Source organism: Schistocerca serialis, chromosome 5 (genome assembly GCF_023864345.2).
Source record: "Schistocerca serialis cubense isolate TAMUIC-IGC-003099 chromosome 5, iqSchSeri2.2, whole genome shotgun sequence".
NCBI classification, from domain to species: Eukaryota; Metazoa; Arthropoda; class Insecta; order Orthoptera; family Acrididae; genus Schistocerca; species Schistocerca serialis.
Window position 1 is genome coordinate 163,011,768 of NC_064642.1, and position 144,179 is coordinate 163,155,946.

Below are 144,179 nucleotides of genomic sequence, written 5' to 3' on the forward strand. Positions count from 1 at the left end.
TCTGGGAGTACGCATTAGGAGTGATTTAAAATGGAATGATCATATAAAGTTGATCGTCGGTAAAGCAGATGCCAGACTGAGATTCATTGGAAGAATCCTAAGGAAATGCAATCCGAAAACAAAGGAAGTAGGTTACAGTACGTTTGTTCGCCCACTGCTTGAATACTGCTCAGCAGTGTGGGATCTGTACCAGATAGGGTTGATAGAAGAGATAGAGAAGATCCAACGGAGAGCAGCGCAATCAGTGAAAAAATTAGTACTGATTTTTTCTAATTTAATGAGTAATGAAGCATTTCTCAGTGTGTCGCGAGTGCTACCAACGCCTCCTTCTCAGCAAAGAAGCGAACTATCCACTTTGTGAGTAGACGCTTGTTATAAAATTTGCTTCCTCTGCATCATCCCTCTCCTCGGCGAAAGTTGCATCACCCTCACCGTGCACACAGATTTAAAATCAACCAGGTTAAAATCTGAGCACTATGTTTACTGTTTGTAAATCACTTGAGTACAGAACGCCTTAATTCTGAACTGACGGAAACCGGAAGACTTCAAGCTGTCAATGCGTTGTTTCTTATCTTTGCTACGGAGAACAGTTATAATAATAATAACAAAAATAATACTGTGTAGGCCCCAGTTCATTGTAGTAGCTATTATATAGCTACTGTTCTGTTTTGCAGTGAATTAGATCATTTATCTGTTGCGAAAGTGAATAATGAAGCAATTTTTGGTCCCGTCCGTGAACCACTTACAACTGGAAGGAGGCCTTTTCAAAAGATAGTTGTGCGTATGTTACCCGTATGTCTCAATTTTTCTGTCATCTGTCACAGACGCATCGGTCAAAGCACAAAGGATGCGTCTAGTGGGTGGGTGGACATGTAAGGAAGATGACGTCCATATACACTCAAAAAAAAGGACGCACCAGCATGGAATTATCCGAAGGATGGAAACCGGTAGATGTGATGTGCATGTAGAGAGAAACAAATGACTGTAATTTCAGAAAAAATGGATGATTTATTCGAAAGGAAGAACTTCACATACACGTTGGTCCACCTATAGCTCTTACGCAACCATTTATTCTGCTTGGCATTGATCAGCAGAGTTTTTGGATGTCCTCCTAAGGGATATCCTGCCAAATTCTGTCCAACTGGCGGGTTAGATCGTCAAATTCCCGAGATGGCTGGGGGGGGGGGGGGGGGTGTAGGGGGGGTACTACCCATAATGCTTCAAATGATCTCAGTTGGGGAGAGATTTCCGACCTTCCTGGCCAAGGGAGGTTTTGCAAGCACGACGACAAGCAGTAGAAACTCTCGCCGCATGCGGACGGGCTTTATCTTGCTGAAATGTAAGTCCAGGATAGTTTGCCATGAAGGGCAACAGAACGGAACGTAGAATATCATTGACGTACTGCTGTGCCATAAGGGCGCTGAGGATGACACTCAAAATGGTCCTGCTTTGAAAGTAAATGTCACGCCAGATCATTACTCCTAGCTGTTGGGCCGTATGGTTGGCGACAATCAGGTTGGTATCGCACTGCCTGCGGCGTCTACAGACACGCCTGCGCTGATCATCGGGGCTTCGTTCAAAGCGGGACTAGAAGACATTTCTACTCCATTCAATGAGATTCCAAGCCAAAAACGTGTCTAGAGACGCCCCGTACAGCGGCGGGACGCCAGCCTGACTCTCGCTTCCACACTGTCCGACAGCTAGGAGTGATGGTCTTGGGTGGCATTTCATTTCATAGCAGGATGCCTTTGGTTGTCACCCTCGGTACCCTTACAGCACAGCGGTACGCTGACGATATTCTGCGTCCCGTTTCGTTGTCCCTCCTGAGAAGCCATCCTGGGCTTGCATTCCAGCAAGATAATGTCCATCCGCACGCGGCAAGAGTTTCTACTGCTTGTCTTCTTATCTTGGCGGGCAAAATCGCCTGATTTCCCCCCAACTGAGGACGTTTGGAGCATCATAGGCAGGTCCCTCCAACCAGCTCGGGATTTTGATGATCTAAAGCGTCAATTTGATAGAATTTGGAATGATATCCCTCAGAGGACATCCAACAACTCTATTAGTCAATTACAAGCCGAATAACTGCTTGCATAAAGGCTAGAGGTGGACCAACGCGTTAATGACTTGCTCAATTTGTGAGTCTCTCATTCTAAAGTAAATAATCTAAACTTTCTTAAACTGCAATAGTTTGTCTATACATGTACATCACATCTATCGACTTCCGTCAACTTTCGTGATGCGTCAACTTTTTGCTGTTTTTATTGTATCTGAAATGTAAACTTTTCGATTATTCCCTCTCTAAATGGGCTCAGATTTCACCCATTCCATAGCTTAATAAGAGTTACATTACTATTTCCAACGCTATCCTTGTTAAAGTTACTGTATTCTCGTGCATTTTAGAGAAGTGTTCTGCGTGTTGTCTTTGCATTTGGTTGATACAGCAGTAAGTAACAAATTTTTTCAGGCATGGCTGGATAATCTCGTTAATCTTAACAAGTCCGCACACCTAGCTGCTATTGTTCTTCTACAGTGCCCGCATTTGAGAAGGTCCCAGACCAAAAGGTCTAGGGAATTGAGGACTGGTGAACTTGGAGGCTAACGTGGAGGTTTCGCCTGATCTGCTCATCTCACACACAGTTGGCGCTTTATACTGTATTTTCGTCTTACATCAGTACAAAGCGTTCCGTTGCCCCGCCATGCCTGTACCTCATTCCCCAAACATGACCCATTAGTAAAACTTGAGCCCAGTTACAGGTAGCCTTAACCAAAAAGTTTATACTTTTTAAACACATTTGGACAATATTTTATACTGAAGTCAAAAATAGTTTAAATGGCTCTGAGCACTATGTGACTTAACTTCTGAGGTCATCAGTCGCCTAGAACTTAGAACTAATTAAACTTAACTAACCTAAGGACATCACACACATCCATGCCAGATGCAGGATTCGAACCTGCGACCGTAGCGGTCGCTCTGTTCCAGACTGCAGCGCCTAGAACCGCACGGCCACTCCGGCCGGCTACGGAAGTCAGTGGAGCCTCGAAACCATACTCTCGGAGTTATTTTGCTAACGGCTCGTTTGCAAACCCGTGTTTACTGTAGCATTTTGCTTCTATAAGAGGCAGTGAGACGAAAACGGGACAGATAGGAAAATGGAAACTGTTTATTATTTCGAAAGTAATCGCCATACCTGTTAATACATTTATTCCACTGTGAGACAAGACAATGGAAAAATATTTGAATTTGCCTACGCAACCGTGATTGCAGCCAGCCGTGCACCTCTTCGTACGAAGCAAATCGACGACCACGGATGTCTTTCTTCAGGGCTCCAAAAGTATGGTAATCGTATGGTGACAGATCGGGACTCTACGGAGGATGTGTAAGGACTTTTCAGCGAAACTTCCGCAGCGTATTCGTCACAACCTTGTCAGGGCTGTCATTATCCTGCAACAGAATGATACCGTCCGTGAACATTCCTGGGCATTTCGACTGGATTGAGCACTTTAATTAATGTACATTAGTACGTGGACACTATGCAAAAACTAAGCGCGCCGTCAAGTCCAGCACCCAGGAATGTTGACGGATGGCATTTCCTGTTGCAGAATAATATCCGTCCACATGTTGCCAAGGTTGTTTCGAGAGCGCTACAGAACTTCCGCTGTGAAGCCCTTACACTTTCTCCATACAGTCCCGATCTCTCCCCCTTCCACATTTTTGGGACCATGAAGAAAGACATAATCCGCCTGGGGTCAGTTACCTTCCAACAGCCACCGCCGATCCCAAGGAGGACGGTTGGGCATTGGGCTAACTATCCAGTCCCGTAAAAAGGTGTTTGTTACAAAACACAACCTTGCCTTGGACATGGACGGATGTAATGGAAGACGAGAAGTGCAATGGGGTATGGCCTACGATTTATAAATTTAAATTTTGGGTCTTGGCATATTCAAAGACTATGTAGATCAGGAACCATCCAGAGTATGGTCTCAGAAATTAAGCATTACAATGTGGACTTTGTGGCAGTACAAGAGACAAGATGGCTGGGTGAGGGTACTCTCAAAGAGGATAAACATGTGCTATTTCATGGAGGGTGTGTAGACAAACGTAATTCGGTTCTCGTTTTGTGTTACATCACAAAGCAGAAAATTCAGTTAAAGAATTCAAAGTTGTTAACAAAAGAATATCCTACATAGTAGTCGAAAACCAAGTGTCAGGCATCACACTTATCAATATTCACGTCCACACAGAAGACAAAAGTCCGCAGCTCGTGGTCGTGCGGTAGCGTTCTCGCTTCCCGCGCCCGGGTTCCCGGGTTCGATTCCCGGCGAGGTCGGGGATTTTCTCTTCCTCGTGATGACTGGGCGTTGTGTGATGTCCTTAGGTTAGTTAGGTTCTAGGGGACTGATGACCATAGATGTTAAGTCCCATAGTGCTCAGAGCCACAGAGGACAAACCAGACGAGGAGGAGTTCTGTGACCAACTAGAACAAACAATTAAGAGCACGCCAGCTAGAAATATCAAGGTAGTTCTGAGGGATTTTAATGAAAAAGCAGGCAAAGAGTAATTATATATACCAGCAGTAGGAAGGCACTTTTTCACGACGAGAACAATGAGAATGGTCAGAGGATGATCAACTTATCTATCTCAAAGAACCTGAGAGTAAGTTCGACTTACTTCGAACACAAGAAATACGCAATGGAACGCGGTGCTCACCGAATAGAAAGACTACCAACCAGATACATCACGTCTTAGTGGACTAGCACTATAGCCAGAGAGTTGTGGACATTTCAGATCGTACAGAGGAGCCGACTGTGCACTTCCTCATTGTGCGTAGACTTAAACTGATGTTCACCTGCATGTATAGGAAGAAGAAGGAGACAGTAGAACCTGCTTTCAATGTCGGGAAACTGAGAAAAAAATGCAGTTAAACAACAATATGGTATAGAAATAAAAAACCATTTTTAGATCCTAGAAAGCCTAGAAGCAAGACAAAACGTAGATGAAAAGAAGGAAGAAATAAAGGCTACAGTACTAAGTGTAGCGGAGGATACGTTGTGAAGAAAGAAGAGAATGAAGAAGAGAGAATGATTCAATGAGACGTGACAGAAGGCTAAAAGAAAGAGAAGGAACATGAGGAAGGAGTGGCTGGCTGACAGGGAAAACAAGCAGACAAGGCGACATTTTCTCAACATCGGATGGGAGACAAAACGAATCCTGAGAACAGAGAAGTGAATATATCTAATAAGTTTATTAGAACAAGTTGAAGCAGAGAGCCACGACAACAATTCAAGACAATTTTTACAATGAATCGAAAATCGCTAATGTGAATTCTAGAGCCCAACCTATTTCATTAAAGATAAGAACAGCAACTTGGCAAACGACAAGGAGAGAATTGTAGAAAGATGGAGAGAATACTTCTCAAAACTCTTGAAAAGTCTAGACCCAGATGAAATGCTACCTGCAGACACCACGGAGGAAAGGAAAGATGAAGAAGAATGGGAAATGACTGAAGAAGATGGGAAGATTGCAATAAAAAATCTCAGAAACAATAAGGCCTCAGGGGAGGACAGAGTAACAGGAGACTTAATCAATGACGGAGGAGAGAGCTTGCAATTAGAAATATATAAACTGATTCAGATGATATGGAAGAATGATGCATTGCATGAATAATGTAAATTGAGCATAGTATGCCCGATATATAAGAAGTGAAGCAAAATGGAATTTGGTATCCACAGAGGTATCAGCCTGCTGAATGCAACCTACAAGGTACTTTCTATCATTATCCTCAGAAAATTACAACGATTCATAGAGAATAACATACAGGAATACCAAGCTGGTTTCGACCAAACTGATCGACAATAGTTAGCATTTTCACCTTAAGACAATTGTCTGAAAAACACTAGGAATACGATGAAAATATCTATATCAACGTGCTACGACAGCATCCATAAGAACAGCCTATACAATGCACTATGTAACTTCACAATCCCTGAGAAGCTAGTGAGAATGGTGCAAACTTGTGTGGATGGATCAAGGGCAGCTGTGCGTTTGCGAGGGTTCGCGAGAGAAAAGTTCGAGACTGAGACAGGTCTCAGACAAGGGGATGCCCACTCATGTGTTCTGTACAACGTCATGTGGGCAACAGTAATTGGCTGGAGTACAGATGGATGGCAGTTTCAATTGTCTAGCACATGCAGATGATATAGTACTGCTAAGTGAGTCAGTCCATGAGTTGAAAGAAATGTACAAGGAAATGGACAACTATTCATAGAAGATTGGGTTAAAGCCGACTCAAGACGAAACGGAGTTCTTGTAATTAGGACTAAGACAAGAGCAGCAAGAGTTCCTTCAGATACATGGCATGAGGTTCGAGAGAGTTCACCAGTTCAAATGCGTGAGATCTTGCTTTACCAGCAACAACAACATAGAAATAGAGTTTAAGGAAAGAATAGCAGTGGGAATTAAATGCTAGTATTCTCTCACGGAGACGCCCAACTCAAAACCTATTTCAGCGAATACTGAGATGAAAATCTATAAAACGGTGATATGCCCAGCCGTCGTGTACGGTTCAGAAATATGGAGCAAGTCAAAACGTGAAAATGAAAAAGTATTAATATTTGAAAGGAAAGTAATGAGGAAAATATTGTGACCAATCTTAGATAACAGAGAATGGAGAAGGTGGGGAACGAGGAAATCTACCTCTTGATGCAACAACCAAAAGTAGTACTGAAGCTGAAGAGCAAAAGAATCCAATGGGAAGGCCATGTAGCCCGCATGCCAGAAGCATGACAGGCGAAGAAAGCATTTGAAGGGAAACTAAACACCAGACGCCACATAGGACGACCAAGGCAGCGCTAGCTGGACGACGTGGCGGAGGACCTAGCAGCGCTGGAGCCTGAAGACACCTGGAGGAACCGAGCACAAAACAGAAAGGAATGGAGGCAGTTTGTGGAATTAGCGCGTGGTCTACAGGGTCTGTGACTGCTGGATACGTATGTACGAAGAAAAACCTTCGTGGGCGTCGATTTGCTCCGGACGAAGAGGTGCACGTCTGGATACCATCATTGTTCCATAGCGTAATACTAATAACCCAAGGGAAATTCTCTCTATTCCAAATTGACTCTGTGGATGCCGATCCCACTATTAATACACTACTGGCCATTAAAATTGCTACACCAAGAAGAAATGCAGATGATAAACGGGTATTCATTGGTTGGTTCAAATGGCTCTGAGCACTATGGGACTCAACATCTGAGGTCATCAGTCCCCTAGAACTTAGAGCTACTTAAACCTAACTAACCTAAGGACATCACATACATCCATGCCCGGGGCAGGATCCGAACCTGCGACCGTAGCGGTCCCGCGGTTCCAGACTGAAGCGCCTAGAACTGCTCGGCCACACCGGCCGGCGGGTATTCATTGGACAAATATATTACACTAGAATTGACATGTGATTACATTTTCACGCAATTTGGGTGCATAGATCCTGAGAAATCAGTACCCAGAACAACCACCTCTGGCCGTAATAACGGCCTTGACACGCCTAGGCATTGAGACAAACAGAGCTTGAATGGCGTGTACAGGTACAGCTGCCCATGCAGCTTCAACAAGATACCACAGTTCATCAAGAGCAGTGACTGGCGTATTGTGACGAGCCAGCTGCACGACCACCATTGAGCAGACGTTTTCAATAGGTGAGAGATCTGCAGAATGTGCTGGCCAGGGCAGCAGTCGAAAAAAATCACAGCTCACACCTGTCTAGAAGAAGGGTAGTAGAAGTGAAACTACAGTCCAGTATCCTTGACATCGATTTGTTGTAGAATCTTAGAGCATATCCTGAGCTCAAACATAATGAGGTATCTTGAACAGGATGACCTCCTCAATGCCAATCAGTAAGGGTTCCGAAAACATCGATTACATGAAATCCAATTCGCACTTTTCTCACATGACATACTGAAAGCTTTGGATCAAGGCAATCAGGTAGTGCAAATTTCATGATTTCTGAAAAGCATAAGACTCAGTACCACACCTACGCTTATTGTCAAAAGTACGATCGTATGGGGTATCACGTGAAATTTTTGACTGGATTGAGGACTTTATGCTAGATAGCACATAGCATGTTATCTTGGATGGAGAGTCATCGTCAGATGTAGAAGTAGCTTCGGGCGTGGCCCAGGGAAATGTCTTGGGACCCTTGCTGTTCATGTTGTATATTAATGACCTAGCAGACAATATTAATAGTAGCATCAAGCTTCTTGCAGGTGATGCAGTTATCTATAATGAAGTACTATCAGAAAGAAGCTGCATAAACATTCAGTCAGATCTTGATAAGATTTCAAAGTGATGCAAAGATCGGCAACTTGCTTCAAACGTTCAGAAATGTAAAACTGTGCACTTCACAAAACGAAAAAACGTGGTATCCTACGACTTACACAAATATCTGGGTGTAACACTTTGTAGGGATATCAAATGGAGTGACCACATAGGCTCAGTCTTGCGAAAAGTTAAGTGGTAGACTTCGGTTTGTTGGTAGAATATTAGGGAAGTACAATCACAATACAGAAGAGATTGCTTAAAAATCGCTCCTGCAACCAGTTCTAGAATAGTGTGTGGACCGGTACCAAATAGGACTAACAGGCAATATTGAACGTACATGTATACAGAGAAGGGCAGCACGAATGGGCATAAGTTTGTTCAATCCGTGGGAGAGTGTCACAGAGGTACTGAAGGAACTGAACTGGAAAACTCTTGGAGATAGACGTAAACTATCCCGAGAAAGTCTGCTAACAAAGTTTCGAGAACCGGGTTTAAATGATTACTCTAGGAATATACTACCATCCTTTACGTATTGCTCCCATAGGGACCGTGAAGATAAAATTAGAATAATCCCTGCACGCACGGATGCATTCACACAATGTTTCTTCCCGCGCTCCATACATGAATGGAACGGGAAGAAACCCCAGTTACAGGTACAACGGGTCGTACCCTATGCCACGCACCTCACTGTGGTTTGCAGAGTATAGATACATAGGTTGATGAAGATTGTGAAAACATAGGCTGCAGAGTCATGGTATTCTGCTGGTCGGGGAACGAGGTGTGATCACGTATTCTGTGGAAGTGTTACGCAACCAAGGGCGTACGGATTTGGAGAACACAATTCCGTAACGAGACAATGCCACGGATAGTATTGCATGATCTAGTTTAGAGATTGCTGTACACACCGGTAACTCTAATACCCAGTAGCATGTCCGCTTGCACTGATGCATGCCTGTATTCGTCGTGGCATACTATCCACGAGTCCATCAAGGCACTGTTGGTCCAGATTGTTCCACTCCTCAACGGCGATTCGGTGTAGATCCCTCAGAGTGGTTGGTGGGTCACAAATCAATTTATCCCAGGCATGTTTGATATGCTGGCCACTCTAGTCGACCAATGTCGTTATCTTGAAGGAAGTCATTCACAAGATGCGCACGATGGGGGCGCGAATTGTTGTCCATGAAGAAGAAAGTCTCGCCAATATGCTGCCGATATGGTTGCACTATCTGTCGGAGGATGGCATTCACGTATCGTACAGCCATTACGACGCCTTCCATGACCACCAGCGGTGTACGTCGGCCCCACATAATGCCATCCCAAAACATCAGGGAACCTGCGCACAGTTTGAGTCATAACACAACGTCCTGTGGCTGCACGAAAGGCATTATTCAACATGGTGATGTTGCTGTCAGGATTCCTCCGAGCCATAATCCGTAGGTAGCGGTCATCCACAGCAGTAGTAGCCCTTGGGCGGCCTGAGCGAGGCATGTCATCGACAGTTCCTGTCACTCTGTATCTCCTCCATTTCCGAACAACATCCCTTTGGTTCACTCCGAGACGCCTAGACACTTCCCCTGCTGAGAGCCCTTCCTGGCACAAACTAACCATGCGGAAGCGATCGACCCGCGGTATTGACCGTCTAGGCATGGTTGAACTGCAGATAACACGAGCCATGTACCTCCTTCCTGGTGGAATGACTGGAACTGATCTGTTGTTAGACCACCTCCGTCTAACAGGCGCTGCTCATGCATGGTTGTTTACATCTTAGGGCGGGTTTAGTGATATCTCTGAACACTCAAAGGGACTGTGTCTGTGATACAATATCCACAGTCAACGTCTATCTTCAGGAGTTCTGGGAACCTTGGTGATGCAAAACTTTTTTTGATGTGTGGATATTCATAAATGCATAATACTACCAAATGCATAATACTACCGAACTTTACTAGAAATACTTCGCTAGTTAGGTATATCCATTGCTCGACGTATAGCAGCAACAACATGATGTTGCCCGATACAATATTAATCACGTTCGAAGCCGTCCTCACACTGGGCAAGGCAGCTAACGTTGACGTGGACGAGAGATCCTACCTCACGAGAGATGGCGGCGTCTGCATACTGGGTGTAGAGAGCCTATATAGAGGGATGTGCTATTTAACGTGATTTTTGCTCTCTAAGCGGATCAAGCGACCGTTGTCGGCTTTATTTGGCTCGCAAACCGCACAGTTTCTCTATCAGGGTGGTCGCCTGTAAAATAACTGTGTTAACTCGCGAAACAGATTCTGTACTTGTCGATGGCTTGAAGAGTGAACTGCTGGAAGTGGAATACTAAAAAACGCTGTGCAACGATCTGAGATACATACTTGTTGAAGTCATTCGTTAACTCGATCGTATTTTCATCTAATTTTCGGTTTTAAATTTAATATAGTTAAGATTGTTGTTGTTGTTGTTGTGCTCTTCAATCCTGAGACTGGTTTGATGCAGCTCTCCGTGCTACTCTATCCTGTGCGAGCTTCTTCATCCCCCAGTACTTACTGCAACCTACATCCTTCTGAATCTGCTCAGTGTATTCATCTCTTGGTCTCCCTCTACGATTTTTACCCTCCACGCTGCCCTCCAATTCTAAATTTGTGACATCTTGATGCCTCAGGACATGTCCTACCAACCGGTCCCTTCTTCTTGTCAAGTTGTGTCACAAACTCCTCTTCTCTCCAATTCTGTTCAATACCTCCTCATTAGCTATGTGATCTACCCATCTAATCTTCAGAATTCTTCTGTAGCACCACATTTCGAAAGCTTCTATTCTCTTATTGTCCAAACTATTTATCATCCACGTTTCACTTCCATACATGGCTACACTCCATACAAATACTTTCAGAAACGACTTCCTGACACTTAAATCTATACTCGATGTTAACAAATTTCTCTTCTTCAGAAACGCTTTCCTTGCCATTGCCAGTCTACATTTTATATCCTCTCTACTTTGACTGCATAGTTAAGATATAGCGTCTAATGTCAGATTGTGCATGCGTAATATCCATAATCTCAATGCTTTCCAGTAGAGTGCTGAAGATTTGTTCCCATATAGTAAGCCCGGTATTGTCCGAAATATGTAATGCATCACCAACTCAAGTCATTTTTCCAGAGAGACTAAAATATGTCGTTGTTAAACCCCTCTTTAAGAAAGATGGTGAGAGAGATGTCAGGAACTACTGACCTATTTCACTGCTGACATCATTTTCCAGATTTTTTGAGAAGGTGATGTATTCTGGAACAGTATCTCACCTTGGCAACAATAATATCCTCAGAAAATCACAGTTGGAGTCCCAGAAGGATTGCTCTACTGAGAATACCATTTACATGTTGACACACCAGATATTACAAGCAATAAATAACAAAATAGCATCGGTAGGTATTTTCTGTGACCTAGCCAAGTTATTTGATTGTCTGAATAATAGTACACTCCTAGATAAATTGAAGTTTTATGGGACTAATGGTATGGCCAACCAATGGATCATGTCATATCTAACCAAAAGAATGCTGTAAGTTGTCCCTAGTACTAATTCAACCACAGAATCCAGGAACATAATTCTGACTGGGGAGAAATAACATATGGGGTTCCTCATGGCTCAATCTTATGTCTACTACTGTTTCTGATATAGTCTATGTAAATGATCTACCATCTAACGTACTACAAGCAGAATTATTTTGGCAGATGACACCAGTATTGTAATCAATCCCAGCATACATACGGAAATGGAAGAAATGTCAAACAAAGTTCTCAAAAGTATCGTTGATTGGTTTTCTGCGAATGGTCTCATCCTGAATTTCACAAAGACACATCTGCACCTCTAGGGGTACTGCACCAGTGATACGTGTAACACATGGCGATGAAATAATACATAGGGTGGAAACTTCAAAATTCTTAGTTGTTCACATTGATGAGATTTTAAACTGGAAAAATCACTTTTTGGAATTCCTAAAACAACTTAGTTCAGCCACATTCGCACTTAGAATCATAACAAATTCTCGGGAGAGAGAAATCAGTAAGTTGACATATTTTGCTTATTTTCATTTAGTAATTTCAGGAATTATTTTCTGTGGTAACTCATCTTTAAGAAAGAATGTCTTCATTGCCCAAAAACATGCTGTAAGATTAATATGTGGTGCTCATCCGCGATCATCGTTTAAGGGAGTGGACATTCTGACTACTGCTTCAAAGTATATTTATTCTCTCATGAAGTTTGTTGTAAATAATCCACTACAGTTCAAAAGGAACAATGAGGTACATAATTACAATACTAGAAAAAATTAAATTCATTACTCAACATTAAGGTTGGCTTTAGCACAGAAAGGGGTGCACAACACTACAACAAAAGTTTTTGACCGCTTACTCAGTGATATAAAATGTCTAACAGCAAAGTAAAATCTGAAGATAAATTGAAAAAGTTTCTCCTTGACAACTCCTTGTATTATGTAGAAGAATTTCTGTGTTTGTAATGTGTAAAAGCTGGTGCGTAGAAATTGCCAACTCAATCTGTATATCTTGTTTTCATTTCAGGGAAAAAATAATTATATGGTGATGTTTAGAGTACAAATAGATTTACAAATTAATTTGCAATATGAATGTAAAATGACTCGTTCCACATCATGAGGATTTATCGTGCAAAATGACCCACGGAACATGAAAGTAACTAACTAACTAGCTGAATTGACTACCGACCCTCCGAAATAACGTACGCCATCACATATGTATAAAAATTGCAAGGTCGAGATTAGTTTCGTAATTTCATTCAAATGGAAGCAACAAATTTTTCGAAGCAGCTGACATCACTGAGAAAGACATTTACCGGCAAAATACAAACCTTAGCGAGTCCATAAAGTTACAGATACCTACACATATTTTTCAGGAAGTTTCATAACAGCAAAAACTTCCAGTGTGTAACTTGTATTTACTTTCAAAGACTGGAAGTCACGTTAAGGTTTCTGGCCGCAGGGGAAACATTCCAGTCCTTGATCTTTGCAACAAGAATGGCAAAAAATACATTTTTTATATTAAATGAATCGTCTTTTAAGATAATGCTTCTGTTAAATGAATAAGAAAGACACAGAGTCTTTTAGAAAACAAAAGATGAGAAAAAAATATTTCGAAGGAAATGCGGCCGATCCCGCTACGTTTAACTTCACTACTGTGGGCCGAGCACATTACGCTACCTGCTGCGCTACAAATTCGACTTACTAAATTACCGTATATGGTATACACTCCGTAAAGACTGTAACTACAAATGTCACTATTTGATATTTAGTGTACAAATTGTAGCAAACAGGCGCGCGATTGATATATCATTGTGATGTATCATTGAAACTTTCGTATAAAACAGATTTTCACAGTAAAAACATCAACTACTGGAAGTCTTTTCTCAGGCCAGCTGATATCTAGTTTCCCGTCATTTTATTATAACAAATCGCAACTAAAACGACACGCTTTCGAGAGATCTTCAGCTTATATTGATACCACTAACTCTGTGAGAAAGAAAACCCAGTAATTACGATGTTTATCGCCATACAATATGAAGGGGGGGGGGGGTTACTCTATTCTGTTTGTGACGCAAAACGATATCACATCTCACTGGTCACGTTCCTCTCCACGAGGCAAAAATCTGACACACGAGATTCTTTATTTCACGCTCGGCAGTGTAGTGGAACATGGAATCCCATGCTGTGACGTCACCAGCTCCTCGTCTAAGTGCGTTGTCAGGTCCCATGAGAGGGCGGCTTTAAAGATATTTATGTTTTTCTGGTAGCCTGACACTGAACACGTTTCGTCTAGTCTTGGCCTATCGTAGACACATAACGGAAAGCGCTGACACTGCGGCGGCTGCTGACGTGTAATTTAGCGATTGGTTACTGGCAATCATCAGTACATTTGCCACGTGACGAAACCACAATACCTCCTCCACGGAATTCCCCGGTACACGTTGCCAACCCTTAAAAATGTAATCACTTGCAAGGGCGTGAACTTGTGAAATCTTACGTACCGCTAAAGTTGTTTTTGCAGTAAATCCAGCAGAATATGAGGTGTCATGCCTACCTGTTGGGAACTGTGCTGCAGCCAACTTTTATTTTCATCATTTCCAATGGGATTTTCCGTCCCTTTGTCATAGAGATCAGTGGAGACTGAACATTATTGGTCCATCTGTACGTGCGTTGTTGGAAGGAACTGTTCGCCTTCTGAAACGAATGATACGATCTAACTTAGCAAACACGGAAAATCTGAATCGCGATGGAACTAGGGGGACGTAAGCATCAACTTGTCCCGGATACAAATCTACTGTATTAAACTCTAACCGTACAATGTATTATATTTTGATTAATAAAGAGAGAGAAGGAAAGAATTCAATTTAAAAATAGGTTCTGTATGTTAGTAGAGTTAGTTATTCCTCGTCTTAAATACTTTCATAGTTGGGCGCATTTGTTCCTTTACGGTTACAGAGGATTTCAGCATTTGAGGCCCGTCGAATTTCTCTCACAGCGTCGCAACATCACCCTGTTGACGAGGGAAAACAATACAGTATGTCCTGCTAAGGCTTAACTTGTGGCATAGATTTTATGTCCCGTTCGAAGTTCCATAAAGTTACTAGGTTTCCGAGGTTTAACTGGAAGACTAGTCCAGTATTAAAATGGTTCAAATAGCTCTGAGCACTATGGGACTTAACTTCTGAGGTCATCAGTCCCCTAGAACTTAGAACTACTTAAACCTAAGTAACCTAAGGACATCACACACATCCATGCCCGAGGCAGGATTCGAACCTGCGCCGTAGCGGTCGCGCAGTTCCAGACTGTAGCGCATAGAACCCTCCGACCACACCGTCCGGCTGTTCGGTATTAGCGAGGGGGAAAAAAAGAAAAGGAAACGCTTATTATCAATCATATCAATGTTCGCAATTTAAATGACATCATAGATTACCTGATATTTACACATAAAATCTTACTTTATGGCATCTGACGAAATAGTAGTTCACGTAAGGAGTCTGAGGAGTTTACCCAGCTTTCGAAATTTCCTCCAAGCTTCTCGATCAGCAGAAACAATACCCAAGCGGAACAGAACATACCAATCACTCAAGTATGAAATCACGAAAACAATTTGAAAAGCAGCTATGACATATCTCCGAGTCAATTGTGTATTGCTCGTTATAAAAAAACATTGTATGTACGTAAGAACTGATTTTATCTTGTAACTTGTAAATATTACATCGATGAACAAAATTATTTAAGTCACCTGACAGTTGCGTTCATTCCACAGACGTTGGCAGCCGTGGGCCATGTGGCGTAAGGCCGGAGTACCGTAAGCGCGACCGGTGAATGTGTGTCAACGAAACAGTTGTGAATGCTGTGGGTTTTGTAAGAGTAGGTAACCTATTTTATTTTCGCGACCAACGAGAAGAGAAGAAATGGCGAAGAAGAGTGTGTTTTTAACATATCTATTATGGTTAGTTGGTGGTGTCTTTGGTTTGCATCACTTGTACTTAGGAAGAGATTTACAGGCTTTTCTGTGGTGTTGTACCCTCGGTGGATATGTTGGATGTGGTTGGCTGCGAGATATATTTTTTATCCCGGAATATGTGGCAGATGCAAATGAAGATGAGAAGTTTATGGAAAAGTACGTCGAAAAAATCAGGAAACATAATACAGTAAGTATTCAGTGTTTCATTAAATACTGTGCTTGCTAATTAAGCATTATATCTATTGATGTTTTCATTACATCATTTATTGTGATAAAGTTAAATGCTCTAGATAGCAACGACGAACAGTAATAGACATTTGTTACCTTCAGTTGCGTAATAAAGAACTTCTAATATATGCATTTTTGCGCTGATAGCTGCAGATGATTTGTGGGGACATAGCGTATTAACAATGGTTGACGAACTTGTCAAATGTTTGTCAATACCTTTTTTTTCAGGGTGTCATAAGATCTTTTCGGCAAAATAGTTACATATCATTGGCCTTTGAGCACGGAAGTGCTCTGACAATGTAAACTTGTCACCTAACGTTCCCAACAATAGAACATATGCTGTCAGAAGCTACTCAATGTATTAAATTTTTTGTATTGTTTAATTTTTTATTTCAGTAGCTCTATCAGTAAGAAAACAGATCAAATAAATTGGGACACTCAAGTGACATGTCTGTCTGCGTTGCTGTATTCTATGATTGGAAAAGCCCAATGGGGAGGGTATGAAAGAAACTAACTTTTTGAAAATTAAATCTTCGTGCAATATACTTATGACTTGCCCAATTTCAGCCTCCATTCTCACTGACGAGGTACACAGGAATGATAATTGTGGCCTACGTATTTACCTCTGTTTTGATGTTAGCCATACCAGCAGAAGAAGTTGGTGGTATTGACTGGAACTGGTTGGTTGTCTTCGTGCCTCTTGCATGTGCCTTAGGTGAGAAATAATTTAAAATACCTACCTGAGCATCATTTAATGAGTGTTCCAAAATGAAGTGTGCTATAAACATTTTATCTTTCTGTCTCAAAGAAATAAATGTGCTCTAACAAATAACAAACATAATGATGGAATTTGTGTTTCATTGATAAGTGAAACATTTGTGAATAATGTTCCTTTTAAATACAGAATTGTATGATGACCATATGCTACGGACATTTAATTTATTTGGATACAGTGTATCAGTTCAGTCTCGTGGCCTGCTCTGCATGAAGTATTTAATCACTGGATTTCTGAGTCCAACTGTCTGGATCTTAATGGAAATATTACATGAACTTTTTCTAAACCAAACTCAACAATAAAGCAGTCCATTTCACAATAATTTTGCTTGTGTGGCAGCTTTAACTGATTTGTTCTGTAATTCAGTACTTTTCATGTATTGTTATTTTTCTGGATTTACCTTTGTATGAGCTAAGGGCGAAAGCAAGAATAATAGAAACACACATTATTCATAAGTTACGGAGTTACCTGTCCACACAAGTTACTGAGATACTGAATAGCTGCAGAGGAGGAGAGGGTCTGGAGCGCAGCATTAGGGTCATAAACAGTTAGTCTGAGAGGCCTTGTGAAAGATGCACTCAAAAAACTCAAAGTTATAACTTAAGTAATTTACAGGGCACTGATGGTTCAGAGAAGGACACCTACTTAATGAATAAAATGACAATCAGTGGGAGCACAATGGACATCCATTGATAGCAGAGAAGTTTTTGTCATATATCTAGCTTTCACATGTCAAGTATCAAAACTACTGAATTTAAGAAGTTGTTTCTCTGTTAGGAGAAAGATACTGATAGGGATAAAAACTACAGTAACATGTAACTAGAGGATGCTAGTAAAACATTTGTTCTGAGGCATAAATTGTAAGACACCAAAGCTAAACAAGATTAAGATACCAAATTCAAGATTTTAATTCTGGAATACTACAGGTTTGGAAGTTCAGTCTTAGCAATCGCAGTCACTTTTCCTCCTGTGATATTGAGTCGTGACTGTTGCAGCAAGATTTGATTTTGATTTTTTTGTGTTTGATCCTGTTGATTACATATGTACACAAGTTGTACTGGTAATATCTACATCTACACAAATACTCAATAAGCCACCGTACAGTGCGTATTGGAGAGTACCCTGTACCACTACTTTGTCATTTCCTTTCCTGTTCACTCGTGTTTAGAGCAACGGGAAAAATGACTGTCGGTATGCCTCCAAACGAGCACTAATTTCTTGTATCTTATCTTCATGGTCCTTATGAGCAATGTGTGTTGGCGGCAGTAGAATCATTCGGCAGTCAGCTTCAAATGCCAGTTCCCTAAATTTTCTCATTAGTGTTTCACGAAAAGAATGTCACCTTCCATACAGGGATTCCCATTCGAATTCCCGAAGCATCTCCATAACATGTTTTGTTCAAACCTATCGGTAACAAATCTAGCAGCTCGCATCTGAATTGCTTCGATGTCTTCCTTCAATCTGACCTGGTACGGACCCGAAAAACTCAAGCAGTGCTCAAGAATAAGTCGCGCCAGTGTCCTATATGCAGTCTTCTATAGTGAAATAATACAAAACTATGTGAGCATTTTATGTATCGTACAAATACTTATTTTTGATAAATGATTGATTGTGGACAATATTACAGCCCACATTCTACTGGTAAAAGTTCGATTGAATGCTTAAAGTAGCAGAATGAATGGAAGTACACACTTCTATCCCTGTGCCACAAATAAATAATGAAATTTGCATTTTGTCATTATGATTTAAATTAAAATACAAAATTTTTATCTTCATCACATAAGTCAAATGAATACTTAATAGTGTAGAATGAATGGTAGTACACATTTTGACCTCTAGTAGAAATAACTTGACATTTTATCACTATAATTTGTTATAAGTACACAATTCTGTCTTCATGACGCAAGTAAAAAAAAATTTTTGCTATTTTTACTCACAAGGATGCCTTTTTACTCTAGGAGTTCATTCATTTTATAATACATTTCTTCTCTGAGTAAGGTTTTTAGTTTAGTGCTTGGAGCAACTCGTTATGTGCTGCCTGCTTCTGTCTTCTGAAGAAGAAACTGTCTAAACATTCTGAGTACTAGGAATTCAAAATTTATTTGTTGGTCTATGTGTTAACTGCTCATGGTTTTTATTGTATTTGGTTAGTATATGCTCGCTAGTTAACTCGCATCGTGTTTCTGTTGATTTATGACTGTTCTCAGTGTGATAGATTGCCAACAACACTTTTTGCTATTATGAAATAATGAGAAGCTGGGGGGGGGGGGGGGGGGGGGGGGGGGGAGAGACCACACACACACACACACACACACACACACACACACACACACACACACAAACGGATAGCTCAAAGGCTATAAATTGAATTATTTGGGTAATCTGCATTGGTGATGTAGGCTACATGGTTGGGTTGAAATGTGGTAACTTGTCTTTTTGGAGACTGGAGCATTAGTTTGTTCAGTTATTCATTTGTCAAGTTTCATAGATTCCATCAAGGAGAGCCTTCATAAATGTGAGCAGAATGAGGTATACATTTTCAAAAGACACAGAAATTAGTAAAGCTGGCATTTATTTGCATTAGCAATAAATTACCACTACACTGCTTAATGCTGTTCATATCTATGTCAGCTATAATCAAGTAAATTACAAAGAAAGTAGGTAGGCCCTACTTTCAAAAAAGTTTCTGGCTCTTCTGTTAAACTAATTATCTCCTATTGTAGTGTAATTTTTCCATGATTGTTGGCATTCTTAAAGGAAATGGCATCTTACATCTATAAATACATGCTATTAAAAACAGTGTCACATACTCATACAGGAGATAGTAGTGATCAAAACTAGAAGAAAAATTTCTATAACAATGTGTGTGGAAACCAGTACTTTATTGAGATAAGGGCCTGTACATCCTGTCCTTCCCCGTCGTGTCTGTTACATTAAGGTAGACACTGTAGGCAGTGCTGCTTGTGGTTAATATGCTTCCTGACTCATCCTTCAGCCCTCCTTTGCAGCAAATCGTGTACTAATTCAAATACATGTGGCCATATGCAGAGTGTGATGCATGCATCTGCAACATGTGTATGCAGTGTCTGCACAATAACCATTGCCAGTGTGTCAGGATGTACACAAATGCCTTGAAATGTCCCCATAGTCAGATATCCCTGGATTGAGGTACGTTGAACAGAGAGGCCATTGGACACCTTCAACTAATCCATCACTTATGAAATATTTCAGTGAGGTGACGTCACATGAACTGTATAAAATATGGTGGTGCTCCTGTCACGCATAAACCAGTCATTGTCTTCTTGCAAGAGTAATTGTCTCCAATAGCACTGGTATTTCATCACACAATGTAGTGCAATAGTAAGGTGGCTACCCACTACAAATTTCTCATCGCAAGTAGAGTGGCCAGATGCAACATGTATTGGTTTCCGGGCATGCAGTTGTAGGAATTTTTTGCCAAAGTGTCGCATTTCATGCTGATGTTGGCAGTCCATAGGCATTGGTTGTAGTCAGTTGGCTGATTGTGTACAGAAGCCAATGACTGTCACTGAATTTAATAATTTATTTTGCCTCTAGTCACGAATTGATTACATTTATTTTTGGGTAATTTCTAAGAGTAGGTGCGCATCAAAGTTGCAGACCCACTGCGGGCGATATATTTCGAACGTTTGACTCTGTCAAGTTTCAAAGTGGGAAATACTACGTACGTACAAGCTCTATTGTATTTGCCTTCTACAAATATGCAACATGCCTAGATGTCTTGTTATTGAACATCACACTGTACATCGAGAACCAGTCATTACATGGGTTTAGCAGTTCTATTTCATTAATGGAAATTCAGTGGGGGAGTTACTGGTAGAAGGTGGCAACATGCTTAGATGTTTATCAGACATCGTGACAAATGTTTTCAAGGAACACATAAATGTAATTACTGATGGTTTCAGTCGCAGTAATTCAACCTGTACACTTAGGTTCCTGCATAACCGCATATATGTATATCATGATTCATTAGTAGGAAATAGGAATTGTAGCTTTCCCCTTCCACTTCCATTAATTAAATAAAACTGTTACACCCACTTAGTGACTGGTTCTTGATTTATGCCTTGATATTCAATACCATATAGTATCTTTCTGTTTTGGACATGTTCATCTTTTGTTGAGTGTCTTGTCAACATCTCTGGAGGCAACTATTTGATATGTATCAAAATGGGTCAGCTACTTCAATGTGCACAGATTCTTGGAAATTACCTATTTTTGGTATGGAGAAAGTGAGAATTACTTTTACTGAACTTTTAATATTGGTTACCGTTTTCATATTCCTTCACATGGCTGGCAAATTCCAGATGAGCCAACAGACCGACCTGTAATAAAGCGTGAGGCCTAGGTTTGCTTGGAATGTTGTAATTTGCTTATGAGATGACAAAGCCAGTGAATCTCAACATGAAAGTAAAAGATTGCCATAGTAGATTGATGAGTATTGTAGCTTGTGGTATATGGTTGTCATTGCAATAACTGATGTTTTATTTTGATGTTACCAAAAATTCAAATGAGTAAATTCTAACCTAATTAGCAAAGTACCAGCTAACTTCATTTACAAATCATAGGAAATCTCATTGCTGTCTACATCTGACTCATAGTTCGTCATGTTGACTTTGGCCAATGCTACCTTCTGTATAAAAAAAATAAAAATAAATAAAAAAAAGACTGTGCATAAAGCTCTGTTTATGATTCATTGTGTGTTGTGGAGCTTTACAACAAACCCCACTACCTGCCACATAGCTCCAGAATTTTGTATTCCTTAATTCTAGATACACAGATAATTTGTTGAACGAGTGGCTAATTGGTATGTTTTTAATTTTGTTTGAACTGTTTGAGATTCCCAGTTTCTTGCTGTTGGTAGGATGGCTAGTGTACACCATAGTTCAGCTGAAGCTGATTTTTGTTGCCAGCAACAAAAACAATCAAGGAGAAAATATGTAACTGAGTGTAAGGATTCGGAAGATGTCAAAAAGGCTTTTTCATGATGTAGAATCATCTACTTCATGTGGTATTTTTTCTACTTATGTCTTCTGAACAAACACTTGATTAACTTTATGTACACTACTCCAGAAGATCATTCCATGAATGGAGTTCAGACGTACGTAATATGCCAACACCATTGTTATTGGCTCAAGACAATCAGAGGTGCTTAATAAGCAGAATATGATGAATTCGGATTCTTAATTAGTGTAGCTATGTGTCGACTTCATTTTAAATAATTGCCCCACAAGAACCAAAGGAATTGCGGAGTATTTCACCAATTCTATGCCCATTGAGGTCTCCTGGTGCTAGCAGGTTATTTTTGCTCGTTGAAGTTGCATAACACCTGAATTGTTAGCAGAACTGGCCTATAAATGGTTAATATCTGTTACCCGAGTTATGTTTATGTCGACAAACATAGTTTTTCAGCTATCCTTTTAAAATCACTGGAAAATTAAATGGATGAATTAACATGCCCTCCCTCCCTCAAATTGTAAACTTTGCAGCTGTGGGTTGACTTCCATGTTTCGACAATACCGATAGCAGTGCCATAAGTACAAGAACATCAGAGAACTATCTGTAGAGAGGCCAGATATATAGTTCCTGAAGAGAGGCAGCAGCCTTTTTAGTCCAGTCAAATGGTGATATCAGGAGGAAAAATTTGTAGAAATTTTTAATAAGTTTCCTTTATATTTTCAAGTATGCTGAATCCAAATTTTCGAAGTCTCCTCAAAATTTTGGCCTGGAAATGGATCAGAAACAGAAGAAAAACAAAAAATGGGCCTTTTTTTGTTTGTAACTCTGTAATGATTCAGTTTTTGGCAGAGTTGATTATGAAAATAAAGAGGATAAAATTTCCCACAAACTAGGTATAGTGACCATTTTCATCAGACCAACCATACGACATGTAGCACATGTTGAAGTTAGCGTAATTTTGCGTGCCACCCCCAAACCGAACTTCACATCCCTCAGTATGCTATGATGTTCATTTAAAGAGCAATATGACAGCTTCAGTCACACCTTCAGTTCCAAGGTGTTCAAATAACTTATGTAAAGACATAATAATATTTCTTTATTTGGCATTTGGTAATAATAATAATCATCTTTATATTGTTAACATAATCACTTTAAACAAATTACATAGAAGTTAGTACTAAAAATAGGTTAATTTCAGTTCATACCTCAAAATAGGAAAATAATTATTTACCTACTAAAACTATAAATAGTTATAATACATTAGAGTTGAAATCAAAGTGTAGTGCTTCTTACAATTATGAGGTCATGAGATTTCACAACAGGAAATTATAACAATGATAATGTGAAACACAGCTTGCCTTTGGCTATAACCATCCTCATTTCAGTCACCTGTTTCTTCTCTACTTCCAGTATGGGATATGTTAAGTGTTGTGAATTGAGGTGCCTGACATTCTCACAAACCGTATTGCATTTGATGCAGAGCTTCAAGCAGTGGAGGCCTGTTGTTCGGAAGCTACAGGAGCAGCCACGACACCCTGTTTTGCATTTGCCTGCAATATGGGTCAGAATAACACTGGGTCCTGGCAGCTAAAGTATAGTGACTGGAATCCAGCAATCCTTAAACATCATCCTACCCCATTCCGGAGACTTTTACTTCTGCCCAGCCACTGTTGTACCTGGTACACTGGACTCACATTTGGGAGAACGACTGTTCAAACCCACATCCTGCGTTTGTGACTTAGGTTTTCAGTGATTTAAGGAAATCACTTCAGGCAACTGCTGGGAGGTTCCTTTGATTAAAGGCATAACTGATTTCCTTCCCCATCTTTTCCTAATCTGAGCTTGTGCTCCGTCTCTAATGACCTCATTGTTGATGAGACGTTAAACACTGATCTCCCCTTCTCCCTGTTGTACATAGTGGTACACTGAGAGAATATGCTGGCAAGCCGCATCCTCAGTTGGTGGCAGAGAAGCAATGTTGGTGCTATTTTGAATGTCTATTTGATGTAGCTTCTGTATCTGAGGTGGTTTAGAGACTCTCCACTTACACCACCACACACTTTGATGAGGGATCGTTTACCACACTCCACTATGGCTTCCTTGTCTGCTTCCATACCTTTAAATATACCTGTTACAATTCAGGGTTTTTCTTCAATGTAGTGATACATTTCACTTCACCCGGATTGTAAACAGCAGAGTAGTGTCACAGCCAGTGACTGCATTCAAAAACAAGATATTCTCTCAAGCAGGCTGGCCAATTCCCGTGTGCTGCCATGTTTGATGCATACTGTGCATGGAACAATGGTGCTATCCAGAATTGGCACTGAAGCAACTGTGGTGCACCACTGTCATAGATGACAGACGAACGGCAGTTGCGGAGATGTGTACGGCTTAATAGACATTCAAATGTTGCTCAGATGAACCAAAGGACTACCAACAGTGTCTCCTTAATGACAGTTCAGCTAACATTGCTTTGTACGGGCCTCTGCATCAAGCACATGGTTCAAGCACTGATGCTGACTGCTTTTCATCAGCAGAAAAGGCTGGAATTAGCATGCCAAGTGGATGTCCACTGAGTGGCGGCAGGTTGTGTTCTCAGATGAATCACGTTTTATGCTCAATTGGACAGATGGCCATTGGCGTGTAGGGCATGAAATGTCTGAAAGTGAACACACTGCAAGAATCATTGGGGCATTATTGTCTGTGAAATGTTTTCATGTCATTCCGTGGGTGATCTAACCATACTGGAAGGTACAGTGGATCAACACAGGTATGCATCTATCCTTGGGGACCATGCTGTTTGTTTTTCCACCGCATGATATCTACCAGCAGGACAACACAACATGTCAAATAGCTCACAGTTTATGTATGTGGTTCGAAAAGCATCAGGATGAGTTTTCCTGGCCACCAAACTCCCCGTATTTAAACCCAACCAAGAGTCTGTGGGATGACCTCAATTGGGCTGTTCACAACATGTGTCCTAACTGAGAAACGCAGCGTAGCTGGCCTTGCCACTGGAGTCAGCCTGGCTCTATATCGTTGTCAGTACCTTCTAAAACCTCATTGACTCTCTCTTCCAGCACATCTTGCACTGGCCTGTGCTGCAAAAGGTTATCAGGTGTCTGACAGTCACATTAATGTGACCGGACAGTGTACATTACTTTGTTGATTGAGGCCTTTGAGAATGATAAAAAGGCCTACAACTATGATAGTTGAATGTGTAGGGGTCATAGATCTTGCAGTGTTGATAATCTGGATATCAGCATTGTCCATAACTTGTTTGGAAGCTATACCTGCTTTGGCCAATTTGTCCATTAAATTGATACTAAGTGGTCCTTACGCTTTGAATTAGCAAGAAATTTTTCCTGAGTGACAGTTCTTACTATCATTTCATTGAAGATTATTTCTGCAGATCTGTGTTCATAGGTCTTCCTCGCTCACTAGTTCTTTATGCTTGTGCTCAACTTACACAAACAACTCGATGCAACAGGTATCTCTCCCATCAGGAGAGCGAGTCAGTACCATCTGACACAGCTTACCCCTGACCACTGCAATTATCAGCTACCAACCAGACACAATAACATAGTGACATTTCTGGAGCACAGAATTCGGTAATGGCTGTGCAGTTAAGCACGGTAAGGTGTGGAGCGAAGGTCTTGAGACAACCCATCTCCTTAAAATTGAAATCGTTAATCTTCCAACATGCACCACTATAATGATGATGGTAATAATGGCACATAGAAAAAGTATTTAAAAGTTTAGAAAATTCATATTTGCTGATACAGCAATTTCTGGGGAGGTAAATTGAAGAAGACTGCACCAGGTAAGAGAGCTAGGAAATCGGGAAGATCTAGTTAGAAAGGAGAGTGTAATGGGGCAACGAGTATGTGCAGGGACAAAGTTAGACATTACTGTTGGTTCAGTAGATATGCCGTTAACTGTCTTAAGAAACTAGAGATGTTATTCAGTTCGCTGAAGTGATGATGGATTCTAGTTCCTGCTACTGGAAAGGACTTCAAGACAATGGCTGAGTGTTAGAGTGGGACAGAAAGGAATTTGCATTGATGAGAACAACTGTTTCTACTATGTTGATCAGACAAAACCATTAAGGTCAAGGAGAGACAAGAGCAACACTATGTCATAAGACAATAGAGGACTCAGAGTGTATGGAAATCTTTGTGCCTGTCTTCATGCAGTCAATATAGCTGTGCATGTGGTAGTTAACTTTGAACAGTGCTGATATCTCAAACACAGGCGTTCATAACCAATTCCAGGTGCCATGAGTTTTCCTGAGAAAGACGTTGCAGGATAACATAACTGTAATCAATTACTGGCAGTATAAGCATTTCTGCAATTATCTTTTTTCAGGTCAAGAAGAAAGAGCTTTTTATATTTTGTTAGGGCGCAGAAAAATGCTGATGCCTTCTTGCACATTGCAGCTATTTGCTCCAATTTAGATTTTCATCTGTTACTACTCTATTTTGAAAAGACAGTTGCAAGTGCTGTATTTTTGTGTTTCTTCAGTTTCTGAATTTGAAGTGTTCTTATGTCTGAAATGCTGTGTATAGGTTCAGATTGTGATGATCATGATGATGATGATGATGATGATGATGATGATGATGATTTTTTTGTTGGGTGCTCAACTGTGTGGTCGTCAGTGCTCATACAAAGTCACAATTTTTACCCAGTCAATTTTTTTACCCAGTCCAGTTGAGCCACTGTCACGAATGACGATGACGAGGAGGAGGAGGAGACCCAGTCCCCGGGCAGAGAAAATCCCCAACCCATCTGGGAATTGAACCTGGGACCCTGTGATCCAGAAGCAGCAACACAAGCCACTAGACCAAGAGCTGCAGATGGTTCAGATTGTGAAATTAATTGCTCTCAAGTTGTGAACTGCTGCTTCTTGAAATACTACTCAGACGATCAAATAGTGTTATAACCTGTAATCACCAATAATTGCGTGGCTATTCAAACACACTCACTTAGAAACAATAGCTCGTTACATGATAACATCTCTTATTTGACTGCCGTGCTGTGACATGCGGCCGGCGCCGTTCGTAGCTAGGTGGCGCTCCCGCACTCAGCCGAGTTGCGGAGTGCCTCTATTGCCGTTTGCGCGTACTGTCGTGGCGGCACTGTTAGATGTCGTGGCACTGTCACATCACTTTTCCCCCCTTGGAAGGGGGGGGGGGGGGGGGAACCCACTCACTTCCTTGGAGACATGGACAGTGCGGAGACATCCATGGCCTCTGGTGAGGCCCCGAGAAGATCCCGCGGAGATCCTTCCAGGACGGAAGCTCGTGCGTGGAACTTGCCTCCTGGACGAGATGATGGGTGAAAACTCCGGAGCAACATCTATAGGTGTCGTGGACCTGGGGGTGTGCTCAAGCGAGATGGGTCCCGGAGAAGGCGGCGTCGCGACTGGGGCCGGTTCCGGCTTACTCGGAAGCGGTAGTGACGTTGGCTGCATCAACATGTACGGTAGATCAGCAGCAGCGACAGGACTGGCTTCTCGGGCTGGTGGAGGCGAAGGAAGGGGCGGTGGCACCGGCGTGGCCACCACTCGTGGGTGCATCTGGTCGTAGTGGTGAACAACCATGCCGTCGTCCGTACGTATTTCACAAAGCCGGCGCCCGTGAAGAGCCTTGACCACCCCTGGAATCCATTGAGGGTGAGATCCATACCCTCATGCCCACATGTCGGTGGCCACCGAGTATTTTTCCGCACTAGGGGACACAGCACAAGGCTTGGCAGGGTGAAGCAGGTGCAGTAGAGTGCGCGGTTGGCGGCCATGCAAGAGTTCAGCAGGGCTGCGATCACCCAGGGGCGTGAAGCGATAAGAACTCAGAAATTGCAGCAGAGCGTCATCTGTGGAAAAGTCACTAAGGAATTTTTTCATCTGGCTTTTGAAAGTGCGGACAAGGCGCTCGACCTCCCCATTCGATTGCGGATGGAAGGGCGGTGCTGTAACATGATGAATCCATTGTCCAGTACAAAAATCACGGAAGGCATGCGAAGAGAACTGAGGGCCATTGTCCGTGACGATCGTGGATGGAAGACCTTCTAGCGCAAAGATTTTGGACAAAGCCAGCGTCGTCACCGCAGTGGTGGGCGACAGACATCGAACAACAAACGGAAACTTTGAGTACCGAGGAAGGGGCCGGCAAAGTCAGCGTGCACCCGTTCCTATGGCTGCGCCGGATCAGGCCACATAGAGGGCATTGTACGAGGTGCAGCCAGATGTTGAGCACACAGACCACACGCAGCAACTATGTGGGCGATGTCCGAATCAATACCGGGCCAATAAACGTGCCTGCGGGCCGGGGACTTAGTCCGAGAAATACCCTAATGGCCTTCATGCAACAGGTTGAGGACATCTTTGCGGAGATGCGCCATCCGTGGCCAGAGGAACACCACCATCACGAACAGACGAAGGCGGAAGGCATGGTAGTTGCGAAGGGGATCCGATGCCCGGCCCTTGGTCCTGTCCGGCCAACCCCGTTGAACAAAACCTATCACCTGACGCAGGATCGGGTCCCGCGCAGTAGCCGACACGGCCTGCGAACCTGTAAGTGGAAAACCCTCGACCGCACGACATTCTTCCTCGTCAATGTGGAAGCAGAGTAGTTCATCACGATCAAAAACCGGGTCGGGGCCCGTAGGCAATCGCGACAATGAGTCAGAGTTGGTGTGCTGGGCCGTGGGGCGATAGTGAATCTCATAGTGAAAACGAGACAAGTATAAGGCCAAACGTTGCAGGCAGTGAGCTGCCTTATCCGGAAGCGACGCCGATGGGCTGAACAGAGAGACTAGCGGCTTGTGGTTGGTGATGAGGTGAAATATAGAACCATACAAAAAAAACGCTGAACTTTTTTAGAGCATAAAAGATAGCGAGCGCCTCCTTTTCGATTGGCGAGTAACGCTGTTGCGCATCGTTGAGGGTCTTGGAAGCATAGGCGACGGGTCGTTCCGACCCATCCTCATACCGATGGGCGAGAACAGCCCCTAGGCCATACTGTGACGCGTCAGTCGCCAGAACCAAGTGCTGACCCGGACGGAATGTGGCAAGACAAGGCGCCGACTGCAAATGAGCCTTCAGGCGGACAAAAGCCGGCTCACACTTGTCGGACCAACAGAAAGGGACGTTTTTGCGTAACAGCTGATGCAGAGGATGAGCTACCGCCGCCGCGGATGGAATGAATTTGTGATAATAAGCAATCTTGCCTAGAAACGCCTGAAGTTCTTTGACCGTAGACGGCCGGGGTAGAGCGTTAATAGCCGCAACGTGCTGACGTAGAGGACGTATACCCTCACGGGACAAGTGGAAACCAAGATACACAATGGAGGGTTGGAAGAACTGTGGCTTGTCCAGATTGCACCTCAACCCAGCCGAATGCAAAACCCGAAACAGTGAACGCAAATTGCGAAGGTGCTCCTCAGTGGAGGCCCCTGTGACAGCAATGTCATCCAAATAGTTTATGCAGCCGGGAACGGAAGCCGTGAGCTTTCCAAAAACCGCTGAAAAATGGCTGGCGCGCTAGGACGCCAAATGGTAACCGCTGGTACTGATACAACCCACAAGGTGTGTTGATGACGAGAAATTCCTTGGAAGAAGCATCCAACGGCAACTTATGGTACGCCTCCGATAAGTCAAGTTTGGAAAAGAACTGGCCCCCAGCGAGCTTGGTAAATAACTCCTCAGGACGGGGAAGAGGATAAGTGTCAATGAGGCTCTAAGCGTTGACAGTGGCTTTAAAATCACCACACACTCACAGACTCCCATTTGGTGTAGAAACCACCACGATTGGCGATGTCCATTCGCTGGAGGTAACAGGAAGGAGAATCCCCGAAGCTGTTAACCTGTCTATCTCAGCCTTGACAGGTGCACGCAACGCCACCGGAACAGGTCGTGCCCGGAAAAACTTAGGGCGAGCTGTAGGTTTAAGAGTAATGTGGGCTTCAAAATCCTTGGCACGACCCAGACCAGCAGAAAACACGGACGAAAATTCAGAACACAATCCATCCAGCTGTTGATACGGAATATCCTCAGATATGAGGTGCACATCATCATCAATTGAGAACCCGAACAACTGGAAAGCATCATAACTGAACAGGTTTTCAGTGCCCGCATGATCCACCACATAAAACGTGAGGCGCCTAACAACAGACTTGTAGGCAGTGGAAGCATCAGACTGGCCAATGATAGGAATTTTCTGTTTATTATAAGTTCTCAGATTTCGCGTAACTGGAGACAAGGGAGGGGAGCCCAACTCCAAATACGTATGAGAATTAATGAGTTACTGCAGAGCCAGTGTCCACTTGCATGCGAATGTCTTTTTCCAGAACACGAACAGTAACAATCAACTTATTTGTTTGAGAAAGCACACAGTTAACATCCATGTCGGATGCCTCGTCCTCGTCGACAGGAACTTTAGGCGACTGACACACAGAAGCAATGTGGCCCAACGTTTTGGACACGCGGCCCTGTCATGCTGTACGAAACAACGTGGACAAGAAGGAAGTGCGGAACGAACCTGCTTCTGTGGTTGCTCTTTACGCTGTGAGCGTTGCGGCCCAACGCGACATTGTTTACGCGAATGAACCGCCGCCACATCTTCGTTCTCCTGTGAAACAGGCAAATTGTCCGTGTCGAAAGTTGACTGTACAGCGCCTACATCACACCACACGTCTATTTGCGCGCCAGCAGCGTGAGACACTTCAAAGGATTGAGCGATGCTTAGAACTTCCGACAACGACGGGTTTGGCAGTTGTGGGGCACGTTGCCGAACTTCTTTATCAGGAGCAAGCCATAGAATAGCATACCTAACCATTGAATTAGCATAAAGACTCATGATGAGTGTCCGTGACAAACTGACATTTCCTACTCAGACCGTGTAGTTCCGCCACCCAAGCCTGGTAAGATTGATGGGGCTGTTTACGACACCGGTAGAACGCCACGTGGGCGGCAACAACGTAGGTGTTTTTTCGGTAATAGTTAGACAATAAGTCACACATTTCTTGGACGGACAGAGAGGCAGGCTCCCGCAGAGGGGCTATCTGAGATAGCAGCTGGTAGATCCGTGGGGAAACCCAAGATAGAAATAACGACTTACACATAGCAGCGTCGACAACGCCGAAAGCCAAGAAGTGTTGCCGCAAACGCTTCTCATAATCCTCCCAGTCTTCAGCGGCCTCGTCGTGAGGAGGGAATGGAGGCGGAGAAGAGGAAGACAGACGATGAGTAAGTGATGTCGACAGCGCCTGAATAGCAGCCGTCAGCTGTGTTTGTTGTTCAGTGAGCGCTTGGATAAGCTCTTCTATGTCTGCCCCGTCACGAACACACAAATCCACAACGCAGTGAAAATATCCGACCTCGTCGCCAAAAAGTGTTATAACCTGTAAACACCAATAATTGCGTGGATATTCAAACACACTCACTTAGAAACAATAGCTCGTTACATGATAACAACTCAGTATCTCTTATTCGACTGCCGTGCCGTGACACGTGGCCGGCGCCGTTCGTAGCTAGGTGGCACTCCCGCGCTCAGCCGAGTTGCGGAGCGCCTCTATCGCCGTTTGCGTGTACTGTCGTGGCGGCACTGTTAAATGTCGTGGCACTCACAACAAATAGCTTTTTTTAACGTGTACTTCTTCACTGCTGCAGCCATTCTTGTGCTGGAATCTTGAAGCTTTTATAAATTCTGACTTTCTTCTGTGTACTAGAATGTATATTTCCTCTGACAAAAGTTAAATTGTGTCTTCTGCTACAATTGATGTGTAACGGACCATCACATTTACGAAGAATGTTCGTGCATTCAATAGGATGTTCCATAAACACAGCCTGACAGTACTAATAACAGTTTTGTAACAATCTGACAGATAGAATGCAATGATTGTCATATGTCCTCTGTGATGTTAGCACCATTTTCTTAGAGGCTCCTTTATTCAGTTGCGTGCACCACTTCTTAGAGCTGTATTATCATAGCACAGAAAAACTGCCAAGTGAGCGGATATGACAGTGCACAGCAAAATTGCCATTGTTGTTGTACTTTGGGGACTGCAGTAACTATCCTTCCCATTGTATAGGCACAAACAATAACCAACTTAACTTTGAGACAATTCACAATTCTAAACAAACAAGCTAATAATAAATCATTTCACTGTTTAGATCTTTTGTTGTATATCTAGATGTTCAATAACACTCGCTTTACCAAAATCTATGTGTTACAACACAGGTTATTGTAGACAGTGCACTAGGGCAACTCGTACATGTACCTGGGTGTAACACTTTGTAGAAATATGAAATGGATTGATCACGTAGGTTCAGTCATGGGTAAAGCAGGTGGTAGACTTCAGTTTATTGGTAGAGTACTGGGGAACTGCAGTCAGTCTGCAAAAGAGATTGCTTATGAATCATTTGTGTGACCCATCCTAGAATATCACTCGAGTGTGTGGGACCGGTACCAGATAGGACTATCAGGGGATATTGAACGTGTACAGAGAGGGACAGCACGAATGGTCACAGGTTTCTTTAATCCATGGGAGAGTGTCACAGAGATACTGAAGGAACTGAAATGGCAGACTCTTTGAAGAGAGACGTAAACTATCCCGAGAAAGTCTATTAATGAAATTCCAAGGACTGGTGTTAAATGATTACCGTAGGGGTATACTACAACCCCCTAGATATCACTCGCACAGGGATTGTGAGGATAAGATTAAAATAATTGCTGCACGCGCAGAGGCATTCAGACAATCATTCTTCTTGCATTCCATATATTAATGGAACAGGAAGAAACCCTAATAACTGGTACAACAGGATGTATGCTCTACTATACACCTCACAGTGGTTAGCAGAATATAGATGTAGATGTTGATGAGAAAGATTTAGACTAGGTGAAAAAATAGGCTAAAGTGCACTTACAATACACCATGGCTCTTCTGTTGCGTGATTCTAATGGCAATTTGCTATTGGTGTTCATAACCAGTCAGGTGGCAGTATGTGGTAGGCAATGAAAATCACCCAATCTTGTAATTCTGGTTGTCACAAATAGATAATTATTTTTTCCAAATTTGTGAAGATTTCCATGGTTGGAACATAATAGCCCAGTTTGAATTGCTGCAAACTCACATGTGACTCATGATTTGTCATATTCAGTTGCGTCATTCATTATGTGAACCCTTACCAACAGCAACATGCATTGGAAAAACTGTGGAACACTGTAGGTACACTTTTACGAAGAAATAATAAGGCTGTAAACTTATTTAATTATTTTTATTTACTTATTCCAAAATGTATTCTTGATTAAGACTCTTGATCAGTCATACATACTACTAGGCACAATATTATGAAAAGGAAAGTTACTACTCACCATATAGTGGGGATGCCGAGTCACAGATAGATATGACAGAAAGACTGTCACATATAAAGCTTTCGGCCATTAAGGCATTCGTCAACAATAGAACACACACACACAAACAAGACGCACACACTGTGGCAGTGTGGTTTCACATTCTATTCTGGATTTTCCATTGTTTGATACTGCTAGGTACCTAACGTTTTACAAACTATACATATATTTGTGTGCAATTAATTATGAACACAAGAGTAGAATGAATCTGCCAGTGCAGTGGATTGTATATTGTTTTGAAATGAAAATAGTTCACACACATGTCTTCATTTCTACCAGCCCCTGTCTCCTACTCACTCCTACATTAGAATAAAAAATGTCATGACTGAAAGAAAGGGAGGCAAAGGGAAAAAGTGAACAAAAGAAGGTAGTATGGTGTAGCAAGTCTTCACATTATGGTAACACTTTTGAGATAATTTAAAGACACATCAAAGCATTTGGTGTGAGTGATTTAGCAAAACAACAGAACCATTAAATCGGGATATTGCACACGGTTCTGAACCATGTACCTTGTGAATAACTCTAGTGTTTAATCACTGCGCCTACCCAGTATAATAAATAGGAAATTCAAAATAATTAAATAGTTTTGTGTCCACTGCTACTGATACCAAAAGCGCCAATTTACTTTTAAAATAAATTACCTGCTACTATGAATACACCTTTATTTCTGAGTAGTTACTTTCCTTGAATACCTCCAGCAAATACCTCCAGCAAAATTTTCAATAACATGTCACTGATTTTCCCCAGTAGTGAAAAAGAAAAGTCCAGACTAGCTGCAGTACGTTTAATATTCTGTACCTCAGCTTTTGTGGCTTTATTGCCATTCCGAATTAAGTTCTAATGTGATCTGGCTCACGTATGGCATCTGTAGTAAACTTCCATTGGCTAATTCGTTGTAATTATGTGACATGATGATGATGATGATGATGATGATGATGATGATGTCACATATTCCGAGGAGCGTAGGGGACGATGCGGGAGACCCGCACCGCCATACTGGCCAAGGTCCTAGCAGAGGTGGTTTGCCATTGCCTTCCTCTGACCGTAAGGGGGATGAATGATGATGATGATGAGTGTGACACAACACCCAGTCATCTCGAGGCAGGGAAAAATCCCTGACCCCGCTGGGAAACGAACCCGGGATCCCATGTGTGGGAAGCGAGAACGCTACCACAAGACATTTAGTAATTGTAAACAAGTGAAATACTCTTTTGACACTTGCCTGATAGCATATTTCATCATAGGAAATGAACTATCAAATAAATAATAAACCTTACTTTTAAATGAACTCTTAAAATTTCCAAAATGCTGTAATGTATGTGATGTGGCATAATTCTGGATTAGAATGACATCAGTGATGTAGCCCTAAAATTATGTTAACTGTTTTGTCACCCTTCTTGAAAATGAGAATGTTGTACATTTTCTACTAAAAAATTCTTAGTAGAATACAAACAGTAGAATGAGTAAAGAAAACTGCTCGGTGTGTAGTTGTGGCAGTAAGTAATAGGTGGGCACATAAACAAAAAGTGAAACATAGATGGTGGATTTAAATACTTGTTATTCTCCAGAAAACACACACACACACACACACACACACACACACACACACACACACACAGGTATTGTATGACACAATTTCAAATTTCAGTCCAATAAATTGTGATAAAGGTTACACTTGTATGATGCATTCATTTTCTCTTTGTTTCCCATATTAAGCCTTGTTTGTGTGTTCCATGTTGTACACTCTCTGTTAGAGTATTGGTAGACTTTTGTCAGATTTCTCCAAGAGGGACAGTGTTGTTGCATGCTTGTAGCATGGCTGCCAACTATTACGGATGTCCAAGTTGTTACAGTTTTGTCACCTTAATTATGGAGTTAGGGAAGTTACTAAAAGATTACAGAAATAGACATTTTACAATTTGATGTTACAAAAAAAATCAGGATAGTTACTGTTCACCTATTACTAATCATTTGCTAGTAAAGTGTGTTAACAGATGGTAATGGTTTCCTTCCTGAGTATATAGTAAATGTGTCAACAAACGATTTCATCGCCACAGCATACTAAGATGGTTATGCTGAGTGACGCCAAAAATTTTTCGTTCTGTTCATATCAACTGAAAGGATAGGAATGAAACTGCTTTTGTATAAAGTGACGTCACAAGGTTCAAGGCATTTGTCTGTAAGCTGCTGCAGTTTTTCTTAACACGTGAAGTGACAAGACGTGCAGTTCCTCTGTTCATCCGTACTTAGTGTTACACTCCACACTGATGCTATTATAGTAACGGGCGTCTCCTTAAAGCTTTTAAAATTTTTTTCGGACGTAAGTTATTATAGACTGATGATATTTTCAGTTATTTTGTGCATTTATGTGTGTTCAGTGATTTTATTCATCTTTTTAGTTGATATATTTGTGTATGTGTATTGATTCTGTAGTATTTGAAAATTACTAAACTGTTTCTACAGCACTCTTGATGTTAACTAAACAAATTTTTAGCCTTTTCCATTGAACCTGATCTTTTCATTTGCAATTCTTTTTCCTGGAAAATCTTCTTTATTTAGTATCAGAATGTGTGTGAAATGTAGTGCCTGAAGGACTAAATCAGGCTTCTTATTTACAAAATGTTCTGGGGGGATGGCTCCTTTGGTCCCCTCCGTATTTGCCATGTGATTACGGTAATAACCGCCTCTTCTGAAGGTTGGCAACTATGTTATTGGACATAATAGCACAGGACAATTCATATCAGACGACCTTTCATATAATTGTCGTTTTGTAAAGATGATGTCATTTTATTTTGTTCTTTATGTTCTTTTTCATCTTCATTGGCTTGTAAGGATGCCATCTGTCTTCCCACTTGTACACTATCATTTTTGTGTCATTTTATTGTGTATTTTTTGTTCACAGTTTGTCACCATTACATTCTCAATATTTTGGTGTATATTCACTAACAGGTGTTTGGGCTGTGGGTAATATTGGGCGACAGAAAGGAACAATATGGTGGGCACTAGCCGCAGCCTTTGCAGTATATCCTTTCCGAACATACTTTCCAGATGATTCCACATGGCTTACTACAATGACTTTTTTATCAGCATCAGCATTTGATAATAAATCCAAACAATGGAGGAGGACACACAAGAGGAGGTCTCTTTGCAGGTAACTGTGAAACATTATTTTTCTTAAATCAGAGAGGAGTTAGAATATTTTTTTCACCTTAGGAACCATCTGTTAATTTTATGGAAAGTTTATCAACCACTCCTTTTCTACGGGAAAGGCAGTGGGATAACTGTTCTGCTCTATATCTATTGCTGATGCTTTCCTTTTCTTACATAAATTATAATACTTTTTTCTTAAATATGTTGTGCAGTTCCTGCAGAATCAATGAGCAACTCTTTGACCCTGTGTTCTGTGCCCCTGGAGCACAGTGGTGAACTGGTGAATTGCTCTGCAGTGTCATATGCGGCTATGTTGTAGGCTATAGGTCTCAAAATATTTTGTTTGCAGTAGCAGTATCAAAGTTCTGTGTGATCATAGATTTGAACATTTCTTGTTGATCTGTGGTTATGTGAAGGTGTAGTGTAAGGCCTACAAGCCATCTTTGTACAAAATGCTTTACAACAACTGCATTTGCCTCTGGCATTGGTAAAAATTTTTACTGACTTGGGTAGTGATGGCTTTAACAATAAAAGATTCCTTCTGGTCCATGAGCACCTGATCAAAATGCTGATTGGGCGATGCAGAAGAATCTTAGGCGATTGACAAACTGTTGGCAGTTTCTTGCTGTGCATGTCCAGACGAGTGCAGCTGTGATAATGCTTTGGTATGATCAAGTCTATGGGCCACAGTCGTGGCAGATCAGTGCAAAGAGGACGAAAAGGAAGAGAATGACTGTAAAAAAATAAAATTCTCTATGGAATTTAAGTCTATATGTTGTCATTGTGGTTATTCTTTTAATATACACTCCTGGAAATGGAAAAAAGAACACATTGACACCGGTGTGTCAGACCCACCATACTTGCTCCGGACACTGCGAGAGGGCTGTACAAGCAATGATCACACGCACGGCACAGCGGACACACCAGGAACCGCGGTGTTGGCCGTCGAATGGCGCTAGCTGCGCAGCATTTGTGCACCGCCGCCGTCAGTGTCAGCCAGTTTGCCGTGGCATACGGAGCTCCATCGCAGTCTTTAACACTGGTAGCATGCCGCGACAGCGTGGACGTGAACCGTATGTGCAGTTGACGGACTTTGAGCGAGGGCGTATAGTGGGCATGCGGGAGGCCGAGTGGACGTACCGCCGAATTGCTCAACACGTGGGGCGTGAGGTCTCCACAGTACATCGATGTTGTCGCCAGTGGTCGGCGGAAGGTGCACGTGCCCGTCGACCTGGGACCGGACCGCAGCGACGCACGGATGCACGCCAAGACCGTAGGATCCTACGCAGTGCCGTAGGGGACCGCACCGCCACTTTCCAGCAAATTAGGGACACTGTTGCTCCTGGGGTATCGGCGAGGACCATTCGCAACCGTCTCCATGAAGCTGGCCTACGGTCCCGCACACCGTTAGGCCGTCTTCCGCTCACGCCCCAACATCGTGCAGCCCGCCTCCAGTGGTGTCGCGACAGGCGTGAATGGAGGGACGAATGGAGATGTGTCGTCTTCAGCGATGAGAGTCGCTTCTGCCTTGGTGCCAATGATGGTCGTATGCGTGTTTGGCGCCGTGCAGGTGAGCGCCACAATCAGGACTGCATACGACCGAGGCACACAGGGCCAACACCCGGCATCATGGTGTGGGGAGCGATCTCCTACACTGGCCGTACACCATTGGTGATCGTCAAGGGGACACTGAATAGTGCACGGTACATCCAAACCGTCATCGAACCCATCGTTCTACCATTCCTAGACCGGCAAGGGAACTTGCTGTTCCAACAGGACAATGAACGTCCGCATGTATCCCGTGCCACCCAACGTGCTCTAGAAGGTGTAAGTCAACTACCCTGGCCAGCAAGATCTCCGGATCTGTCCCCCATTGAGCATGTTTGGGACTGGATGAAGCGTCGTCTCACGCAGTCTGCACGTCCAGCACGAACGCTGGTCCAACTGAGGCGCCAGGTGGAAATGGCATGGCAAGCCGTTCCACAGGACTACATCCAGCATCTCTACGATTGTCTCCATGGGAGAATAGCAGCCTGCATTGCTGCGAAAGGTGGATATACACTGTACTAGTGCCGACATTGTGCATGCTCTGTTGCCTGTGTCTATGTGCCTGTGGTTCTGTCAGTGTGATCATGTGATGTATCTGACCCCAGGAATGTGTCAATAAAGTTTCCCCTTCCTGGGACAATGAATTCACGGTGTTCTTATTTCAATTTCCAGGAGTGTATGCTAGGTGCATGGTGTCATCATTTACAGAACTATTCAAGTATCATAATTCATTATGTGCTTCAGTTGTATTTCCTGTCATAATGATCCATTCTACGAACACCCCGCCCCCCTCCCCCCCGCCCCCCCCCCCCTCTCTCTCTCTCTCTCTCTCTCTCTCTCTCTCTATCTCTCTATCTCTATCTATCTATCTGTCTGTCTATCTATCTATCTGGATGTCGTAAGAACTGGGTAGTCAAATTTCTTACTACATAAATCATGTCCATTTTTAGATATGTTAAAATTACAGTAATCATACACACAATGCAGTGCACACTGCACACCTAGCAATTAAGATGCAACATTTCATATGAGGAGCTGAACCATTCAATGAAGTTTAGAATACTAGTAACCCTAGACTACTCCTTAACATCTTCCTTTCATAATTACTACCTAGCAGAACCTTTCTGAATTTTTACTCAAAAAACCTGTGCTGACTTGCATATGTAGTCAGAGCATTCTGACTGCCGCTTTTCTATGCAGGTTGTGTGCACAGTCTTGTTCACAATGTCCAAAGTGCTGAAGTTCCAATGACTGTGTAGATTAAAGGTCCCTCATGTAATACATAAAAAGGTGTAATTGTTTTTGTCTTCTAGCATACCTCTTGTGTTCATCTGATTACTTTTGTGAGTTGTTGTTGTGTGCGCCAGCAAAAGTTTTTAACGAAAAAGGAATATTTCTTTGTTCATCATTGTGTCTTAAGCTATTCGTAAACTTGGTGAAACAAGTTGGCTCTGCTGATGTAGGTTTTCAGGCTTTCCCGGTGAGGTGTTGCCATCTTGAAAAATTGGGTTTTCTGCCAGTAATCCATGTTCTTCTAGCACGATATTTCAATAGCATAACTCGCAGTTTTCATCAAGTCCTCCGTAAGGCTGAATCCGTTGTGGAACAGTTCCAGTATTTATGCCTATGTGGGGCTAGGCACTCCGTCATTGGTCCACGTCCCGCCAGTCTGAATTACTCGCCAGCCAGTAGCAGCAACCATATTATTTTCTAGCTGTTGCTTTTCTGACTGTTGTGCACATTCTCTTTGGCTGTTGTAATTTTGCCATCTGACGTTCCGTACCACATCCAAGTTGTACGCGGAGTTCAGTCTTCTGATTGCCGTCATTTAAGCAGTGCTGTGCACTACAGTGTTCTATTACTGTAGTTGATTGCATCAGGTGCTCATCTGAGGTCCACAACCACTTGGAGTGACTATTGGATTGTTTTCTAGGTGCTGTTGTTCAAATTGCCATGCGTTCTTGAAATGGCCATCCTCAGGTACTTGTTTTGCTACCTGAAGTACCACCATCTCTGCATTCTGTGTTGGTTTTGGTGGATAATGTGGTCTGTCACAATTTCCAAAGTTATTTGCTCAGTGTTTGGACGTTGCATCATTAGGAGATAGACCGTGTGACATTCGCCTGCTTTATTTCTTCGTTGATAGTCCTCACTGTTGACCTGCTACATTGTTATACTCACTGAAAAATGGGGGGTGGGGGGGGGGGGGTGGGAGGGAGAGAGTGAGTTAAACACCGACTACTGTAAATAATGTAGCTGACAGTTGCATAATTGTGTTTCACAGTTTTTTATATTCACTGTTCACAGTCCCCCAATATTGCACAATTATATGGCCAGTTCACTATTGGTAAATGTCGATAAACCTCATTAATAGGTTGCAGGCAACATCAGCATACTGCTACAATACTTTGATGTTGAACATCTATAAACAGTAAAAACCTAACCACACAGTTCATAATTCGTGCTGAATAATACATCCACATTTCTTGCAGAATAATATGCTATGTATTTTTAAAATAAATGAAACAGACATTGTCATTAATTGTTCTAACACATGGCGTATTTGTGTCACACTTACCCCACTGTTTAGCTGATGCATTGTTGTTAATCTAACCAGTACATGTTTCACATCTGAAAATCGGCCGTAGATTGACTGACTCGGGACCAAAAATCGGTCCTTTATATATCCTCACAATAATAGGCACTGAAACTATACAATATCCAATGTTTTGTGTTAAGTTACAGAAATTACAATTAAGACATAACTCATTCAATTAACTAGGTACATCAAAAAATTCCTTTTTACCGGTTGCTTCTACCATAAAGGTTAGGCCAAATTATTTGTTGAAATAATGAAATTAACGTATATAAAAAGCAAAGATGCTTTAACTTACGAAATGAGAAAGCACTGGTATGTTGCTAGACACAATAAAATGAAAAACACACAAACACACACACAAATACTCAAGCTTTTGCAACCTGTGGTTGCTTCATCAGAAAAGAGGAAAGGAGAGGAAAAGACGAAAGGATGTGGGTTTTAAGGGAGAGGGTAAGGAGTCATTCCAATCCTGGGAGCGGAAAGACTTACCTAAGGGGAAAAAAAGGACACGTATACACTCGCGCGCGCGCACACACACACACACACACACACACACACACCCATCCGCACATATACAGACACAGGCAGACATATGTAAATGCAAAGAGGTTGGGCAGAGATGTCAGTCAAGGCGGAAATACAGAGGCAAAGATGTTGTTGAATGACAGGTGAGGTATGAGGGGTGGCAACTTGAAATTAGTGGAAGTTGAGGCCTGGTGGGTAACGGGAAGGGAAAATATATTGAAGGGCAAGTTCCCATCTCCGGAGTTCGGATAGGTTGGTGTCAGTGGGAAGTATCCAGATAACCCAGACGGTGTAACACTGTTCCAAGATGTGCTGGCCGTGCACCAAGGCATATTTAGCCACAGGGCAATCCTCATTACCAACAAACACTGTCTGCCTGTGTCCGTTCATGCGAATGGACAGTCTGTTGCTGGTCATTCACACATAGAAGGCTTCAATGCATGCATGTCAGTTGGTAAATCACGTGGGTGCTTTCACACGTGGCTCTACCTTTGATCATGTACACCTTCCGGGTTACAGGACTGGTGTAGGTGGTGGTGGGAGGGTGCACGGGACAAGTTTTACACTGGGGGCAGTTACAAGGGTAGGAGCCAGAGGGTAGGGAAGGTGGTTTGGGGATTTCATAGGGATGAACCAAGAGGTTATGAAGGCTAGGTGGACGGCGGAAAGACACTCTTGGTGGAGTGGGGAGGATTTCATGAAGGATGGATCTCATTTCAGGGCAGGATTTGAGGAAGTCATACCCCTGCTGGAGAGCCACATTCAGAGTCTGATCCAGTTCCAGAAAGTATCCTGTCACAAGTGGGGCACTTTTGGGGTTCTTCTATGAGAGGTTCTGGGTTTGAGGAGATGAGGAAGTGACTCCAGCTATTTGCTTCTGTACCAGGTAGGGAGGGTAGTTGCGGGATGCAAAAGCTGTTTTCAGGTTGTTGGTGTAATGGTTCAGGGATTCAGGACTGAAGCAGATTCGTTTGCCATGAAGACCTAAGCTGCAGGGAAGGACCGTTTGATATGGAATGGGTGGCAGCTGTCATAATGGAGGTACTGTTGCTTGTTAGTGGGTTTGATGTGGACAGATGTGTGAAGCTGGCCATTGGACAGATGGAGGTTAACATCGAGGAAAGTGGCATGGGATTTGGAGTAGGACCTGGTGAATCTGATGGAACCAAAGGAGTTGAGGTTGGAGAGGAAGTTCTGGAGTTCTTCTTCACTGTGAGTCCAGATCGTGAAGATGTCATCAATAAATCTGTACCAAAGTTTGGGTTGGCAGGCTTGGGTAACCAAGAAGGCTTCCTCTAAGCGACTCATAAATAGGTTGGCGTAAGAGGGGGCCATCCTGGTACCCATGGCTGTTCCCTTTAATTGTGGGTATGTCTGGCCTTCAAAAGTGAAGTAGTTGTGGGTTAAGATGAAGCTGGCTAAGGTAATGAGGAAAGAGGTTTTAGGTAGGGTAGCAGGTGATTGGCGTGGAAAGAAGTACTGCATCACAGCGAGGCCCTGGATGTGCAGTATATTTGTGTTAAAGGAAGTGGCATCAATGGTTACAAGGATGGTTTCCGGGGATAACAGATTGGGTAAGGATTCCAGGCATTCAAAAAAGTGGTTGGTGTCTTTGTGTTTTATGTATATTTTTCCCACGTGGAATGTTTCCCTCTATTATATTCATAATGAAATTAACAGATATAGTTATACAAACAATACTTTTGACAAACCTGGTAATCATTTTGGAGTTATTTAAGGGCTAGCTTTGCTAATGTTTTTGAATAGAGCCAAATAAATACTTTAAGAATCCTAGTGGGTCTTCTTCCAGATGTTTATAATTAGTACAGTATTTATATTTCTTTATAAGTCAACAGTAGAATATAAGTCCGAAACAATTACTAATTTCATCCTGTAATGATCTGTAGCAAAAGGTGTTAACTAGGAATAGTTAAAATAAATGGGAAAATTAATTACATACACAAAACTAAGCAGAGAATTAGACCTGGTGCTATATTCCTTAAGACTGAGGGCCAATGTTTCTCTTTTATGGAAACAAATTACACTCATGCACATTAATGGTACTTTTGCAAAAATGAAAATAAAATGAAGTTAAGGAGGCAGATGACAAAACGAGAGAGGAATTAAGAGATCCGAGCTTGCTTCGTCACAATTGCTTTATTCCAGGCAGAGCTGAGTTGATATCTCATGTCATGGTTGGTAAGACTGTGTGACCTTTATTTGGATTGATTCTTTAATAATACTATCCCAGTTTCTGGGTATCTGTATCAGAATCTTGACATAATCGTAGTTCATGGATTGATTTATCTAAACAATGTTCTGCTACAGCTGACTTGGAAGCCAGTTGGAGTCTGGTGTGCTGTTGGTGCTCATTATACATGATGTCAGTGGTTCTGGTGGCCTGGCCGATATCTGACATACACCATTGACATGGTATGTGAAATGCCCAGTTTCTGTTGGGCGAGATCATCCTTTACACTCCCTGACAGAGCTTCAATCTAATTTGGTGAACAGAACACACTCTTGGGGTTACATTTGAGAAGAATTCTGCTGATTTTGGCGTATATTGGTCTGGTATATGGCAAAAGCAGCCTTCTTTCCTTCTTCTTGTGCTGCTGCTGCTGACTCCTCTGCCAGAGAAGCAGGATGCAAAGCATCCTGAATATCTCTGGAAAAATATCCATTCCTGTAGAACACAGACTCCAGTTGTTCTTTCTCCATTATCAAGTTGTCTGGAACCAAAAGAGTTTGTGCCCGATGAACCAGAGTTCTGAGCACACCATTCTTCTGGGCTGGATAGTGGCAGCCACTGGCTCACAGATATAGACTGGTGTGAATTGGTTTTTGGTAAGTGCTATGATCAAAAGTGCTACCAGCCTTCCTCTGGACAGGAACATCTAAGCATGAGAAATTTTTGTCCGTACTTCTCCATTTCCATTGTGAATTATATGTCAAATGACAAAATTATTAACTGACAATAAACAGCAGTCTGAGCAGCTACGTTGCTGCTAATGACTGGCACATATGTTGGATGGAGAGCCTTGTGTGGCGCAGACTGATGACTGAGCATGTAGTCCCACATAGGCATAAATACTGGACCCGTTACACACTGGATTCAGCTTCGGGGAGCATCTGATGAAGGAGGCGAGTTATGTAATTGAAATATTGTGTACATAAAACACAGGTTACCAGCAGAAATTCCGATTTTCCAAGATGACAAGCTGAATCTTAGCTTTGGCCCATCATAATATTTTAACCATGATAGCTATAACTGTAATTACATCAGTTAACACTCTGAATGTTTTCATGTCTAGTGACATGTTATATTGGTCAGAAACCCTAAACAGTGTGCACATCATTTTATGTTCTTATGCAAGGCCCTAATTTCATTCGTTTTCAGTAATTTATCCATGATAATGCTGTTATGTGATCAGCTCTTATTGATTGCTTTCGTGTATTCTTACTTATTTCCATCCACAGTGAAATAAAATTGTGTGTGTGTGTGTGTGTGTGTGTGTGTGTGTGTGTGTGTGTGTGTGTGTGTGTCCACCATGGTAATAATTTTCTTTTCTATTTTCTCAGCCGGCTGACAGTGTTCACATTGTGTTTATCACTGTATATGTCATTGTGGTGTAGCTACATATACTTCAATGCTAAACTCACAGACAGTAATGGTGAAGAAGTTAGAGTGCATGAAGCTTTGCATCATCTTTTTACATCTCCACTATGGACCGACCTAAAACAGTCATTAAAAGACACATACAACTTTGCTCAGCATCATGGATGGTATGAGACATGGAAATTGGTTGTTGACTTGTCAGATCCTCATGGGGAGCAAAATGCCTACAAGGTAAAATTTTCTTCAAATATTTGAATTCTTTTGTTACAATACTATGATGTTAACATAATTACCAGTGATATTGTTGTTGCTAATTTAATTACAAAAAATATGTTTCAAGATTCTAGTTTGGAGTGAGTGTGGTGAAGTCCTTCAACATTTCTTTAAGAAAAATGAGGAGCTAGTATAATACTACATGACTACTAGGATTGACATTTATATGTCTGTCTACCATTAAAAATGTCGTAGAACTTGAGATAGCATTTATGTAACTGGTTATTGATTATTCAAGCAAAGTTGATGCATCACCTTGCAACACTCTTTGACTGTAACCCTAACTGATATTGCATAAATGGCTCAGTCTATATGAAGTGGTCCAGTAATGGTTGCTTGATCATTTTTAAATATTTTAATTTGCCCTATATTTTATTTATATTTATTTAAATGTCATATTATATTTATGTGATTGCCCTATATTTGAGAAGTTCAAAACAGTTTATTAAAATTATTTATCTTACACCTTTACTGGATGGTGGCCATTTTTATTTGTAGGCACCGGATGATTTTTCAGTCTGGTGACATTAGCGAAAATTTGATATCTCTGCACTGGGTTAAGTTAGAACATTGCAATTGGCATGATTGTTTTTAGAGAAGTGCCCTTTACAACATCGTCTATTACACAAAATACCCTAAATTCAAAAATAACCAGTCAAAATGACCTCCAAAGTTTGGTATCCAAATTTTCAAAAATCCACTTTTTAGGCCCAAAAAATGACAAACAAATAGTGATTTATGAGAGTCTATTTTTTCCTATAGCTAGATATCATACACTACTAGCCTCATATAGAACAAGAACACCTTTAAATGTTTCCTTAATTTTTTATGAATTTTTGAAATTTGAAAATTTTCATTTTTTTTAAAGTTTGGGGTTAGTTATCTCAAGTGGGACTGAATATAAAAATATGATTTTTGCACAGTTTGTACACCTATATGATTGCAACGTACTGTAAAAATTTCAACTTTGGTATCAGACTGTGAACAAAGATATTAATTTTTAAAAATTAAGAAATAATTCACATTACTCTGCAATTAATCTTATGGCTGTTGCCTTTTTAAAAGGTTTATTGTTTCATTGTAGTAAAATTTAATTGCGACATATATTTAGTTAACACTATCATCCAATATTCATTTAGTTTATTTATTTTCAATAATGCAATAGGAGCTTTCACTTTTGTTTTATGGTAGTAAAAATGTCCATTTACATTTAGGTTTATTGTCAATAAAGAAGTACATTATTGCTGGGTGTGACATTGTTGTAGTCAGTCTGTTGTGAAACCTCTGTAAGAGTAGATGTACATACTTACAGAGTGTAGAATGTGTTATGTGCTTTGTTATGTGTGTAATTTGTAATTAATTTTCAGAGGTTAACTGTAATGCAATAACATGGATGAACAGTGCTCTGTTGGACACGTAGCAAGTGTAGGGTGTCACAAAACAGTTTGGTTCAGTTTCAAAAAATTTGAAAAATGCAAATGTCAATGACTTTGATGATGTTAGACAAACTTTGTTTAAATTTCGAGTAAGTTCTTCAGTAAGATCAGTGTATGAGTATCATGAGGAGAAATATATTCTGAAGTACAACCACATTTTTGGTAAAATTGCTGTGATCCACTAAAGTTCATAAAATACCTGTTCCTAAAGGTTTGAGGAAAATAAAACTTGAACATTTGTCCTTGGTATGTGAGAGTGAAACAGCTTCCCAAGTGAAACGTAATGATTCCTGGAAATTCCCTGTGCCCAAATTGTTATTCAAAAGTATTTGTTGTGAATCCAGAACCAGAATCATGTAACCTTGTTAATGACATTTATATTCCTAATAAGGAAGCTATTAGCATATTGGATTTTGCTTGTTCTAAGTTAGACATATCTCCTGCTTCGAAAATAATAAAATTAAATAGCAGAAAAAGAAAATCAGCTATTGAAAATAAGGTAGAGCAAATTTCAGACAAAATTAGAAAATACTTGGAGTTGTACTTTAATAATACAGATGCCAACATTGTTTCTAAAGAAGAAGAGAACCTACCACCAGCATCATCTGACACTGAATATTTCAGCTTAATAAAGAAATTAAAAATTAAATGTTCAGTGACATCTAAAAGGAAAAACTTAAAATTTCAAGTTTGCTCCCTGACTCATGATCAAGAGAAAAAAATAGTTCATGAATGTAACGTTTCTCATTGTTTGGTTAAACTAACCCGAAAATTAGTGAAAGAGCAAGACATTCTTCCAGTTTTAGGAAAGAAGAAAGGAGTAGGCCTAGGTATAAGTGAAGAAACAATTAAAAAGATCCAGCAGTTTTTTTGAAGATGATGAAAACAGTAAAATGTGTTCAGGTTGCAAAGATATCAAAAGAGTTGTTATAAATGAGTTAAAGTAACAAAGCAGAAACACCTAGTTATGTCAAATTTAAATGAACTTGATGTAGCTTTCAAAAATTGTCATTCTGAATGCAAAATTGGAAGGTCAAAATTTTGTGACCTCTGCCCTAAGTGGTGTATTTTGGCTGGATCCTCAGGGACACTCTCCATATGTGTTTGTTTATATCATCAAAATGTCAAACTGATGACTGTGGGTGCAAAGCTCAGTGATCTTAACTACAAAGAGTTACTAGATTTAATGATCTGTGACACTAACAGTTATGACTGCATGATGAGTTTGTGTAATTAATGGCCTGGTAAGGAAACCATTATTGAATTGTTTCATGAAAATTATTAAGAAATGCCAGACAGTATTACCTTCAAACAGTGGGTCACAACTGACAGGGCAGAAATGATAAGTTTTTGCAGGACAAAAAGCACAACTTCATGATGCTGAATGCACTGTGCTAGCTGATATTGCAGAAAGTTGTACATTTGTGATTCAGGATGCAATACGAGGGTACCACTGGGTCAATGACCATGCAACAGTGCATCCATTTATTCTCTACTTTAAAAATGAGAAAGATGAAGTTTGCATTCTAAACGACTACTTGCAGCACAACACTTTGGCTGTACATTTGTTTCAAAAGTATGTAATAAACTACATAAAAGTTGAGAAGCTAATATACTTTTCAGATGGAAGTGGTAGTCAGTGTAAGAACAAAAAGAATTTTTCAAATCTGTGCAACCACAAAGTAGACTATGGGTTGGAGGCTGAATGGCACTTTTTTGCATCTTGCCATCGTAAAAATGCATGCAATGGAGTAGGAGGTACAACAAAATGTGAATTAAGTAAAGCCAGCCTACAAAGACCAACCACAGACCAAATTCTCACAGTACAGGGCATGCATGTCTTTTGCAAGGTTAATATTAAAGGCATTACCTATTTTCTGATCAAGAAAGAAGTGGTTCTGCATATGAAAACAACACTTCAAACCAGATTTGAAAACTGTATAGCAATATAAGGAACAAGGCATTTCTACAAATTCTTTGGCATTGCAGAAAACTTGGTTCGATGCTATGTAACATCAGAAACCGAAATTTATGAGGATCATTGTGTCAGTAAAATTACATCTCCGTCTTTAACGTTGAATGACATAGTGGCATGTGTGTATGATGGACAGTGTTGACTCGCAGAGGTTGAAAGAATAAGTTTGGAAAACAATGATGTTTTTGTGCATTTTTCCCAACCTGCTGGCCCAAGACCATCATTCAAGAAATCTACTAGTGATAAAATTCGGATACCAATGAAAAATGTTTTAAGGAAACTTTCAGTGCTTGAACTTACCACAGCAATTGGGAGGTCTTATTCTATATCACAGAAGCTGTATGAAGAAATGTGTTCTTAACATTCACCACCAGGTTTACGAACAGTCGCATCTCGAAGGATGTTAACAGAAAATATTTATTTTAAGTGTGCCAAAATAATAAAAATGTTAATTTCAGTGATATTTACACTTTTTGTGTATAACTCAGTACCTTAACTTCAATAAAAATTGATTATATGCTGCCATTATCGCACATGAATAGGCAACAGCTATAAGATCAGTTGTAGAGTAATGTGAATTATCTCCTCATTTTCATAAATTCGTGTCTTTGTTCACAGTCAGATATCAGTGTTCAAATTTTTACAGTACATTGCTATCATATAGGTGTACAAACTGTGCAAAAATCATATTTTTATATTCAGTCCCACCTGAGATAACTAACCTCAAACTTTACAAAAAATTAAAATTTTCAAATTTCAGAAATGAAGGAAACATTTGTAAGTGTTCTTGCTCTTTATGAGTCTAGTAGTGTATGATATCTAACTATAGGAAAAAATAGACTCTCATAAATCACTCCTCGTTTGTTATTTTTGGGCCTAAAAAGTGGGTTTTTGAAAATTTGGATACCAAACTTGGTCATTTTGACTGGTTATTTTTGAATTCAGGGTATTTTGTGTAATAAACAATGTTGTAGAGGACACTTTTCTAAAAACAATGTCAATTGCAATGTTGTAACTTAACCCATTGCAGAGATATTCGAATTTCACTAATGTCTCCAGGCTGAAAAATCATCACGCGCCTGCAAATGAAAATGGCTGCCATCCAGTAAAGGTGCAAGGTAATTTTTTGAAACTGTTTTGAACTTCTCAAATATAGGGCAATCACATACAAAAAATCAAAATATTTAAAAATGGTCTAGCAACCAACTTAATTTATTGGACCACTACGTTTGAATTGACTCAAATTATATTTTTGTTATACGTAAGACATGTTTTTAACAGCAGCATAACATTGGTGATTGCTTGCTTATTCCGTAATTACCGAACAATCCTTCTGAAATTGTATTTTAGAATCCAAGTAAGGTATCTATATTTCCATATTCTTCTACCATGAACTGAGGATCTATATCAACTAAATACCATAATAGGTTTCCTGTGAAACCCACTCTTTTGCTAATTCCAGAACTGTACCATGTATTGACAAGTGGATATGTTCTGCAGTATTAAAATTGAACTAAAAATGTTTCCAGAAGTGAAATTCATTCAACTAAGGTTAGGAAACAAAATATAATGTTTTACACATGCAGCAGTTATAACCCGAATGCATCAGGTGTATCAAAATTAATAAAATGTTAATCACAATACTAAATTATCTGTAACTTTGGAAATACTGATGACTTGCAAAATGGAAGACCCATTTTGGAATCATTACAACAGTTCTTTTAAGGTGAGACATTCAACACATCATTTCACAATAATACTAAAGTTCATAAAAACTACTTTATTTTGCGAAGATCACAGAATGAGTTGTGGAAGGAATAATTGACTCAGATATTGTTGCTACTGCGTTCATGTACATTCAGACCGATTTAATGTGCAAAGGACGATCTTTATGCTAAAAGTATTAGAAATTAAAATAGTGCTTGCCACCAGGCAGCTTTATTGTACTTCAAAGTATGTATTTGTTCTTCGTTTATGTGGCCTTACATCCCTAAAAAGTGATAGGGAGAGGCATGTCTATATATAGATTTTTACTTTGGAACATGTGAACTGTGGTCCCAGAGCCCAGGAATGGACTGCAGCCAGTTCATTCCACTATTTGTATCAGTGAAATCCAAAATATTGACTAGTGGCCTAACTTATGATACCTCAGTATTAATTGATTTTACTCATCCAGTTACAAATAACAAACTACTATTTGTTGTGGAAATAAGAGCTAAATGGGCTTGTCCACTTCAGTAATACCATCTTTGATACTGTTAGGTGTCACTTTAAATCATTTTGTATTTTCCATTCAATGTCAAAATACTTTGAGAGCATTGACATCCCTGTTCTCATCTACACTGACGGGTTGAGACGTCACGTGATTTTATGACAGTGATTACTAAATTGATCCGAATTTAAGTATAAGTTGGCATTATGAGCCCCTTTATCAATACAGTGTTACATCCCCTATGGCCTGGATGCATGCACTGACTTGTTTGGGAAGGATGTCGTAAAGCTGTTATATGTTTTGAGGGAGCTGGACCACTACTGTTGTAAATGGTCCTTGATGTCCTGTATCCCACATACTGAAACATGGTCAGAGTTGATGTCCCAACTGACTCCATGCTTGATCTAGGATCTTGTTGGACATTGGAGTACCTCTACATTATGCAGACAGCTCATAGACGTGTGCCATTTGGATGAGTGTTATCCTGTTGAGATATGGCACATTGCTGTTGTAAGAGAGGTAATACAAGAGGATGCAGAATATCCGTAACGAACATTGTGCAGTAATTAAAACTTCTGGGCTAAGAGGCCGTGGTCCAATAGTAGAAATACTTCTCCCTGACGTTTCGTTGCCAGCTGCGGGCAACATCATCTGAGGTGAGTCTATGACTGGCTGCTAGGCCGTGGAGGGCCTGTTTATATAGAGTGCGTAGAGGGCGCAACCACTCGTCACGTGTTGTCATCAGTAAAACTATCTCTGGCTGGCGTCATTACTCTCAATCGAAGGTAATCGATTGTCACATCTTTGGTACAGAATCGATCGCCATATCTTATCTAACTTCAAGCCTTCTTCTTTCCTGTTAAAATTATTGTGGTGTTTAAAAATCTTTACAGCCTCTCAGTACATACGTGCATAATAATGCGATGTCGTAGCTAGCACGCTCGTCTCACTAAATTTTATTTCATGGTCACCCGTTTCAAAAACATGTTCGGCTACAGCCGATTTGTCCGTGTGTCCCAGTCGACAGTTCTATTTATGTTCAGTTAGGCGAGTATTGATACTTCTTTTTGTGGTTCCAATGTAAACCTTCCCACAACTACACGGAATCTTATACACACCAGGAGTAGCTAAAGGGTGTCGTGCATCTTTCGCCGATCTTAAGCATTCACTAATCTTCTTGGTGGGTCTGAAGATTGTTTCAGCTCTGAACTTGGCCAGCACTTTCCCGATACGGTCTCTAATATTGTGGATGAATGGAAGAAAAACTTTCCCCACCGATGGTTGTTGTTGTTGGACATTTTTGGACATTTTTCTTCTGGGATGGAGTGCTCGATCTGTCTCCTTGCCAGCCAGTCGTAGACTCACCTCAGATGATGTTGCCCACAGCTGGCAACGAAACTTCAGGTAGAAGTATTTCTACTATTGGACCACGGCCTCTTAGCCCGGAAGTTTTAATTACTGAAGATGCCGGCCGTGAAAGCCTACATGCTATGAACATTGTGCAGTCAGAGTTCCCTCAATCAGTGCCATCCATAATCCAGTATCTGATGGCTCCTCGTACCATGATACCAGGGTTAACACCACTGTGCCTCTCCGAATCATTGGAAGGATTGAACTTTCCTCCAGGTCATCACCATACTCACCAGTGGTGGTCATCTGGGTTATTGCAGAAGTGCAGTTCATTATTTAATGACATTTATCAGCAGTCCGTATATCCCTGTCACTTCAACACTCCAAACAGAGTGGTTTGTGTTCCTGTGTTGACAGTCTAAACATGTGATGATAAGTCCCTAGTCCAACTGCTGCTCGTATCTGACCAATGTTGCAGCATGAGCCAAAATATTGCAGGAAGTCCATTATTTGTTGTTGGATGGCAGGAGCAAATACGAAGTGGTTATGATATGCCTGGTGCACAGTAAGTTGATCCTCCCTAGTGGTGATCAAATGTGGCCGACCACTACCTTGACAACGATGTTCCTATGCAGTCCAACATTCATCCAAATGTCCCCAAAACTGTATATTGCTAGATGTGAGCACTGAGGTCCACAATGAGACCCCTTTCAAACACCTGTCAGGTGCTGATAAAGCTGTCTCACATGAGCACTCTCTCTGTGTCTTTCAGAGATCACTCAACATCTGACACTTTCCTTGGCCCCTTATATACTCAGTCAGACAGGCCTGGTAACAACACTAACATGAAAAACACTGACACACACTGGTGGCCGCCCCACCTGTCACAGTGATTTTTAACTCTATAATCATTCACATACCCGCCAATGTGTTTGTGTATATGTACAAAGTTACATTGACATACAACAATGTCTTCTTAGTGCTTCACCTTTTTATCAGGAAGCATGCTTAGTACTTCAAATTTTTGTAAGGAAGTATGCTTTTGAGTAGTATTGTAAAGTGTTTTTGATTTCTTAGTGATTTTTTTTTTAATTTTTTATGTTTATTCTTTTTTATTGGTCCAGTAATAAGATGTATAGCTGTATACAAAGTTGAAATTAAGAGGACCTTCAAGTGGCGTTATTTCCGCATCCTAGATGAATCTTTATCATAACCAGTTGAGATACTTCACACTATACCATGTAACTTGAGTAGTGTGTCATATGATTCTCTGGCACAGCTCTAGAGCACTAACATGATCTGTGTTCGGATAGGAGTTGCAAACTGTTTTTGTTTTGGATTATGCTGGCTACAGTAGCTGTGGAATTATGTTATACTCTTCAGTAAGTTATACATTTAAATATTTGTGGTAAGCTATCAAATTAATGTGTAAATGGAAAAATATCCCTGTCCTTTGAAGGTCATTTTACTTATGTTCTGTATAAGGAACATTAGCTTCAGCTGAAATAAGTGTTTTGATAAGATCTGCTGCATCAAAAAGCTATTTTGCCACACATTGTCAGAAGAGATATTTTTCTGTTGTGTTCTACTCTTCCATCTGCTGCCGTCCCCCCCCTCCCCCCTGCGGGTCCGTAGGTTAGAATAGGCCCGAGGTATTCCTGCCTGTCGTATGTGGTGACTAAAAGCAGTTTCGCACGTTTCGGCCTTTATGTGATGGTCCCCTGTAGGGTTTGACCTCCATTCTACAAAATTTTTCCGAAGAGCGAGCCAAATGGGGAAGGGCGCCTTTACAAGGTGCATCGTGTCCATTGTGCATTGAGTTCTTTAGCCAACTTTCTCGTCGTTGCATTGCAGTCCTGCCCATTCTCCATCTCTTGGGCAAGGACACCTTCCTGGGTGAATTTTCCACCATGCACCTTGCAGTTTCGATTTCTACGTGGACAATGACCATGGACTTCTTTGCACCTGATACCCAGCACGGTAGCCAGTCCGCTGTGGTGGGGTCGCCATATACCCTATTGGGTGTAGAACACTGACCACACAGGGTTCGCTGTGCTGATGCCTGTGCCATTATTTCCCCACTTATACGAATGGGTTGATGCCCATCTCCCTGGTGCATCAGGACTCCCGGCAATGACCATCCTGCCAGGTGGCCTTTGCTGCGGCTGGGTGGTGCCCATGGGGAGGGCCCCTGGTTGGAGTTGGTGGCATCAGGGCGGCGACATGTGATGAAGCGTAGTCCATCATCTCTTGCTGGTGGTAAAACACCAGCGGTCTCTAAGCGATCACGAGCTCAATTCAATGCATAGAAGTACGACCTCAAATCGTTCCCCTTCCAGGCCACACTATGGGAGGAACGTCAGGCTAAGGATGGCAGCGGATCTTATTCACTCCGGTACCTTGTGTGTTCGAGAGCTGATGGGGAGTCTTTCATGGCGATGAAGCCTCAGTTTTTTGTTGAGCATTTAGAGGACAAGTTCGGGGAGGAGGAGGGTTTGTCCAAAATGAGATCTGTGTCAGTCTTGATCAAAACAGCATCCTCTCTGTCAAGGGAGTCACTCACTTGTGACAAGCTGCGGGATGTTTCTGTAACCATCATGCCCCATAAGAACTTAAATATGGTCCAGGGTACCATATTTCAGAGACCTTCATTTGCAGTCCGACAATGAGGTGTGCGCCAATTTAGAGCAGCGAGGTGTACATTTCGTCTGGTGTGTCCACCGGGGTCCGAAGGATAATCAGGTTGCCACCGGTGCCTTCATCTTGGCCTTTGAGGGTGATACATTACCCGAGAAGGTCAAGGTGATGGTCTACCTGTGTGATGTAAAGCACTATATCCCTCCCCCAATGCAGTGCTTTAAGTGCTGGAAGTTCGGCCACGTGTCTTCCCGCTGTACTTCCAGCGTCACATGCCAAGATTGCGGACGCCCATCACATCCCAATACTCCATGTGCCCCAACTCCCATCTGTGTCAACTGTGGAGAGCACCATTTGCCTTGCTCGCCTGACTGCAGGATTCTCCAGAAAGGAAGGAAAATCATGGAGTAAAAGACACTGGACAGACTGACCGACACTGAGGCTAAGAGAAAATTTGAATGCCTGCATCCTGTACATATGACATTCTCTCACGCCGCCGCTACAACAGTTCTGGCACCATCATCTCTGCCAACGGATGTCACCTCTCAGAGCCGGAAGACTAAACATGCCCCCTTGATGGTAGGGGGCATTTCCCTCCTGGTTGCTCCTGCACCACCTACTTTGGGAACAACCACCCCCACCCCCAACCATCGGGGACGTCCGTCCCCACTTCCAATCCGGAGAAGCATAAGTCTTCTTCGGCTTCTCTCGCTAGGAAGGGGTCCTCTCTTCCTAGGTTTCTTCTAGTGGGAAAGACGACACCCACCAGTGGCTGAAGAGCCCAAAAGCAGCTGGTCGTAGGGCTTCGCGCTCATCCTCAATCCCGGAGAATGAGTGAGTGAAGTCCTCCCAGCCAGGGAAGCCCAGGAGCAGCAAGAGAAATCCAAAAAGAAAACCTCTAAGACCAAGGAAATTGCAGTGGCACCCACACCACTGCTACCTAGATGCTCTGCGGCTGAGGATGGGGTGGAGATTTTGGCGTCCACTGAGGACCTACATCTCGCCAGAACCTCAGACACAATGGATATAGACTGCTCAGGCAATAACTCGGTGGCAGCAGGTGACTCTGAGGCGTAAACTGCCTCATTGAATGTTCCATGCCTTCCCAATCTCACGATGTCATCCTCCAGTGGAATTGCGGCAGTTTTTTCCACTGCCTGGCTGAGCTATGGCACATGCTATCTGCATTGCCCTCCAGGAAACCTGGTTCCCAGCAATGCGGACCCCTGCCCTCCGCGGCTATAAGGGATATTACAGGAACCGTAGCGACTATAATCGAGTGTCGTGTGGAGTTTGCATTTATGTCCTAAACTTGGTCTGTGGTGAATATGTGCCTCTTCAAACACCTCTTGAAGCTGTGGCTGTCAGAATAAGGACGATGCAGGAAATAACAGTCTGCAATGTATATCTTCCTCTAGATGGTGCAGTGCCCCCGAATGTATTAGCTGCACTTATTGATCAACTCCCTAAGCCTTTCCTACTTCTGGGAGATTTTAATGCCCGTAACCCCTTGTGGGGAGGTACCATGCTTACTGGCCTTGGCAGAGATGTCGAAACTTTACTGTCGCAATTCAACCTCTGTCTCTTAAATACTGGGGCCGCCACACATTTCAGTGTGGCTCATGGTAGTTACTCGGCCTTTGATTTATCAGTTTATATCCCAGAACTTCTCCCATCTATCCACTGGAGAGCATACAACGACCTGTGTGGTAGTGACCACTTCCCCATCTTCCTGTCACTGCCCCAGCGTCAGGCACACAGATGCCTGCCCAGATGGGCTTTGAACAAGGCAGACTGGGGAACTTTCACCTCTCCTGTCACCGCTGAATCTCCGATGTGATGGTTGAGCAGGTGACTAGCATAATTGTTTCTGCAGCAGAAAACGTGATCCCTCGCTCTTTAGGGTGCCCGAGGCGTAAGGCAGTTCCTTGGCGGTCGCCAGAAGTCGCTGAAGGAATTAAGGAGTGTCAGCGAGCTCTACAGTGGCATAAGCGCCACCCTTCCCTGGAGCACCTCATAGCCTTTAAATGGCACCTTGCCCATGTTCACTATCTTATCAAACAACGGAAGGGGGAGTGTTGGGACAGATATGTTTCCACCATTTGGTGCCAAACATCACCTTCCCAAGTCTGGGCAAAGATCAAACGTCTTTTCGCTTACCAGGCCCCAACAGCCGTCTCCGGTGTTACCATAAATGGTGAGTTATGTACCGATGCAAATGCAATTGCCGAGCACTTTGCTCGAGCCTCTGCGACGGAGAATTACTCCCCAGCCTTTCACACACTCAAACGGTGGCTGGAAGGGAACGTCCTCTCATTCACTACATGCTGCAGTGAATCCTATAACGCCCCATTTACAGAGTGGGAGCTCCTCGATGTCCTCACACATTGCGCTGACACAGCTCCTGGGCCTGATTGCATCCACAGCCAGATGATTAAACATCTCTCACGGATCTGGTGCGATGGCATCTTTCCATCGGAATGGCGGGAGAGCACCATCATTCCAGTGCTCAAACCCAGTATAAACCCGCTTGATATGGATAGCTATCGGCCCATCAGCCCCACCAGTATTCTTTGTTAGCTGCTGGAATGTATGGTATGTCGGCGGTTGGGTTGGGTACTGAAGTCACGTGGCTTGCTGGCTCCATATCAGGGCTGCTTCCACCAGGGTAATTCCACCACTGATAATCTTGTGTCCATCGAGTCTGCCACCCGAACAGCCTTATCCAGATGGCAACGCCTGATTGCTGTTTTTTTTACTTATGTAAAGCATACGATATGACCTGGCGACATCATATCCTTGCCACATTGTATGAGTGGGGTCTCTGGGGACCACTCCCAGTTTTTATCCAGAACTTCCTGTCGCTTCGTACTTTGTCCAAGTTGTCGACTCCCATAGCTCCATCCATATCTAGGAAAATGGAGTCCCACAGGGCTCTGTATTAAGTGTCTCTTTATTTTTAGTGGCCATTAACCGTCTAGCAGCAGCTGTCAGGCCCTCTGTCTCACCTTCTCTGTATACAGATGACTTCTGCATTTCGTACTGCTGCTCCAGTACTGTTGTTGAGTGGCACCTCCAGGGAGCCATCCACAAGGCACAGTCATGGGCTCTAGCCCATGGCTTCCAGTTTTCAGCCACAAAGTCGTGTGTCGTGCAGTTCTGTCGGCGTTGTACCCTTCATCCGGAACCCGCACTTTACCTTGATGACGATCCACTCACTGCAGTGGAGACATATCAATTCCTAAGACTGGTTTTCGATGCTCGATTGACTTGGCTCCCTCATCTTTGTCAGCCCCCCCAGGGGGTCCACAACTCTTTTGTGGACACGTGCGTAGCGAGCACGGGACCCCGAGCTAATGTGGCCCTCCTTCCTTTCTGGGCTGCATACCTTTCCTTTCCGCATCCTTCCCTGTCCCCCATCTTCGACCCCTCCCTCACCTCTGGCTCTTTCCTTCCCTTTCTCCCCCTCTGGGAGTATGGTTTGTGCATACGTCCGGAGACGGACGCTCGAAACTGTTACAAATTCCTTGCTTTCTACACTTGCAAGTCTTCGTCCTTCCTCTGTCCTTCTCTTTTCCTTCCCTCTTCTCATTGCCCTTTTCTCCGCTGCGGCGTTTGCGACCCCTCTTCTTTCCTTTCCCTTTCTCTTTTTTCCTCCCTGTGCGTGTCTGAAGGCCGACTCACGCACTTCCATGCGTAGCCGGTGACGGGGTAACGCGTAATTCCCCGCCCCGGGTAGACAGGTAGGACACGTACGTACCCCCTGGTAACGGCCAGGCCCAGGGAGGGGTGATTACCCGAGCTGATACCTTCCGAAAGTGCCGATTGGTCCCTCCGTCCGTTTGTCGGGAGGTGTGACCAGAGGTGTGAACAATCACCTAAGGCGGGAGTGCCCTCCGTGAGGGCCCCCACAAGGGAGGAGCGCGCCATCGGAGATGCCGGTAATCATGGGGGATTCTTCTGCAATGGTTTCCTCACCTTCCACTATGTCTGCTCACAAACGTAAGTTCACTGAGTCTCAGCCACAGTCAGTTCTTCCATCGTTGCCACAGTTCCTTGTTGTTTCTCGGTCTGACGAAGGTCACGACTTCTCCACGGTCAACCCTTTCATTATTCAGAAAGGTGTCGATGCAATTGCAGGTCCTGTAAAGTTTTGTTCCAGATTACGGAATGGCACCCTGTTGTTAGAAACAGTCAGTGCCCTCCAGGCACAAAAATTGCTGCGTACTTCTCTGCTCCACACCTTCCCTGTCCGGGTGGAACTGCACCGTACCTTAAATTCCTCGCGTGGAGTCGTTTATACACGCTCCCTCGGTGGATTGTCTGACAAAGAAATTCAGCACTACCTGTCTGACCAGGGCGTAACGGCTGTTCATAGAGTTATGAAAAGGGTTGACACGAACATCATTCCAACCCGCACTGTCTTCTTGACATTTGACAAAGTTCAACTCCCATCGAAAATCAAAGCAGGCTATGAGATAATTTCCGTTCGCCCTTACGTCCCAAACCCTACGCGTTGCTATCGATGTCAGTGGTTCAATCACACCAGCCAGTCCTGTTCCAATCCGGCCAAATGTGTTACGTGTGGCAAGGATGCCCATGAGGGTGCTTGTCCACCTCCATCCCCTCGCTGCATCAACTGTATGGGTGACCACGCTGCTTCCTCTCGAGATTGCCCCGTTTTTAAGGACGAAAAGCTCATCCAGGAAATAAGAGTGAAAGAAAAGGTGTCGACCTTCGCTGCTCGAAAATTATTCGCCAGTCGACAGCTCGCCGTGCCTCAGACAGGAAAATACAGCACTGTCCTTGCTTCTCCTCGGCCAACAAAGGAGGCAGCCACGCAGACTTGCGACCTCACCTTTAGTGCCACGGTCGTCAGATCGGCCAGCGCAAAGATCGCCCGTTCAACCTCACCACTTTCGCCTGCCCACTCTATGGCTCACCCTTCGTTGGGTTCTGCTAAATCTCGAGCCCAAAAGTCAGACACCAAGACTTCGAAAAAAGAGCATACTCGTGAAGAGTTTTTACGTACCGCAACTTCCCAACCATCGGTTCCTCCTTCATCTAAACATCATACTTCCAAGAAGGCTACAAAGAAACCCAGTTCCTCTCCTTCTCCGCCAAGGCGTGTCCCATCTACAGCACCACCTGGCGGAAATCGCCCTCGGCCATCTTCTGTGTCGCCGAGGCGCACTGCTGGTGGCCGGTCAACCGGCCGATCGCTGGTGGCAGGAGCTGTTCCTGACCAACCTATGGATCAGGATCTTCTGCCTTCAGCTGAATGCCATTCCATGCTGTCAGTCGCAAGCTCTGAGCAGTCGTTGAGTTGACAGCACCCTTGGTCACATTCGTCCATTTTCTGTTCACCCTATGTCCATTATCCACTGGAATATCCGTGGTATTCGAGCCAATCGGGATGAATTGTCGATCCTCTTACAGTCCTACTCGCCGGTCATCTTCTGTCTTCAGGAAACAAAGCTGCGTCCCCATGACCGCTTTGTTCTCCCTCATTTTCAGTCCGTCCGATATGATCTCCCCTCTGTTGAAGGCACTCCAGCACATGGACTGATGATTCTTCTCCATGAAACTCTCCATTATTACCCAATCCATTTAAACACTTCCTTCCAAGCTGTCGCCGTCCGTCTTTCCCTTTCCGGATACACGTTCTCTCTTTGTACTGTATACATTCCGTTGTCCACACCAATGGCACGAGCTGATCTCCTTCATCTTCTTGGTCAGCTTCCACCCCCATATTTGCTGGTTGGGGACTTCAATGCCCACCACCCGCTTTGGGGATCTCCACATCCTTGTCCACGTGGCTCACTATTGCTAGACGTCTTCCACCAAGCGGATCTAGTTTGCCTCAACACTGGGTCCCTACATTTTTATCTGCCTCCACGACAAATTTATCTCATTTGGACCGTGCGGTCGGTACTGTTCCGCTAGCTCGGCGCTTCGAATGGTTCGCCCTTGATGATACACACTCGAGTGACCACTTTCCATGTGTCCTTAGACTGCAGCTTCAACTGCCATACATGCGCCCGCGACGCTGGAAGTTTGCCCAAGCTGATTGGACACTTTTTTCGTCTCTAGCGACATTCGATGACCGTCACTTTCCCAGCGTCGACGATGAGGTCACCCATATTACCGACGTTATTCTTACAGCTGCGGAACATTCAATACCACGCACCTCCGAATTGCCCCGGCGCCCACCAGTTCGTTGGTGGAACGAGGCATGCCGTGATGCAATACGTGAGCGGCGACGTGCTCTCCGCGTTTTCCGCCACCATCCTACTTTGGCTAACTGTGTCCGCTATAAGCAGTTCCGTGCGCGATGCCGTCGTGTCATCCGCGATAGCAAGTAGGCAAGCTGGAAATTCTTTATTAGCTCATTTAACACCTTCACTCCCTCCTCGGAAGTTTGGAGTCGGCTTCGACGGTTCTCAGGCGCGCCTAGTTTCTCCCCGGTCTCTGGGCTCACTGTCGCGCATGAAACATTCGTGGACCCCGTCGCAATTTCTAACTCGTTGGGTCAGCACTTTGCTAAGATTTCGAGCTCTTCCAATTACCCGCCAGCGTTTCTCCCGAAGAAACGTGCAGCGGAAGTGCGACCTCTTGCTTTCTCCTCTCAAAATCGCGAAAGCTACAATACTGTTTTCTCCATGCGGGAACTCCAACATGCACTCTCTTCTTCTCGCTCCTCCGCCCCAGGACCGGATGGTATCCACGTCCAAATGTTGCTGCATTTATCAACCCATAGTCTGCGTTACCTCCTTCGCCTTTATAATCGAATTTGGACCGACAGTACTTTTCCCAGACGATGGCGGGAAGCTATCGTCGCTCCTCTTCCGAAACCTGGAAAGGACAAACATCTCCCCTCTAGCTATCGCCCCATTTCTCTCACGAGTAGTGTCTGTAAGGTTTTGGAACGTATGGTGAATTACCGTTTAGCGTGGTGGCTGGAATCCCGCAGTCTTTTAACACCTACCCAATGCGGATTCCGAAAGCATCGTTCTGCAGTTGACCATCTTGTTGCTCTCTCCACTTATATCATGAACAATTTTCTCCGCAAACGCCAAACAGTAGTAATATTTTTTGATCTGGAGAGAGCATACGATACCTGTTGGAGGACAGGCATCCTCCGCACACTGTTCTCTTGAGGCTTTCGAGGTCAGCTACCCCTTTTTCTTCGCGAATTTATGGCAGAGCGCACATTTAGGGTGCGGGTGAACACTACTCTCTCCCGTACTTTCTCCCAAGAAAACGGGATACCCCAGGGCTCCGTGCTGAGTGTTGTACTGTTTGCCATTGCCATCAATCCAATTATGGATTGTCTCCTTCCTGATGTCTCGGGCTCCCTCTTTGTGGATGATTTTGCGATCTACTACAGCTCTCTACGAACCAGCCTTCTTGAACGACGTCTTCAAGGATGTCTCGATCGCCTCCACTCTTGGAGCATTGAAACCGGCTTCCGTTTCTCTCCCAGTAAGACCGTTTGTGTTAATTTTTGGCGACGTAAGGAGTTTCTTCCGCCCTCCTTACATCTAGGTCCTGTCAACCTTCCGTTTTCAGACGTCGCTAAATTCTTGGGTCTTATGTTTGACAGAAAACTGTGCTGGTCCTCCCACGTTTCCTATCTTTCGGCTCGCTGTCTGCGATCCCTTAACACCCTCCGTGTCCTGAATGGTACCTCCTGGGGAGCGGACCGAGTGGTCCTTCTCCGCCTCTATTGCGCCTTAGTGCGCTCGAAATTGGATTATGGAAGCATAGTCTACTCCTCTGCTCGGCCGTCTATTCTTCGGCGTCTTGACTCTATCCACCACCGTGGATTACGTTTAGTGTCTGGAGCTTTTTACACTAGCCCTGTGGAAAGCCTATGTGCTGAGACTGCTGAACCTCCGCTGTACAATCGGCGAGCAGTCTTTCTGAGTCGTTATGCTAGCCATCTGTCTTCCATGCCTGCTAATCCGGCCCATGACCTTTTTTTCGACGCCTCCTTTGATGTAGGGTATGCAGGCCGCTCCTCCTCCCTACTACCCCCGGGAGTCCGCTTCCGTCAACTGCTCCATTCTCTTTCCTTCCGCTTTCCTAAAACCTTCTTGACAACTTGGGGTACAGCACCGCTTTGGCTCCGTCCCCGGATCTGCCTGCTCCGTGACCTTCGTCGATTTCCCAAGGATGGTACCCCTACGCTTGTTTATCGTCGGGCATTTGCTGCTCTATGTGTACAAATGCCGGACGCCACATTTATTTACACCGACGGCTCGAAAATATCGTTAGGTGTAGGGAGTGCCTATATTGTTGGCGACACCCCAAATCACTTTCGGCTTCCCGACCAGTGTTCGGTTTATACTGCGGAGCTTTACGCTGTTCTCCAGGCCGTCCACTACATCCGCCGCCATCAGCGGATACAGTACGTTATCTGCTCAGATTCTCTCAGCTCTCTCCTCAGTCTCCAAGCTCTTTATCCTGTGCACCCTCTGGTCCACCGGATTCAGGACTGTCTGCGCTTGCTTCACCTGGGGGGCGTCTCGGTGGTGTTCCTCTGGCTCCCGGGACACGTTGGTATCTGTGGAAATGAGGCGGCCGATATTGCAGCCAAGGCTGCAGTCTCTCTTCTTCGGCCAGCTATTCAATCGATTCCTTTCGCCGATCTACGGAGCGTTTTATGTCGTCGTGTTGTTCATTTATGGCACGCGCATTGGTCAACACTTCCCCATAATAAATTGCGGGAGCGTTTTATGTCGTCGTGTTGTTCATTTATGGCACGCGCATTGGTCAACACTTCCCCATAATAAATTGCGGGACGTCAAAGCTCTTCCTTGTGCTCGGACCTCTTCCTCCCGAATGTGTCGTCGGGAGGAGGTAATTTTAACTAGAATCCGGATAGGGCACTGTCTTTTTAGCCATCGACATCTTTTAAGCGGCGATCCTCCCTCACTCTGTCCCCACTGCTCTCAGCTGTGGACGGTAAGACACCTTTTAATTGAGTGCCCCTATTTTCATCCGTTACGCTCCCGTCTACAGCTATCGCCTGATCTATCGTCGATTTTAGCAGATGACACGCGCTCAGCCGACCGCGTTCTCCAGTTTATTAGTGCCAGTGAAATGATGTCAGTCATTTGAAACTTTTTTTGGGGACAACCAACCCCTTTCTGTAGTGGATTTTTAAGCCTTCCTTCTGCTTTTAGTTTCTCCAATTTTATGACTTTGTTCCCATTGCTGCTGGTTTTCAATTTCGGTTTTTTACTGTTTCCTAAGTCACGGGCCGGGTGACCATAGCAGTTTTGCGCCCTAAAACCAAAACGGAAAGAAAAAAAAAAAAAACGAAAAATCTTTGTCAGCTTAAGCAGAAGTGCTGGCAGCACCTCAATGCCCTCGATTGCTTGAGTAACACCAATTGGGGTGCCAATCGTTACGCAGCACACAGTCATAGTTACCCTGAGTATCCGAATTACTGTCTCCTTTTCCCACCCGCGGCAGTCTCTGCAGCCCAGATCGGGGCAAACGATTGCGGTTCACGTGCGGTCCCCTCTCTCTGAACTGGAGTCCTTCCCTTTACCACCTCTACTTGCGGTCCGTTCACGTTCGCCTTCATGGTGTACGCCTCAGCCGCAGTTTTGTCTGGACCTTTTGCTTTGCCCTAAGGACTCTCTCCATTAACCCCGCCGCTCTCCGCTGTCACTTCCTTTCAATTCTTGACGTGTTCCGGGGCTCTGAAGTGGTTTACACCAACGGCTCAATGGCTGATGGTCATGTAGGCTTTGCATATGTTCATGGAAGACATATTGAGCAGCACTCCTTGCCAGTTGGCTGCAGTGTTTTCACTGCAGAGCTGGCGGCCGTATCTTGTGCTATTGAGTACATCCGCTCATGTCGTGGCGAGTCATTTCTCCTGTGTAGTGACTCATTGAGCAGCCTACAAGCTACCAGTGCTATCCTCGCCACACTGTGTTAGCATCCATTCAGGAGTTCACATATGCCCTGGAACAGTCCCGCCGTTCCGTGGTGTTTGTGTGGACCCCAGGGCATGGAATCCCCGGCAACGAACTTGCTGGCAGGCTGGCCAAACAGGTGACACGGAAACCGCTTCTGGAGATAAGCATCTCCGAAACTGACCTGCATTCTGTCTTACACCGCAGGGTTTTCCGTCTTTGGGAGACGGGATGGCGTAACAGCATGCACAACAAATTGTGTGTCATTAAGGAGACTATGAATGTGTGAAAGTCTTCCATGCAAGCCTCTTGCAGGGAATCAGTTGTCCTCTGCCGGCTCCGCATTGGCCATACGTGACTAACGCATGGTTACCTACCCCATCGCGAGAACCCACCTCAGTGTCGCTGTGGCTTCCAAATGACAGTCGTCCACCTCTTGCCGGACTGCCCACTTTTAGCCGCTCTGCGGCAGACTTTTAACTTTCCAAGCACCTTGCCTTCGGTGTTGGGCGACAGTGCCTGCACAGCAGCTTTAGTTTTAAGTTTTATCCATGAGAGTGGGTTTTGTACGTCTATGTAGGTTTTAGTGCATGTCCTTTGTCCCTCTGTGTCGTCCACCCGAGTGCTTTTAGGGCGGAGCTTTTAATGTGTAGCAGAGTGGCTGGCTTTCCCTTTTTATTCTCGTGGTTGGCCAGCCACTGTAATCTGCTTTCATGTTTTACTCTCTTCTGTTTCTAGCGTCTCTATGTTGTTTTCTTCTCCTCTTTTGTTCCTTTTAGTGTTTGTTGCCTTCTCTTCATTCTTGTGGCTTTTTCTTTCTTTCCGTTTTGTGTTACATGTTTAGTCTATGTTATTCTCACACTTGTGGCATTGTTTTATTAGGACCTCGTAGTTTGGTCCCTTCTCCCGCCTTTAAACCAGCTAACCAATCTTCCATCTGCTGTAGAAATATACTTACAGTGAACTGTAGCTAATTACATAGTGCAAGTGCCATCTATAGACTTGACCTCTTACTACTACTACTACTACTACTACCACTACCACTACCACTACCACCTCCCTCACTTTCCAACTACGGTTACACTCATCTCTTCTAATATTATCTTTTCCTGTTTGAGGTTTCTCAGTCATCGAGAACAAGCTTCAGTTGAAGAATTTTTAACACTTTGAGGACTGAGTGCGAGTGTGGATGCTCAACCGGCTGGTACTGAGCGATTTCACAGTTTCTCTGAATTTTCTACAGCAGATTCTATACCACAGAAAAGTTATTGTCTTTTGCATTTAAAAACTATGTCCATTCCCTTGAGAGTACTGCAAAGAAATAAACATTTATGTTAGTGACAAGGGCTGTATATTAATTTGAGTGTATGCTGTTTTCACAGTGAAAAAAAAATTTTTTTAGGTTTTAGGGCCTCTAAGGGACATAGGATTGAAGTTGTTAGTTTTAAATGAATAACTGTTGAAATATAAACTTTTATTTTACTAATATCACACAGTTACATTGGCTTTTGTATAAATTATTTCGAAACATTTTTGAAAACAAAGCCCTACGTCACAGGTTTCACAATAATATCGCGTATCTTTCCTTGAAACTTTACCACATCTGGCCTTGCTCGTTTCTGCGCATACTTTACACTTTCTCTAAGGCCACTTAGACAATTTTGTGGGTGGAATTAATTTTGGAAAATGTTTTCCGCTTAGTCTGTTGATGGGTGAACTATTCTGAAAAGTGCACGAGTCTAAGAGGCCACCTTTGTGAACCAAGTTCTCTGCTAACTCTGTAATGTATTCAACCAGATGTTTGCTTTTAATGTATTCAACCAGATGTTTGCTTGTATTTCCCGGCGTTTTGTACAAAATGTATGAATTTACAGTCATGAGCATGAAAATGTGAAAGAAAACTTTTTTCCACCACTTTATTTGTTTTCGTTCAAAAGGATAGTACGCCATTAGCTGGTCGCTATGACCCACATCAGCATTTTTACTATCGTAGTCCAAAACACAGTCTGGCTTCATTTTTTCAACCATTCCAAAGTTAGTTTTTACACTGACATTTGTTGCAGTCATTTTATGCTTTGTTGTCAAAAGAAAAACGTCTCTGTTGTCCTTCCATTTTACAAACAGTAAGTGATCTCGTCTGTCAAAAGGAAGTTCAATTTTTTTTTTTTTTTTTTTTTTTTTTTTTTTTTTTTTTTTTTTTTTTCCAATTTCTGGCCAGCAAGATCCCTTGGTAGTCCTTTTCTATTTTTCTGCACAGTACCAACTGCCTTAGTTCTTTTCCCCCACAAATAATCCAGTAAATCAGGGCTGGTGTAAAATCGGTCCATGTATAATGTGTGACCTTTATTATGAAACGAATGACACAATCTGTCTACAATGTGTAAAATGCTGTTATCGGCATTAGACTGTTTCCCAGAATAAATTTCACAGTTCAGGACGTACCCACTTTCACTTTCACATAGCATAAAAAATTTTACGCCATATTTATTAGGCTTATTTTTCATATACTCTCTAAAACTCAGTCTACCACGGAAAGGGCAAATTCCTTCATCTATACTAATATTTTCGTCTGGCTTGTAAGCCTTTCCACTTTGGGTCACGCATCTGTCGAATATAGGTCTTGCCTTATGAATAGGATTGTGACCTACCTGGTTTTTAGGAATATATGTTGCGTTATCTACGAGATGTAACATTCGTAGAATTGACAAAAATCTATCTCTTGGCAGACACTTTGCCATAAATGAGGACTGCAACACGGGATTTGTTGACCAGTAGTCAGACAGTTTTGGTTTCTTGACTAAGCACATATGCAAAATAATACCAAAAAATTTATACAGTTCACTGAGTTTCACTGTTGTCCACTTACGCCACACTGACTGAGGCTTCAGTATTTCTGTAGCACTTAGTGTCTCTATTGCCATTCTAGTGTAGAGGTTTGTCTCTCATTTGATCAGTGTCACCAGTTCTTCATCGAAAAAGTATGTGAAACAATAAAACACTGAAGAATGTTGGTCAATCCCATCTTGAATTCCACAGGATTCAGAAAAAACAGGAAGCTGGGGAGTGGTTGTATCGTCATCTGTCCACTGGCCAGAAGAATATGGCAAATTGCAACGACCAGTTGTGTTTGTTGTACAACGATGTCAACAGCCTCATCGTCAGGTCTTCCTGATGGTTCACCGTCAGAGGGATCGTTTTCATTTGTAAGGAAATTTGTAAAAATTATTTTTTTTTCTGACCAGGAATCAAACCACAGAATTACGGAAAATTCGGACAAAAAATAGCTTACCATCACTAATGTAAAAATCTGCAATTTCTTCATCTAATTCTGAACCACTATTGTTCAGTAAAAACTCTATTTCTTCATCTCGCAAGGCCATGACGAAAAATAAAGCGCAAAGCTATCAGCCGACAACAATCTAAAGTTTCAAACTGCCGCGCGCCTGTTGTAAGTCGAGCGTGAGTGCGGCAAAGCAAATGACTCAAAAAATATACTCCTGTACCACCTCCAACAATGACATATGCTGCCATCTATAATTTTTTCTTGGTACTAGGATAACCAGACAGTACTTTTAAACCTACAGAATATGAAAGTCATGCGCTGCGAGTCGTTAACATCGCTGATAGTCGGCCGACGTAGGACCTACGTCGATCGTCTTTTTGGGGTACTGTCGGACCGACGTAGGAGTTACGTCGCTCGTCTCGAAAGTGTTAAAGCTTATATTTTTTCTCCATGAATAAAACTTTTTGATAACTTCTGAATGTTTGAGTGCTTGGAAACAAATCTTTGGCCTGGAAACTAGTATTTAACAAATATAGAAAGAGTGTAGCTATGAAAGACTTTATTTCCAGGAGAGTCAGTCTATGTCAAATCAACACACCTATTTTACCTCACCCTCTTAGATTTTGCTGAAAGTTGATATACTTATAGTGGGCACTGAGACTAAGAAAAATACCAAATTTCAATTTTTTATCTCAAACCATTCCTGAAATATGGCTATGTAAACTTTTCAAAAACCAGTCAAAAATGTGTGAATGGACTTCTTTTAAATTGTCCTAGGAGCTGCCCTAATTGAGCTAGAGAACTGGGAAAGGTGTCATTTTGCATGCTCTTTCCAGGGATATACAACAAAACATAGCTTCTAATTAATAACCTTTTTCAAAATACTAATTAATATTTTGATTTAATTTTTTTTACAAAAAGTACATAATTGAAAATTTTCAAAATATTTCCATAACTACTTCATACTATTGTAAATCACATGGCAAAATATAAATGTGGGGTGATGATGGGTTCATTGTTAAAAAAAATTATTCCGGACTTTTGTTTTTCACTAACGGCCCTAGTTTGACCAAATTGACCTTTAACAAACAGGAATTTCTTTAAAATATACTGAAAGGTAAGTAAAAAAAAAGTATTAGAAATATCAAAACATCACCTTATTAAACCAAAACTAATCAGCACATTTTATAATTAAGTTGATTGCTTATTTTAATTTCATACAACTTCACTAACAGTATATTAACCAATATAACAAAAACAAGAAATTGAGCCTTTAACTATAAACTGAAATAAAGTATGAATAAGTACAAGTATTTACATAATAGTTCTGGTTCATGATGTTTGAAAAGGAACTATTAAACAAATTAAATACGTAATGCTTGTTTTTGAGTAACAGGTATCTGTACATAGCTAAATTTAACACGATAGGTACTAACAATAATTTTGAAACAACGTTCTATAAAATATACATTAACACTAACCTGAGACAAAAATTAAGTTTTGAGTTGAAAGCAGTTTCCCAATAAATTGTCTTGGAACTTCACATATTACATTTTAATAAAGCTGACTGGGTTTGGTTTACATCACTTTCATTAAGAATGTATGTTCTCCCTGTCGGAGTAAATGGATTCACTTTTGTGAGAACATCCACAACTGACACCCACAGGACACCTGCATTTGCAGCATAAGAGAATGACATGGATGAAGAAAAGTTATTTTCACTTCATCAAGTTCTTAGATTTTTTTTTTTTTTGTAAAATTTACCTAAGCTCCCAGTTTCTGCCATATACAGTGGTGACATAGCCTGATACATATTGTAACTTCAGTTTGTCTGGTGATGTAGTTACTTCCCTCTCCCAACTCTGCATATCACATGAGAAGTATTTGACTATTAATTTTGATGTAGTGTTGGGAATGAAAGCGTGAAATTGTTGTGTTCCTCTGATTGTCAATGCCTCTTCATGTCGGCTTTTTAAGAATATTTCTGAAGCAGCGTAGTCTTCTTGAGTGGAATATGCAAAATCAACATTTGTGATATTATCTACTGCCCACTCAAATAGATCTCGTGCACTTCGGATCTGATTTTGGTATGGCCTTTGCAAACTTGCACGCCAGTCTCTTTACTGAACCCCCTACTCAATCACAAGGCCCTTTGCCATGTATTGTGGCAGAAAAGTGCCACTCAGCTTTTATGTTGAAGTCTTCCTCGTGAAGGCAAAGGTTCAGGAAGTTTTTCTTATTTTTATACTGAGTGGCAGAACCGTCAGAATAATAGTATATCTTTCTTGGAATCTTTTGAAATGTATTTGTTAGATATGAAATTAGCTTCTTTTGAAAGGTGTAAACCGCAGTTGTATTGTGCTCCAGGCAATCAGAAACAATGACAAAGCTCATATGCTCAATTTTGTCTTCGTGTTTGTAATATATAACAAAAGGATGAATGGTAATCTGTTGTCTTGTCCAGTGGAAACTCTGAGCTTCATCCTGTAGAACTATACTATAATTTTCTGAAAAATCACATATGACAACAAATTCAGATTCCATAAGGTTTTCTCTTTTAGAGTTAAGGAATGTCCGTTGTTGCTTGGCAGTGAAGTCATGCCGAATCAAAGTTTTTGACATCTTACTACAAAATAAATCTATGAATTCTTCAGAAGTTTTCTGAACAATTTCCAGATTACATCGGTCAACTGACATCCCCTGTCAGAACTGAACTTGTTCAGTTAAGTTTTCATGAAAAGAGTCTTTTAAAATTTTATGCATGACAGTTTCTCCTGGGCAGTATTCACAGTTTCCCATGTTGCAATCAACTGATGATGGGTTGCAAAGCATTTTTGCAATGCAAATGTTTAAGGTGCTGTTTGTTACTGTATTTAGTTTGGCATTCCCTATCATTAATGTTATGTTTTGGTGAGTTGTGCACACACAGACAGCGTGTGTGCCACTGTTGCCAGCTAATACACTATTTTGGTCTCAACTCAGCAAATTTAGAGAAACCTATTTTTATGTCAGGAAACTTGTCTTTATAATGTTTGTAAGCTTCTTTAAGGTTACACAAAATAAGTCTTTTTTTCATATTTTTGTTTTATTTCCACTTGTTTCTGTAGCTGTCACACAATCTTTAATACCTGGCATTGCCCTGCTAACTTCATCATTTTCATAAAATGAATGTACAGTTTTGACAGTTTCTGTTGGTAAACACTTCCCTGGTTTTGGGTTTGGACCTTCCATGAATCCTCTCTCTTTCAAAATTTTTTTGGACTGCCGAACAATGTAATTAGGAGCATTAAATTCCGTCATTATTTTCCTGACACTCCACTTTTCAGGTAAACTTGTAAGAATCATTAGTTTTTTTGCTCTACTTATAGAATTTTTAAAGTTTCTTTTAAGATTTTCAAGAACGGATTCATCATTATCAGTATCTGACGAAGAAGTTTCAGGAGCAACAAAAAGTTTACACGTCATTGATGAGATTTTCTTCACTTTTGATTTGGCATAATGCCTAGATGTTAGTTTTCACTTGTCAATTGGGGACTCTCCTAGTTCTTGAAGTGTTGTGTTAAATGTTTTAACAGTTACTGAAGTTGGAGTGAAGTCAGGGTCTTGATTTCGGATGATTATCTCTGATCCAGAAGATTCTTCTTCAACACTTTCATAACTGATGGGCTCTGGTGTATTTTTCAATTTGGTTACATCTTTCCTACATTTATCACAAATCTTGGCACCACTTGGTATTTGAGGAAATAATTTGGGCATCCATGTTGTGACATTTCTCAGTTTTTTTCTATCTCTAATAAAATGATTTGACTTCTTCAATGGATTACAATACTGCACTCTTACAGCAGTGCACTTTTTACTTGGTTCCATATTTATACAAAAACCACTAATTAACTGTCCTTCAATGTATAGATTTACTTGAAAATGAACTATTAAATATAATACATACAGACTGGTCAACACAGAGGTAACAATTGATTTACACTAAAACCACAGTGCACAATAATGCTGTAGGCACACAAAGCCTTAGAAGGTAACAATGCAGACTACATCATCTTAACAATGGCTCTAGTCTCTGAATTATTGTACAGCCATCAAGCCCTATGTATATGCTCCTCTACTGACGTACTACCTTAAAGGTCAGTTTGGTCAAACTAGGGCTGTTAGTGAAAAACAAGAGTCCGGAAATTTTTTTTAAACAATGAACCCATCATCATCGCACATTTATATTTTACCATGTGATTTACAACAGTATGAAGTAGTTATGGAAATATTTTGAAAATTTTCAATTGTGTACTTTTTGTGAAAAAAATTGAAGCAAAACATTAATTACCATTTTGAAAAAGGTTATTAATTAGAAGCTATGTTTTTTGTCTATCACTGGATAGAGCATGAAAAATGCTGCAAAATGACACCATTCCCTGTTCTCTAGCTCAATTAGGGCAGCTCCTAGGGCAATTTAAAAAAAAAGTCCGTTCACACATTTTTGGCCAATTTTCAAAAAGTTTACATGACCATATTTCAGGAATGGTTTGAGGTAAAAAATTGAAATTTGGTATTTTTCGTAGTTTCAACACCCACAATAAGTATGCCAACTTTCAGCAAAATCTAAGAGGGTGAGGTAAAATTTTTATTTAAAGTGTGTTGATTTGACATGGAATGACTCGGGAGAAGTAAAATATTATAAGTTACTGGTCCACAATAAAATTTACTTTGCAGACAGGCTGATCACTAATAAACTTGTATTTTAAGTATCTATTAAAGTAGAAGAGAGGGAGTAAATATAATATAAAGACTTCAGTTTGCCATTGTGTGTTCACGAATCTTTCTGAAATTCAAACTAGGCTCAGCAAATAAACACAAAATTCTTGAACAAAGAGAGTGAAATTTATTACCTCTAAACTTTTGAATTTTCTACTGACGGTGACTTTTTCCCCCATATACCTCACACATTTAGCATCGAACTTTACTGATTTGCAATTATGGCTTGGACATCTCTTGGTCTTTTGTTGTTGATTGCCCTCCTGCTAATAATGGACTTTATGAACATACCGTATTTACTTGAATCTAAGCCGCACCTGAAAAATGAGACTCTAAATAAAGGGAAAAAAAAATTTCCCGAATCTAAGCGGCACCTGAAATTTGAGACTCGAAATTCAAGGAGAGAGAAAAGTTTTAGGCCGCACCTCCAAATTGAAACAAAGTTGGTCCATTGTAATATGAGATACAATTTAGGTCGAATGAATGACGATACACCTACAGTAGTTTGGTGCGAGTCGTAAGCTTAGCAGTTAAGCTTTACCAGGTAGCCATTGCTAGGCGTCAGGCACTTTGTCCGTATTTATACAGGTACCCTTCCTTTTTCACGTGCTTCATCTGGTTTGAATCGATTGCTTATTTTGCTTTGATCTGATAAGTGCCGTTTTCTTTGTTATAGGTGTTTACATCACTCTAAACTGAAAATGCATTACTGTACTGTGTCATGCATGGTTTGTCGCATTCTGATAGTGCGTGTTTACGGCCTGTCGCCGCTCGCGGAATGGCTTGCTTTTGTGCGCGATACCGCCGCTTACAAAAAAAAAAAAGAGAGAGAGAGGAATCGTCTCATTAGCAAAACAATGGCAAGAGACTGCTATTTGTTGTTACTTACACTGCTGCTTTCTTTGATAATGATCAACAAGAACCAAATAATAGACTGCGTATGATAGAACATGTTCTGAACGAGAGTTAGGTGAAAATTTTTTTCCATTTGAAAATCTCTGCGGCCGCTTCTTGAGTACATCAAATTTTGCACAGTAATTAGAGTCATCATAGATTTAAAAATCTAGTCAGTTGCCGTGCTTCATTTCTGACTGTACCACTATTAGGCATAAGAATAATACGAATATAAACATGACATGATACGTATATTCTTCCGCGTTTGCTGTTGTCTCATTCTAGTTTCGTAGTTTATTAGGCAGACAGGATTTAAATGAGATAGCAACAAACGTGAAAGAATACATGGCAAAATGTTTATATTCATATTATTCTTATGGGGAAGAGAACACTGTATGTGATTCATATTTCATCAGGTTCCTATTAACAACCATCTCTTCTCACAGGTAGGAAAAAATTCGAAACGTAGAGTTGGCCATATTGACAAACATCCCAAACAGTCTTTCCAGTGGGATTTTCGTAGTACATTGAAATTCTGCTACATTCAAAGGTGAACAATACAGAATTGGTATTTACTTCGTTGGATAATGTATGAAAATGCATTGGTCGAAACTCGGGGCGGAGAAAAAAAGCTCGTCTTCTGCCTCTCTCTCTCTCTCTCTCTCTCTCTCTCTCTCTCTCTCTCTCTCTTTTTTTTTTTTTTTTTACTGACGCACAGGGTTTTGGCGCCAGTATTTATCTTTATGCCTACAAAGCATGCCTGTGTAGCGCTACATATATTCGATGACACAAGTTAATTGTGGCGACACCTACCAACATTTTTCAGAACCTCAGCTTGCTTTGCACTCAATTCTAAGCCGCAGGCGGTTTTTTGGATTACAAAAACTGGAAAAAAAGTGCGGCTTAGATTCGGGTAAATACGGTATGTTGAATAAAGTATGTTGTTCTGTAGCAAATGATTTTTCAAACTCTTCATATTTATTTATGCACAATGATATGTTTGTATGATCAGCTTTGTAACATGCAGCAATCTCAATATTTGAACCAGATCAGAAAGCTACACGAGTTGATACCATACCACGACATTCATTTGTGTCAGAGTAATATATTATTTTACGTGATTATGACGTAGTAACCACGTGGTAGCAATGGTGAAATGTAGATCAGGTGCAAGTTCCCAGCTGTGGCCTTTCTGACACACACATAATACCTGTATGTTCTATAGAAACAACTACACGATGTTTACAATTTCTGTAGTAGATTTGAACTACACAGTGTGAACTGAAAATTACATTATGAGACAGATTGTTTGTATGATGACTACTAGCCTCTGAATCACATCAAGCTTTGTGTACGATACCTATTTAAGACATGCATGATATGGATAATTACTGTTTGTTGAAATATGTTGCTATTACATTTTAGATATTAATACAAAAACCAGGAAAATTGAAAGGAACAAAGGTACAGTTGGCAGTTGTGGAAGTTGTTTAACTAATAGCAGTATAATTAGAAAATGGTAGCCAAATTATAGATACACTTTTATAAGACAGCATTTCATTGTGAAAGATGATTCCTAAAATTCACTGGAAGCTCTGGAATAATTAAAGGACTAATGAAACAATGGAAAATCCAGGATAGAATAATGGCAATATGAAAATAATTGCTACTCACCATACAGCAGAGATGCTGTCTCAAATAGGTACAACAAAAGACTATCAAATAAGTAAGCTTTCGTCCAAAAAGGCCTTCATTGGAGCAACACGTGCGTGCACGCATGCACACACTACCACAGTCACTTGCTGCTGAGGCCAAACTAATTAGCTGTTTCCAACAAAAAAATCATGGTCATAACACTGTGGTACTGAATTTTGGAAATCAATACCTGTTAAGGTTGGAAGATTTTAGAACACTGAAATTTTGAACATGCTTAACTTTTGAAATGTTAAGATTTTGTAGTAAGTTCAACAATTTTTGTAAAGAGAAAAATGAGGGCTTTCAAATGAGCTGTAGCAATCTAGAAACATCTTTCAGCTCGTCGTAGGTTTCGCCTTTGCATGGTTAACGTGTGCAGTAAGTCATGAATATTTCTCTAAAGTTGAACTAACTGTGCTATTGTCGTTAGTAATTGAGAAAGTACACAGGAATTATTATTAATAAAATGAGACCAGGTTAGAACAAAATAATACTGATGTTGGGGATGATATAAGAACAACTAGGATACTCCCACATTGCTCTGTTACAATCTCATTGGCATAATAATTTGACCATGCATTTTGCTACACATAATGCAGAGAGGCAAGTCTCTCAGCATCCTACAATTTAAATTCCAACAAGATTTCTGACAGTTTACATTTCTTCTCTCTGAAAGATTATCTTGAGCAGAAAGGTGAATTTTTAAAGGACTGTCTAAAAGAAAGAAATCTTATACAGTGGAGTGATGTTTCACACAGTGAGTGACAACGATTTAATGTAATATCACCAGCCGTTTGCGCACGGCTGGGGAAACATTCAACAGTATGAACACCTTTCATTGTTGGCAGAAGCATATGATCAATATCTTTAGTACATACTGCAGTCTGCCAGGATCATCAGTGGTCGAAGAAGTATTTAAGGGACGTCATGGGTGGTTCAAGAAGTTTAAGAGTAAAATCAACATCCACAGCATTGAGGATGGCGAAGCAGCCAGCGCCGACACAAAGGCAGCTGAGAACTTAATCAGCAACTTCAAGATACCAATGAATTCTGAGTGTTACCTGCCGTAACAGGATTTTAATTGTGACGAGACGGGTCTAATCTATAAAAAGATGCTGAAGCGCACCTTTATAAAAGCAGAGTAGAATTCATTGCCCGGCAACAAGCCAATGAAAGACCATCTCGCATTACTATTTTGTTCCAGTGCTAGCGGCGATTTGAAAACTAAAATGCTGCGTGTTTACCATTCAGATACGCAAATTGCCCTCAAGAAGTGTCAAGTCCAGAAGTGCAGATTAAATGTGATGTGGAGGTCCAACAACAAGGCTTGGGTGACATGATCTTTTTTTGTGATTGGATCAATGAAGTGTTTCATCCTTCAGTGTAAAAATATTTGCTTGAGATGAATCTGCCACTCCATGTCCTGCTTGCTATGGACAACGATCTTGCCCATTCTCCAGGCCTAGAAGACCACCTCCTTGAAGAATTTCAGTTCGTCAAGATTCAGTTTCTGCCTCCCAACACCACCCTGTTACTCCAGCCTATGGATCAGCAGATTATTTATAACTTGAAGAAGCTTTACACTAAAGCATTCTTCGAGCATTGCTTAGAGTTGATTGATGCTACTACTCTCACTCTGAGAGGTTTGGAAATATCACTTCTACATTGTTACTTGCGTCAAGATGACCCAAAAGGTCTGGGAAGGGGTTACCAAGAGAATTCTCCCTTATAATTCGAATAAGCTCTGGCTGGAGTGTTATTGAATGTGATACTGAGGCATTTGAGTCAGTACCTGTGGAGGTTGTAGCCAGCAAGATTGTGTCTTTGACCTACAGCATGGGACTAGAAGTGGATAACAATGATATTGATGAGCTTGTGGAAGATCACAGCCAAGAAATGATCACCGAAGAGCTTATGGAGTTGCAGTGTGTTTCACAGCAGGAAGTTGTGGAGAGAAGTTCGTAGGAGGAGGAGGAGGCGGTATCAGCAAAGCAACAATCTTCTGGTGCAATAAGACAAATGCTGAAAGCATGGAAATCAGTTGTATTGTACATTGAAAATGATCACCCCCCGCCCCCCCCCCCCATAAAACAGTGGCTATGCACACTACAAATTTATTTAATGATGATGCTGTGTTGCATTTTCGTCAAGTGTTCAAGCGTTGGCAGAAACAAATGACTAGAGATAGCTTCCTAATAAAAAAGAATTAGTTATGTATCGTGAATAAAAAAATTCATGATACAGCTTGTGTAATTTTCGTTGAATTAATGGCATGAATAAAATAAAACTTGTAGTACTTTTTCTGCATGGAATGCATTATCATGTTTTACATGAATTTGTATGGTATAAATTGTTTCGCTTAATGGATGTTTCGTGCTATGAGTAAGATTCTGGAGTGAATTATGCAAGGTTCCACTGTACAGTCTTCATGTTAATAAAGGAAATAAATTTTGTGCACAGGTCGATGAGCAATGTGAATATTCTGTTATTAAAACTGTCTATATTGCTTAAGATATGTCTTTATTTATAACATTTTTTTGGCTGCTACTGTCATCAGATCAAAACTTAGAATGTGTAAAACAAGGTCCAGTGTTAGTAGTGATGAAACCTGTTGTTATTGTCACTCACGGAACCTTATTTCACAAGTTCTAAGTTTTGATCTGATGATGACTGTTGCAAAACAATCTTATAAATCAAGAGATATCTTGAGTGATGTAATTGTTGTGTTCATAAAATAAGTCTTTCTGGTAGAGATGAAATTCTTTTTATGCCCAACACAAATCGTCACATTCCAAAGTATAAGGACAAGTAGTCAATCATTTGACTTTTACTGTGCTGTCAGCTGTCCTACAAAATGGTTAATTTTGAAAGAAGTGTCCCTGGACAAGGCTATTTCCAAAAGCTGTTTATGTTTTTGGCAATCTTTTAAAATATCCTAATGCAGTCTGAAGCACATTGCTACAGTGAAGGAATCAAGTGTAACCAAGATATTAAATATCAGTATGTGACTATGATATTCAGTATCAGTAGAAAGCTCAACCTAAAATGCAAACTGTTTCTGTGTTTGTAAGTGTGCTCCTCATTGTAGCTTACAGAATGCTTTGCATCTGATGATAAATTCTTGGTTGTAATTTTCTAGAGGAAGTAGTTTGATACGTGTTTGTGTTTCCTCATTGACAAGGCTTTCAGTCCTGCTCTTCTCTTGTTTTGGCATTTGGTTGCTGTTCTTATATTTGGAATACCATTTACTCTCAACTCTGTTGGAGACAAATTTGGTTTAAAAGGTTATTGTCCTATTCTGTTTGTGCTGTTCATTGTCTATTAATGTTTGCTAAGCTATTTTCACATGTAAGGTATAATGATCTTTCATTGACTTATCTGATAATATTTCACTGCAGGTTTTGGAAGTATCAAGCAGTGCGACACAGGCTGAGATAACATCCAGTTGGAGAGCTTTGTCAAGAAAATACCACCCAGATAAAGTGAAAGATCCAGACAAACGACGAGAGGCACAGGAAAAATTCATGGAAATTCAGCAGGCATATGAAATTGTCTCCAGCATTAGGGCAAAGAGAAGTAGCAGAAACAAAAGATACAATCCTTAATGTTGGAGAACATGGATCCCTGTGAGGACTTTCGTTTGTGTGTGTGTGTGTGTTTGTGTGTGTGTGTGCGCGCGCTGTTGTGTTGTGTAGAGTTTTTCGTGGTTTATTTATTTTATAGTGTTTACTAATGTTTTTACCAAAGCAATATATCTGAGTTCTGTGATGGGAAATCAATTTTAAAAATAGATTTAAGTGTCTTTTTGACCCGGTATTGTTAATGATAAGTGTAACTACGAGTTCACCTAGCGTTTTGTGAGAAGAGTTCAGGCTGTAAGGAATATTTCTACGTTTTGTGATCTGTTGAGACAGTGAGTGTCATGTGATTATAAACATGTGACACACAAAGGAAGTAATTCAGACAGTGTTTCTTATTTTTATAACTGAAAGGTTCTTGAAACCTTTTTTATATTGGGCTATTGTTGATGTAAATAATGGAACAAAGATATTTTATTGAGGTAAATAAGCGTGTGGATCATAAAGCTGCTTCATTTCTGGTGTAATCTATGGCTTTGACTATATTGCACACATAGAAGTTGTAACACCTCCGTTTATTTCGACCCGACCTGATCTGATAGCAGCCCAATAATTATTATTAATGTGACCGTGTACCTAACGGGGCTGGCAATCGGAATTGACTGCTACGGAGTTGTTACTTTCCAGTTTGTCCTTCTCAAATGCTGTAATAATGAAATGTCTGGTAACAAGAAGAACACCAACACAGTTTCACTAATCAAGGACCTATATTCGTCTCAAAAAAACACAAAAAGGAGGAGACAGCCACTGCCTTCGTCTTACATATCTAATTGCGGCTAATCTCAGCACAGGCTTCTTCGTTATTCGTTATCGTCACACGCTAATACAATCACTGCAATCCAAGATGATGCCGGCGCGGTAGACGCGAAACCAAAATATCGGCACAGAAATATCACTGATCGCTCTGGTAATTATACTTCTTCACTTTCCCGGTATTATTCTAGCACAAAGGGGTTAAACCGCGGCGATGGCCACTCCCTTTTGTCGGTAAAGCCTTGCATTACAACAACCGGCCTCCACACAGTTCGGCCCGCAACGTGGGACTCTCTCAACTCACACTCGCTCTCGCAACACGACACAATCGATTGTTTGCCCTATCGACCTGTGCCGAGTGCAAACTTATAGTAAGGGCCTACGGACCCCTTACAAAGTTACGCTGTTATTGTTGGTTGAACTCCTTAGATTGTATAGTTTTCTTCCTTTTCCAGTGTCTCAGTTATTCAGGTGATTATCTACAGAGAGATTAATTGAAAATTTCATTTTATCTGCAATTCTGCTGACAGCAGCAAATGGGTGAACCTCATACTTTCAGGATTAAAGGTGCCTTTTCAAAATATCAAGAAATAAAGTGAAATTGACAGCTTTCTATGAAGCCATGTCCAAGTCCATCTGCATAATAATGAAACGGATGTGAGAGGTCATCGCAACGTAATATGATATATGAACAAAAGGAGATGAATACCTGTAGAAATTGTGAAGTACTTACTTTAGTGGTTGGTGCAGCTACTTCCACTTTATTTTTCAAATAATAATTACTGTTTAATGATTGTGAGCTTTGCCTAAATTAGTTGTAGAAAGGTGTGTTATTTAGTATCACATTTGTATGCGTCACTAAAATTTAGTGAAACACAGGTGTCTGTAAGTAGCTCTGTTCTGTTGACTTCTACACTCCGACAAAAGAAATAGTCCTGTGATGGGAAAAGCCACTTACAACACTCTTATACGGAAAATTGTGCTTATAGTTTACACATCATAAATGTGCCTACATTCCACGACTGTCGAATAATGTAACCCTTTTTACAGAACTTGACCATGATGTATGACTAATGGATATGGAAGTCAGACTATTAGTTCCTTTTCCTAAGAGTTTCCTAGGTGTTAGAAAAAAACACTTTAAAAATGGAATAATACTGAATCTAGAACCTATCTGTAGCAAGTTCATTAAGTGGTTTGTCTAATGGATTTACAGTAGCCAGCCTATCTCAGAAAAGAAATGGTTAAGTTTAGGAAAAGCAGAAGAAGTAAATTTGGCCTAACTTAACTTCACAAATAAATATAATTTTTCTGGATATGGTTTTGAGAAAGACACAGGAATCTCTTAGCTACTACACCCACATACATATATAGTTTTCATCTTAGAAAGGCCACAAATTTTCAATTGTCACTACGTGCTAAAAAAGAACTGGCCAGTGGATACTTCTGTGTTTGCGTTTTGTGTAACAAAAAAATTAAAAACCTAACTATTCTAATAGCACAATACACACATTTAAATTTGTTAAGACATGTGGTTCATATCTTTATCCTAGCATATTATCTGTCAATAGAAAAAGGTAGGGTGTGATCACTCTATATGGTCATTCAGTATTTTCATGCAATGGTACTCAATTTTCTTTTTATAACTCTTTGTACCTTACTGAATTTCAGTTATAACTGAAAGAAATTTATCTTTACTTCACTGAAAGCTTAATCTTGCAAAACTTCAGTATTTATGCTTGACAAGTTAATCTTTTTAGCAAAACTTATTTAATCACTTTCACTTTACTTACTACCACAAAGAGAGTAAAAATATTAAAATCGTTAAATTCGTGTGAAAACATTTACTTAAGTGCTTCAGCAAAATTTCACCTCAGTATTTCTACTACTTAAATCATACAGTACTGTTATGTGTGCCGTAAAAATTAGTTCACAACAATTAGTTACAGACATTTATTCAGATATGAAAATTAGTGCTTGCAGATACTGAATGAAGTACTTCAAATGTTTTTATAACAGATTTACTCGGAATAATCGAACACCAGGAAAGGACCCTATATAGGTCAGTAATTAAGAATAAAATAACAGGATGAACAAAATTTTGTGATCAACACAATAATTATTTAAAAAAATTAATTTTGAGTTAATGGTTCACACTTCTATAATTCTAATTATACATTTCTTAACCTGTTGGGCATGGCAGATAGTAATGGTGGATACTACCCATGGTATGGCATACACGTTTCTTGAAGTTCTTCTTGGCATCTTTTAAAGTCCATAACTTAGCCTAAAACCTACATCAAAGCTTTAATAATTCAGCAGTTGTGATCAGGGACAGTTGTGCAACAATTTCCAGGCAAGGCATCGCCTGCTTAGCCCTCTTACACTTCAGCCTACAAACTGTGCCCTCTCATTCCTGCTTTTTGTGTAGGTAGTGCTTCAAAAGCCCAAGCCACCTTTTACACTTCTCACAGTGACTTCCAGGCAGTACAAGAGCTCAACATCTTTTACATACCACATATCCTACACATTGTCCCTAAGCGTGTACCATTTTATACAAATGACAACTTGCACAAATACATGAAATTACATACACAAACATTTTCAGTTCATTAATTCATGACAAAATATTATTTAGTAACTGACAAAATATTATTTAGTAACTTACACATTTCACGTATTTCTTTACATAAGTTACAAACACACTTTAACAAAGCACTCTAACATCACATATATCACATCTTCCATATAGTCTTTGCATATCACAATTATATTATGCCAAACTCTGAAAACAAAAATTTTTTTATGAATTAGGTGACTGATAGCACAATAATGTTACGAACTGTTTGTATGTTATTGTATTACTCCGTCCTTCTCGTCATGTTTGAACATAGTATATCTAAGTTTTCATGTGCAATACAAAAATATCTCTTGCTCAGTAATGAATGGAAGCTTAAAATACTGTCTAAAACATGTTCCTGATCCATAGGATTAGTGTTAGAACTTTGTTAAAAATATCAAGTGTTACATGTTTGCTTTTTAAATGAAAGTACCAGTTCATTCTGAGTACAGTAATTAAACATTCCTACATTCGCTAATGATATTCTAAATTAGTCTCTAGCACTTGTTTTGTAAGTTGCACAGCACTTCAATATGTTCATTGGCTCAAAGATTTTTATACACAAAATAATTTCTTATATGTATACTCTTGCAGAAATAATATTTTTTCACAAAGTTTGGTTTCTGTGTCAAAATTTTCTCTCGCCCCTGTAAGATATATAGGTACATGTGTGAGCTTTTAACTTCATGCATGATAATGATCTGGAAGCAAATGTGTTTTGTAATTGTGTGTTCAGTGTAATCATTTTTCTCCATTTTTGCTGCATGTATGTGTATATCTTCACATATACTCTGCAAACTGCCATGATATGCATTGCAGAGGGTACTTCCCATTGTATGAAACATTGGGGTTGATTCCCGTTCCATTTATACAGGGTGTTGCAAAAAGGTACGGCCAAACTTTCAGGAAACATTCCTCACACACAAATAAAGAAAAGATGTTATGTGGACATGTGTCCGGAAACGCTTAATTTCCATGTTAGAGCTCATTTTAGTTTCTTCCACCTACGCTCAATGGAGCATGTTATCATGATTTCATACGGGATACTCTACCTGTGCTGCTAGAACATGTGCCTTTACAAGTACGACACAACATGTGGTTCATGCACGATGGAGCTCCTGCACATTTCAGTCGAAGTGTTCGTACACTTCTCAACAACAGATTCGGTGACCGATGGATTGGTAGAGGCAGACCAATTCCATAGCCTCCACGCTCTCCTGACCTCAACCCTCTTGACTTTCATTTATGGGGGCATTTGAAAGCTCTTGTCTACGCAACCCCGGTACCAAATGTAGAGACTCTTCGTGCTCGTATTGTGGACGGCTCTGATACACTACGCCATTCTCCAGGGCTGCATCAGCGCATCAGGGATTCCATGCGACAGAGGGTGGCTGCATGTATCCTCGCTACCGGAGGACATTTTGAACATTTCCTGTAACAAAGTGTTTGAAGTCACGCTGGTACGTTCTGTTGCTGTGTGTTTCCATTCCATGATTAATGTGATTTGAAGAGAAGTAATGAAATGAGCTCTAACATGGAAAGTAAGCGTTTCCGGACACATGTCCACATAACACATTTTCTTTCTTTGTGTGTGAGGAATGTTTCCTGAAAGTTTGGCCGTACCTTTTTGTAACACCCTGTATACAGGGCACGGAATAACGATAGCTTACCGCCCTGGAGATGAGCCAAGTAGCTCCTATGTCGTGCGCACTATGCTCCAAAAGAAAAAGTGACGAGGACCAACGTCAGATGTTTCTGAGCTTTGTAAATGTATTCCAGTGTTTGTATTAAGTCCGTCATCTCTAAATAAAATTATAAACAGCCGACCAGTTTCAATGTGTATGTAATGGTGGTTTTGTCACAATGTATGTTTGCTACTATATCGGCCCTTATGTGATTTTGCCTGGCTCTAAAATTTTGTTTTCCCTGTGAATGTGTATTAACAGGATCGTGTACCAGTGTTCATAATTCTTTCTTGACAAGAGCCATTATTGTCAATTTTAAAGTTCTGACATGTATACCGTTTGTGGGCTTCACTAATATAGTAATGTAATTTTTTTATATTTTGGCTGTATATGCCACTGGGCGTAAGTTTCTCAGCGTAAGCGCCACCTGCTTTTTTTTATGTATAACTACATTATTTGTATCAATGTTCCCATACTGTAACATTGCAATTGGTTGGCTGTTTGTAATTTTATTACGTGAAACCGTTGCTGTTGTGCAGCTATGTTTAAAATATGTCATCTCTAGGAAGGTACTCTAATGTTCGTACTGGCACAAAAAAACATGGGGCAGCATCTGTCACTCATATTGGCAGGAAAGGATACAGACAACATTGCGTGTTACTTTATTTGTGGTATTTAAGTTGCACATGCAAAGCCACACAGTCACACACAGTGCAAAGAGAACAGATTGTCGTCTGCTACAAGCTTTGTATTTATATTCTAAATGGTTTTACACTACAGTACTCAAAAATAGAAAAGAGCTAGCTTACATCCAATTGCTTAGAAACTGAAAAAAAAGTGAACTTTCTGTTTTGCAAACAGGATCATTCATTTGCTATTTGTGAAAGTCAAGACACTGGGGACATAATTCTTTTGATGCCAAAACACAAAGTGACTGCATTCAATGTCAGTGTCAGAAGGAAGCTCTCAATGCAGATATATGAAATCTGTGTTTTGAATTCTAATAATAACAACCAGATAGTGGGCTACTACCCTTTTGAATGGAGACAAAGTGGAGGAAAACAGATTTTTTTTTTCTTTTTTTTTTTTTATATTTTCATTATGCCGATTGTAAATTCGTATGTTTTATGTAAAAAGGTAAGGTGCTTTAAGCAGTCATCTTGACTTCATTGATGAGCTGACAGCAGCTTTGATAAGTTGAGTGAACTTCAACTAGAAATCATTCACCTGTAAATGGACTCCGTGGAAGACATTTTCCTAAATTGAAACTTCCTGGCAGATTAAAATTGTGTGCCAGACTGAGACTCTAACTCGGGACCTTTGCCTTTCACAGGCAAGTGCTGTATCATCTGAGCTACCAAAGCACGACTCACAACCTGGCCACACAGCTTCGTTTCTGCCAGTACTTCGTCTCCTACTTTCCAAACTTCACAGAAGCTCTTCTGCAAACCTGCAAGAGCACTTGCCCGTGAAAAGCAAAGGTCCCAAGTTCAAGTCTCGGTCCGGCACGCAGTTTTAATCTGCCAGGAAGTTTCATATCAGCGCACACTCCGCTGCAAAGTGAAGAATCTCATTCTGGATTTTCCTAAATTGATTCCAGCAACAGAATGTCGAAACAACATCGGAGATTATGTAAGGTTTGTGGAGAATGAAGCAAGACAAGTGGCTATTACTATTGTGAAAATGTGATGTAGGATTTTGTGTTCCAAAGTCGTTAAAATTTTTTCATATTGACGCAAATGTAACTAAGTAATTTTGATTAAAAAACTAAATTTTCAAACAGCTTTATTTTTAGTACCAATAACTTTGAATTCAATCTCCATTTAGGGAACAAAATATAGAAAACAATTTTTGTCGTGAAACCCCAACAAATTTTCAGTTTAATATAAGAAAACAGGGTCTGATGTAAGTGTGTTTCTTTGCACTATTTCATAGAAAAAAGTATTTCAAATCCATCAAAATGATGTAAGTTCTGTGCAGTAGAATGAACTAGACAAAATATAGTAAAGATGGCATAAGAAGACTCCTGACAGCTCGTAGCGCTGTTGCCAGCTTTCAGCTACAAAGCACATAAGGCTGCAGTCTTAAACAGTATATTAGCTGTGTGCAGAGTTGGTAGCACTGAGGTGTTGCCATAGAGACTTTTACAAGATCATGTTACATTATTGGTTGAGGAAGATCCATAAAGTTGTTCACTGCAACTGTCAGAGGCCAACTTGGGCCGACTCGACTAGAGATTTCTCACTTAATACTGTGTCTTGAAACTTCGTATGTTGGCTTTAATGGAATAGTTGGTGTCCATCTTCGAGCATCTGCCACTTCAGATTTTTCAGGGGTCAAACCGAACTTTGTAATCATTTATGCTGTCTTTCTTTGTCAAAGTTCAGTATGCCCTGTTAGTGTCATTTACTAAGAGTCCCAGACAGTTGAGTAATACTCTATGCATAGAAAACGAGCGTTTAGTAAGCAGTTTCTTTCCGTAATTCCAGTCAGTTATCACAAAGCATTTTCCATTGTCAGCTGATTGCATTTTTACACTATCCTACCATTGAATGAACTGAAGTCTCACATGCTTCACTTTTGATTATCCTTTGTGTTCATTTCATTTCTTTTCCCTAAAAACTGATCATCCAGATGAGTTTACGTCTAATTGTGACCCACTGATACTGTAATCTGGGATTCTGTGTTTTTGCATTTATGTTTTTGAACATTTTGAGCAACTTGCCAGTCTTTGCACCACTTCAAAATCTTGTGAAGATATGAAAATATTTGTGCAGTGGAAAGTCTGTGGAGTGGCCTGCTTAGTGCACATTAGCTCAAAATGTGGTGCAAAAGGTTCCAACCCAAGTCTGTAATTACAAGCTAAGTTTGTGCACAGTTCATACTGTAAACAGTCTGAACTAGTCAGTATTCGTACATCATCACAACACAAGGGTCTTAGTAGTGCTCTGGCTGCAGTTGTGGAATCTTCTGAGGCAACAGCAAAGTCAGAAGAGTCCACTATCAATGGACTTCTATGTATCATAGGGCTCATCTGTGTGATAATAATGGTGAGCCATCTGGTCATGGTGGCTCAGTTTTTCCATAGTATCAAGTATGCGCCCACAAGAGTATTTACATATGGCTAGATGCTCTTTGCCTGAAATTCTGTGAAGTTCCATCATCTTGTAGCCAATATCTGAGAATCTACTATAATTTATTAATTTATGTATTTATTTCTGTTCTGTTGATCCAGTAAACAAAAGAATTGCGCGGATATAGAACGAGTCAGATACATAAAACAAAAAAATGAAGTATCACCAAATAATAGAAAATCCAAGATGGAATGTAACAATATTATGACAAGGAAAGATGCCATTCACCATATAGTGGAGATGTTGTCTATTTTTGACAAAGGACTTGTTGGCGAAAAGCTTATTTTGTGACAGTCTTTTTGTTGTCCCTATCTGCGACTCAGCATCTCCGCTATATGGTGAATGGCAACTTTTCTTTTCATAAAAATGAAGTATAGGAACAGTAACTAAAAATGCAAATAATTTTGAATTTGATCATTTACTAGAGTTAGACTGAAGTCTGAAACAATAAAATCATAGATTACAATTATTTCACATGATTAGCTAGAAAATTGCTAAAATGAAAGTGCTTCATTAAACTGCGCATACAACCTACTGTGGACCATGTTCGCTTTTGTTAAGCATTTAGAGGCTGTATTTCCCTGCAAAAACAAAAATTTCAGTGGGAAGTGGGGTACAGTATTCCTTTGTGAAATGGTAGTAGCAATTATTAATTGTACAGTTTGTCATCCCAAACTACACCGGAGAAATAATTACAAATATTGTCCAGAAAGGAAAGATTGTGTCCCACACCCGGTCCCAATCCCCCGTCAAGGCATTCACGAGCTTGCCAGTTAGCTCCTTCCTCCGTCTCAATGTGACTTGAGTTTTGATGCCGAACAAGCACACCTTGGAATTTTGGCACTTGCAGAAAATCCCAGCAAATGTGAAATGTGTAGTGTCATTCATTTTCTGAACACACAAAATGTTCAGCCTATCAAATTTTATAGGTAAATGAAGAATGTTGTTGGTGATAGTGCAATGAATGGGTCTTCAGTGAGGAAATGATGCATTATGTTTAATCAGTGTGCACGATGAAGATCAGAATCGTAGGCCATAAGGCATTATGGCATCTGCACAAACACAGCAATAATTTAAATGTCTTACATGGGACCAAGCAGTTTTTCACTTACTCCTGAAACTAAAGGAATTTTTGGGTGGAAAACAATTTGCAGACAACAGACATCGAACAGCCAGTGACATCCTGGCTCAAATCTTTGACAGTAGAGAAGTATAACATGAGAATTGAAAAATTGGTCCCACCTTACAATAAGAGTTTTGACAGTTACGGCGACTACATTGAAAAATAGAGTAAGGTGCTGTAACTTTGTTAATAAAGTGTTTTAATGATATCTTTTGTTTTTATTTAGTTAAGTCAAAATGTTCTTACTTTCCAGATTAGCCTCATACATTAAAAAATTCATCTAGAGGGTAAACAGAGTTTTTCAACGAGATTCGAAGATTTTACTCTTGGTATGCAAGTGATGTTTTGATCTTGAATCATGGTCATGATAGGTACTGTTAATTTTGTACATGGAGTGGTCTTTAATTACAAAGCACGTAAGAAATAAGATGTACTGTGAGGCCACAAATAATCCTGATCTAATAGAGAGCGTCATGACGAATACAGGAATTAGTGAACACAAGGTCATTGTAGCGAGGCTCAAAACCATATCAGCCAAAACCACTGAAAAATAAATGCAAAATATATCTATTTAAAACAGCAGGTAAAAATTCGCTTGATGCCTTCCCTAAGATTGTCTCCATTCCTTCAAGCTAATTATGTAAGTGTAGACCAGATATGGCTCAAATTCAAAGATACAGTATTGATAGCAATAGATAGATCATACCGCATAAGTTAATTAGAGACATAACTGATCCACCATGGTACACAAAACACATCGGAACACTGTTGCAGAGGCTACGAAAAAAGGGTGACAAATTCGGAAGAACACAAAATCCCCAAGACTGGCTAAGTTTCACGGAAGCTCGAAATTTAGTGCGGACGTCAATGCGAGATGCTTTTAATAGTTTCCACAATGAAATATTGTCTCAAAATATTGTAGAAAACCCAAAGAGATTCTGGTTGTATGTAAAGTACACCAGTGGCAAAAAAACAGTCAATACTGTCACTGTGTGATAGTGATGGAAATGTTACCGATGATGGTGCCACTAAAGAGGAGTTACTGAACACAGTTTTCGGTAATTCCTTCACGAAAGAAGATGAAGTAAATATTACATAATTCGAAACCAGAACAGCTGTTAGCATGAATGACACAAAAGTAGTAGATATCTCAGGTGTTGCGAAACAAATCACTTAAGAAAGGCAAGTCTTCCGGTCCAAGTGGTATACCAACCAGGTTCCTTTCAGAGTAATCAGACACAATACCACCTTTCCTAGCAATCGTATACGACCACTCACTTGATGAAAGGCCTGTTCCTGAAGACTGGAAAGTAGCACAGGTCACACCAATATTCAAGAAAGGAAATAGGAGTAACCCATTGAATTACAGACCCATATCACTGGCCTCAATTTGCAGTAGGATTTTGGAGCATATACTGTACTCTAACATTATGAATCACCTTGAAGAAAATGACTTACATAACCAACACAGATTCAGAAAATATCGTTCTTGTGCATGAAGTAATGAGTGCTGTCGACAAGGGAACTCAGATCAATTCCATATTCCTAGATTTCCAGAAGGCTTTTGATACCGTTCCTCACAAGCGACTATTAATCAAACTGCTTGCATATGGAGATCATCTCAGTTGTGTGATTGGATTCGTGATTTCCTCTCAGAGTGGTCACAGTTCATAGTGATGGACGGTAAATCATCGAGTAGAACAGAAGTGTTATCTGGTGTTCTGCAAGGTAGTGTCATTGGCCGTCTGCTGTTCCTGATTTACATAAATGATCTAGGTGATAATCTGAGCAGCCCCTTTAGATTGTTTGCAGGTGACACTGTAATTTACCGTCTATTAAAATCCTCAGACGATCAATTCCAATTACAAAATGATCTAGAGAGAATTTCTGTATGGCGCGAAAAGTGGCAATTGACACTAAAGAAAGAAAAGTGCGAGGTCATGCACATGGGTACTAAAAGAAATCTGATAAATTTTGGGTATACTATAAATCGCACAAATCTAAGGGCTGTCAATTCGACTAAATACCTAGGAATTACGAGCAACTTCAATTGGAAAGAACACATAGATAATATTGTGGGGAAGGCGAAACAAAGACTGCGCTTTGTTGGCAGAACACTTAGAAGATGTGACAAACCCACTAAAGAGACAGACTACATTAGACTTGTCCATCCTCTGCAGGAATATTGCTGCGCAGTGTGGGATCCTTACCAAGTAGGATTGACAGAGGAATTGAAAAAGTGCAAAGAAGGGCAGCTCGTTTCGTGTTATCGCGCAATAGGGGTGAGAGTGTCACTGATATGATACGCGAGTTGGGGTGGCAGTCACTGAAACAAAGGCGAGATCTATTTACGAAATTTCAATCACCAACTTTCTGTTCCGAATGCGAAAATATTTTGTTGATACCCACTTACATAGGGAGAAACGATCATCATAATAAAATAAGAGAAATCAGAGCTCGAACAGAAAGTTTTAGGTGTTCCTTTTTCCCACCCGCCATTTGAGAGTGGAATGGTAGAGAAGTAGTATGAAAATGGTTTGATGAACCCTCTGCCAAGCACTTAAGAGTGAATCGCAGAGTAACCATGTAGATTTAGATGTTATGTTTTTTAAAAGATTTCAACATGAATGATTGCTATTAACTCCACTAAGAATTTTGTGCAGTAGACACTTGTTTTGCTTTTGAAACTTGGTTACTCCAAAACATGTCATAGGAAAACAATGAATGACAATAATCAGTCAGCCTTAACGGATGATGCTATAAGGTATAGTGCATAAGATGGTAACTATGTCTTTTAGTCAAATCCAAAATATGGCAAGACCAATTTCATTTGTCAATGTGGGGACCTAAAAGTTTTGAAGAATGTACTTTTAATGTTTAAAGTTGGTCCATTGCAAACTGAATGACTTTTGGAGATCAGAAAAACATAGTTGGCAGATATTTTAAGGTTGTTCGGTGTTATATCGTGTAAAAGAGATGCGTCTCCTGCAAAGAGTAAATTTGCTTGTAGCTTTTGTACATAGTGAGAGATCATTAATAAAATAAGAAAGATCAAGTAGCCCAGTACAGAACCTTGTGGCACTCCTGTACTTCCTGTTCCCCAATTAGATGAAGCTGTTGTACCATTTCCATGATTACACGATACTCTCTGTTTTCTGTTAGTTAGGGATGATCTAAGCCACTTCCCTACTGTGTCAAAAACCGTAAAAGACTGCTTTCGTAAGGAGCATTTCGCGTTTCATATGGTCAAAAGCCTTGGTCAGATCACAAAATTTTTCTAACTGAAGCCAAACTATTGTTAAGTGCTTCTAAAACATTACTGATAAAGGAAAATATAGTGTCTTCTGTTGATAGGCCTATTTGGAAACCAAATTGACTATGACTGACTGCCTTGTGGATGTTCAGATTTTCAGCAGTTCTCTCATGCAAAATTTTCTCCAGAACTTTGAAGAAACATGTTGAATGGGAAATAGGGTGTTAGTTTGAATCATCAGTTTTATCACCTTCCTGAATAGTGGTTTCACAACAGAATACCATGATGATGAGATCCATTAAATATATGACAAAGTATTACACAAACAGCGGTATGACTCTTTAAATAACACAGTGGAAATATTATCAAAGCTAAATGAATTTTTGTTTTACATGGTAGTGATGACCTTTCTTATCTGACTGTGGAAGGGGCTTTGTTCATTTGCCTTACTCTCACAATCCAGTTCCTTTCAGAAGGTACACAGCCTTTTTGACTTGGGCCTTAACAGCCACAGTAATCCAGGGTTTCATTTTGAGAGCCTGGGAGTTAATTTTTAGTTTTCTTATGAAATACTGTTCCAAACAATGTTATGAATTCACCTGTGAAAAGGTTAAATATATTGTTTTCTACATGTAGGGTACCACAGCCTTATATTCGTTAATGTTTTGGAGTTTTCCACTCACTTGTTTTTGACAAGTATTTGCTTTATTACATATTGAACAGTTGGCCAGCTTCTGCCTTGAGGGCCATTTTCAAGCATAGTAGGTGTCAATGGATGGTACATGTGTCCTGTTACAAAACAGCAGGTATAACCAATCACAAAGCAAGCAGACAAGTGCTAGCAATGGACTTAAATCCAGAAAGCTTAGTTCGTAACTAACACAATGTTACAGGACACTATATGTGCTCAGTTTCTGATTGGCTTTATCCACCATTTTATAATAGAATAATTGCACAGCATGACGACACCTAATATGCTTGAAAATGGCCTGTTAGGCAGAACTTTGCCAGTTGTGCAAGATGTTATGAAGTGAATACTTGCCAAAACAGCTGAGGTGGAAAAAGTCAATATGTTTTTTAGGTTAAGTTTAGAATTAGTATTTCTTTCTTTGTACATGAGTCTCCAATCAGTCTGATGATTGAAAGTTTCTAATGTGTTAACATTCATTTTTTTAACAGATCGAAAAACTGGTTTAGGTATATCAATTAAATAAGTGTCATTAAGACGAAGCAACTGTCCAAGATTTGTAACAAATATTCAAGTTCTTTTCTACTGGCGTTGTCTGTTACAAACTTGACATTGAAGTCATCAATAGTGCTTTACAGCATAGTCTTTGAATATATTTTTATAAAACTAATTCAAGCTGTTGTAAGCAAACACTAATTCTCCCTGCAGAAGCTATGTATATTTTCACCACTGTAAGAGACCTATCAGTAACAAAAAATTCAGTCACAGGCTTCGAAATGAAGAACTGTACAATGCAGACTAAAGTCAAGTGATTTATGAGCTGCACCAGTTTTGGCATATACTCAGAAACATTGAAAATAGTGCCCCAAGAGGGGAGCATCGATTGAAATAAAATTTATTAGACATAATGATGCAGGTGAGAGATTCACTTTATCCCAAAATCAAAACACCCAAACAAATGCGGTGAGTACAAGTGGACAAATACAGTGCAACATCAAAACGCATTGGACCACCTTTTTGCTGTAATACATACCACAGCACAGTCTGGCACAGAGTTGATGTTGTTCTGAGGCAGATTGGTCCACATCTCTTGAACAGCCACCTCTAAATATTGTGCAGAGTGACATGGGGGGCATCTTGCATGTCAGCTGGTCCCACACATGCTGTATAGGGATCAAGTTCAAGGAGTAGGCCATCCGTGGAAAAGTTGGAACATGATGTAGGAAGTCTTGAGCAACTCAGTCTGTGTGCAGACAAGCATTATCTTGCTGGAAAAGTGCCCCAGGGAGACCACGTAGGAAAAGTCCTTTATGGGATTGAAGAATGTCTATGCAACATAATACTGGCCCATTGAGGTCCACACGCTGCAGTTACAGGGGACTGGCTATCGTAGGCTGTGGTCCACCAGATCATTACCCCAGCTGTGGGCAGTGTGGCGCACAACAGTATGGATGGAACTGTACTGTCCACCACGCTGCCTCCACATTCATATGCGATTATCATTCATCCCCGAAACAAATCATGAGTCATCACTAGACACCATATTTTGCCAGTCTTTGGCAGTGTGTGTCGTTCCGATGCGACCCCACTGCAGATGGAGTCGCTAAAGTGCTTGTGTCAATGGCAGTACACAACAAGGGTGCCTTGATTGCAAATTCTCATCCACAAGGCACCTGGAAATGGCTTGTGGAACAACTTTCACCCATACCTGTGCTTGTACTATGGAGCTAGACCCTGTAGGATCCTTGATTGCTTGGCTCACACTTCTTCAAACCTCTTGCCTTATTGTCTTCCTGGTCGCTCCAGACCAAGTTTGTTGAATGTAGGCGCTGTCTTGTGCCCACTCCTCACAGCATCATCTGACGGAAAACTTCAAGTGATCGACCTGCTGAGCAGCACGGCATCTTGACCAGCCTGTGGTTTTCATGCTGATGATTACGTCCCTCTCAAAGTGGACTTACTGTGAGAAATGTCATGTAACACGTCCACCTGGCATTCTGTGTGTACTAATGTCCTCCTCCAGTTGGGATGTGGTTGTCAAGGGTGTGACTCGTCCGCTACGTGCCATTTAAATAGGGTCCCCTGACCAATTACAGCACCACTGCAGGGTCTGTGGGCACAGTGTCTGTGGGCATGTGCATTGGCAGCAAACTTGGATCATTTGCGTAACAGATCTCACATTTGTATCTTTCTTCCCTCTGAGTGCACTATTTTCAGTGTTCCTGACTGTTTATTGCAACTTCACTTTTCTCTCTAATCTACAGTAACTGTCAGCTAACAAAGACGTAACCCTCTAACTGAGGCATAAGCATACCATTTCTTACATGTGCTTTGTGAAACACATTAAATGGTCTTGGCCTGTGAAATGATTTTCATTTATATTGAGGGCCTGAAGCTCCAGTTTGTCTAAGGCCAATGATATTTTGGTGGAATGTATGTGAGTGTTAAATTAATTTATTTCAGTACATGAGCATTATTGTTACTAAATTTACATCAGGCATTACTTACAAATGGCCGAAAGACTTCCCTTCGACACTCTCTAAGGTTTTGGTGGTAACTGCAGATACTGTTTGTGTGCATCGTATATGAGAAACATGATTTGCATACACTCAGAAATGGCCCAGCATAATCATTGTTTAAGTTTTGATATTGCAGAGACAGGCAAGATGAAAACTTATGCAGTGGTGCCCTTATATAGTTGTGCCGGCTACTCTATTGATTTCTACTGAGACACACCACCAGTGAACAAGACCTTATGTGAAAGCTGTCATTCATTTGATCCCTTAATGGTGCAACAGTCATAGGATGTGGGGACACCACTTCCGAGCATTCGTTGTTCTCCACTGCATGGAGCAGGACACCCCATGATACTTGCTACGGCTGTTTCATTCGAGCAAGTGTTCAGAGATTTGACCTGATTGATGAGGGAAGAGGCAGGGACCATCTGTGTTGTGTATATCACGACACATAGTGGAGGAGAACTTTGTCTTGCATAGCTGTTACCACCACCTTGGCTATGACTCAAAAAGTATTCAATGTTTGCTGAAGTTCTGCATCAATTGCAAAACGCTTTGGTTCTGTGGAATCAAAGTTGGGACCCTGAACCAAGGGTAACCTTCAGAAGGCCATCTCTGTTTGCATCTAAGACTGTTGGGCAGTAGGAAATTGAGTACTGATACTTGCTGAGGAATGGTGCCCAGTGTTTAATCAAGTGACTTATTTTCAGGGTCAAACGAAGTATTAAGCTGTTTGTGGTCCATTAAGATAGAACTTAATCCAAAAGAGAAAGGAAAGGAATTTCTTGACACCTATAATGATGGCAAAAGCTTCCCACTCGGTCTGACTATAATTAATATGTGATAATAGAGTGTTTTGAGACATCTGTCGCTGGTGCCAAGGGTTGTGCTTGTTAAACTTGGTCAGGTTAAAATTCAGTTTTAGTCAGTGTTTGAGTTTCTCATAAGCTTGCTGCCATGTTGTTGTAATTTTTATGTTTTTCCTAAATACCATTTAATGGCCTAGGTGTGAGGCATGGAAGGATACATGTTTCTGAGTTGGCTGAAGACCTTTCTTACGAATGATATGGTGCAGGTACTAGATTTCAGGTCTGAAAAATTCATGACTCTAAAGGCCGAAATGCAAACCATTGGTTGTATTATCAGCAGCAATTTGTGACGACTATGAAGATGATGATGATTAAATGTACCACTAAAATGGTATTGTATAAGGACTGTTATGTATTAGTTCTAGGTATTAATAAAAAAATTAGAGCACTAGCTACACTGAATAGTAGCCAATTATTTGATACACACTTTTTGGCTTGTTGATTGCCATAAACTCTCTGGACTGCTTATCTGACTGTATCTGAAAATACGGTTTTGACAAGTTTTGGAAAAATATTATCTACTGATAAGATTCACCATGAGCTCTTCAGGTCATGGAATCAGGTTTGTATCTGTTACTGACTGAGCATTTATTATGGATTTGAAGTTGTAACATACATGAAGTTGATGATCTGGTTTCTTGAAAATGATGTGGATGTAGCCCACTATGATGAAGGAACTGGTGTAAGAAAGCCTTGTTGTAATCAATCTAATTTGATCTTGATAAACATCATACATTGTGACAAGATAATGTGTGCCCTGTGGAAACAGCTTGTAGCCAGTGATGGGATGGCGAGGCGCGGCGACTCGGAGCGCACCGAGAGTTTCTCGAGCCTCTAGTTCTCAAGCAATTCTCGAGAAGCTCACGAGAAACGGCTCCGCGGCGTGTGCCGCTGCGCGCCAATTGGCTGCCACAACATACGCCGCGCCACTGTTATTTTATGAATTGAATGCCGCCGTTAGACAAACACGCTCGCTGTGCTCGTAACTAGTATGTCTCAGTTTTCATTCGAGTAAAGTTGTTATTCAAATCAATATGGACACTCGAAAACGAACGCTATGGTGCTGGCAATACTTTACGGAAGATGGAGATAACGTTACTTGCAACATTTGTCGTAAAAATCTCCGTAATGTATCAAAAAATACAACGGGCATGATTAGACATCTTAAACTGCACAATTTATCGAGCAATAAAACAGCGACGTCCGTGGATACAGAGGCTCGTTCTTCCAATAGTGCGAGGCAGACAAAATATCCAAGTACGTATGGTACAAAAAGTGAATTCCGTGCAAAAGTTCGGATAGTGTCCGAAGCGGTCCGTCACGCTTAAAAAAAAAAAGATTTTTTAATCGTACTCCGATAATCTACAACATACGCCAAAATCAAACCTATACTATCCTAGCTTTTGCACGATACGATATGTAATTTTATTGGACTAGTTGTCGAGCATAACGTATCCCCTCGCAGGAGCACTGATATAAATCTTACGTTTTCTCTTCATAGAGGGAAGTAAACGGCGACAACAATTAGATGAAGCACTAGTGGCCATAACAGACGATTTTCAACCGCTTTCAGTCGTCGAGGACACTGGTTTTCGACGTTTTGTTTCACTGTTGGACCCACAGTACTCGATACCAAATCGAAAAAAGTTGCGCCTCATGATTGAGGACGATTACCATAAACAGAAAGAGGCTGTGGAAGACTCTACTTGTGTTTCTTTAACGATCGATGTTTGGACCTCACTCAATAGTGAGGCATATATTGCTGTAACTGGTCATTTCATTAACACTGATTGGTGCCTGAAAGCTTTAGCTCTCGAGACATTCCGTTTCCCGGAAAAGCATACAGCGCTAAATATTAGTGAGGCCTTAGATGACGTAATTTCAAAATGGAACATTGAAAACAAAGTTGTAAGCATCACAACTGACAACGCCAGTAACATGACGGCAGCCCCACATCTTATTCACAGTGGCAACATAGATATGCAACATGTGCCTTGTTTAGCCGACACCATTAATTTAGTTGTGAAAAGTTCTTTGAACAGCAACAGTAAGCTCTGCATAATGCGGGAAAAGGCCAGAAAAATTGTTATCTATATTAAAACAAGTTGCAATGCTAATGAAAAATTCCATGAGATCCAGGCTCTAATGAAAAAACCTGTTCATAAATTGATTCAGGAAACCGAAACCCGATGGAACAGTACGTTTTATATGCTACAACGTCTAGTGGAGCAAAAGGAATGCATTACAGCCTGTTTATCATCTTTGTATTCAGGTGTAGAGAACCTCACAGCTGAGGAGTGGCGAATTTTGAGCGAATGTTTGTGTGTACTAGAACCATTTGAAGTGGTAACAAGTGAAATCTCAACTGAAAACTATACCTCTCTTTCGAAAGCTATTCCAATAATTAGACAGCTAATCATAACCGCATACAATGGGAAGTGGGCTACCACGACAGCGCAAGAGCTACAGCAACATCTGCACAACTCTGTAATAGCCCGGCTAGGATTAATAGAAACAAAGTACATGCCGTTGGCACTGTTCTCGACCCAAGATTCAAAACGTTACCATTTACGAATCTCATTCATTCAAAACATGCCGTTGCAAGCGTAATTGCAGAGTGCACAAACGTGGTAGTGACCGTACGATCTACTCATTCGGCTAACTACACCAACCACGAGTACCATTTCGTACAAAACGCCAGTAGTTCCTTATGGGCTTCTTTCGATGAAGAGGTTTCCAATAAAAATCTAATGAAAAGCGGTTGTGATAGCATAGACCTGGAAGTACAACGATATTTGGAAGAACCGTACCTACAACTCACGGATAATCCTTTGCACTACTGGAAAAAAAAAATGAAAACAGCTACCCAGGTCTAGCTGTCGTGGCAAAAAAAAATCTTGCAATACCTGCAACTTCTCTTCTCAGTGAAAGAATATTTTCAAAAACAGGACTATTTATAAACAAAGAAGCAGACTAAAAGACCAATTGGTTAATAAAATCATATTTCTAAACAAAAATCGACGGCAGTGTAGCAATGGGATGTAAAAATGCCTTCTGGGCTTCTGCAGAACAACTTTTGTTTCCTTTCTTTCTTCAGTAAGTAAACGCATGTACGCAGTTTCTGTACATAAAAGGCTATAGCACTTCTCTTGTACGTTTAAGCATGCATTCATACATGCAGAATGTACAAGGTAATTTATTTTGTAAGAATAAAGCTTCTGTTTTATGCGAATTCTGTGCTTTGTTTTAAACAACAATTCTATGATTTTTATCTTAAGAGTCATATACGAATACTTCAGTAGACATTAATAACGGTAGTACAGTTGATATCAATCATAGAATTTCAAAGTTTTCCGAGCACGTACGTACGACGAGTACGTCTGCTGCGGCTCGGTGCTTTGTGTACTGAAGGTTTGCACAATTTCTCAGAGAGCGCAGCACTGTCAACTTCTCGAGCGTACCCGAGAAATTCTCGAGAAATTGCCTTCGCGTCGCGCGTTTCTCGAGCGCGATCATACCCAATCCCTACTTGTAGCCGCTGATTAAATGTGGGCAGAAAAACAGTACACAGATCAAGGACACAGATGCTCATGTCCACTTGCCTTCTGAAAATCAGTGTGATGAGCAACTTTTGAGATTGTGCCTAAATAGCATGTTGTGGTTGTCAAGAGGTTTACGCACAAGTGTCGTGGCCTGGTTCCCAGCCAGTGTGATTCCTGCTTGTTGCATACAGCAGAAATGTGGCCCACAATCCGAACATCATGTCTCCCACAGTAGGCAACGAGGATGTTGGTGGCTACCAAAACATTTATATTGTAATGTTGAGCATATGTTCTCACGAGTAATAAAGAAAAGAAAGTTTATGCTTTTTTTAAAAATATATTATATTTACAACCATGTGTGTACCTAAAACTAATGGTCTAAGAAGCACTTTAAATATAAATAGTATTTGATCTGCTTTTATAATGACAATAACTTCTATAAGAAATGAGAAACCATCTCAGCTATTACACTATACAAAACGGTACGAAATCTAACATAATTTGCATATTTGTAATCATTACTTTTAGCTGCAAAATCATTACCTTTTGATGGATCTATGTGATGTCTGTGCCAGAGGAATCCCCGTCGCATCTGGAAACAAAAAACTTTCCTGCAGACAAAGGGGGTTGGGGCTATACGACTGAGCTGAATAAACATGAACCGGTGACAGCCAGTCGGTGTTTGTTTACATGGTTTATTCGGTATGTGAATAATCAGTGTTATAATTATTAGTGAACTCTATAGTTTCAGGTTACCAGAGTGGAAATAAACAGATAACAGGAATAGTGGGTAAGAAAAATTACATATTATCCTCTTGGTATGTCCAAGAAAATGAAATTTTGACAGACAGTTTTTGCCAGATCGCTACGGTATTAAGGCTGCGTTCACAGTGGCCAAAGGTCACCAAAAAACATCAGCTGATAGTTTGGTCATCGTGCGTCCGATCTCCTCCGTCAGTTTTTGGCAGTGTCAAAGGAAGTGAGATTAGGTTAGGTTAGAATCTGTTCTATGTATGATGGTTAAATTTTCAAATCTTAGGGTGGGATGAATACCATGAGGCATCTGTGCCCGGATACGAGTGGTGCATATTGACCTATGCTATTAAAGAGACGCCAAATGCATGTGAATGAGCTTTCCTGCCTCATAAAGAATGTGGCGAGTACTATACGTTCTGTCCTCAGTTATCGGAATAACCAGACAAGTTTTATGAATATATTAGATGATGGGAGAAAAGTTCTGTTACATAGTCGAGATAATTCATGGTGACCTTGAAAAGAAAGTAATACACACACTGTTTCACTGTATTTGTTTAAAGTTGTGCAGATGTACGTCAGTTAACCTTCAATGACTGGCATTTAGCACACGAGTGAAACAGAAGCACAAATTGTAGTATAAGATACTCTGATAACCTACAGCACTTGAATGTCCCCAGTTAGCAGCTGCTTAAGGTCAATTCTTGGACTAGTGTGGAAAACACATTGTACCAACACGTAATGACGCGCAACCGAAGAATAACTGCAGGATAACTGAACTGGTGATTGCGGCAGGGTTAGTGAAGTTAACCAGAGAATAAGCTTTGAGTTTAGCAGAAATAGTTACAGAATTAGTGATAACAAGTTTTTATGTTAGAACATGGAAGGAGAAAAAAATGGGGACAAATTATATGGAAGAATATGACGATTCCAAATTTATAGAAAAATTTTGTACTACTACTTTTTGATCACATGCTTGAGAAACTGGAACATATGAATGAAATGGGAAACTATTTTCTAACATAAACCTTTTTGCTTGTAGTAGGGCTAATAGGCATTTGATATTGGTACTCCATGAATTATATCCAGTGTGTTATTTATGTAAATGAGGGACGTAAAAATAACCATATGTATATTGCATAATCCTTTTTCTTGTTCTGTATCGAAGTCTATTAGATACACTGCTTTTGGATGTGGTATATTGTGAACTTCAAAAGGTCCACTGTAAAGCTGAAAAAAATTGCTCGTTTCCTTTCTTAAATTTGAGCATTGATGTAAATCACATACTAATATCAAATCATATATTTGAAAGTTTGGAGCGATAGCCTTATCATTAAAAGTTCTGACTCTTTGTTGTGCCTGTGTAATCAGATTTTCTTGTACCTCCTCCTTCAACTTTTGCAAGTCAATCACCGGTGAATTCGGCCATGTAAATAATATTAAAATGGGCTGTCCTATAAAAGTTTTATTCATAATTTCCACAGGAGCTAATCCTGTTGACATACGGTAATTCATTAAGGAATTACTTGAAATTCCAGCACTAGTTGTGCTCAGGTAGTGTGCCTTGTAGAATAATAAGTTTTACATAATTGTCCTAATTCCTTCATGACACATTCACAAGAATTAAGTTTGTGTAATACACTTGGATATAGCTGCATTGCCTTACCCCTTCCCAAGCCAATAATTCCTTAATCCTTAATACATTGTGGGCCGTTATCAGTTAACAGACGTTGTGGTTTAACCACATCTTAAAAAATACTCTTGCAAACAATGAGTTATTGTATTGGTACTTGTTTGTTTAGTGGGATAAAGTTTAACATACTCTAACATTTGACTGACACCAATAAATAATTTACTCCTGTCCTACCTGTGGGTGATGGGCCAAAGAAGTCCGCTGCCATTAAATCATGCAAACCTTTTTGAATTATTGGATATAGTTTACAGTGCACATGACTATTATCTTCGAACACATATTCTTGAAATAACAAAATTCCACATTTGTTTAATACACTTCCTTATTTCAAAATGATCACCTTCCATAGAAAGACTGTTAGTATTAATTGATTCTACTGTCTCTGGTATGGTAGAATTTACAAATCTGTGTAATCATTATTCCTTTGTGTACCCTTTATTATTCTTATAAATAGTTACTGCACAGTTTCCTTAAACATGATAACACTGAAACACTGTGTCACAGTCTAGATGAAAAAAAGTTTTCAGTAGATTTCTGTATTTTCTAAACAGCTCACCCTTTCCATTGAACTACGCTTTTTCATCCTGTGGCCGATGCAACCACATGTAAGTGGCAATATACCACGATGATGTGTACCGCAGAACCCAGCCAATGTCTCTAATACAGCTACAGGCGGACTGCACAGTGTTGCACAGCAGCACCCCTGCAGTGTTGCTCAGCTGCTACTGCATCCCTTCCGTTACCAGAATTTCAAATCATCTTCTGTCAATGTGCCTAAAAATTCTTCTCCTCCAAATCCACCGACAAATTACTCCATCATAGTTAAAACATCCTTTTATTCATGTGTCGACATTGTTTACTTGACACGTAAATTTAACTGAAGTTTCCATAATACTTGTACCACAATTGTATAGGTATGGTTTGTCTTCAGATTTCGAAAATTTTCCGTTATTACCTTTCAGTTTTTTCTTAACATGTTGTTACTAAGTGTTATGTCCATTCACTTGTAGTTTATCCATTTGTTTAACTGTTGTTGCTTTTAGCAATGCCATGATTTATCACTTGTTGAATTTCAAAATTTTGCAATTTTGTAGTTTTTTTTTTTTCTTCTTTTTGCTCCAGTGCTCCATGTCTTGTACACTGGAAGCCAAATGAAGTGCTTTTCTTGTTGGTTTAGGGTTTTATGTAGCTGCTGGCTTGCTCCTTGTCACTGAAGCTGAGTCAGAACACTTCATGAGATCTGTCATCCGACGTAATATCTGATATATTTACCTTTTTCTTTTAATCCGCTTGCTGTAGTTGATTCTCTTGAAATAGAGGCCCTTCTAATCACTGCCTCGGAAATCCAGTGTGTAGCCAAGGAAAAGCTATTTCTTTACGTTCTGCAGCTGCTATTGGACCGAAAGAAAATAACTTCTACTCGCTTTCATGAAGAAGCACATCCACTACTTTCCTTTTACAAAAATGTATTTCCTGGAATGAGAGTAAAGATCATTAGTATGACTCGTGAATTAGAGTAGAACACAACTTTTCATAGTACATACGCCTTGAAGGCTCAATGTCACATTCAGAATGGTCACAAAACCATTACTGGTCACAAAAACCATTTTGATTTTTGCTTTAATTCTTGGAGAGTGGTTGCTCTTTGACAGTCAAGCCACTGCCAAGCTGCGATGTCATAATGTAAAAAACCCCACCCATAGCCAGCGAAGCCATTTATTTGTCATCACATCTTTCAGTTTTCTTGTGTTTCAAACCTCCCGTTTAATGCCTGCACACACAATTGTGCACAGTATATGTTCCACGACTTACTCCCTACTTTGTAATATTCTGTCATAATCATTTCCATGTTCTACACAAGGAGTTTGAAATTTCATTTGCCTAAATGGCTTGTAATGCTTCACTAGAATCCCAAACCTGTCACTTGACTAAATTTATTGATGACATTAAGGTATGGACCAGTGGTGAGGATGCCCTACTAACATTCCTTCAGAACCTCAACATGTTCTTTCACCTGCTCAACCTCAGCCAAGCCACTTTGTTCAGTGTTGACCTACACCTTGATGATGACTACATCAGTGCTTCCATCAACATCAAACCTATCAGCCACCAACTCCACTTTAACAGCTGCCACCCATTCCACACTGAGAAGTCCCTCCCTTATATCCTAGCCATCTGTGGTCATTGCATCCACAGTGATGAGCAGGCCCTCTCCAAATATGCCAACTGTATCACTGAGTCCTTTGCAGACTGAAGTTACTCACCCCAACCTGTCCAGAAAGAGTCCCATGCCTTGTCTTCCAGTCACCTACCATCCCCACATACCCATAGTCTAGCCACAGAGAAGCATTCTCTCAATGTCTCCATGATACAAGGTCTAGAGCAAATAAATAGTATTCTCTGGCAGAGTTTTGACTGTGTCCCACCTACACAGTATCATTGTGTGTCCTAATTCCATCCCTTCTCCTAGATTCTTACTTCATGGCTTTTAACCCTGCAACAGACCTATATGCAAGACTTGTCCCGTATGTCCTTCCACCATCACCTGCTCCAGTCCTGTCAGAGGCATCTCCTACCTCATGAAAGGCAGAGTTATCTTTGAAAGCAGCCATGTGATCTACCAAATTAGCTATAATATTGTACTACATTCTACGTGGGTGTAACCACTAACAAGCTGAATATCCACTGCCAAACTGTAGCCAAGAGACTGCTGGCCACCAAATTGCTGAGCATGGCCCCCAACTCAGTGTGTGCGACTTCAACAACTGCTACACAGCCTGTGCCATGTGGATTGTCCTCACTGACATCATATTTTCTGAATTGCACACATGGGAACATTCTCTGCAACATATCCTTAGTGGTACTTGAGATCCTCCTGGCATTAAAAGAATTCCGTGAAATTTCAGGATTTCAGCTGTCTACTTTCAACATTTCCACGATATTTCAGCTGATGACCATTCAGCCATCTTCAGGTGAATATTTTAGATGAGACTGCTAGTGCACATCATTAACTTTGTTCCAAACATCAGCATGGAGATGCAAGCACATAGGCAATGTAGCGTAAAAATATATTGTGGGTCAAGTCCTGTTCTGCTATTTGAAGAATTGTCACGTCAGCTAAAGATGTTTAAGTAAAGTAGGGGGGGTCAAATATTGACGAACCTACTGTGTGTACTGTATCTGTTCCTACAGAGAGGGTATACGAAGAAAGATGTAGCTGCAGGGTATGGCAGCCAGGAGAATGCTAACTACTTGCTTGGCGTCTGGTATGCAGTCCATGGACCCAGAAGACACGCACAGAATAAATGTGATTATGGAATCTTTTAGGAGAAAAACAAATGCTGGTTCTTTGAGTATAATGTAAGAAATCTTTTGTATTACTGTTAGGCCTGTATTGCTCTTGTTTGAGTTCTCATAGAGAAAGAATGTATTAACATCATGTTAATGGGCTGAATTGTAAATGCATCTATGCAATAAATATCTGGAAACTGATTGTGGAAAGTGAAAACAGGTTTTCAGTCTTCATTTGATAATTTGGTATAAGTTGTTAGTTGGAAAACTTTAGCAATTTCCTGCAGCAGAGAAGACGCTTCGGAGAAGTCAGCATGGGCGTGGCACAGTCTGGCTTGTCCACAATATTCCACACAGCGAACAGAATTACATACAAGCCAGATTCATCAAAAAGAGGTAACGCTTTAATAGAACATTGTGATGTGTGGTACAGGACGCAAGTGAAGTAGTACTGGGTGATACCAAACTAAATTGAACCAGCAAACAAGACCAAAAGCAAAATGGATAATTTATTTTTCGCCGTAGCAGCCACTACAGGAGAACCCTCTATCACATTTCAAGCTAAGCACTCTCTTCGAATATTGCTCCATCTATGCTGTCGAGTCACTTTTTTAGTTTCAAAAATAAGGAATGCATATTTTAATGTACACAGAGTGGAGGTAAGTCATGGGATGGCGATATAGACATGTACGGATGGCGGTAGTATCTCGTACACAAGGTATGAAAGGGCAGTTACTGGCGGGGAGCTGTCATTTGTATTCACATGATAAATGTGGATAGGTTTTCAATGTGATCATGGCCATATGATGGGAATTAACAGACTCTGAATGCAGAATGATAGTTGGAGCTAGACGCTTGGGACATTACATTTCAGAAATCGTTAGGGAATTCAATATTCCGAGATCAAAAGTCTCATGACTGTGCAGGGGATACCAGATTTCGGGCATTACCTCTCACCAAGGACAACGTAGTGGCCGATGGCCTTCTCCTAACAACTGAGAGCAGTTGCATTTGTGTTGTCTTGCTAACAGACAAACAACACTGCATTAAATATCCACAAAGATCAATGTGGGACGTACTACAAACACATCTGTAATGACAATTTGGCAAAATTTGGTGTTACTGGTCTGTGGCAGCAGACAACCAATGCGATTGCCTTTGCTAACAGCACATTGTCACCTGCAGCACCTCATCACCTGCAGCACTCTCCTGGGTTTGTGACCATATCAGTTGGACCTAGACAACTAGAAAACTGTGGCTGGTCACATGGGTTCCGATTTCATTTGGAAAGAGCTGATGGTAGGTATCGAGTGTGCTGCAGACCATATGAAGCCATGGACCCAAGTTATCAAAAAGCCACTTTGCTAGCTGATGGTGTGTCCATAAAGTTGTGGGCTGTGTTTACATAGAATGAACTGGCTCCTCAGGTCCAACTGAGTTGATCATTGACTGCAAATTGTTGTTTTGCTAGCTGGAGACAATCTGCAGCCATTCGTGGGCTACATGGTCCCAAACACCCTGAAACTTTTATGAATGACAATGCGCCATGTTGCCGGATCACAATTGTTCACAATTGGATTGAAGAATATTCTGGACAGTTCGAGCAAATGGTTTGCCCACCCAGATTGCCCGACATGAATCCCATGGAACATTTATAGGACATACTGGAGAGGTCGGTTTGTGCACAAATCATACAGCGGCAACACTTTTGTGATTATGGACAGCTGTAGAGACAGCAAGGCTCAATATTTCTGCAGGGGACTTCGAATGACTTGTTGAGTCCATGCCACGTTGAATTGCTGCACTATACCAGGGAAAAGGAAGTCTGACATGGTATTAGGAAGTATCGCATGAGTTTTGTCACCTCTGTGTAATTATTGTGATCAGTGTGTAGTACCATACCTGAACAAGATTTGGCAGTAGCAGAGCCACCTACCAGTGGTGGTGGTGGTGGTGGTGGTGGTTAGTGTTTAACGTCCCGTCGACAACGAGGTCATTAGAGACGGAGCCACCTACCAGTCAGAGCATAGACGATATTTGCAACCAGGAGGCGAAGGTATCTCACTAAAGAACTCCAGCCAAGCAATGGTGACAGCCAGAATTCTTACAATGGTTATGAAGACTTGATCTGTAGACAAAATTATACTTTTGCAATTTTAAAGTCAGCATACTTCCATGAAATCAGAAATAATATTTAACTAATATAACTGTAGGTCAGCCAGTTAAAAGTGGTAGTCAGATGTAATTAAGTAAAATACCAGGTGAAGATTTTTTGTGTATGTTTCGAAGACAGTGAAATTATTTCTCTCATTCCATTGCTACGTAATGGGATCCAGTTCATGGCGAGTGAAATAAATCCTCACCTTTAGAAGTGCTAGGCTTGCCTGATGTGTGATGAACTTCGTAGAAGCAGTCTTGATAAAATATGTCACTCCGCCAAACTTGAGAATGATGTCATTATCGTGGCACTTCAGTAAAAAACACTAAAAACTTAACAATCTCACTCGTTTATTCCATAACATTTTCAGCCTCTGGATGTGTGATGCCGTCTCGTTCTCGAGGAGGTGTCTGATGTGATTCTTGAAAGAGTATTCTACGAAGTTTTGGGTTGCAGGCAGTTGATGTTGTTATCTTGTCACAATATGAAGTGTGATATAAGTCGACATCTACATCTATACTCTGCAAACCAGCATGAGGTGCATGACAAAGGGTACTTTCCATTGTACCAGTTATTAAGATTTCTTCCTGTTCCATTCTTGTATGGTGTGCAGGAAGAATGATTGTTTGAATGCCTCTGTCATTCAAAATTATTCTAACCTTATCCTCATGATCCCTATGAGTTGTAATCCGTGTAGAGAGTTGTAATATATTCTAGAGTCATCACTTAAAGCTGATTCTTGAAACTTGTAGAGAGTTGTAATATATTCTAGAGTCATCACTTAAAGCTGATTCTTGAAACTTTGTTAATAGACTTTCTCGGAATAGTTTACGTTTGTCTTAAAAGAGTCTGCCATTTCAATTCCTTCAGTATCCCCGTGACACTCCCCACAGATTAAACAAAGCTGTGACAATTCGTGCTGCCTTTCTCTATATATGTTCAATATCCCCTATTAGTCCTATTTGGTATGGGTCCAACGCACTTCAGCAATATTCTAGGAACAGTCACATGACTGATTTGTAAGCAATCTCCTTTGTAGATTGACTGCACTTCCCCAGTATTCTACCGTTAAACCAAAGTCTACCACCTGCTTTACCTATGACTGAGCATTCCATTTCATATCCCTACAAAGTGCTGTACCCAGGTATTTGTAGAGTTGGCTGATTCCAACAGTGACTCTCTGATATTATAATCATAGGATACTACAATATTTCATTTTGTGAAGTGTACAATTTTACATTTCTGAACATTTAGAGCAAGTTGCCAATCTCTGCACCACGTCAAAATCTCATTAATATCTGACTGAATATAAATGCAGCCTCTTTCAGATAATACTTCATTATAGATAACTGCATCACCTGCAAAAAGCCTGATTTTAGTATTGTCTGCTAGGTCATTAATATGCAATATGAACGGCAAGGGCCCCAACCCACTTCCTGGGGCACACCCGAAGTTACTTCTACATCTAACAATGACTCTTCACTCAAGATAACATGCTGTGTCCTCCCTACCCAAAAGTCCTCAGTCCGGTCACAAATTTCACTTAATACCCCATACTTTTGACAATAAGCATAGGTGCGGCACTGAGTCTGCTGCTTTTTGGAAATCAAGAAATACTACATCTACCTGGTTGCCTTGATCAAAGCTTTCAGTATGTCATGTGAGAAAAGTGTGAATTGGCTTTCGTATGATCAGTGTTTTTGAAATCCATGTTGGTTGGCATTGAGGAGGTCATTCTGTTCAAGATACCTCATTATGTTTGAGCTCAGAATATATTTTAAGATTCTACAGTAAATCAATATCAAGGATATTGCAGGGTAGTTTCGTGGATCACTTCTACCACCCTTCTTGCAGATGGGTGTGATCTGTGCCTTTTTCCATGAACTGTGCACTGTGTTTTGCTTGAGGGATCTACGATAGATTGTAGGTAGAAGAGGGGCTAACTCAGCTGCAAATTCAGTACAGAATCTGACACTGATTCCATCAGGGCATGGAGCTTTGTTAAATCTTAGCAATTTCAGCTATTTCTCAACACTAATACTTATTACATTCATCTTTTCAGTGGTACAAGGATTAAATTGGGGCAGTTCTCCTGGGTTTTCCTTTGTAAAGGAACATTTGAGAACGGATTTAAGCATTTCAGCTTTTGCTTTGCTACCCTCAATTTCAGTTCCTGTCTTCTTTCGCTAGGGACTGGAAACTACCTTTGGTGCCACTAACACACTTTACATATGACCAGAATTTCTTTGGTTCCTGTGAAAGAACGTTTGACAATATTCTGCTACATTAGCCATTGAAGGCTTCAAGCATTGCTCTCTTGACAGCCAAATGTGTTTCATTCAGAATTTATCTGTCTATATAGCCCTACGCTTTGTTTTACACCTATTATGCAGCAATCTCTGTCTGGTTAGAAGTTTCTTTACAGTGACTGTATACCATGGAGGTTCCCTACAATTATGAACTGTTCTACTGGTACATATCTATCCAGTGCATGGTCAACTATTCTTTTAAACTTGACCCAGAGTTCCTCTACATGCTCCTGCCCTTTGCTGAAAGTTTAAAGTTCCTCATTGAGATATGACACTACTGATTTTTCACCTACTTTACTTACTTATTTACATTTCAACTTCTGTAGGACCAAATTGAGGAGCAAATCTCCAAAGTCATGGACCGCGTCACTACATGAAATCACAACATAAAAGTAATAACAGATAAAAATAACATGTTTATGAACCCGAAAAGAGTCAATCCATAAGTTTAAGTAAACACAATCAACAACACAACAAGAATCAGCTTACTTTTTCAAGGAACTCCACGACAGAATAGAAGGGAGTGACCCATGAGGAAACTCTTCAGTTTCAATTCGAAAGTGCATGGATTACTGCTACGCTTTTTGAATTCGAGTAGTAGCTTATGGAAAATGGATGCAGCAGTATACTGCACACCTTTCTGCACAATAGTTAAGGATGTATACTTATAAGGATATGGTGTCTGTTCTATTGGACATGTCCGAAAGAACAGACACCATATCCATATAAGTATATCTTTATGGCAATAGCGGCCATAACCTTCTTCTGTGCGGATGCAAACATATTCCCCGAACTCTTACGGAACTTGGTAAGAATGTCTTCCACGAGGAATGAGTGTGTTGGGGTGGGACACTACGAATGTAGTGTGTGGACATACAAGGTGAAAATGTGGGTCTCGCAGGAGGCGTGTGCAAGTTAATCCCAGCAGTTGCGCTATCCTCTGTGACCTCGGTGGCTCAGATGAATAGAGCGTCTGCCATGTAAGCAGGAATCCCGGGTCTCAGTCCTGGTCGGGGCACACATTTGTACCTGTCCCCGTTGATATATATCAACGCCCGTCAACAGCTGAAGGTATTAATATAATTCTAATTTTGTTCTAGGCAGCTGTAGGTCATCAATGGTGTCTGTTCTTTCGGACGTGTCCGAAAGAACAGACACCATGTCCATATAAATATATCGTTCTGGCAATACCGGCCATGACCTCCTCCTTCTGTGCGAAGGAACACACATTCCCTGAACTCATACGGGACTTGGTAAGAATGTCTTCCACAAGTAATGAATGTGTTGGGGTGGGACACTACGAATGTAGTGTGTGGACATACAAGGTGAGAATGTGGGTCCCGCGGGAGGCGTGTGCGAGATAGTCCTTGCAGTCGTACTATCCTCTGTGTCCTCGGTTGCTCAGATGGATAGAGCGTCTGCCATGTAAGCAGGAGATCCCGGGTTTGAGTCCCGGTCGGGGCACACATTTTCACCTGTCCCCTTTGATATAAATCAAAGCCCATCAACAGCTGAAGGTATTAATATAATTATAATTTCGTTAGAGTCAAGAAAGTCCGATTCAAATGCAGGTTTGATTTCTGTCAAGTATTCACTGAGTGAAAGCTGCTTATTCTTGGGAATAAGCTAATATCGTTAACAAGAAATGACAGTAAGGAATATATATATTGAGAGGCCAATGTCTAAATACCCCGATTCGTGAACGGTTCATGAACTTACACCACTTATTGCCCAAACCTCCCATTTCTGAGACAAAAATACCGTTTTAGAATGGGAAGAGTTACCCCAGAATATAATACCATACGACATAAGCGAATGAAAATAAGTAAAGTAGACTAATATCCATGTCAAACGATCACTCACTTAAGATATCATTCGAATAGTAAAAATGGCAGCATTAAATCTTTGAACAAGATCCTGAATGTGGGCTTTACACGACAGTTTACTATCTGTCAGAACACCTTGAAATTTGAACTGTTCAGTTTCACTAATCATATGCCCATTCTGTAAAATTAAAACTTAAGGTTTTGTCGAATTGTGTGTTAGAGACTGTAAAAACTGGGTCTTAATGTGATTTAGCGTTAGTTTATTTTCTACAAGCCATGAACTTAGGTCATGAACTGCACAATTTGAAACCGAGCCTATGTTGCACACAACATACTTTACTACCAAGCTAGTGTCATCAGCAAACAGAAATAGTTTAGAGTTACCCGTAATACTAGAGGGCATATCATTTATTTAAATAAGAAACAGGAGTGGCCCCAGCACTGATCCGTGGGGCACCCCACCACTTGATTGTACCCCACTCAGACCCCACACCACAGACGTTCTCAACATTGTGAATAGTGACCTTTTGCTGTCTGTTGCTAAAGTAAGAGGTGAACCAATTGTGAGCTGCTCCCCATATTCCATAATGATCCAACTTCTGGAGCAATATTTTGTGATAGCTCAATCAAATGCCTTAGTTAAATCAAAAAATATGCCTAGCATTCGAAACCTTTTGTTTAACCCATCCAGTACCTCACAGAGAAAATAGACTATAGCATTTTCAGTTGTTAAGCGACTTCTAAAGTCGAAGTGTACATTTGATAGCAAATCATGTGATATAAAATGATCAATTATCCTTACATACGCAGTCTTTTCAATAACTTAAGCAAACACTGATGGCATAGAAATAGGTCTAAAAATGTCTACATTATCCCTTTCTCCCGTTTTATAAAGCGGCTTTACTACTGAGTACTTTAAATGTTCAGGAAACTGACCATTCCTAAAGGAAAAATTACAAATATGGCTAAATACAGGGCTAACATGTGTAGCACAGTACTTTAAAATTCTGCTTGGCACTCCATCATAATCATGAGAGTCCTTAGTCTTCAGTGATTTGATTATTGACTCAGTCGCCCCCTTGTCTGTACCACAGAGGAGTATTTCAGACATCAATCTTGGAAAGGCATTTGCCAAGAAATTTATATGATTCCCTGTAGAAACTAAATTTTTATTTAAATCACCACCAATGCTCAGAAAATGATTGTTAAATACTTACATATATCTGATTTATCAGTAACAGAAATATTTTTACTGCGAACCGACTTTATATCGTCGACCTTATGCTGCTGATCAGATACTTCCTTCACAACCGATCATATGGTTTTGATTTTATCCTGTGAATTAGCTATTTTATTTGCATACCACATACTCTTTGCCTTCCTGATAACCTTTTTAAGCACCTTACAATGCTGTTTATAATGGGCTGCTGCAGCTTGATTGTGACTATTTCTAACATTTTGATATAATTCCCGATTGGTTCTACATGATATCCTTATACCAATAGTCAGCCACTCGGGCTGCCTATTACTGCTAGCACCCCGTTTACAATGTTCTGATGGAAAGCAATTCTCAAAGATCATGATAAATGAGTTAATGAAAGCATTATATTTATTATCTGTGTTATCAGCACTAAAAACATCCTGCCACTCTTTTTACTTCAGAAGGTTTAAAATACTGTGTTGTTGTTGGATTAACTTTCCTACATAGTTTGTAGTTATATGTGACATTTGTTTGACTACAAAAGACTTTTAGTGTTAAAATTTGTGCATCATGGTCTGAAAAGCCATTCACCCTTTTACTAACATAATGCCCATCTAGCAATGAAGAATGGATAAAAATATTGTCTATGGCTGTGCTACTGTTCCCTTGCACCCTAATTGGAAAAAACACAGTTTGCATCAGATCATATGAATTTAGGAGATCTACCAACATCCTTTTTCTTGCACCATCATACACAAAATTTATATTGAAGTCACCACATATAACTAATTTCTGGTATTTCCTACAAAGTGAATCAAGAGCCTCTCTAGCTTGATCATAAATGCTCTGAAGTGAGAGTCAGGGGACCTTTAAACAACATCAATTACAAGTTTAGTTTCACTAAATTCAACTGCCCCTGCACAACATTCAAATATCTGTTCAGTGCAGTGCCGTGATAGGTCTATGGGCTCAAATGGAATACTGATTTTTATGTACACAGACACTCTCCCATCCTGATAAAGGAAGCCTCTGAATTGTCAAAATATTTAAGTGCTGCTCCAACATACCAATAATTTCAGAGTCAACATCTATAAGCAGTTCACTAACTTTGTCTCTAATACCTCTTATATTTTGATGAAATATGCTAATTCCTTCTCTACTTGGAAACATGACGTCCTCTAAAGGTGAGCCCTTAGAGGGACTTACTTTAAGAAACCCACTACACTGTCACCTATAAGCTTTGCCTGTCTCCTCTTCCCATACCTGTTGAGGTGCAGGCTATGCCTAGTGAAACCTGATCTACTGATAGACCCAACTGGCACCACTGAATTGTGACCCATGCCCTCTGCCATCAGCACCTTCTCCAGCCCCATGCTAACGCACCTAACAGCCGCATTAAGATGAGGCCGATCATGACGCTGAAACAGTTGCATGAAATACACATTAGTGCCACCAGTTTGAGTAACTATCTCTACCAGGTAACCACCTACATCACATTCCCTGTCCCTATCAAGACTGTTTTCTGCTCCACCTGCTATCACTACCTGATCCTCCAGTGCAAAATTCCTACATAACTCCCCTTTGCTGTCAGTCACCTGCACTAGGCTTCACAATGCTGGTGACCTGGTACTAACTCTCCAACACTTCCTGCAACTGCTGGCCCACACCTCTACTGTGCGAACTACCTAGCAGCAGAACCTCCTTCTTTCTGTTTGACTTTGCAATTAACCTAGGCCTCATAACTGCTGAGGATTGCTGCATGTTCCCTACATCTATAGCTACAAGAGGCTCCTCTCCACTCAACTCTGACAGGTGGTCAAATCTATTGCATATATGCAAAGTATAACTGTCTGAACACGTCCTCCTCCTAGCTGCCTTCTTGTCAACTGCCAGTTCCCATTCGTCTCCACCCTTCACCCTCCTCAACCTATCTAGTTCCTCCTTTGTGCATTGTAACTGCACCTGAAGGGCACAGATCTTACACTCCTGCTCCTCTGTCAACTTACACTCCTGGAAATGGAAAAAAGAACACATTGACACCGGTGTGTCAGACCCACCATACTTGCTCCGGACACTGCGAGAGGGCTGGACAAGCAATGATCACACGCACGGCACAGCGGACACACCAGGAACCGCGGTGTTGGCCGTCGAATGGCGCTAGCTGCGCAGCATTTGTGCACCGCCGCCGTCAGTGTCAGCCAGTTTGCCGTGGCATACGGAGCTCCATCGCAGTCTTTAACACTGGTAGCATGCCGCGACAGCGTGGACGTGAACCGTATGTGCAGTTGACGGACTTTGAGCGAGGGCGTATAGGGGGCATGCGGGAGGCCGGGTGGACGTACCGCCGAATTGCTCAACACGTGGGGCGTGAGGTCTCCACAGTACATCGATGTTGTCGCCAGTGGTCGGCGGAAGGTGCACGTGCCCGTCGACCTGGGACCGGACTGCAGCGACGCACGGATGCACACCAAGACCGTAGGATCCTACGCAGTGCCGTAGGGGACCGCACCGCCACTTCCCAGCAAATTAGGGACACTGTTGCTCCTGGGGTATCGGCGAGGACCATTCGCAACCGTCTCCATGAAGCTGGGCTACGGTCCCGCACACCGTTAGGCCGTCTTCCGCTCACGCCCCAACATCGTGCAGCCCGCCTCCAGTGGTGTCGCAACAGGCGTGAATGGAGGGACGAATGGAGACGTGTCGTCTTCAGCGATGAGAGTCGCTTCTGCCTTGGTGCCAATGATGGTCGTATGCGTGTTTGGCGACGTGCAGGTGAGCGCCACAATCAGGACTGCATACGACCGAGGCACACAGGGCCAACACCCGGCATCATGGTGTGGGGAGCGATCTCCTACACTGGCCGTACACCACTGGTGTTCGTCGAGGGGACACTGAATAGTGCACGGTACATCCAAACCGTCATCGAACCCATCATTCTACCATTCCTAGACCGGCAAGGGAACTTGCTGTTCCAACAGGACAATGCACGTCCGCATGTATCCCGTGCCACCCAACGTGCTCTAGAAGGTGTAAGTCAACTACCCTGGCCAGCAAGATCTCCGGATCTGTCCCCCATTGAGCATGTTTGGGACTGGATGAAGCGTCGTCTCACGCGGTCTGCACGTCCAGCACGAACGCTGGTCCAACTGAGGCGCCAAGTGGAAATGGCATGGCAAGCCGTTCCACAGGACTACATCCAGCATCTCTACGATCGTCTCCATGGGAGAATAGCAGCCTGCATTGCTGCGAAAGGTGGATATACACTGTACTAGTGCCGACATTGTGCATGCTCTGTTGCCTGTGTCTATGTGCCTGTGGTTCTGTCAGTGTGATCATGTGATGTATCTGACCCCAGGAATGTGTCAATAAAGTTTCCCCTTCCTGGGACAATGAATTCACGGTGTTCTTATTTCAATTTCCAGGAGTGTATTTCTACTACAGATTCTGCATTCGCTGGAGAGGATCTCACTAGAGTGCCTACTGGCCTCCCCACTGCATTCCCCCCAATGAAGATACTGTGAACAAATCCCACACCGTAATCCACTACTCACAAACCTACAACAGAGCCCACACTTCTCACTCATGGTAAAATTTTACAGTTACTGAAAAAATCTATACGTCTACATTAACTAAGTTCAGTTACACCAGTAGAACTATTTATAGCACCAACAATAGTGGTCTCAAAATTCTCTGTCTATTCAGAAAACAACTACTTGTATTAATACTACTACACGACAGCTAATACCAGTATAAACGAAACTTCACAAAATTATTAGCTGAAACCAAAACTTCAATACTGAACATATGTATCTTTTTGCTTGTTTTATCTGTTATTTGTACTTTCATAATCATTGTTGTCAAACACGTCATGGTCAGGGATACCATTTTCGAGGTGGTCATGCTCAAAGAGATCAGATCTATTTGATGCCATTAGATCCAATATATTTCCATCATGAATGGGGTTCCTAACTGTCTGTACTAGGTAGTTTTCAGAGGAGGCATTCAATAAAGTTTCACAGGACGCCTTATCATGCCCACTACTAACATAACTGTAATTTTCCCAATTAACTGTTGGATGATTGAAGTATTCCTCAATGATTACAATATGAAATGAGGTTTTCTCTAAAGTTTTCGGCTATGTCAGGAGATGAGTAAATCATTTTATGCCCACCCCTGATACTGGAGTCTTACCCAATCAGTCTCACGTGCAGCTTCAGTTTCTACCTTGGTGGATTTGAGTTTCTTGTCTATTGCAACAAATACACCACCTCAATTTCCCATTTGCCTATACTTTCGATATAAACTTAAATTTTCCCAAAAAATCTCACTTATATCAATTTCAGGTTTCAACCACATTTTTGTACCTAGTATTACATGATCTCCACTGCTTTTCATGAGCACTTCGAACTCTTGACACTTTGTTGTGAATGCTTTGGCAATTTACCATTAGGATTTTAAATCTCTTGCCTGTGGGAGGCATTTCTTTCGATCTCAGCACTATGATGCAAGTTGAGGATGTCGCAGCCTAGCTTGTCACAGAACCTTCGAAGTCTCTGCTTCGGTCCTTCCACTCTACTCAGAACCAAAGGGCCACGATCAGTTCTGGGGAAAATGCTGCAAATTGTGAGCTTCGTCAAACTCTCATGTGCAAAGATGTTTTCTCAGCCTTCTCTGCCAATTGCCAGAATGACCCAAGGATGACCTCAGAGTCCAGATGACAAGCATCATTTGTTCCAACATGCAGCACAATCTGCAGTTGGTTGCACCCTGTTCCCTCAAAGACTGCTGGAATAGCCTCTTCAACATGCTGAATGAGCCCCCAGGCATACACACTGAGTGCACCTGGTGCCCTTTCCTGTCCCTTGCTGCCATTTACCTAAGGGGTACCATCATTTGCCATACATTTGAACTGTCAACAATTAATAGACCCTTACACTTCTATGTTTACTTCCGCTGACACCAGACAGGACAAATTCCCCCAAAACGGATGAAGTGAGTCCCACTGGCTCAGTTTCAGTTTCAGTGAAAGGCAATAGCACCTCAAACTTGTTGGTTAGGGGGATTGGTAGAACACCCTGAGTCCTCCATGGTCCCTGTCCACCCTTTGCACGATATCAAGATCTGCCATTGACACACTGCTCATGGTCACATGGATGGGTAATGACAGATCCTTTACTTTCTGCAGAGGAGGCAGGATCCACAGGAGACGATAGTACTTGAGTTACCTGTGGTATAGATATCACATGTACACGACTCTCAGGAGTTCTTCCAACACACTGATTCGCAGCAGCCAATCATTTAACAGTAATCGGGGTGATTTCCAGCTGCTTGCAAATGTCAACCAACTCATCCCATGTTTGAGAACAGCATTCACAGTGGGAATTTTTGTTTTTCTTAAAGAATCATTATTTATTCATCAACACCAACTTTGTCCACGTATAAGTAATCCTCCTCAGACATAATACTCTTTTGTCTGCACTTTTTCCAATCTTGGAAGCACTTCTGGACTCACTTTTCGTTATGATGTTCAGGTCCTTCAGAGATTCTGTTTTTATCTCATCATTTTTGGCAATGTGACGTCCTTTCGTAGTTCTCTTCAGCTTCGGGAAAGAAAGAAGTCACTGTGGGCCATGTCTGACCAATACAGTGGTCTTCTTTTTTGCAAAAAAAAAAAAAAAAAAAAAAATCAGGAACAAGCATTATCTTGATGCATTTTCCATGAATGATTTTTCCACAATTTTGATCATTTTCTTTGGACTGCATCATGCAAATTGGGTGTAACTGGATCACTTGAAATAGCATCGTGTATATTTCAAGAACTCCACGAGATTGAAGATGGTCATCCAGTTGCAAAATGTCAATTTTAGCACCGTGTTTCTGCAGGCTGCACAAACTCTGAACATTCCTATGATACAGCAATGCTTATTTGCACCTGGCTTCTATTTAATGGAGTGTGATTCAATTGATGCCTGTATAGAGAGGGTGGCAAAAAATGTGACCATTCTGGGTGTTATACTGTTGTTCAGACTGCTTCAAAACAAAGGCTGTATGAAGTCATTGAGATGGATCAAAAAGGTTTCCTAGATTTTGGTACTATGAAGAAGGAAAGGCTGAGAAATATGACAATTGACAATGAATGAAATAAAGTACAATAGCTAAAGTTGACACAGCTTTTATATTGAAAGAGTGATGTCAGTGAGATCTTTTTGAATGATTTACATGCTCCAACAATTAAAAAGTTTGCCAGTTTCCAGAAAATTCCAATAAAGTCTTCCAGTTATACCCAAAATACGATGGAACACTATAACTTCAGGAAGAGAAAATAAAAGACATGTACCCTTGTTGCTCTGGAATTATCCAGTATAGTATCACACATTTTACAAAAGCCTTCCAGAAGATAAAGTTGGAGATTCAGACCACAGTGGCAATGGTTGTGATAAGTATAATTGATCCCACGACCACTACTCTCCATCCCTCCCTCCGTCCCTCCCTCCCTCCCTCATAAGCCTTATGACTTACGTATTTCCATAATGGTGATAGACTAGGAGTTTAAAATGTTGGTAATTAATACTGGACAATGATTTCTGTGTCTTTTTTTATTAAAAAATTCTGCCAAATGAAGCTTAAATAAATTATAATAAATAAAGATTTTACATTTATTTATATTAATTTCACAATTAAAAAGGTTACTCAGATTCACACTCATAACATTTCACAATATAATCTAATTCTTTTTTCTTTATATGTGCAGGGCAGATATACTTCTTGCAAGAAGTGCAAGCTTTCTTGCACTTACGTTCTTCGCTCTTGGCACATAATTAACAGCGACCTTTATTTGGCAGATTATGCACAGCTGTACGTGTTACTTTCCCTCATGGCTCTGTAATGATGTTTCCTCTACTTATAGCACCTTCACATTAATTATACTCATACTCAAAGTTTGATAATGCTGTTGTGTATTTTGAGTGTAGGCCTCCAGCATTTTGAGCTTGTCTTTCCATGCTGAGGTCGCAAAGTTCTTGAGCAAGATCTTTCATTTACTTCTTTCTTTCAGAACTCTGTGAGGGCTGATTTTTTGCCCTTTCCTTGCATGTATCTTGAAATACAATACACAAATTATATGTTGCAATCTCGGCCAAGTTGAAAAACACCACCAATGGCCATCACTACATTGCTTGATGGCACTTGTAGAGTGTATCCACTCCAGACTTTGTACAGTTGTTGATTAGGATGATACCTGGTTTCTCTTCCGTCGCATTCATGATGTAACCCCCCCCCCCCCCCCCCTGCTCACCGAGCGAGGTGGCGCAGTGGTTAGCACACTGGACTCGCATTCGGGAGGACGACGCTTCAATCCCGTCTCCGGCCATCCTGATTTAGGTTTTCCGTGATTTCCCTAAATCGTTTCAGGCAAATGCCGGGATGGTTCCTTTGAAAGGGCACGGCCGATTTCCTTCCCAATCCTTCCCTAAGCCGAGCTTGCGCTCCGTCTTTAATGACCTCGTTGTTGACGGGACGTTAAACACTAACCACCACCACCACCACCACCCCCCTGCTCCCTGCAGATGTTCATGGTTCTTTTGTGAGTTCTTGCACATGGCACCCATGGGGATCCTAACTATTGCAGCCCATTCTTCCTTCCTGGGATGGATTTCCTTCCCTGTGCCTCTGCCTCCCCATCCTTGCTCCTTCCCCACCACCCTCTCCTTTGCCCCTCTTGGTGTGTCTCAGGCTGGAGGCCTGCTACCACAACTCGGCCACGGGACACACTGTCTGTACACCCCAAGGTCGGCCACTCTCTTTCGGTTCAAGATCTTGTAGAAGCCTGTCCTCCCTCTGTTCCCTGCCCTCCTCACCTTGAGAGAGTAGGAAAAGAAACATGAGTCCCAGGACCCAGGATAAGGCCCCCCCTCCCTCCCCCCCTTCCCTGGAGGTGCCATCTCCCCCCTCACAAACTGAGTGTGACCTCTTATTTATGGATGTCATCCCGTCCTCGCTGGTGACAAATGGTGACCTTGCAGCACAATTAGCTCCAGCCTGTTACATTGTAGCTTGTGTCATTCTCTAGGAATCTCATTTTACTGGTACTCACTCACCAACTGTCCATGGGTTCATGCTTTCTGTTGGAACAGGATCGCTCATTTGAGGCCTTTTGGTGGCTTCTACATGTTGGTCCGCATGCATATTGTTAGTACATGGATCCCACTTTGTACCCTGTTGGAAGCAGCTGCAATCTGGTTCCAATTGGACTTTGCAATATCTATCTCCTTCCTGCCAGCCTGCCTATATCTGCTACCCTAAATGCGCTCATTCAGCAATCCAACCTCCCTGCCTCCTCTTGTGGATTTTAATGCCCATGACATTTTGTGGGGTAATGCTTTTTCATCTAGTTCGGGGCTCCTCATTGAACAATTTCTTGTGGACCACAACTTGTCCCTTCTTAATGTTCTTCTTTCCTTACACTGGTCACCACACGATGACTTCTGTGATAGTGGTCATGTCCCATTCTCTCATTCCCTTTTCACCTCCCACGGATGACTAGGTTATCCCACTGGGCTTACCATCATGCTGATTGTTCTCTATATACCTCCCAGGTCGTGTTTCCACCTTCTTTGTCAGGTTATATTGATGAAGTCGGCCGGCCGGAGTGGCCGAGCGGTTAAAGGCGCTACAGTCTGGAACCGCACGACCGCTACGGTCGCAGGTTTGAATCCTGCCTCGGGCATGGATGTGTGTGATGTCCTTAGGTTCGTTAGGTTTAAGTAGTTCTAAGTTCTAGGGGCCTTATGACAGCAGTTGAGTCCCATAGTGCTCGGAGCCATTTGAACCATTTTTGATGAAGTCGTCCATGATCTGTCTGGTAAGATAATCCTTGCTGTTGGCATTGCTGTCCCCACTTGATAGGGCCTTTTCGCCATCAGGCAGTTCCATGATGGAGCACAGCCATTGCCACCACTATCTGTGATTGTCATTGCACCTAGCAACATTTTAAGTGGCACCCATCCCCCGCTGGTCTTATTACCTTTAAACATCTTCATGTCAAAGCCCATTAATTAATCAAACAGAGCCAACAGGTGTGTTGGAGACACTCTGTCTCCTGTCTAGGTTCTTCTGTCCCTTCATCACAGGTGTGGGTTACACTCTGCACCTTCCAAGGTTGTCAGTGGCAGTCCTATGTTTTGGACCTTGCTCTTCCAGGTGGCCTTTGTACAGATCCGTCAGTTCTCACAGAACAACTCGCAACTCATTGTACGGCATCGGTGTCAGCCTCCTATCCAACATCCTTCCTCCTCCGGAAACAATGTGCTGAAACTCCCTTCTTATATTTTACCCCTTTCCAGAAGGAATCCTCCAATGAACGTTTTACTGAATGAGAGCTGCTTTTGGCCCTCTCTTCATCCAACAATTCAACTCCTGGACGTGGTTCCATCCATAGCCAATTGTTTTAACACCTCAATCCTTCACGACAATTATGTCTCTTCCAAGTGTTTAACTGTATTTGACTCCAAAGCATTTTCCCATATCAGTGGAGAGACAGCATTGCAATTCTTGTGCTTAAGCCTGGCAAGGATCTGTTGTCCCTTGATAGTTACCAGCCAATCACCCAGACTAATGTCCTCTGCCATTTACTAGAATGGGTGGTGCTCGTTGGCTCAATTGGGTCCTTGAATCTTAGGACCTTTTATCTCCTTACAAGCATGAATTATCTTTTTGGGAGGGGGGGGGGGGGGGGGGGGAGACGATGGCACAGTGTCTGATCAACTGTTTTCATTGATTGGAAATCACAATTTGGCAGCCCTTTTCTCAGCACCGCCATCTTGTCACAGTTTTCCTCAATCTTTTTTAGGCCTCTGACAGCTCGGCACCATCGCATCCTCCTTATACTCCATAAGTAGTGTCTTCAGGGCCCCCTATGAATTTTTATTCACCAGTTCCTCTCCCACGGGTCATTCAGAATCTGGGTTGGCACTGTTCTCAGCTCTCCATGGACCCAGGAGAATGGCATTTCACAAGGCTCCGTGTTAAATGTCATTCTTTTTCTCATTGATATTAATGGACTTGTGGCCTCTCCAGTACTGTTTGTCTCCCCTCCTCTGATTTCTGTATTTTGGCTAGCTCCCACTTGGTCGCCTATACAGAACGACAGCTCCAGGATGCCATCCGGTGCACTTCCACATGGACGTTCTTGCATCGTTTTCAGTTCTCTCTCCTTAAGACGAGGGTGGTGCATTTCTGCCACCGTACTGCGGCCTATCCTGAACCGGAGCTGTACCTTGATGACCATCATCTGACTGTGGTCCCCAGGTTCCTTTTCTTGGGATTTTTTTTGACAAGCTTACTTGGTTGCCCCATATCTGTCATCTGGAGGATGTAAACTCAGTGTACTTTGCTTCTTTTCCTACATCTCTTGGGGCACAGATCATTCGACCCTTCTCCAGTTTTATTGGTCATTAGTTCTGTCTTGTTTCGGCTATGGTTGTCAAGTTTATGGATCAGCTGTCCCCTTCCACACTGCTCTTCGTGAATCTGGCTCACCATTGTGATGTGCATTTAGCCAGTGGTGCCTTTCGCATTAGCCCTGTTGATAGTCTTGTGAGTGGTGGTGGGATCTCTCACCTTACAATTCAGTGGTCTATGCCATCACTGTACCCTCTTACCCTGCTATTCTTTTCGTGACTTCAGGCTGTCGCCCTCTTGCTGCCCACCCTCAGATGGGTTTACCAGTTGGGCTCTTCCTCGCTTCTCTCCACCATGACTTCAATCTCCCCTCCTGGTCCTCTTCCCCATGTTCTCTCCTGACCACACCCTCCACCCCTTGGTTAGTTCCTCACCTCAGATTTGGATGGATCTCTTCTGGACGCAAAAGCCCCCATCACTCCAATGGTGTTACATTGTTTGTTCTGAACACTTTTATGGGATTTGTAGGATGGCACTGATTTTTACACCAATGGCTCAAAATCCACCGACCAAGTGGGATATGCCTTCACATCATCTGTTGGCATGGGACACAACCTCTTCTCTGCCACTGTGGGGTGGTGGGTTAAATAGTAACATAAAAAAAGTTTACAAGAACCTGAAAACTATTTTTGTGATCACATAGAAAGTGAGGAAGCAGTGTAGAACATCCTGATCATAATTTTCAGTCTGCAAGTCCACATTATTCTTGTACTCACTGAAAGAAAATGTTCCTACTAGCTAATTATTCTGCGGGACCGGGAACTATGACGACAAATAAAAGTTTTAGTAAAAGTTCACATGCACAAGCATAATAAATTTTCTGGTAGTACAAACATAATAAATTGTCCGGTAATAATAAATATTTCCCTGTCATAAACAGCACTATCAGCAGTTCAGAGGTGATCTGTACAGTAAGTTACAAGTAAAATGGACTGTCGCCTTGACTTCTAATCATTCAAGTTAACTGTGCATCACAAAAATGGAAAATAATCTCACCACTTGCCACGTGATTTTGTCAACATTGTGGGCAGCACACAAACAGTTACTTCCATGGAATCTAAGTGATCCAGGATGGTGTACGGTCCTCATGAGTTCACTTCCTTCTCTTACTGAACATGTGTTCAGTAGCAGCCTGGCTATGACGTCATCTGAGGCAGAGCGTAAGCCGGTGTTTGACGGACACGAACAGATTGATAGATTGGTGCAAAGTCTCTTCATTACTGCCAGTCATGGAAGACTGTCAACCGCTGTAGGCCAGTCAGCAGCATCTAAATGGCCACTTCCTCAAACATGTATTATTTAATAACTCTGTCATGAAAAAATTTATAATCTTTGAGAATGGAGGAAAGGATGGATTGCTACTTACTGTACAGAAGACACATCAAGTTGCAGACAGGCGCAGTTAAAAAGACACTCACATAAACTTTTAACTTTGCCTGTCTGCAACTTGACATGTACTCTGTACGATAAGTAGCTATCTGTCTTTTCCTACATTGTTGATATTCCTATCAGGAGTTTCCATTGTTTAATTTGCAATCTTCTTAATTTTTATGTGAATAAAGTTTTAGCTCAACTGCATTTAAACGTTTCCGGCTAGAATTTTTAGAACAGAACCAACAGTAGAACATGATCTCTAATCTACTTCTTTAAGAGCCCTTGTATTGATTGTTATTTACATTAAAGTCTTGGAACTTGGTACAGTATTATCTAGTGAATGTAATCGAGTGCTGTAATTAGAACTTTCTGTCATTAATACAAATGATAATTTATAATGAATAAGGATGTTTTTGTTCCAAATTTAGTTTTCAGTAAATAACTTGAAAACTAATGGAGGTAGCTTAATGGAGCCACATAGTTAATATTTTTACATCAAACTCTGGCTACATACGAATTTTCATCTTTCTGTGTCTAATATTTAGTGCCTTCAATTTCCCTAAAAACACTTATTTCGACCCAAATATTGCTCCTGTCAAGTTAAGACTTGTTACAGTTGATTGTGACATACCTTTGCACATTCTGAACAGTTTTTGGCTTTCTAGCTTTGTTCTTTAGCACCCTTTATTTTTTTCTTAAAACAATGTATTTAACAAAAGTATTCATCTGATCATTCTGAGATTTAACAAGTTTAACACTAATATACTGAAGCATACAATGACAAAGTTTGCAAAAGCTATTTCAATTTTTAATTTCATTCTTAGGTTACGACAGAATACTTTGTATGCTATGCACAGGAGCTTTATGATAACATGGCACTAGTAACAGTGAACTTGGGTAAGTCCCGGCACACTTCCTCACACCTGTACGTCTCAAATGATACAGCACTTGTTTCACCACATAGCCCCCTACTTATTTTCGTGAAAAAGTTTTTTTGAACAAAGTTAAATATTAGACAGAAGTGATGTTAATATAACTGACCTCTTTAAAATTACTTTTGTGAGTTAGATTTTACAGTCTTTACCTGAAAGGGAAACACACAAAATATTTTGCCTTTCAGTGCTCACTCATTTAATCACAATTTTAGGCAGCATTGTGAGCATGCCTATGAGCCACTTTCATTAAAACATTTGAGGCAAAGGGTGGGAAGTCACTTTACGGCATTCTACATTTTATTCTATTATAAAAGGGAAGGATGAGGATTCACTGAAGAGCTGTCCTTGTTGGTTCCTTCTTCAGTACAACTTGTAGGCTACCTTTCATGAAGCCTCCATGTCCCTAAGAAACATAGCCTAAGCTTCTGTTTTTAACTTACTTCGAAGGGAGGACAAAACACATTCTGTAATCTATTTTCCTTCTATAATTTAAGTAAACCATTGAGAAATTACAGGAAAGAATTTTTTTAAACATATTTATTTGGAAAATTATTATTAATGTTTTTCGGTATGATTATTGGCAATATGCTGCTTCACCAAATCGGGACATTTTACTTATTTATTAAGCTTGAATCACAAACATTGCAGTTCTCGTTTTTAGCTACAGCTGTTATGCTCTGAATGTCAACATAGGTTTTTAAAATAGCCACATTTTGGGCTAATATGCAATTTACTTCATTACTTTAGATGTTCCTGTACTTAGAAAATTGAGTAACCTTTGTAAGTTCTATTTTCATATGGCTCAGTTACCTTACAGATTGTTATGTTAAGAAGTCATTTGTTAGACAGCAGTTACTTTGCTTTGTTACACACATAATTAGAAAGTGGTTTTTTATTATAACATACAATAATCGACAATCTGAATTTCTCAACAAGTTCATTTACCTGTATTGTTGTCTGTAAATGATTACATTTATCTGTTAAATGACCATCTGTCTTAAGTAACATTACGCATTTCTCAACCTTTTTATGAGACATACGGGAATGTCTCATCAATTTTCCACCGTTTTACCTCATATGTCAGACTATTGACTTTATTTCTCCTGTTTCTTCCTATGTTCATTTATCCACATATTGTGATGCTTCGTGCTCTTGTTTTGCTTCGTCAGCCTACTGACCTCACTATTGACGTACATTTTTGTTGTAATCCTCACACCACTTTCAGACATGTCCTTTAATTAATATCAAAATGTTGTGGCTTGTCTCTAGTGGCACCATTTTATTACTCACTCTTACTTACAAACAATCTTACTTCCAATTGAAAATTATTAATTTATGCATAGTTTATTATTTTAGATTTTAGGAATTTCCAACTTCAGTAACTTCTCTTAATGCAAAGTATTCCACGTTTTATTGTAACTTATCCTTTTTGTGGATCTCATTTATTATTAATTTACTTCAGCCATTATTTTTCTATCATTGGTGCTCAAACGTTACACATTGTCATTTTGAGTTGCAGATAGGCACAAGAAAATATAAGTTTCCAGCCAACAAGGCCTTTGTCGAAAATAGATGACTCCCCCCCACGCACACACACAAACGAAACACACACACTCATGACTGCAGCCTCTGACAGCTGAAGCCACAATGCGGGCAACAGCAACAGTGCATGATGGGAGTGGCAACTGGGAGTGGGTAACGAGGTGGTTGGGGCAAGGAGGGGAAGGATAGCAGGGTAATTAATTTACTTCAGCCATTATTTTTCTATCATTGGTGCTCAAACGTTACACATTGTCATTTTGAATTGCAGATAGGCACAGGAAAAAGACTGTCACAATATAAGTTTCCAGCCAACAAGGCCTTTGTCGAAAATAGATGACTCCCCCCCACGCACACACACAAACGAAACACACACACTCATGACTGCAGACTCTGACAGCTGAAGCCACAATGCGGGCAACAGCAGCAGTGCATGATGGGAGTGGCAACTGGGAGTGGGTAACGAGGTGGTTGGGGCAAGGAGGGGGAAGGATAGCAGGGTAGGGGTGAGGGACAGTGAAGTGCTGCTGGGTAACACGCAAGGACAAGGTGAAGAGGGGGTAGGGCAGCTAGGTGCAGTCGGGAGGTTAGACGGAGGCCAGGGAAGAGGTGGGGGCTGGGATGAGGGGGTAATGGAAAAGGAGAGAAGTAAAAAGACTGGATGCTTAGGTGAAATGTGGGCTGTGTAGTGCTGGGATAGAAACAGGGAAGAGGCTTGATGGGCAAATGGGCAAAAAGGTTGAAGCCAGGAGGGGAACTTAGGATACATTGCAGGGAGAGTTCCCACCTGCGCAATTGAGAAAAGCTGGTGTTTGGGGGATGGATCCATATGGTACAGGCCACAGAGGAGCATTCCCCTTGTAATTCAATACCACCCAGGACTGAAGCAATTGAATTACATTCTCCGCCAAGATTTCGACTACCTCTTGTCAGTACCCTGAAATGAGAAATGTCTTGCCCACTATCCTTCCAGCCCCCAGGGGCTCAGCATTCATTTGCTGGGTACGGGCTTGGCGACCCTGGGGTTCCTGAGCTGGGGACCGGTAAGCGCCGCCAGTCCTCTGTCACCATAAGCTCTGGGCATACTTCAACGACCACCGTGCAGCGCGTCGGTGGAAAGTTGTGTGTCTCAGAGAGTGGGGATCTTGGCTTGACTGCCCGGATCGCGAGGATGGAATAAATCTCTATAAACAACCCCTCAATCTCAAGGTGTGCTGCGCGCTGATGAGATGCATGGCTGTTGAGGTGGAACAGTCGCTAGCGGGTAACCTCTGGGGAACCTGCTGCACCTCAGTTGTATAAGGCTTACCTAGGCACGCGGGGCTCTGTCTAGGTGGACTTCTAGTTTCCTAGCTGCTCGTGGGACCGAGATGGATCCTTTGAAATCCTCTTTTCTTCCTCCCAGCGGAAAGGGTGGGCCGCTGGAAGGTTCTCACACCCAGTCTCTTAAGAGGGCTCGTGCAGTCAGTCCCCCTGACTCCGGCACTTCTTTGACAAGTCCAGTCTTAGGTAACAGAATGCATTCTGGTAATCTGCATGTGTTTCTCATTGTAAAACGGCAGGAGGGTAGTTTTGAGAAGGTTTCGCCCTTCTATATACAAAGGGTGTGGAGGGCATCTGTGGCTCCTTAAAATCAATGAAGCGTTTGCGTAATGGGACCTTGCTCGTGGAAACTTCCACTTCCAAGCAAGCCACTAACCTGCAAGCTGCTAAATGCCTTGGGGAGTATGCCATAGACACAGAACTGCACAGCACCTTGAATTATAGCAAAGGTGTTGTGACTTGCTGGGATCTAGTCGACATTCCCAAAGACGAACTGCAACGTGAGTGGGCTCCGGAAGGTATCGTTGATGTTCAACATATCATGAAGAGGGTTGATGGCAATCTTGTGAAATCCGACTCTTTTATTCTGACCTTCAGTAGCACGAAACTTCCCGAACATATTAAGGCTGGCTTCCTTCGCCTTAGTGTGCGACCTTATTTCCCGTCTCCAATGCGCTGTTTTAAATGCCAGCGTTTTGGGCATACCACCTTAGGGTGTAGAGGCGAAGCGACTTTTTGGCAACTGTGGTAAGGCTGCTCATGAAGGAGTTGGTTGCTCGTCTCCAGCTAGATGTATCAATTGCTCTGGAAACCACCCTGTTTGGAGTAGGGACTGCCGAGTATTTTTAGAGGAACGTAAAATCCAGGAAATAAAAACATCCAAGTGTATCCCATATGGTGAGGCCAAGAAGATCTATAAATCGATGCAACCTCCCACATTTGCTACATCTTTTGCATCCCTGGTTCAGAAGCCTACTCCAAAAGTCGATGCCTCCACGCAGACTGAGGTGGTGAGTGTTGTCACTAACACCTGCAGCTGTCAGTGCACTTGCAACGCAGCCAGTGTTTCAGAGCCAGTATTCCCTACTCGAATGGCAGACACAGGTACAGTGGCGAACTTGGGCCAGCCCCTGGCGCCTCCAACAGCTGAGGCTGTTCCCAAGCCCAGTGCACCAATTACCACTCCCACATCAGCTCCCCCAAAGCCCACCAAACCACAGAAAGCTTCTGTACAGCAGCAACAGCGGGTCAAATCCTGTGGTAAACCATCTGACCATGCAGATGTTGTTTTACGTGAGGCTTCCTCTGACTCTTCCCCAGAGTTGATGGAATACAATGTATGTGTGGGGCAATCATCTCGCCCCACGCCTGCCCCTCCACCTGCTGCGGTCTCCCCGCCCCGTCAGAGAGACAGGATGAAGGTGCTACCCCCATCATAGATGGCTCCCATACTTCAGTGGAACTTGCAAGGGTTCAGGACGCATGTGGAGGAACTTCGTCTACTATCTCAGGGTAGACCGCTGTGTCTATGTCTCCAGGAGACTTATTTCCATCCATCATACTCCCCTGAGATCCGAGGCTATACGCTCCACAAAAAGGACGACCTGTGTGGAGAGAGAGAGCTAGAGGAGGCGTAGGTATTTTCGTCAGCACAGACTACCACTCCTCGCCTCTCTCACTTACGACGACTTTACAGGCCATCGCTGTGTCCGTGCATGTGTGTCATCCATTGACTGTATGTTCGCTTTACTTGCCCCCACATGATGCACTTGATTAAGGGGAGTTGGAATGCCGGAAAATGGAAAAAATTCACATTTTCAGTTTTTAACCTTATAACTTAATTTGAAATTTTCTGCTTAAAATGGTGCAAAATTTGTTAAGAAATTCCAATTGGAAGTATTTTTATTTAATTTTTCAAAATTACATGTGCGCCCAGCAAAGTTACCCATCTTGTGATTTGTACACATTTAAATCTTCGCATTTCCGAAAACATTACATATAGAAGGCTGTGGATTTCACTCTTCAGTTGTAGAATCTTTGATCCTTCCATAGGTACCATTGTTTTTACGACTAGCTGTGTTTATTGTTCAGTTTTTGATCTGTGAGTGTTTGTTTTGAGCCTCGAGTTTAGTTTGTCGCTCATTTGGAGTTTGTTATCTGTCTTGTTTTGACTTTCAGTGGTGAGTGCGTAGTTTCTACGATGCCTAGGAGTGCATCATTATTTAAAAAGCGAAAGTTTCGCGGTAATAGATTTACAAATAACGTTTGTTCAAGTGATTCTGCTTCAGCACCTGTTGATGCTGGTGAAAGTTCTGACGTTTGTACAGCTGAGATGTGTGAAGGAGACACGCCCACCAGTGCATCAAAAAAGAAGTTATCAAACTGTGCAAGTGAAATTACAGATGAAGCTTCTAATGAACAATATGTTTTAGTCGACTTTCCTGTTTTTACTGAGTTTATGAAGAAATGTTTGTGTTGTAATCTTTGTGGAGGTTCTTTTGATATGAACATAACAAAATCTATAGGACTTTCCTGCAAAATTGCTATAGTTTGTGCCAGTTGTGAAAATGAGACCTGTTTTTGGAGCTCTAAAACATGCAGTAGCAATTTGTTTGAGAGTAATATCAGGCTAATGTATGCAATGAGAGCAATTGGTAAAGGACATACTGCTGCTCAAACATTTTGTGCCATAATGAATCTTCCACCTCCACCTGCTAAAATTGACAATTACACTGAAGTGATAGGAGATGCTGTTCAGTCTGTAGCAGATTTATCAATGAAAGCTGCTGCCAGTGAAGCAAAATATATAAATGAAGGAAACCCAGATATCCCTGTTGCTTTTGATGGAACCTGGCAGAAAAGGGGTCACACATCCAAAAATGCTGTTGCTACTGTTACTAGTGTGGACAGCGGTAAAGTTTTGGACTATGAAGTGCTCACTAAACATTGTTACCATTGTGCATCTGGTAAGATAGAAGCAGCTCACATATGTAGCAAGAATTATGAAGGTACGAGTGGAGGCATGGAGGCTGCCGCTGCTGTGAAAATGTTTAGCAGATCAGAAAAAGAACGGGGAGTATTTTACACAAAATTCCTTGGAGATGGGGACTCCAAGGCATACAAAAGTGTTACAGAATCCATGCCATATGTCAATAAGACAATAACTAAACTAGAATGTGTCGGTCATGTTCAGAAACGAATGGGCACTCGTCTAAGGAAACTGAAACAGAATCTGAAGGACAAAATTTTGTCAGATGGTAAAACCATTAGAGGTCGCCTGTCAGATAAAATTATAAATGAATTACAACAATACTATGGTATGGCAATAAGAAATAATGCAAATAATTTGCAGGAAATGAGACAAGCTGTATGGGCCACATATTTACATCGATCATCAACTGATGATAATCCTCAACATTTTGCTTGTCCAGATGGTCCTCAGTCATGGTGCAATTATAGAAAATCTCAAGCTACTGGGGATCCTTATCACCATAAAAATTATATTCCATTGGCTGTTATGGAAGTAATTAAACCAATATATAGAGACTTGGGGCATCCTGATCTTCTGCGAAAATGTCTTCATGGTTGTACCCAGAATCAAAACGAGTCGTTCAACAACCTCATTTGGACTCGTGTACCTAAGAATGTATTTGTTGGGATAAAAACATTGAAATGGGGAGTCAGTGATGCTGTTATTTCATTCAATGATGGTCATATGGGTAGGCTAAAGGTCATGGCAAGGCTCGGCATTGCTCCTGGTATCAACACCATCAGAGGTCTTCAGCTTCTGGACAGCGTGCGAGTAAGGAAGGCTCAGTATGCAGCTGAATTTAATACAAAAAAAGCAAGGGCAGCAAGGAGAAGAAAGCTTCTAGGTGAAGAAGAAGAACTAGAAGATGACCCTGATTACTCTGCTGGACACTTTTGATAATAGAATAAAAGGTATTTGTGAATTTTCATAATAAATTACTTTAATCGCATTTTCTGGCATTTGACATTTTTAGTGTTACATGTACCTTTATCTCATAAACCACTCAACCAACAACATTCAAATTTTCAGAAATGCTGCAAAACAGTTCAAAGAGGCCACTGAACTAGAATCATGACAAGAACTGGCTTATTCTCTGAACTAGGGAAGTTTATGTTATACTTTTTCCAATAAAAAATGGCTTAATGGTAAAAAATTCATAAATACTATACCAACAAAAAGAAAACATTGGTTCTAGTTCAGTGGGCTCACAATATATGCTGAAAACCTCTGCCAGAATTTCAAAGTTCTGAAGATAATAGTTCCAAAGAAAAAGGTACACAAAGTTAGCAAATTTAACATTGGCGAGATAGGGCATTCCAACTCCCCTTAAGCGGCCCTCACCGACCTCCTTACACAGCTCCCCCAGCCATTCATTATTTGTGTTGATTTTAACGCCCACAATGTGCTTTGGGGCTCTGCACATACCTGCCCCAGGGGTAGAGCAGTTGAGAGGCTTCTCCTGTCATCCTGTGCCTACTTGCTCAATGGAGGACAGAGTACTCATTTCTGCACAGCGACTGGGTCGTTCCCTGCCATTGATCTCTCGCTTTGCTCTCCAGCTCTTGCCGCCAGTGCTCACTGGGAAGTGGTCACTGACTTGCACGGCAGTGATCATTTCCCAATCTGGATTCACCTGCGAGATGGCATGGGCCCCGGAAGGAGACCACCACGATGGGTGCTCAGTGGAGCCGACTGGACACTTTATAGCCAGTTGGCCCAGTTGGAACACTGTGCGAATGTTGAGGCGTGGGTGGATCATATTACCAAAACGGTCCACCACGCCACTGCAGCATCCATTCCACAGTCCACAGGCCATAGGAAGAGGCCACCTGTGCCTTGGTGGAGTGCCGAATGCCACTCTGCAATCAGGACCAGGCGTGCGGCTCTGCGTCGGTTCAAGTGTCGGCCGACTGCTGAGAATTTTGCAGCCTTTCGGGTGGCGAGGGCAAGATGTTGCCGCATTATTCGTGAGAGCAAGAAGAGGTCATGGCAACAGTTCCTGAACACCATTAATCGTTCCACCAACAGTTCCATTGTGTGGGAGACCATCCGGAGAATTTCTGGCAAAGGAGGGAGGTGCCCCATAGCTGCTGTAATGACTAACGGCACTCTCCACACGGATCCGCGAGACATTGCCCAGACTATGGCAGCGTATTTTGCCACAGTTACTGCAACAACCAGTCAGGATCCAGGTTTCCAGCGCCATAGAGCCGTTGCTGAGAGATGTCGTCTGGACTTCCAGTCCACTTCTCATGAAGTTTACAACTGCCCATTGTCTATGTGGGAGCTGGATTCTGCATTGTCTGGAGCTCGTGACACATCCCCTGGTCACGACAGGATCCATTACAGTATGCTATGGCACCTCACCATGCGCAACAAAGAAATCCTCCTCGCACTTTTTAATGCCATTTGGGCGTCGGGTCACTTTCCTGACGCGTGGCGTGAGGCTGTTTTAATCCCTTTTTTAAAACCTGGGAAAGACCGCACGAGCCCAAGTAGCTACCGTAGTGTTGCCCTCACTAGTTGCATAGGGAAGACCTTGGAGCGGATGGTCAACCGCCGCCCTGTCTGGATGTTAGAATCCCGGCAACTCCTTAGTCGCTTTCAGTGTGGGTTCAGGAGGTTTCGTTCCACCTTCGATAACCTTGCCCTCCTGGAGGCGGCTATACAACAAGCTTTCCTACGCCGTCATCACCTTCTAGGTGTATTTTTCGACATCGAAAAGGCCTACGATACCACTTGGAGGCGTCTCATCCTGGAGCAGCTTCACGAATGGGGTTTTCGTGGTTGTCTTCCTCTTTTTATTCAGTCTTTCCTCTCGCCACGATATTTTAGGTACCGAATTGGTGACGTCCTGTCTGATCGCTTTGCGCAGGAGAACGGTGTCCCTCAGGGTAGCGTTTTAATTGTGACTCTCTTTGCCATCGCTATTAATAGCATTACGTCCATAGTGAAAAGTCCTGTCCAGTGTTCTTTGTCTGTGGATGATTTCTCTTTGTTTTGCTCTTCTTCAAGCCTTGCAACGACAACTCGTCAGTTGCAACTTACGATTAGGCGTTTGGATGACTGGGCGCAGAAGAGTGGTTTTAAGTTTTCCACCGAGAAGTCTGTATGTGTTCTTTTTAACTGTTCTCATTTGATTTTAACCTTTCCTGAGTTGAGGATGAGGGACACTATTCTTACTTTTAAAGACACGGTGAGATTTCTGGGGCTCATTTTTTACTCAAAGCTCACGTGGTTACCTCATCTTAAAGACCTGAAACGGCGGTCACTTAAGGCTTTAAGTATTTTAAAATGTCTTACCCACAGTACATGGGGAGCTGACAGGACTTGTCTGCTCCAGTTTTACGATCTCGGCTCGATTATGGGTGCTCGGTGTATGGGTCTGCGAGGCCTTCTTACTTAAGGATGTTGGACGTTGTGCACCATGAAGGGCTTCGGTTGGCCACTGGGGCATTCCGAACTAGCCCCATACCAAGCCTCTGTGCAGAGGCTGGTGAACCGCCACTTCATATCCGGCGACGGCTACTTACAGTGCGCCAGGCATATAAAACTTTATCCACACCATACACATCCTGCATACCATACCGTTGCTCAGCCTCCTCTGGCGTGATTGTTTCATAACCGGCAACGTGCGACGCAGCTCTATGGGATTTGCGCACAGGATTGCCTCGGTGCGATGTCTATCTCCACCTTGGCTCCTCCGGAGACCCAAACTTATTTTAGATTTGACTAATTTTAAGAAAGATGGCACACCAGATTTTACATTCCAATCTCTGTTTTTTAACATTTTAGATATGCATTGCGCTTTTACTGTCGTTTACGCTGATGGCTCCAAACAGGAGAATTTCCTTGGCTGTTTTGTGGTGTTCCCTGATCATGTTACCCGGATTCGCCTTCCTGCTGAATATACCTTTTTCGCAGCGGAGCTCCACGCGATCCTGAAGGCACTGGAGCAGATGAATCGTGTTCGGGGCGATCGATTTCTTCTCTGCTCCGATTCTCTTAGTGCCTTACAATCACTGCAGAACCTGTACCCGACTGAGGAGATGGTCCAGCTGATACATGACCAACTGTACTTGCTCCAACGGCGGGGTAAAGAGGTATCCTTCTGCTGGGTGCCTGGTCATGTCGGAATATGGGGCAATGAACAGGCCGATCGGGCTGCCAAGGAGGCCTGCAGAGAGCAGGATGTGGTCCAGTGTCCTATCCCCTTGCAGTCAGTCATCGCTGCACTCTACAGGAAGTGCATGGCGTTGTGGGAGGACGAATGGCTGGCGGTGACGGCCAATAAACTGCGGTTGGTAAAGTCAACCACTCGGCCGTGGCGTTCTTCCTGCTGGTTGCTCAGGCGGGATGAGGTGGCCCTCACACGTCTTCGGATCGGGCACTGTCCTGTCACACATAGCTTTTTATTACGGCGGGAGGATCCTCCATTTTGTGATGCTTGTGGTGTGCACATCTCTGTCCAGCACATTTTAACAGACTGCATTTTATACCGTGATGCAAGGGCAGAAGCACAAGTTGATGGGGATCTGCCTTCTGTTTTAGCTAATGATGAGACGTGTGTGTCTAGGGTTTTTAAGTTTTGTGATGTGTTTGGACTCTGGCCTAAACTTTTAGGCTGGAGGTTTTATTGTATTGCAGAGTGGCTGACTCCTCCCCTTTTTTCCTTGCGGTCAGCCAGCCACTTCCGTCTGCTTCATTGTGTTAGCTACCTCTATCATTTTCTTCCTGTGTTGTCCATGTTTTACTGCTGACACCCGGCTTCATCCCACGCTTCGGTGTGGGTGAGCACATATTTTTCAATGATTGTTCCCCGTGTTTTATGTTCCGTTTTCTATTCCTGTTCTGGGATTTTTCTTGACACCCGTCTCACTATGTTACTGAACGGGTGCTGAAGATCTTGCTGTCGTGCGCCCAAAAAACCCCTCTACTACTACTACTACTAGTGCTACTATCCTTCCACCCCCCCACAGTGGTATTCCACCCCCCACCCCCCCACCCAACCTACACAATATACTTATCCATCCATACACAACCCTTGCTCCCAATCCCTTACCTCATGGCTCACATCCCTGTAATAGACCCAGATGCAAGACCTGTCCCATACATCCTTCCATCACACGTACTCCAGTCCAATCACAAACATCACCTACCCCATCAAAGGCAGGGCTACCTGTGAAACCAGTCATGTAATCTACAAGCTAAGCTGCAACCACTGTGCTGCATTCTATGTGAGCATGACAACCAACAAGTTGTTTGTCCACATGAATGGTCACCAACAAATTGTGGCCAAGAAACAAGTGGACCACATTGTTGCTGAGCACGCTGCGCAGCGCATTACCTTCATTTCAATGACTGCTTCACAGCTTGTTCCATATGGATCCTTTCCACCAACACCAGCTTCTCTGAATTGTGCAGGTGGTAGCTCTCCTTGCCATATATTGTACGTTCCTGTCACCTCGTCCAGCCTCAACCTTTGTTGGTCATTTTTCTCAGCCATCCAGCCCCTTCCCTGTTTCAATTGCAGCACTACACAGCCCTCACTCCACCAACCCCTCCTGTCTATTTACTTCTCTCCTTTTCCACTACCCGCCCCTCCCCCAGACCCCACCTCTCCCCTGCCCATCGTCTAACCTCCCAACTGCACCTAGCTGCCCTACCCTCTCTCCATCATTTCCTGGTGCACTAAGCAGCAGCACTTCACTGTATCTCACCCCTACCCTGCTAACTCTCCCCCTCCCTGCCCCAGCCACCTCCTTACCCCCACCCAATTCCCACTTCCATCATGCACCGCTGCTGTTGCTCGCAGTGTGGCTTCAGCTGCCAGAGGCTGCAGTTATATGCGTGAGTGAGTTGCTTTTTTTTGTGTGTGCGTGTGCGCGTGTGCGTGTGTGTGTGTGTCATCTATTTTCGACAAAGGCTTTATTGGCCGAAAGCTTATATTGTGACAGTCTTTTTATTGCGCCTATCTGCAACTCGGCATCTCTGCTATGTGGTGAGTTGCCACTCAACCAGATTCATGAACCCTTCACCTGGTTCAGATTCACTAATGACATCTTTGCAAACTGGATCAGGGGTTAGGACACCCTATCCATGTTCGTCCAGAACCTCAATAGCTTCTCCCCCAGTTTCTTTAAGTGGTCTTACTCAACCGTACAAACCACCTTCCTAGATGCTGACCTCCACCTCAAAGATTCATTTTCATAATATCATTACTTACCATCCTGGATTTTCCGTTGTTTGACATTGTGATTTTAATATTTAGAATTTAGTACTGCAAACTACCTATCATAATCTCTTGTAAGTCATCATTCAGGTATAGTCATTTTCGGGAATCATTCTTACTTACTAGGAAGATATTACAAACTAATACCATATGTACAACATGAAGACATATATTCCTCACATACTATGATACATCAGAAGAAGCGAATTAAACTTGAAAAGGAAGTAAAGTTTCATCCATCTGGGACTGCACAGTATGCCAAACTACCTGCCAAAGAGTGGTAGACTCCCTACAGAATCTAGCTACTGTTATTTTTAAAATGCTTCAGATCTACAATGTTTCATAGACCTTAGTTCTTTCTTACTTTTCAGTTATTCCAAATGGTATGCATTTGCATGAGGCTTACCTTACCCTGAATGGTCCTTGATAAACATGCATAAACTTCTGTATTTCTGCTGAAATTTTCTTAGATTTCTTTTTAGTTTTGACTAACACTAGTTCACCAGTGTTAAAACTGGTTGGTGAAGCTTTTGCGTCATGCCTTCTTCTTCTGTCCAAGGCTCTTTTATTTATGTTTGCCCTATCCTGTGTCTTCTTCTTATCTATAGAGCTTTGAAATAGGACTGGAAAATCAACCATGTTTGAAAGGATGTTATAGCATTCCTCATTAAACATTAGTTACAAGGAGCAGAGCCTGTTGCATCATGTTTAAGACTGTTGATCATTACTTCAAAGTTTTTGATATGATCGGCCCAAGTCAAATGCTTCCTGCCACAGTAAGTCCTACACAATCTGTTTAACTCATGCATAACCCTCTTAATCATATTTCCCTATGGAAAATACGGTGAGACTCTTATATGCTGAATTCCGGACTTTTTTAAACATGCTTTAAATTTTACAGGTATAAACTGTGGACCATTATCTGATAAGAGACTCAGGCTTGCCAGTCTTTAAAAAAAAGTCCTTTTCTAGCTTGTCTACCAGCATTTTGGCATTAGCTCCCTTTATTGGATATAGTTTGACACACTTGCTAAAACCATCAGTCACCACAAAAACATGGGTACATCCTCCTTTACATGTTGGATTTGTCCAAAAAGATCGGCTGCACATAATTCCAGCAGTTCACTTGGTTCTACATTGTTCGTATCTCCCTGCATTATACTGTTTTTTGCATGTACCTTTTGACAGACAACACAGGATGCTACCCTTCTTGCTACTTTACAATGCTTGTTGTCATAAATCAGTTTCTCACTTAATTTAACAATGCGTTTCTGAGACCCACAATGTCCATATCGTAGATGCAAGTAATTTATCAGCAGATCCACATGTTTTGCTGGAAAACATATTTTCCATTCTGCTGAATCTAACTTTCTTCTTTGGAACAGAATTCTTCTATGCAGGCAATATTGCTGCACTACTTCTGGATAATTGGGGCTTCTAAATGGTTTTTGACTAACCTCAATAGGTCATCATCATTTTTGCTCCCTTCTTAAATTTTTGCATACTTTCTTCAAGGCACTTTCCTCCTTGAGCTCATGTGTGGCCATCATGGTCACTTCATTCTTATCTGCTAGCGAAATTTCTGATTCTCTGCATAACTCAGCACTTCTTGACAGCCCATCCGCTACCAGATTGTTCTTCCCTTGTATGTATTTAATCTCAAGGTCGAAATGCTGAAGGTACATAGCTCACCTGGTTAGCCTTTGGTATCACAGTGTGCAAGTTTTTAAAAACATAAGTGCCGTGTGATCACTATAGATTATCACCTTGTGCCCTAACAAATAATGCTCAGACTTTCACATACCAAACATGATAGCCAGTGCCTCTAATTCCATAATTTTTCTCAGCAGGTTGCAGTGAACAACTCGCAGATATGATTGTTTCATGTACCTCTTGGACACCTTCTGTTTCCATCTGAAACACCTCTACTGCAATCCCATGCAAAAGGGATTTGAAAAATCTGGATGGTGTAAAAGCAGACTATTCATCCAAGAGTGTTTTAATTCTTCAAAAGCAGATTGGCACTCTTTAGTCCAAACCCATGGTGTAATATTCTTCAATAAGTGGAATAAACAAGGTGCATTAAACAAGTGATCTTTAACAAAATGGTGGTAGAATCTGAATAAACTGAACGTTGTGTGCTTCAGCTTTTCAATGATTGATAATTTGGAAGGATCAGGTACTATACCTTCCCTGCTAATTTCATGGACCAAGAGTTTTATTTTGTCTCTTACACACTTAGTCTTCTCTAACTCTAATTTCATACCTTCTTTTTCTGTAACTTCTAGCACCCTGTCAGTTCCCATGCTTCAGTATTACCGCCTACACAATTTCTTATGAAAGATTCTGTTATTACCTGACAATCAGGTAGGGTTAATACTAAGTGGTTCTGGTCAAAATTGATCCTTCCTTGATATTTTGTTAAGAGATCTGTGCCAATTAGCATCTTAACACTTAAACCAATCATGATTAAACAAGAATGATCTATTATTATGTCACCTTTACGAACTGGTGTTGAAGCTTCATGCTGTACTGGTCTAGAAACTTTTCCAGACTTATTCTTAAAACACTTACTTTCATGACAGTTAGTTCATTCTTATTAGGAATAGAATCAAGAATGTTTGGGATAAAGCATTTGCTTCACTGCCACTATCAAGAAGACAATGCACTGTTACTCCTGAGATGTTAGTTTTTTAATAGGATTAGTTATTCTAGTTTGAACAGGTTTCTCATAAAGTTCTTTTAATAAATCCTTTTCAGTCTGTGACCAGCTAAAGTAGTTATGATCAGGTGCAAGTACATTCACACTCAGATTCACAGGGTCATCAATCTCTACATTCTCAGCTGCCTTTTCCAACATGTACACCATTTTAAATCAAACCACTTGATGATTTCCATTACTTTTGTGTGCTGCACATCAGCTAAAGTACTCTCTATCTCTGAGCAACTGTGTCTCTGCACAACATTGCTATAACACTGTTGTCAACTTTTACAGATTGTGGCAAGTCAATACAGCTGATAGATTCCTTGACCTCATCATTACTGCTACCCCCTTCATCCATCAACTCCTCCTCTTCAGAACCTTGTAAAACTGACTCTACTTCCTCTACCAAAACTTTAGCCTTCAGGTTGCCAACATCGTCGAAGATGTAAGCCTTTACATGATCTTCATCCTTATCATATTCAAACTTATTGATTTGTTCTCCTCCCTATTATATGTAGCATTTTCTTTCTCCTTCTTGACCCATTTTTCTAATGTGTCCAAAATGCTGTCAGCTTTATAATGCTAGAGGTTTACCACATAACTGGTACTGCCTGTTCCTGTTTCATCATCCCTGTTATTGCTTTGTGTGCATTGACTGATTGATTGTGGTATGTATTTTTCTCACTGGCTGTGTTACTGTTTCCTCCTCGTGAGCTCCAGTTTCCTCATAGATGCAACCTAGTTTCCTACTCATGGCCTATTGTGTTCATTTGATACAGAATCAGATAGGGTAGCATTTTGCTATCCATCTTTTCTCAGCAGCACATTATTTACATTTCTGCTTTCATCATAATAAGTATTGTGAAGGAGTGGTGGCTATCTTAACATTCAAGTTCACACTGTCATTGTTTCTGTTGTTTCATGATTGTTACAAGACCTATTATTATTATTATTATTATTATTATTATTATTATTATGCACCTGCTCCTCAACAGCAGCTATTCTTTCTACTCACTCCAGATACTCAATTAACCTTTCCGCATTATCTCTAGGTGCGGAAATGATTCTTATCTGCAAATACCAAGGCAGCTTACCTTCTAGTCCCATGGTAATCATTTCCAGTTTCATCTTTTCTGTCAGATGTGACAGCCATGAAACCCACTTCCTAAAGAACTCCTTTACTGACTCATGACATGGAGTAAACCTTTTACCTGTTCAAAACTCTCTCAAAACATTGTTTTGGTTATTGTGTGATCAGTACTCATTAAAAAATGCAGTTTTTAAATTCATAAAGAGTTTTGCATCTAATGATTACGTCAGCTGACCACTGCAAAGCGTCTCCTGACACTTGGTTACATATGAAAGAAATTTTCTCTCATTCTGACCATACGTTTGGCAAAACATCCTCAAAGTCATTCCAGAACTCTAATCGGTGAATTTGTTTGTCTGTATCAAAATGTAAAAATTGACAACATCCAATGAAAGTGCAACTGAGCAACATGCTGTACTGTAGTATTACAAGAGCTATCAGAGGTTACTCTGTTTTCTATGTTAGTAATACTAATATTTAGTTCTTCTACCTGTAGTTGTGCTGCGTCCACTTTGTTAGAAATTTTTTTATCAACATCCTCATATAACTTAAAACAATCAGATTTTATTTTCTTCATATCTTTTTGACAAGCATTTGCTTTAGTAGTCACTTCTTCAAATCAATTAGATTAAAGTTTGGATTCATTGCCTATTTTTTCTGACATCCTCCCATCCATAAATTCATCTGCTTATTTGAAATCTTTGCAAACTTCACTAATTTCAGTTTTGATAGTGCTATGCAATTTATGTAGCGATTGCCCTACGTTGACCTGCAGGTCATGGTGGTTAGAATCAATTGTATAATTTAAACCATTCAGTTTTGTGGTCATTTCAATCTTTAATGCTGTAGTACTATCCTTTAGTTCATTATTACTATCTTTAATCTACTACTTAACTGTTTACTACTGGATTCCAACGTATTGCACAGTTCTGTAGTCCTTTATACTGGTATTCAAGTTTAGCAAACAGTAATTGCATCCTATTTGGTACTTCTACCTTGCACTTGGCATTTCCTGTAGTTTTAAAGGAGTTTCTAGCATTCCCTGACTTGGCTGTATTTTAGGCATATTGAACCCAATTGAATTATCTGATAACTCTGTTAATTCTACATTTTCTTTTTTGACCTCAACTTCAATTAGTTCATCATCAGAAAATGGTTCTAACATCGCACTAACACTGAACTTTATTTGTGATTCTGGGTTTATTGGTTTGACAGAACCATCCTCACTAATTTCAATTTCTAATTCTCAGGATTCATTGTCAGAGACTGGTTCCATCTTAACTTTCACATTATTTTTATCAATAAATTCTATTTTTGATAACCTGTTAGAAACAATTAACAGAAATGTTAAACATTCTTCACCTAACTTAATTGCTTGACCTCGATGAGTGACGCTGGTGCAGTGTATCAGCAAACATGATGCAACGCATCATCACGTAATGCAGGCAGCAGTAGCAGCTGTGGCAGGGAGGAGGGTGGTGAGTATCATCTACTGCAGTAGCTCCAGAAGGGTAACTTGCAGGTCCATGTAGCTCTGTGATGATGCACCACCTTATTCCAACCTCAGTGCCGGTAGTAGCCATGATCTGGTGTCGTATTGTTCCCTCCTCCTGTCACAACCAAAGTTACTGTGGCTAACATTCACGGTGTAGTTTCCACACTTGCAAGCAAATATTAGCACAGTTCTCACACTGTTTTTGGCATATTTCACTTTGGTATCCTGTTAGTGCCTACCGAGTTCGCTGTTACGTACCGCTCACTTCCACTGTTCAGTTTCCCGGCCAATGGACAATGCGTGAGGCGGCAGGTTAAATTGTAACATAAAAAGCTTTTCTGTGTTTATGAGAGCCTGAAAACAATTTTTCTGGTCAGCCAGAAAGTGATGGAGAACATATTCACCATAATTTCCAGTCTGAAAGTCCACATTATTCTTGTGCTCACTGAAGGAAAATGTTCCTACTAGCTAATTATTCAGTGGTATCAGTTACTATGACTATAAATGAAAGTTTTGGGATCTAACTGATTAATATATTCAGTAAAACTTCACATGCACAAACATGATAATATTCCTTATAATAATAAATATGTCCAAACGATAAACAGCGCTATTAGCAGCTCAGAGGCGACCTCGACAGTAAGTTCCAAGTAAAGTGGACTATCGCCATGACTTCTAATCATCTAAGTTAATTACTTGCCACAAAAGTGGAAAATAATCTCACCACTTGCCATGCAGTTTTGTCGACATTAAGGGCGGCACAAAAACAGTTACTTCCATGAAATGTAAGTTGTGGTAACATAGCAAACCTTTTTATGGAAGACTGAGGAGACGCCACTTGATTCAGCAAAACTTAAATCAAAACTCTTCTGGTTATATGTTGATGAACCTATTGTAGTGCGGCCCCATGGTGAAGAAGAACTGTCACAATTTTTGCAGTATCTGAATTCTGCATCAGAATATTCAATTTACAGTGGAAGTGGAGAAGGACAGCTGTTTCTGGATGTTCTGGTCCATCAAAAAGTGGATGAAATGTTGAGGAATTCCATTTACCATAAGGTCACACTCACATAAACCTGTATTTGCAGGTGTCCAACTGTCACCATCCTCCACAAACTATGGGTGTCCTTCAAAAATTGTGCACAGGGCACATGTTGTGTTTGTTAGGAAGTCCTGCAAAGGAACTGGATCATTCACAATCTGTGTTCACAGGAAATGGATATTCTCCACATCAGAGGAGCACAGCTTTGAGGAGGAAGAAATGTGACCACTCACAATATGAAGAAGAGAAGGAGGTGTTGAAGTCCAGGGCATTCCTTCCAGATATTAGCAATATTTAATCAAAATTAGATGGAATTCTAAAGAAACATTATATTAATGTAATTTTCTGGCCATGAACAAAGACGTATGCTCTTCCCAGTTCAGTAAAGGATGACTTGGGGTTTGGAAGTTTAGAATCTACAGAATATTTTGCCATTGTGAGACAGCCTACATTGGTTACAGTGCACACACACAACATGTGAGAGGTGCATTGTACATGATCACCACACTTGCCTTTTGCCACCCAGTAAGTCAGCCATAGTGGAACATTGCATCTCCCTGAGACATTCTATGGATTATTCTGCCATGGAAGTCTTGGCCCTGCTGAGATCCTTCTGGGATTCAGTTATGAAGGAATCTGTGGAAATACATTTGGCAGAATATCTTGCTAATGGTTATTGCAGTTTTCAACTGGATATCTTCAGTATCTTCAGAAAGAAAAGATTTTGTGCCTAATCCCACATTTAATGACAATAAATTTTAATAATTAGACATCTGAATTTTAACTCCTTAAGC

At 41.4% G+C, this 144,179-nt stretch overlaps 1 protein-coding gene across 1 annotated transcript; it reads left to right on the top strand.

Annotated features, from left to right (window-relative positions):
* The first annotated feature begins 15,624 nt into the window (after positions 1–15,624).
* LOC126481370 (dnaJ homolog subfamily C member 22) lies at positions 15,625–82,708 on the top strand. Its single transcript, XM_050105080.1, has 5 exons — positions 15,625–15,999; positions 16,608–16,755; positions 36,171–36,372; positions 44,626–44,893; positions 78,509–82,708. The coding sequence occupies exons 1-5, from the start codon at positions 15,760–15,762 to the stop codon at positions 78,713–78,715; spliced, it is 1,065 nt and encodes a 354-aa protein (XP_049961037.1). The 5' UTR covers positions 15,625–15,759; the 3' UTR covers positions 78,716–82,708.
* Positions 82,709–144,179: the final 61,471 nt, after the last annotated feature.

Excerpts from the sequence above, each read along its gene's own strand:
- LOC126481370 (XM_050105080.1), top strand. The coding sequence starts at position 15,760 with ATGGCGAAGAAGAGTGTGTTTTTAACATATCTATTATGGTTAGTTGGT. Across the intron at positions 16,756-36,170 it reads GCCTCTTGCATGTGCCTTAG|GTGTTTGGGCTGTGGGTAAT; the intron begins GTGAGAAATAAT and ends ATTCACTAACAG. Across the intron at positions 44,894-78,508 it reads GGGAGCAAAATGCCTACAAG|GTTTTGGAAGTATCAAGCAG; the intron begins GTAAAATTTTCT and ends ATTTCACTGCAG.